At 50.4% G+C, this 141,660-nt stretch overlaps 2 protein-coding genes and 1 pseudogene across 11 annotated transcripts; 2 read left to right on the top strand and 1 right to left on the bottom strand.

Annotated features, from left to right (window-relative positions):
* Positions 1 to 5,390: 5,390 nt before the first annotated feature.
* PITRM1 (pitrilysin metallopeptidase 1) lies at positions 5,391 to 49,265 on the top strand. 4 transcript variants are annotated; one of them, XM_028114678.1, is made up of 27 exons: positions 5,391 to 5,471; positions 7,770 to 7,869; positions 9,752 to 9,858; positions 10,167 to 10,318; positions 10,887 to 11,001; positions 11,076 to 11,172; positions 12,332 to 12,492; positions 21,678 to 21,804; positions 22,200 to 22,288; positions 23,090 to 23,218; positions 23,824 to 23,937; positions 24,631 to 24,727; positions 25,338 to 25,472; positions 34,872 to 35,010; positions 39,719 to 39,835; positions 40,908 to 41,040; positions 42,272 to 42,392; positions 42,495 to 42,571; positions 42,807 to 42,972; positions 43,218 to 43,318; positions 44,698 to 44,818; positions 45,528 to 45,599; positions 46,134 to 46,246; positions 47,388 to 47,513; positions 48,271 to 48,416; positions 48,759 to 48,861; positions 48,959 to 49,265. In XM_028114678.1, exons 1-27 carry the CDS (start codon positions 5,419 to 5,421, stop codon positions 49,050 to 49,052), a joined length of 3,105 nt encoding a protein of 1,034 aa, XP_027970479.1. In that variant the 5' UTR covers positions 5,391 to 5,418; the 3' UTR covers positions 49,053 to 49,265. The 4 variants fall into 4 exon arrangements, with proteins under 4 accessions (XP_027970479.1, XP_087881951.1, XP_087881953.1 ...); XM_088025825.1 differs by having other exon boundaries at positions 23,147 to 23,218; XM_088025827.1 differs by lacking the exon at positions 5,391 to 5,471 and adding an exon at positions 5,582 to 5,667.
* On the top strand, positions 36,936 to 37,074 carry LOC148163675 (U2 spliceosomal RNA; annotated as a pseudogene).
* A 916-nt stretch (positions 49,266 to 50,181) lies between the features above and the next one.
* Positions 50,182 to 99,047, bottom strand: PFKP (phosphofructokinase, platelet). 7 transcript variants are annotated; one of them, XM_028114679.2, is made up of 24 exons: positions 98,861 to 99,044; positions 87,365 to 87,438; positions 77,609 to 77,686; positions 74,965 to 75,154; positions 73,643 to 73,808; positions 72,823 to 72,867; positions 72,517 to 72,625; positions 69,707 to 69,802; positions 68,381 to 68,473; positions 67,677 to 67,802; positions 66,403 to 66,467; positions 65,978 to 66,047; positions 65,695 to 65,841; positions 64,152 to 64,222; positions 63,564 to 63,651; positions 62,877 to 63,029; positions 57,070 to 57,234; positions 56,455 to 56,646; positions 56,073 to 56,153; positions 55,463 to 55,524; positions 55,019 to 55,130; positions 54,001 to 54,100; positions 50,863 to 50,965; positions 50,182 to 50,590 (listed from the first exon to the last, which is right to left on the bottom strand). In XM_028114679.2, exons 1-24 carry the CDS (start codon positions 98,970 to 98,972, stop codon positions 50,443 to 50,445), a joined length of 2,646 nt encoding a protein of 881 aa, XP_027970480.1. In that variant the 5' UTR covers positions 98,973 to 99,044; the 3' UTR covers positions 50,182 to 50,442. The 7 variants fall into 7 exon arrangements, with proteins under 7 accessions (XP_027970480.1, XP_027970481.1, XP_087881955.1 ...); XM_028114680.2 differs by lacking the exon at positions 56,073 to 56,153; XM_088025829.1 differs by lacking the exons at positions 56,073 to 56,153; positions 56,455 to 56,646 and adding an exon at positions 58,660 to 58,812.
* Positions 99,048 to 141,660: the final 42,613 nt, after the last annotated feature.

Here is a 141,660-nt window from a genome sequence, read left to right on the forward strand (position 1 = left end):
TACAAACATGTCACATTGTTTATTAATTCTGCGTTTGGGGAAAGTCCGATGTGTCCCCTTCTCCAGTAAGGCTTCTCTGAGCCATCATTAGCCGGTAAAATCTTTGCCTGTGCCTTCCCAGAGGGCACTGCTTGCAACAACACGGTTATTTCCTACTTATTTTTCTGCAACCTATGCTAGACCAAAAGTTCCATGGAAGTGGGGACTATGTCTTTAATCTCGGCCTGAAAAGCTAGTTTCTAAACTTTTACCCAAATTTTGGCCACAGCTAAGTAGCTTATCCTAAGAGTCCAATAAATATTTATTCAACCAGAGTGATTATGGACCCCCTTGTACTTCTACCTGGAAACCAGTTACAAACGTATTATAAAGTGTTTTCAGTTTTATAACGTAACCCATGACCACAGAGCAGATAAAGGGTCACACAGAGCCTGGACCTGAATATTGTAACCAGCCAACTGAGCTGCGGGTGAGTTACACCAGGAACCAAGTCATTCACAAGGAAACAGTAGCATTTGGGTTGCAGATGAAACATCGGAAACAGACAAAACAATTAGAATGGGAGCAATGGCTAGCCTTGGAGAAGAAACATTTGAAGAAAATGAACTTTGGCTTTGGAAGTCCCCAGAGTTTTGTTTTCCCTCTTCATTTTATCCTTCCCACCTGGTGATGACACCCTGTCCTCATAGCCTTCCACGCACTACTCAATAAAGGTCATTCCGTCTCTGTGTGAATTTAGGTGAATGAGTATTTGCATTTTAAGCATTTTGCTCAATTTGGAACACAAGTCTGTCTCCTGCTAAAGTATTTCAGGCAGCAGTAATAGGTGCTAAGGACAAGATGCAGGTGGAGTCCTTTCTTGGCCTGGACTCCCAACTCTAAATTTGCACCTGGAGGGGGGTCCAGTCTAACGGTTTTCTCTGCTGTCATTTTAATCTTGAGGATTTCTCTGCTACAGGAAGCAGACACAAAATTCAAATCATGTGTATTAAAAGCAGAAGTGAGAAAGCCCTTTGAAGAAATATAATATCACTGTGGCCTTGGGGTAGGTGCAGACTGATTTGAGCCAGCAATTCAATTTTTCCCATATAAATTACAAGATTCATTGAGTCTGTTCTCCAGACCTACTTCTAGGTGCTTATTCCTGGCTTTCTTTATATTCCTTTAGACTCTTTGACTCTCTCAGTGCTAATATTAACACACTGTCTTATTTCTTATAGCTTTTTATAGACTTATAAAAGTCCTTAATAATAGGACTTGTCTTAATATCTGCTAAAATAAGTTTCCCACATTGTCCTTCTTCAAAATTTCTTTGCCTGTTCTTGAATCTTTTATCCTTCATCTGTATTTTAAGATCATTTTGTGCTCCTAATCTGTTGGGATTATTATTGGAATTGCATTGCATTTTTTTTTTTGCAAAGAAATGACATCTTCATCATACTGTTTCCCATCTATGAATATAGACTGTCTTGCCATCTATTTGGACTTCATAAATTCCTTTCATTAAAATGTTATGTTAGGTCCATAATTAAAATCTCCTTTTGACTTGTTCCACTCAAATGGGAGTATATTTTTCCCACTCAATTAGAGTTTCAGCCCACATCTAGCTTTTTTCTTCTCACTGATTTGTGCTATATATGTATGAAAAATAATGCATACCACTATTTTTACTATCTGTGTAGTATTTAGTTATATGAATGTGTTATATTTTATTTAATAAAACTCTTCTTGGTAGACTTTAATGTTTTTCAATATTTGCTATAGTCAAAAATGCTGCAAAGAACATTGTTACTTATACATCATTGTGCCCTGTGAGAATAGAGCTGTAGGGTAATTCTCACAAAGTGAAATTTCTGCTAAAGAGTACACTCACTTAAAATTTGTATAAATAGTGCCAAAGTGCTTTCCAAAAGGTAAATATAGAGAGTAGCTCATAGTCCTCAGAGCATAAAAGTACCTGATCTCCGTAACTTCACTGGCCTCACTGGTCTTAGATTTTATCAAACCATTATATCTGATAGATAATGTAATATCCCATTGTTATTTTAATGTATTTTTTCTTCAGTTATGGTTAATGCTGGATTTTTTTCACATATGTATATACAAATTTGTAAGGTCTTTAAAAATTATTATTATCAGTATTATTAAAGGCTCATTAACAAGAGGAATCTCAACATCTTACATTTTCCGAAACAACTGTTCAAAACATCTGAAGTCAAAGTACATTCAAGTGAAGAGCTTCTCTCCATCAAAGGTGGATATCAGACAACATACCTAGAAGCAGAAATGAAACCAAAATCTGTCAAATTAATGTGAATTTTTTAATGGGTCATTTTAGGCAGACAGATAAAAGAAAGCTGAAGGCTGGAGTTGATGCTGTACCAATGTCACAATTAAGACCCGAGATAACACAACTACAGAATCTTAGGGTTGAGGGGCGCCTGGGTGGCTCAGTTGGTTAAGCGACTGCCTTCGGCTCAGGTCATGATCATGGAGTCCCGGGATCGAGTCCCACATCGGGCTCCCTGCTCGGCAGCGAGTCTGCTTCTCCCTCTGACCCTCTTCCCTCTCATGCTCTCTATCTCTCATTCTCTCTCTCTCAAATAAATAAAATCTTTAAAAAAAAAAAAAAAGAATCTTAGGGTTGAAAGACGACTTGCAGAAAATCACGGGCCTGTTTTTCTGAGTTCAACAGAAGATGAAAGGCTCTTATTCAAACTCCAAGTGGCAGAGTTCAGGTTGGCACGTAGGTGACCCACAATATATTTTTGTTGAATGAAAAGCAATGAAGGAGCACTAGCACTAGAGTCTAGGCTTTAGGATGGGGATTTCTCTTTATTCCATGTTATTAGCAGTGTTTGTTGATCTTTTATACATTTCTATAATTTTATAACTTCAACTTTGGAGGCACTGAGCTAATCCCTCACCTTGCATTTCCAACAGTCATCACTTGTGGTTTATGATAGACTCGGGAATAAAGGATTTCCAAAAAGTATGCGTCATGTCAATGACGTGCAATCCTGGGAAACAACGCACTTTGTATTTTTCTTTGAGAGGTAAAAGAACCTTGACTTTTCTGTATTCATTGTCTGGGTGGCCATCAAGAAGTACCACAACAGAATCTGTGGGGAATTTGTGGTTTAGAACAACAGAAATTCATTGTCTCATAGTTCTGGAAGCCAGAAGTCCAAGATCGAGGTGTGGGCAGATGGTTCGTTCTGAGGCTGTGACAGGGAATCTGCTCCATGCTTCTGGTGTACCAGCGATCCTCAGTGCTCTTTGATGTATAGAAGTATCACCCTGATCTTTGCCCTCATCGTCACATGGCCTCCTGTATGTGCCAGAGGGCCCAAATATCCCCTTTCGATAAGGACACTGCTCATATCCTAATGACTTCATTCTAATTTCATTTCCTTTATAAAGACCCTACTTTCAAATGAGGTCACAACATATCTTTCTGGGGAGATGTAATCCAATCCGTAACCCTCAAATATTCAGTCGGTTGCTTTTCTACATCCCAGACAGCACCTATTCTGATCGATGCTCATCTTACTAAAACAGTGTTTCCATTATGACATTGGATGTGTTTTTGAAACTTGGGATATTTCATAGACAATTTTTAATTTTTAACTTCTACATTGCAATGATTTTTTAATATACTTTGAGATTACATACAAGTGTTAAATTTATATTGGGTGCTGTTCAAAATAGTTATTTATAAATTTTTAGTGTGTGTGTTTGTGTTTGTGTGTGTGTGTAGGTAGCCATCAGTGAGGTTGTATGCTGTGGGAACATATGAGTAAGTGACAATTACTGGATTTATATAGCATCTATCCTTTATAGAGATCAAAATACTCTAACTTCCGGTGCTCGTTTCCCTAAATACTCTCAGTAGGGTTAATAATACCCAACTGTCTCTTCACGATCACAGAGATGCTGTGGTGACTCAGTAGCATTTATCACAGATTCCCCAAGGAAGAAAGGTTTATGCAGGGAGCGTGTTTGTATTAGTGGCTTCTTATCATCACCTCTGTCCTGGTTCAGCTGGTTTCTCCTCTGGATAAAGAGGTACTCGATTACCTGCAGAATCTATGGCACCGTGGAGAGTTTTTTGGAGACTTTTCAATGTAATATTACCTTCTCCATCGCTGCCACAGCATTTATATTTTCAGACAGATGGCACCCGTCTACTTAGAAGCCTTTCTTAGAGTCCAGAAGCAGGGGCAGGGAGATTTGAGTCCATCTGCACAAGAGTTCCAGGGGGAAGGAATGACGGAGAAAAAGAGAGGAGGCCATGGCTCTGAGGATCTGCAGACAGACATAGGGCCGGACTTCCCGCCCCACCCCCACCGCTGCAGTGCCCAGGTGTGGTTAATCCCAGATGCCCTTCCACCCCACAGGCGCAGTGCGACCCACCCGCATGATTTGCCCTCCTGGAGCCTCTCTGTGCGTTTCAAGAAGGGCACGTGGGTACTTTGGACAACTTAGAAGTGCGGAGTCTTCCCAGACATGAGATGCAGGTAGGGAAAGCGGTGAGTCAAAACACCCTTGCAGGTGCTTTGAGCTGTCCTGAGGTTCCCTGGGGACATTCTGAGCGGGACTATTCATAAGGAGGGTGACATCATGGCATCCTGACCCTGGAAACCATCTGGTGCAGTCCTCGGACCATTTCCCAAAGCCCCGTAGCCAGGGGCTGAGGCACCTAGCGGGCCCCCGGCTGGACGTCCCTTACTCTCGCTTAACTACCGGAGATCTGCAGACAGAGCTGTGAGCACGCACAGGTACAGGCTCACGGCCTCCTTCAGGAGACCAATGACCCCACAAAGCCCTGAGAAGAAACAGATAGGTCACCTGGCCAGCCTGAGTCCGCCCCACACCTGTGCAACCCACCTCACCTGCACAGGCCCGCCCCTTGTCTTCATAGTCCCGCCCTCCCCTCGCAGTCCCCGCCCCTCGCCTGCGCAGGGCCGCCCCTCGCTCCAACAGTCCCCGCCCCTTGCCTTCACAGTCTCGGTCTCTCGCCTTCACAGTCCCCGCCCCCCCCTTGCGCAGGCCCCGCCCCTATCGCTCACGCCCCTCCCCATGCACGCCCCGGACTCGGCCCTCCCCGGCGCCCCCGCCGGGCTCCGCCCCTCTCCGTTCCTGCCTGGGGCTCCGCACGCAAGCCCCGCCCCCGCCATGCTCCTAGGCTCCGAGGCCCGCGACACCCCTCGGCCTATCGCCCCGCCCACCCCGCGCCCCGCGGCCTTCGAGTCCCGCCCCGCCGCCTCAGGAGCCCACCCTTTTCCTCGCCAGCCTATTGGAGAGAGCGTCACCGTGCACTCTGACCAATGAGAGTCGCGGCCGGTGCGTCACGCCCCCGCGCCGTGCGTCTGGGCAAGTAAAGCTGCGACAGGGGCCCGGTGCGGGTCCCTGGCCATGTGGCGCTGCGGCGGAAGGGTACCTCGCTTCCTGAGGCGGCTGAGCGGCGGGTGAGACGCGGGCAGGAGCCAGAGGAGGCGGAGAGGAAGGAGGCGAGAGCGAAAGGCGGCGGGGGCGGTCCCGGCGTGGGGGAGAGCCCGGGGGGCCCCAGGGTCTTGTCCCGGCCCGGCGGCGCCGCACCACGGCTCCCTGCTCTGGGGTCCCGGACCCCGACGCCCCTCGCCCGGGGAGCCTTGCAGAGCCTGGGTGAGCGCCGGTGCGGTGGGGCCCCGCGCATCGCCAGAGGAGAGGCGGTCCGGGCCGGTTGTCAGGGTTGCGAGCCGCGCCGGGAAAGCCTGCGGGTAAAGCGGGTCGAGGCCCGAGGAGCCCCCGCGGCCCTGGGGCCTCGCGCCGTCCCGGAGTGGGTGGCCTTGTGTGCGGATCGTCGGGGCTCCTGAAGTGAAAACGGTCACTGGTGTGGATTTTAATCCGCGTGGTTAAGCTAGTCGCCAGCTTGCGGTTCTCGTTGACGTGATTGCTCCCGTGCCTTCTCCTTGTGAGCAGGGAGCCCTCAAGACACCTGAGGCTTCCCCTCGAAGTGCTTTTAAACTGCGGTGTTCTTAATGAAATTGGAGCTTCAGGAAATGGAAGTGTTCTTAAATGACTGGATCTATGGAAAAAAGATGCAGTCGCGCCTTGAATGATCGCGCTCTCTGAGTTGGTAGATAAGTCTCGGGTCATGCTAATCCTCGGAACCGGGTTTCGTTTCTGGGGCAGTGTAGCTGTTCGCCCCCGTGAAGAAGCCCGGGTGTTCGTTTTTGGGTTCCCTGGTGGGGTGTCTGGATTCGGCAGCAGGGGCATTATTCGTGTGTGCGGTTGGCTACCGGGAAGTGTACGGGGGAAAGCCCATGTCGCCTCAGACTTTTTCTGCATTTTCAGCGTGAGCGTTTGTTTTGGGGGATTGTGCTCTAGACGGTAAAAAAACATCTTAAAATCCTCTATTCCATAATTATAGAAGTAGCAAAGTCAGTAAGGAAAGTGTTGGCTGATGGCACATCATCATGTTGTTACCCGAGAACGACTGAATCAGTGTTTTCTGTATCTTCAAAAGAAATATTTTTTCTGAGATATAATAATGTAGAAAATTCTTTAAAGCATATAATACAGTCGAGAGGGAAAATATTTAAAAATAGTGTCACCGTTACCCAGATTAAGGTTACCCCTAGATGCCCGACCCTCCCTCCCTCTTAGATGTGATCTCTCTCCTGGTTTATTTCCTTGCTTTGTAGATCTCTGTACATATGTGAGAGTAAGCTCCAGAGATAACAGCAGCCGCAGGAGTCAGTGGATCAGGTCTCTTTCCCCCCATCTTCCCACCCACCTCCTCTCTGGTAACATCAGTTTGCTCTCCCTAGCTAAGAGACTGTTTCTTGATTCGCCTCTCTTTTTTTCCCCTTTGCTCGTTTGTTTCTTATTTACACATATGAGTGACATCATATGGTCTTTTTCTTTTCTGACTCATTTCACTTAGCGTAATACTGTCTAGCTCCATCCGTATTGCTGGGTTTCCTTTATATTTTTACCATCTATATGTATTCCTACAACACAGTAGGATGATACTGTGTCTTGCCTTTGTTGTTTGTTTGTTTTTTTGGTTTAGCATTATGTGACCCACATTTTTGTTAGTGTGGTTGTAGTCCATCCATATTCATGGCTAAGCTTATTTCGTGTATGGAAATAGTCCCCAATGTATCCATTCTGATGATGGATGTCCTGGTTGGTAGAGTTTGGAACTCTTAGGAATGGTGCCAACATAAAGGGTGTGTGCCGGTACATGATGAGTACATGTTCTCCAGGACACACAGATGAATAGTTGCTAATTTAAATGATGCGGAATGTTTTTCGAGAATTGTTACTATTTGCACACCTAGTTGCAGTTTAGGCAGTCCTGACAATGATAGATTTCTTACTTTTTACCAGTTTGGTAGATGCGTAATGGGAGTTATTGCCATACTGTGTACTGAGATGGAAAAAGTCACTTTAACATGAGAGTTGTTGTTTATACGGGTAAGGAAAATTGGTTACGTAATTATAGTTATTCATGAGCATTTACATATAAAAGGCTTGGAACATGTAATTATTAGTTGATATGAAGCTTTAGCCAAGTAGAGATAAAGCTAATAAAATTGAAAGAACTAAAGATTCCAGAAATCAATTTTCCGGAATCTGTTTGTAAGATGTAAGGTTTAATTTTTATTTGAAATGTCTTGATGACGAGAAAATGTTTTCGTGATGTTGCTGAATTACGGTAGCCGCACAGTTGTCCTGCAGGAGCAGCTAACCTTGGTTCCTTTCCTCCCGTGGATCAGTGGCGGCCCCCGAGCATGGAGGAGGACGGGCACCAGCGCTTGTGAGAGAGCTCGGCAGCACGAGGTGGGAGAGCGGATCCACGGGTTCACCGTAAGCCAGGTGTGCATGGCCCAGCTTGTTGCACAGCCCAGACCCCAGGGGAGCTGGCGTCTCTGTCCCTGCCCCTGGTTCGTCCGTGTTTCACAGTGGGCTCTACTGAGCGGAGTTTGCAGGTGAAAGGATTTCCTGATTCTTAAATAAGGGATCCCCAGTCCCTTTCCTGAACCCAGCCCCTTGAAGCCTAATGTCTCTAGATTTTAAGTCACACACACACTGGTGTTTGTGCATCCACACACGCGACTGTTCGCTTTGCTCAGACTGCCCCACGTCTGTGCGGGTCACATTTTCCTAGCACGTGAGTTTGCTCCACACACAAAATGGTTTTTGAGCCATCTGAGTAAAGAGATTGTGGGCCTGTACATTCAGTGTTTTTTTCTTTTAATGCAGTAACTGAAAAATACACATTTCACATCACTGACTGGCTGCTGGCTTCATGCTGTGGGTAACACTTGTTCCAGACTCAAAAGGCAGGCAGCTCACAGTCCAGAAGGATACAAGTGTGGCTGCAGTATGAGGGGGAACGTGATGAGACCAAGAGGAAGACGGGAGGCGAGGGTGCTCTGCTGGGGGGGGGCATGGGGACAGCTTCACGGAGAACGGGGGGGAATATAAGTGGAAGACGGAGGGCTGGATGTGCCCGTGGTGGTAGTTCCAGGCAGGGCTCCAGGGGGCCGGTTAGCTTGAGGGAGGGGCTCATGGCACTGGGTGAGAGCATGTGTGAGGTCCCTAAAGGCCATGCAGAGGAGCTTGGATGTAGAATAGTGACTGTTAAGGAGGACCTCAGAGTTTTGTCTCTGTATTTTTTAAGTGTTACAGAAACTTCTGATAAAACATGATCCTTGTTTGAGGAGTATTTCCCGTGAAAGAGGTTCGGAGGCAGACAGTTCACTGTTTGAACTGATTTTAAATACGTTGATCATCTCTTACAAAGTAAATTTTTAGATATAGATAATTTAATACTTGTAAACTAAGCTGGCATCACAGCCCTCTTTAAGTAATGTCGTTTGCGTGGAAGGCCCCCACAGCACATTCAGGGCACCTGAGTTCTAATCTCTGCCCTGCTGGTAGCTTGCTGTGTAAGCACAGACAGTTTCCCTTCACAGCCTCTGAAAAGTGGGGGTGATAAATGGTGTGGCTGTCATAGTGATGTGCTATTGTGATTGAAGTGGAGAGGCCCCTGGCATGGTTGGACAATATAGCACTTTTTAAGGTGCCAACAACTTTTGGGAGGCTTACATGGCTAGGAGACTACTGTCCTCGGGGTCAGGATGTGTTTGTTTTTATCAGAGGTGATCTGGACCCTCCCACTAGGAGCGGGTAACTGGTAGATACCCCAGCGCACCCCTGGGAATTCCTCAGAACCGCATAAACCAGATGAGGCACGGTTTAGTCCCAGGCTATGGCCCATTCCAGCATTTACCTCCCAGCGGGGCCATTCTGAGCCTTCCTGCCATGATGTGTATAAAAAGAAGCCAGCTGCAGGCATCGCAGGCGAGAGCAGGACTCCTTCAGTGTAGCCTGGTGTGAGAGATGGGGTCTGCGTCCCTGTCTGACCATTCCTCTGAGCCTCAGCGTTTTCCATCCGCAGGTGGGGGTGAGGATCCCTTCCTCACAGGGCTCCCTGGGAACTATTCAGAAAAGTCTAGCAGATGGTAAGCATGCAAAAAGAAAAGGCACCTAGGATGGTCAAGTACATAGGTCTTACTTGGCTCGTTTGTGAGATTCAGTGTTTGAACAAGGTGGTTTCTGATGAGCCTCCAGTCCCAACGTGCCCGCTTCCAACTGTTGCCCAATGACACAGGCCAGGTCTGCGGTGTAACCATACCTGTGCCGAACGCCTTCCCATCTGAGTTTACCTGTTCAATATTTCTTGTTCATTCAGGTAACAGCCATCCCTGAACTGTCCCTGACCGCAGTGAAGCTCAGCCATGATGGCACAGGAGCACAATACTTGCACTTGGCCAGAGAAGACACCAACAACTTGTTCAGGTGCGTGGGGGCATACTGAGAGCACGTTCCACCGAGAACGTCTGCCATACGTTACATAGTTTAAAATCCTCGTTCACTCATGTTTTATTTTTATTGACCGTGTCCTGAAAACCGAAGGAGAAGGTGAAATGAGTTTATGTCGTCAGCTGCCTAGAGTAAAAGCTTAGAGTCTGAATTAGTGATTTTCTAGGTTGTTGTTGGAGACGGTGTTGGCGCGCAGTTGGGTGGTCGTGTGGTCGTATGTGCGGTCATGGCCGTAGCCGCGCCCTCTGCCTGAGCCTTGGGCTTGCTTCTCTTGTCTTGCGCAGCGTGCAGTTCCGCACCACGCCCATGGACAGCACCGGTGTCCCGCACGTGCTGGAGCACACCGTCCTGTGCGGCTCTCACAAATACCCATGCAGAGATCCCTTCTTCAAGATGCTCAACCGCTCGCTGTCCACGTTCATGAACGCTTTCACAGGTGAGCAGGTGTCCACAGCAGAACCGTGCGGGGTCCCCTCCTTGGGGCGGGGCGGGGGAGGCTGGCAGCCTGTAGACAAGAGCACACACACCGTCCTCTGGTCTGCTGCAAAGCTGCTGGAAGCGAAATCCTTTAGGAAAGCCACATTGTGGTCGCATTATAAAAACTGTAGTTTTAGGGAAAAGGCATATCTGACATTTTTCTGGAAAAGGTCAAAATACTATTCTTTTGGAGATGTTGCTATAAAATTTGAGCTCGGTGGCATATGTGAATATGGCAGTGGTGGTGTTTGAGCTGATTTCTAGGAACTCAAGCAGCACGTGGGCTTCTGCTGGGCGCAGAGAAGTGCCCAGGCCTTGAGGTAACGGGTGCGCTGTGTCCTCATCCTGCGGGTCAGGCCTCTGTGCAGCCGTGTGAGGTCATGGCTGGCTGTGCCCCTTCTGCCCGCCCCCAGCCAGGCCTGCCTGGGACAGTAAGGGCTCAGTGTAGGGGGCTGGAGGTGGGGCTGGAAGTGGCTCATTCCTGTGGGAATTTGTTGAATTTTTAAAATCTTTTCATTTATACCTAGCTAGCGACTATACTCTGTACCCATTTTCCACACAAAATCCCAAGGACTTCCAGAATCTCCTATCTGTGTATTTGGATGCCGCCTTTTTCCCATGCTTGCGGGAACTAGATTTCTGGTACGTAATGATTAATTGATTTAGACTTTAGTATTAGAGTCATTATCATTGTGTAATTACTTACCGTTATTTAGGCAGGAAGGATGGCGACTAGAACATGAGAATCCAAAGGACCCCCAGACACCCTTGACCTTTAAAGGAGTCGTCTTTAATGAAATGAAGGGAGTATTTGTGAGTTTTTATTTTTCCTTTTTAAAACTTTTCCAGTGATCTTTCTGTGTAAAATATCAGGATGTAAATGGGTCTGGAGGACCGTGGACATTCTCTTATATCATTTGATGCACTTCTCATGTGGGACTTGTTGAACTAGCCGGGGGACAGTGCAGGGAGCCCCAGCCGTAGGACAGTAGAGGGCCACGCTCCCGATTTTCTAGGGCCCTTGGGGCAGCAAGCAGCTCTCGAGCTGTGGGGTGGGGCCCCTGGTTTGTGGTCTGCAGGAGGTCTGTCATGAAAACTGCATGACAGTGTTAAGAACTTGTCTTTTTTTCTCATTCTGGAGTTTCCCCAAGCCTGCATTACATGTTTTGTAATAGTTTATAGGATACAGAAGCAGATAGGAGAGTCTAGATGTCTCTCATTAAGCCAGACATTAAGGACATTTGCAAAATGTGCAAAACAGTGCTATTCTTCTCAGTAATATTTGTTTTCTGACAAAGTTTCCAAAAAAATATTTGATAACATGTACTGATGGGTTAAGATAATGAGTGAATAAATAACCTTTTAAAATGTCTCAGCTTTAATTTCTAACACAGAAAAATTATGTGTACACATACACTCTTGTGTAATCAAGAAACCCACATCATCAAAAGGTCTTTGGGGGCCTCATTGATTCTTAGGAGTATGAAGGATCTTGAGACTGGGCAGTTTGAGAACCTCTCCGCTGGGCCCATCCTCCCAGCCCCTCTGACATTGGAGTCCTGCTCTGACAAATGGGGCTACTCGATTCGGGCCTCGTTTCTTTCCAGTACCTTCTGGAAATTCAAGTCACAGCTCTTCAGAAGCCAATGGGACCCCTTCCTGCAGCTCATGGGCAGGGACCCTTGTGCATCTTTCCTTGGTTCGCATGTCCCTCCCTTGGCCCTCAGCTGTGCCTTTGCTGGTGGCCCATGCACACTGCAAAGTGTTTTTCCTTTTCTTGCAAGACCCCTGATCTTTGGGTCCTGTGTGGAGATTGTGAATGAGTTGCTTGCTTTGTTAGGATCTGCCTGGACCTCCTTGTTTACCACTGCGACAGTTTGAATTGCTCCCAGAATGTGATTAATTTGCTGCATTATAACATAACACTGGGTGTTTTTTTTCACACACATATATATACTTTTTAAATTTGAAGACAGACAATGAGAGGATATTCTCGCAGCACCTTCAGAACCGACTCCTGCCTGACCACACGTACTCAGTGATCTCCGGGGGCCATCCGTTGTGCATCCCAGACCTCACGTGGGAGCAGCTGAAACAGTTCCATGCTACTCATTACCACCCCAGTAATGCTAGGTAATTTCATTTTTATAGTTTAATTAATGGTGGGTTGATTAAGAGTGGACTCATTTACATACACTAAATGACATGGCTTCTCTCACATTTGGCAAAGAATTGTTTGCGAAGAACTGTATAAATTTAGAGGATTCTTTGCTTAATGGGTTGCCTCTCTCTTATGTGGATGCTCATTCTGAACGTCTACAGCAAGAATTTACATGCCCGGCATGATGGTGACAGCACCTCATGAAGGAGGAGCCGTATGCTTTCACTCTCCCTCCGTGCGCCTCAGCTTTCTGATGTTTAACACGGGAGTGCGGGCTACTGTCCCCTCCTGAGGCTGACCCAGGACCCAGAGAGCTTGCAGCCCCTGCCAGGAAAGTGCTCCCAGAATGGTGGTTGCCCTTCACTAAACCTGGGATACTTGCTTTGTGACCAATTGCTTGTTTCAGATGCTAATAGTAACAAAACACCAGTATGTGTATTTATAAATCAAACACTGATGGAAAATCAAATTTTCAAGATTACTTTAAATGTAAAAGAATTTAAATTTTGGTTATGAAAACTTTCAAGCATACAGAAAAATATAGAGCCGAGAATAATGAACTTTATACACATACTACATAATATTCTTTGTCAACATATTTTAAAGGAGATTACAGTCATCATGATGGTTTACCTCTAATATTTAAATTTATGACCCTGAAACATAAAGATATTTTGGGACATAATACTATGTTCACATTTAACAAACACTTGCGTGAAAGCACCTACTACTTATTCCAAATCCAGATTTTCCACTGGTACCCAAAATATATTTTTGAGCCAAATGAGGCCCATATAGTCTGTAAAGCTCTGTTTTTCTCCCTGTAGACACAGGCCATCTGCTGGGTTGGTTTGCTAGCAACTTGATTTATTTACTTATTTTTTTATGCTCAAATTGTTTCAGCGGTATCCCAAGGGAATTCCTTTAAGCTCCTCTTATGTCTTCTTCGTTTTCAGTAACTAGTTTCTGTGCCCCCCAAATCCAGGCTCCTCCTCCAGATCTGTAGCTACTTCTTTCTCCAAGGAGTCCTCCAACCAAGTGGAAACAGGCATTTAGAGATCAGTTTCTCCCTGGACACTAGGGATGCTACTTGTTATTGGAGTGCCACTCTCTAAACCATTGAGCGGACATGTTTAAAGGATCTTTAAGATATTAGCTCCCAAAATCAGATGTGTTTATTTTATTGGGATATAATTGACATATAGCATCGTATTAGCCTTAGGTGTACAACAAAATGATTTGGGTCATGTGTATACCATGAAGTGATCACCACAATAAATCCAGGTAACTATCACTGCACATAGTTACAAATGGTTTTTTCTTATGAGAACTGTTAAGATCGGTTCCCTTCGCAACTTTTAAATATAAGATACACTGTTGTTAACTACAGTCAGCATGCTGTACGTTATGTCCCCATGACTTATTCCTCTTATAACTGGAAGCTTGGACCCTTTCTACACATTTCGTCCACCCCCTGCCTTGGCAACCACCAATCTGTTTTCTGTATCTGTGAGTCTTAGCTCAGACAACAGCGTATTAAAAGAAAAAAAAAATCAGCTGTATCATTGTACCCTTTTTCCCCTGGATGAATAAATGTGTTGTCTTAAAAACATGTAATCTGAAATTTGTAGCCTAAGATTGAATTTTGTGAAGTTCTTTAGTTTGTCAGTGCTAGATGGATTACTATCTTCCTGTAGCTAAGACCATCAAATATTTTAACATACCAGTTACTTCGTTTTTGAAACACCTTTATAGTACATTTAAAATGAAGAGCAACTTTTGGCAGATTTACATTTAATCACTTTTGCATAATTTGTTTTTTATAAAAAAGATCAAAGCCTCTATTTGGTCTTTGTAGTCAAAGTAAGTGAACAGAAGGACACCTGGGTGGCTCAGTCAGTTAAGTGTCTGCCTCTGACTCAGGTCCTGGTCCCAAGGTCCTGGCATCAAGCCCCACGTTGGGCTCCGTGCTCAGCGAGGAATCTCCTTGAGGATTCCTTCTCCCTCTGCCCACTCCCCCCCCGGGAGTGTACTCTCACTCTCAAATCTTAAAGGGAACAGAATGTATTTCTATACAAACTTCATTTCAATATGGGAATTTTATTATTAGGTGCTATATATGTGTACCTTCTATTTTTTTTTTTTTTCAAGATTTTATTCACTTATTAGAGAACACTGGCAGGGTGGGGAAGGGCAGAGCAAGAAGCAGACTCCCCGCTGAGCAGGGTGCCTGACGTGGGGCTTGATCCCAGGACCTCAAGATGATGACCTGAGCCAAAGTCAAATGCTTAACCAACTGAGCCACCTAGGTGCCCCAACATACCTTCCATTTTTAAGTTTTATTGTAATTCTACTGGAGTTAACATAGCAGTGTTGTATTAGTTTCAGGTGTAAAATATCTTGATTCAGTACTTCCATATATTATTCAGGGCTCATCAAGATTCCCCATCACCTATTTGCCCTGTTGTCCCCACCACCTTCCCTCTGGTAACCATCAGTTAACTCTATCTCTAGAGTTAAGATTGTTTTTTTCAGCTTGTCTCTTTTTTTTTTTTCCCTTTGTTCATTTGTTTTCCTAAATTCCACATGAGTGAAATCATATGGTATTTGTCTTTCTCTGACTGACTTATTTCCCTTAGCATTATACTCTTTAGCTTCAGCCATGTCAGAGCAAATGGCAAGATTTCATTCTTTTTTATGGCTAATACTCCATTGTACATATGTACCACCTCTTCTTTATCGAATCATCTATAGACGGACACTCGGGCTGCTTCCATATCTCAGCTATTGTAGATAATGCTGCAGTAAACACCGGGGTGTGTACACACATGTGTACCTGTGTCACCCCTATCTGTACACGGCTGTGTACACAGTGGCTGCACCAGCGTGCATTCCCACCGACGGTGTAAGAAGGTTCCCCTTTCTCCAGATCCTCGCCAACATCTCTTATTTCTTGTGTTGTTGATTTTAGCCTTTCTGACAGTATGAAGTGGTATCTCATTGTGGTTTTGATTTGCATTTCCCTGATGCTCAGTGATGTTGAGCATCTTTTCATGTGCCTGTTTTGCCATCTGCATGTCTTCTTTGGAGATCTGTCTGTTCATGTCTTCTGCCCGTTTTTTAATTGGATTACTTGGGGTCCTTTGGTGTTGAGTTGTAGAAATTCTTTATGTATTTTGGATATTAACCCTTTATCAGAGATGTCATTTACAAATATCTTCTCCCATTCTTTTTCCCCATTGAGTATGATGTTAGCTCCGGGTTTTTCATATATGGCTTTTATTAGGTTGAGGTGTCTTAGTTTTTGTTTTTTGTTTTTTGTTTTTAATTTTTTTTCGATTTTATTTATTTGAGAGAGAGAGACAGAGATAGAGAGAGAGCACAAGCAGGGAGGAGAGGGAGAAGCAGGCTCCCCACAGAGCAGGGAGCCCGATGCAGGACTCGATCCCAGGACCCTGGGATCATGACCTGAGCCGCCCAGGCGCCCGAGGTGTCTTAGTTTTGTTGACTGTTTTACTTTACTGTGCAGAAGTTTTTTATTTTGGTGTAGTCCCAGGAGTTTAATTTTCCTTTTATTTCTGTTGCCTCAGGTGACCTACCTAGAAAGAAGTTGTTACAGCCAATGTCAGATGGATTTCTGCCTGTGCTCTCTTCTAGGATTTTTATATTTCAGGCCTGACATTTCAATCCTAAGTCCAATTTATTTTTGTGTATGGTTTTTTTTTTTAAAGATTTTATTTATTTATTTGAGAGAGAGAGAATGAGAGATAGAGAGCATGAGAGGGAAGAGGGTCAGAGGGAGAAGCAGACTCCCTGATCAGCAGGGAGCCCGATGTGGGACTCGATCCCGCGACTCCAGGATCATGACCTGAGCCGAAGACAGTGGCTTAACCAACTGAGCCACCCAGGCGCCCTGTTTTTGTGTATGGTTTAGGAAAGTGGTCCACTGTCATTCTTTTGCATGTTGCTGTTCACTTTTCCCAACACTGTTTATTGAAGATACTGTCTTTTTCCCACTGCATATTCTTTCCTGCTGTGTTGAAGATTAATTGACCATATGATCATGGGTTCATTTCTGGGTTTTCTATTTTGTTCCATTGATTTATGTGTCTTTTTGTACCAGTTCCATACTATTTTGATTACGAAAGCTTTGTAGTATATCTTGAGATAGTAGTTTTAACAATGTTGGTTCTTCCAACCTATGAGCATAGAATATCTTTCCATTTGTGCCATCTTCGATTTCTTTCATCAGTGTTTTATAGTTTTCAGAGTGCAGGTCTTTCATCTCTTTGGTTAAGTATATTCCAAGGTATTTTTTTTTTTTATTTTTGGTGCATTTGTGAATGGGATTGTTTTCTTAATTTCTCTTTCAGCTACTTCATTATTAGTGTATAGAAATGCAACGGATTTCTGTATGTTTATTTGCATCCTGCAATCTTAACTGAATTAATTCAGTTCTAGTACTTTTTTGGTGGAGTCTTTAGGGTTTTCTATTATATAATGTCATCTACAGATAGTGAAAGCTTTAGTTCTTCCTTACCAACTTGGATGCCCTTTATTCCTTTTTCTTGTCTGAGTGCTGTGGCCAGGACTTCCAGTACTGTGTTGAATAAAAGTGGTGAGAGTGGACATTCCTGTTGTGTTCCTGACCAATGGGAAAAGCTCTCAGTTTTTCCCCATTGAGTATGATGTTAGCTGTGGGTTTTTCATATATGGCTTTTATTATGTTGAGGTGTTTCCTTTAAACCTACTTTGTTGAGGGTTTTTATCATGAATGGATGTTACACTTTGTGAAATGCTTTTCATGCATCTTCTGAAATGATCATAAGGTTTTTATCCTTTCTCTTATTGATGCAGTGTAGCATGTTGATTCACTTGTGCATATTGAACCATCTTTGCATCCTGGGAATAAATCCCACTTGATGGCGGTGAATGATTTTTTAAGTATATTGTTAGATTCAGATTGTTAATATTTTGTTGAGGATTTTTGTATCTATGTTCATCAGAGATGATGGCTGTAGTTCTCTTTGTGTGTGAGGGGGATCTTTATCTGGCTTTGGTATCAGGGTAATGCTGGCCTCATAGAATGAATTTGGAAGTTTCCCTTCCTCTTCTATTTTTTGGAAAAGTTTGAGAAGAATAGGTATTAACTCTGCTTTAAATGTTTCATAGAATTCACCTGGGAGGCCGATTGGACTTTTGTTTATTGGGAGTTTTTTGATTACTGATTGAATTTTGTTCCTGCTTATGGGTCTATTCAAGTGTTCTTTCTTCCTGATTCAGTTTTGGTGGTTTATATGATTCTAGGAATGTATCCATTTCTTCTAGGTTGTCCAGTTTGTTGGCATATAGTTTTTCATGATATCCTTTTATAAATGTTTGTATTTCTGTGGTGTTGGTGGTTATTTCTCCTCTTTCATTAGTGTTTTTGTTTATTTGGGTCCTCTCCCCCCCCCCCTTTTTTCCCGATGAGGCTAGAGGTTTATCAATTTTGTTGATCTTTTCAAAGAACCAGCTCCTGGTTTCATCTGTTCTATTTTTTTTTTTTATTTGTATATCACTTGTGCTCTCATCTTAATTATTTCCTTCCTTCTGCGGGTTTGGGGTTTTCCTTACTATTTTTCTAGCTTCTTTTAGGTGTAAGGTTAGGTTGCTTGAGGTTTATCTTCTTGAGGTAGGCCTGTATTGCCAAGTAAACTTCCCTCAAAAACATTTGCTGAATCCCAAAGATACTGGACTGTTGTGTTTTTATTTTCATTTGTTTCCATGTATTTTTTAATTTCCTCTTTGATTTCTTGGTTGACCCATTCATTGTGTAGTAGCGTGTTATTTGATCTCCAGGTATTTGTGGTCTTTACAGATTTTTTCTTATAATTGATTTCTAGTTTCCTAGGGTTGTGGTCAGAAAAGATGCATGGTATGACTTTGATCTCTTTGTATTTGTGGAGACTTGTTTTGTGGCCTAACATGTAATCTATTCTGGAGAATGTTCTACATGCACTTGAAAAGAATGTGTATTCTGTTTTAGGGTGGAATGTTCTGAATGTATCTGTTAAGTCCATCTGGTCCATGTGTCATTCAAAGCCATTGTTTCTTTGTTGATTTCCTGTTTAGATGATCTGTCCAATGATGTAAATGGGGTGTTAAAATCCCCTATTATTATTGTATTATTGATTAGTTCCTTTATATTTGTTATTAACTGTTTTATATATTTGGGTGCTTCTATGTTGAGTTCATAAGTATTTGTAATTGTTGTATCTTCCTGTTGGATTGTTCCCTTTATGATTATATAGTGCCCTTTGTCTCTTGTTGCAGTCTTTGTTTTAAAGTTTATTTCATCCAATGTAAATATTGCTAAGCCAGCTTTCTTTTCACTTCTGTTTGCATGAGAAATGTTTTCCATCCCTTCCTTTTCAATCTGCAGGTGTCTTTAGGTCTGAGGCGAGTCTCTTGTAGGCAGCGTATGGATAGGTTTTGTGTTTTGTTTGTTTTTTTTTATCAGTCACCCTGTGTGTTTTGATTGGAGTCCATTTACATTCAAAGTAGTTATTGATACGTATGTACTTACTGCCATTTTGTTATTTGTTTTAGGGTTATTTTTCTGGTTTTTCTCTCTTCCTTGCTCTCTTCTTTTGCCATATATTTTTTTAGTGCCATACTTAAATTCTTTTCTCTGTTTTGTTTTTTTTTTTTCTTCATATCTGTTACTGGGTTTTGATACGTGGTTACCATTAGGTCTTCTGCACATAGCGGTCTCTATTTAGTCGATCGTTGCTTAAATTTGACCCCATTCTTTACTCCCTCCTGCGCATGTTTTAGGTTATAGTGTCGTACTTTACATCCTTTTATGTTGGGAGACCCTTGATTGATTTTTACAGCTACACTTATTTTTATTGCTTTTGTGTGTCCTCCTTTTTTTACTCTTACTATTGGTCTCCCCTTTCCACTTAGAGTCCCCATTAACATTTCTTGTAGGGCTTTTTTACTGGTCATGAACTTCTTTAACTTTTGTTTGTCTGAGACGCTCTTCATCTCGCCTTCTCTTCTGAATGACAGCCTTCTGGATACAGTGTTCTTGGCTGCAGATGTTTCCCATTCAGTACTTTGATCGGTCATGCCACACCTTCAGGCCTGCAGTGTTTCTGTTAAAAAACCCACTAATAGCCTCCTTGGGTTTCCCTTTTACATAACTTTCTTCTTTTTCTGCTTTTATAATTCTCTTTATCACTGCTTTTTGCCATTTTAATTACTATGTGTCTTGACGTAGACCTCACTGGGCTGATTTTTTTGTGGGGCATTGGACTCTCTTTGCCTCCTGAATCTGGATGTCTGTTAAGTTGCCCGGATTAGGGAAGTTTTCAGCTGTTATTTCTTCACATAAATTTTCTACCATCTTTTCTCTGGAATCCATAGAATGCTAATGTTATTATGCAAGTCTTGTTATTTTGCATAATTTTTTTTCTGTCACCTGCTCAGCTTGATTAATTTCCATTGTTCTGTCGTCCAGGTCGCTGATTCATTCTGCTTCCTGCAGTCTGCAATTTGTTCTGTCTGGTGTATCTTTAATTTCAGTTTCTGTGTTCTTCATCTCTCATTGGTTCTGTTTTATCTCTTTATGGGTCCTCTGCTCTTTTCTCGAGTCCAGTGAGTATCTTTATGACCATCACTTTAAATTCTCTATCAGTCGTAGGACTCATCTCTGTTGTGCTTAGGTCTCTTGCTGTGGTTTTGTCCTGTTTCCATTCGGACCTTATTCCCTGTCCCCTCATTCGTCTGGCTCCCAGCATCTCTTTCTGTGCGTCAGGAGTCAGCCATTTCCCCTGCTCTCGAGCGTAGTGGGCAGTGTGCAGTTTTTACAGGGTGGCGCTGGTCCTCTGCCAGAGGAGAAACACTGCCACTGGGGAGACTGGAGTCCGGTGGGCGATGGGCAAAGTGCTTGTGCTCATGGCATGCCGTTTTAACAAGAGGTGTGTGTGTGTGTGTCCGTGTCCTCAGCTGGAGGTGACCGGCTGCCCCCACTGTGTGTGTGTGTGTGTGTGTGTGTGTGTGTGTGTGTGTGTGTGTGTGTGTCCGTGTCCGTGTCCTCAGCTGGAGGTGACCGGCTGCCCCCACCACCGGGACCAAGGCCCTGCAGAATGTGTGTTTTGGGAGAGACACGGTTTTGGCCAGGGGTGCGCTGGTCCTCTGTGGGAGGGGACCCGCAGCCCTGGGACTGAGGCAGGCCTGGCTGCAGTGGGGAGGCACGGAAGCAGGTGAGGTCGTGAATGCTGGTTGGTTCCCGCGGGGGGCTGCCTTTCTGCTGAGGGGCAGGGCTGGGAAGTGGTGCCTGCCAGCTCCTCTGTTCCTGGAGGAGTCTCCCATGACTTTGTCCCTCTGGGACACACTCTGAGATAGTAAACCACTCTCCTTCCTTTATGCCCCTGCCTTTTTCACACTGCTGCTTCTGTGGTGTATCTCCACTGGCTGTTCGCTGTGCTCTTTCAGGGCAGGGGCTCAGTTTCTCATCACCCTCCAGGTTCTCCAAGAACGGAGTCTGCTGAATTTTTTTTTTTTAAGATTTTATTTATTTATTCATGAGAGACAGAGGGAGTCCAAGGCAGAGGGAGAAGCAGGCTCCCCACAGAGCAGGGAGCCCGATGTGGGGCTCGATCCCAGGGATCATGACCTGAGCCGAAGGCAGTCTCTTAACCAACTGAGCCACCCAGGTGCCTGAGCCTGCTAATTTTTAAAGTTGCAGGTTTAAATCCCACTGGTTGTAAGAACTCAAGAAATTCAGCCCCTCTGGTCTTCAAAGCCAAATGTTAAGGGGATTCATGTTCCTGTGTGGGCTCCCGGTGTGACCCTCTGCTTCCCGCCCACGGGTCCCTTCCTCCAGCGGACAGTCCCATGGTCTGTTTAGCCCCTTCAGCAACTCTGCCCTTCCCGCCCTCTCCAGTGTGGTCTCTTCTCTACATTTAGTTGTGGAGTTTGTTCTGCTGGTGTTTGGGTTGTTTTCCGGATTATTTACCCTGATGGAACTTTTACCTAGTTGTATCTGTGGGACGAGGTAAGTTTAGTTTCCTACTCTGTGTACCTTCCATTTTCTACAAAAAGCCATCTCTGTTGATTTCTCATCTTTTAAACTAAGATGGACTAATATATTCTCTGAACGTTTCAGGTTCTTCACTTATGGCAATTTTCCATTAGAACAGCATCTGAAACAAATTCACGAAGAAGCCCTGAGTAAATTTGAGAAAATTGAGCCAAACACTGCAGTGCCACCTCAGAAGCCTTGGGATAAGCCAGTAAGTGCCCCATCCGGAGAGTAGGCAGTGTTTTTACCTACTAAATACACTGACGTGAAGAGTGTAAGATAAGAGTGTAAAATAAAATTTTTGAATGTTGTGGCCCCTGACTTGAATGTAAGAGATTCTTTTCTTTTTTTTTAATTTTATTTATTTATTTATTTGAGAGAGCGAGAATGAGAGAGAGAGCACATGAGAGGGGGAGGGTCAGAGGGAAAAGCAGACTCCCCGCTGAGCAGGGAGCTTCTTAACCCTAAGGCATGGTTACTTGTTTGAAAAGAAAATTTAGTGAAGAGCATCTCTTGGACCCTTTTGTACCTATATGGGTAACTTACTCTATTTAAACCCAGTCGTTCGTACTCTGCACCTACTTAAAGCATCACATCGTTTTACAGAGAGAATTCCATATAACGTGTGGCCCAGACTCACTGGCTGCAGGTTCCTCTAAACAAACAACCGTCGGGGTCAGCTTCCTCTTACCAGAGTAAGTGTCCATTGTGAAGTGGGACAAGCGCAGCTTAGCCAGGTGGAGGCGAACTCTCCACATTTAATTGTTCGATGGTGAGGATTTAGGAGTTGAGCAGCTGTTGGATGGCAGGGAAGGTGCTAACAACATCTGGGGTGGTTTGGGGGTAATTGCCTTTAGTAGCTACCCAGAAAAAAAAGTAACTTCTTACCTCATTTTAAAGCTTATTTCTGGGGAGAAAACAGGCTCGGACATCAGTTATTAACATTTCTGGGGGTGGGATGCCATTGAGCGTGAGGAGAGCACAGTGAACACTGGCTTCAAAACAATGTACGACCCATGGAGCTCTGTCATAGTAGAGATGTGGTCGGCTGCGGGCACATGGGCGGGCAGGTGTCCTCAGCTGTGCGGCGGCAGGCTTGGCTGCCCTTGGTGGCCGTGCTGCTCGACCAACTGCCCCATCTCCTCACTGCTCTTGTCTGTGTGTGGACATGCACTTGGAATTGAGATGACACAGGTCAGAGTCCTTGGTGCGCTGTGATGGGATGACATTTGATATGCAGCCAAGTCAACTTGATGGTTCGGGACTCCAAAATGGTCTAGTTTATGAGAGCTTTACAAACTAAAAAAACAGTTCACTCTCTTTTTTCCATATAACTTAAAAGTTAAAATGCAAGCATTTGTAGAACATCTGCTTCTTTGGAAATAAAAGTGTTGATTTAGTAGTGATTTTAATGATTTTGAAAACATTTACGGGGGCCAACGGTTTCCCTTTTTCTCTCCCCCTCTACCCCCCACCCTCCCCGTTTTTAAATGAAGCATCACTGATACGTTTGAAGCATTCACGTTAAACCTTCTGTCTTCACTCTTGATCAGTGGACCCAACTCCCCTTTCTACAAAGCATTAATTGAATCTGGACTTGGCACAGACTTCTCTCCTGATGTTGGGTAAGTTTCATTATCTGAGCAGATCAGTGGTGTTTGCATTTGGGGGCCAGTTTTGACATTTGACAGTATCTGGACACATTTTTGGTGCTCACAACCCTGGGGGGGTGGGGGAGGTTATTGGTATCTGCTGGGAGGAGCGAGGGATGGAGAATGTTGATATCCCACCGTCATAGGATGGTTCCGCTGCTGCCCCAGCACAGAACTGTGCATGAGAACACTAGTCCAGTACAGCTGTTTTCTATGCCCTGGAGGGCACATTTGGGAAGAGAAAAAAGAAAGATAGCTTGAGCAAGATCTCAGAATGGTGTCTGCTGCCCGCTTTCAATGCCAGGTTGAAATATTTTTTCAAATCTTAAGATTTTATAAAGCTCAGCCGTTTCACTTCTAGATTTCATTTTGCCGTAACTCTAAAGTTTAATTGCATTGATTTTTAGAAATGTGAAAAGGGCATGAATATAATTGTGACCGGTTCTGTCTGAGGACTGCTTCAGTGGGCTTATTCTTGGAAGACTTGGGAGGTTGGAGGGTCCGCAGTTCTGTTCTCCAGAGTATTGGATCTCTTACGTTGTCGGAATTCTGCCATGTGACCCACTTGTGTATTGTAGATACAGCGGCTGCACGCGGGAGGCCTACTTCAGCGTGGGCCTGCAGGGCATCGCCGAGCAGGACACCCACGCCGTTCGGGACATAATTGACAGGACAATCGAGGAAGTCATCGAGTGCGTGTGGCTTGCACTCTGCAGTCCCGACACCGTCCTCACACCGTCCTCACAGTGTCTTTCCACCGTCCTCACACTCTCCTCACTGTCCTGTGTCCACACACCATCCTCACAGTGTCCTCACACCATCTACACACTCCTCACACTCTCCTCACAGTGTCCTCACACCGTCCTCACACCATCTTCACACCTTCCTCATATCTTCCTCACACCGTCCTCACACCGTTCTCACACCTTCCTCACACCTTCCTCATACCTTTCTCACACCATCCTCAGTGTCCTCACACCGTCCTCACACTCTCCTCACTGTCCTGTGTCCACACACCATCCTCACAGTGTCCTCACACCATCTACACACTCCTCACACTCTCCTCACAGTGTCCTCACACCGTCCTCACACCATCTTCACACCTTCCTCATATCTTCCTCACACCGTCCACACACCATCCTCACACCGTCCTCACACTGTCTTCACACTCCTCACACTTCTCAGAGTGTCCTCACACCATCCTCACACCATCCTCACACTCTTCTCACACTGTCCAGTGAGGGAGCCTGCCTCCCCCTGTGTTTGGCTTTTCTTTACCTCATAAAATACACATTGGTTCACTTAGAATAGTTTAAAGACTCTCTGCTGCCTTGTTGCACGGGTATTGATTGTCTTTTTAACATCTCTCTTCTGTATTTCTTTAGAAAAGGATTTGAAGAGGACCGAATTGAGGCTCTCCTTCATAAAATTGAAATACAAATGAAGCATCAGTCTGTCAGCTTTGGACTCACCCTGACGTCTGTATGTAATTTCTCCTCTACCTTCTTCTGTTTGTACTTTGTTTTTACTGTTGTGATCAGTGGGTACTTGACAGCGCTGGGAACAGGTGAATATTCATTGCACCGTTCTTTTGAACCGTGAAAGTTGTGCTGTTTTGGATATGATACAAATTTAATTTAGTTTTATAATACACTATGTCTTTTTACAAGCATAATTGACTTTCTGATATCTTTTTTTTTTTTTAGTCATTTGTTTTAGAGAGCGAGAAAGAGCATACGTGGGAAGGATGGACAGTTAGAGGGAGAGAGAGAATTCTAAGCAGGCTCCACACCCAGTGCAGAATGTGATGTAGGGCTCGATCTCACGACCCTGAGATCATGACCTGAGTCAAAACCGAGAGTCGGATGCTCAACTGACTGAGCCACCTAGGCGCCCCTCCTGAAAATTTTAGAACTTGTCCTTCACTTTATTAGAGAAAAAACAGATTTAAAATTTTCCTAACCAAAAAATGACTTAATTTTTCTTACAATCATTGTGGTATTTTTAAATACAGAACCTGAGATCTTAATAAAATGTTTAATGTAGCATTTGTAGTGTAATGTGCATCTGGATATTACGTTCTTGATTGTAGTACATTGCCTCCTGCTGGAATCATGACGGGGACCCTGTGGAGCTCCTGAAGCTGGGGAGTCAGGTGGCTCGATTCAGACAGTGCCTCAAGGAAAATCCACAGTTTTTGCAAGAAAAAGTAAAACAGTATTTTAAAGTAAGGAAATTGGAGAATTTATGTTATGAATAAGTAACAATTTCTTAATTATTAATTAGTGCTCATATTAAGAAATTTAGTCCATTCTGAGGCGATTTGGCTTTTTATATGAATACGTGAGTTTGTCTTTCATATATGAGGATATTATGCACGTGTATTAATTAACAAAAACATCTGTAGGCATTTTTGTTCTGTTTTGTTGAAAGATTATACTATCCACTCCTTAATTTTTTGGAAGGTTTTGATAAGAATTGTTCACTTGTAATTAAAAGATTAGTGGAAGAATACATTCCTGGGATTTCTTCATTGGGAGTGTTTTGCTTTTTTTTTTTCTCTTTTTGTCTTAATTACTGATTCAGTGTGTTCATGAGTTCCTGATCTCTTCAGAGTTTTCTGTTTCTTCACCCTTCAGTCTTGGAAGGTGCTGTGGTTTGAGGAGTTTGTTCATTTAGGTTGTGCAGGTTGCCGGATGGTTCTTCTGAATATTCCTTTGTGCTGATTTCTGTACTGTCCGTGCTATTGTGCCTTTTTCCACGTCTGAGTTTAGTCGAGTCTCCCTGTTTTCTTAGTGTATCTGAAGGTTTGGCGCTTTTGTTGATCTGTTTGAGAAAGTCTGATCTGTGATCTAATTTTTATGGTTTTCTTTGTTCTGCTAGCTTTGGCTTGATCTCACTTTTCTCTTTAGTGAGGGTGTGAAGATAGGTTACTCCTGGGTCTTTGTTTTTAATGTCTGAAACTGTACGTGTCACTCTTCACGCTGGTTTTGTGGGGTCCTGCAGTTTTCAGTGTGTTCCGTTTATAGCTTCATTGGTCTCATGGTATTTTCTAAGATCCCCTATTACTTACTCTTTAACCTACTGGTTTTTTAAGAATGTGTTGTGTCACTTGCATGTATTTGTTGGTTTTCCAGCTTTCCTTCTAAGGGCATTCCTTGGAGACAGCACATGTGTGGTTCCTGAGCACGGCCATAAAGCGAATATTGCAATAAAGCGAGTCAAATGAATGTTTTGGTTTCCCTTTGTAGAGGAAAGTTGTGTTTACACTACATTGTAGTCTGTTAATTGTGCAATAGCATTATGTCTAAAAAAAGTAACATATACATCTTAGTTAAAAAATACTGCTAAAAAATGCTAATCATCTGAGCTTTCAGTGAGTCATAATCTTTGCTGGTGGGGGGTCTTGCCTTAATGTTGATGGCTGCTGACTGATGAGGGTGGTGGCTGCTGAAGCTGGGGGTGGCTGTGGCAATTCCATAAAATAAAACACCGATGAAGTTTGCCCCAGGGACTGACTCTTCCTTTCATGAACAATTTCTCTAGCAGGCGGTGCTGTTTGATAGCATTTTACCCACAGTAGAGCTTCTTTCAAAATTTGAGTCAGTCCTCTCAAACCCTGCCACTGCTTTATCAGCTGAGTTCATGTAATATTTTAAAGAATTTTTATTTATTCTAGAGAGAGCAGGAGGGAGAGGCAGGAGGAGAGTGAGAGAGAATCCCAAGCAGACTCACTGCTGAGCATGGAGCCCAATGTGGGGTTCGATCCCACAACCCTGAGACCACAGCCCAATTACTGGATCGTAAATAAGGTTGTTCCATTTTTTTTTTTTAAAGATTTTATTTAATAGAGCACAAGCAGGGGGAAGGGCAGGAGAGGGAGAAGCAGACTCCCCGCTGAGTGGGAGCCCGATATGGGGCTTGATATCCCAGGACCCCGAGATCATGACCTGAGTTCAGGGCAGACGCTTCACTGACAGAGCCACCCAGGCACCCCTATTTTAATTTTTGAGGAACCTCCATACTGTTTTCCAGAGTGGCTGCACCAGTTTGCATTCCCACCAACAGTGTATGACAGTTTCCCTTTCTCCACATCCTTGCCAACACTTGTTACTTATGTTGTAAATTTTAGCCATTCTGACAGGTGTGAGGTGGTATCTCTTGGTTTTGATTTGTTTTTCCCTGATGATGGGTGATGTTGAGCATCTTTTCATGTGTCTGTTGGCCAGGTGTATGTCTTTGGAGAAATGTCTGTTCATGGTTATTATGCCAGTACCATACTGTTTTAATTATTACACCTTTGTAATATAGCTTGAAGTCTGGAGTTGTGATGCCTCCTGTTTTGTTTTTCAAGATTGCTTTGGCTACTCAGAGTCTTTTCTGGCTCCATACAAATTTTTGTATTGTTCGTTCTACTTCTCTGAAAAATGCTTTTGGTATTTTGACAGGGATTGTATTAAATAAACAGATTACTTTCGTTAGTATTGACATTTTAACAATATTAATTCTTCCAATCCATGACCATGGAATGTCTTTCCATTTCTTGCATCATCTTGAATTTTTTTTTTTTATCCATGTTTATAGTTTTCAGACTATAGGTCTTTCACCTCTTAAGTTTATTTCTGGATATTTTACTGTTTTGGGTGCATTTGTAGGGGGGACAGTTTTCTTAATTTCTGTTTCTGTGGCTTCATTATAAGTGTAAAGGAATGCAGTAGATTTCTGTACATTGATTTTGTATCCTGCAACTTTGCTGAATTCATTTATCAGTTCTAGGGTTTTTTTGGGTAGTCTTTAGGCTTCTCTGTACATGGTATCATGTTATCTGCAAATAGAATTTCACTTCCTCCTTACCAATTTGGATACCTTTTATTTCTTTTTGTTGTCTAATTGCCATGGCTAGGAGTTCCAGTACTATGTTGAATAAAAGTAGTGAGAGCAGACCCTTTGACCTTAGGGGAAAAGCTCTCAATTTTTGACCATTGAGTATGATGTTGGCTGTAGGTTTTTCATATAAAGCCTTTATTATGTTGAGATATGTTCCTTCCAAGTCTGCTTTGCAGAGGGTTTTATCATGAATGGATGTTGTGCTTTGTCAAGCGCTTTTTTTTTTTTTTTACATCTACTGAAATGATCGTGAGGTTTTTATCTTTTTTTTTTTTTTTTTTTTTTTTACTGATGTGACATATCATGTTGATAGTTTTGCAAATGTTGAACCACCCTTGCATCTCGGGAATAAATTCCACTTGCTTGTGTTGTATGATGTTTTTAATGTGTTGTTGGACTTGGTTTGCTAATAATTTGTTGAGAATTTGTGCATCTAAATTCATCAGATACTGGCCTGTAGTTCTCTTTTGATGTGGTGTCTTTATAAGGTTTTGGTATCAGGGTGATACTGGCTTTCTGAAATGAATTTGGAAGTTTTCATTCCTCATCTATTTGTTGAAATAGTTTGAGAAGAACAGGTACTTACTGTTCCTTAAATGTTTGGTAGAATTGGCCTGTGAAGCCATCTGGTCCTGGACTTTTGCTTGTTGGGAGATTGTTGATTACTGATTCCATTTCATTGCTAGTAATTGGTCTGTTAAAATTTTCTAATTCTTTCTGCTTTAATTTTTGGGAGGTTATATGCTTCTAGGAATGCATCCATTTCTTCTCAGTTGTTGAATTTGTTGGCATGTAGGTATTCCTAATATTCTGTGACAATTGTATTTCTGTGGTGGTGGTGTTATTTCTCATCTCTCATTAGTGATTTTGTTTATTTGGGTCCTCTTTCTCTTTTTTGATGAGCCTGGCAAGAGGTTTACCAATTTTGCTGATCTTTTCAAAGAACTAGCTCCTGGTTTCATTGATCTTTTTAAGTTTCTGTATCATTTATTTCTGGTCTAATCTTCATTATTTCCTTCCATCTGCTGAATTTGGGTTTTGTTCTTTTTCTGGCTCCTTGAGGTTTAAGGTTGGGTTGTTTATTTGAGAATTTTCTTACTTGAGATAGGCCTGTATTGTTAGAAACTTCCCTCTTAGGATTGCTTTTGCTGCCTCCCAGTGATTTTGAACTATTGTGTTTTCATTTTCATTTGTTTCCATGCATTTTTTTATTCCTTTATTTCCTGGTTGACCTATTTATTGTGGAGTTGCATGTTACCTAACCTCCATGTGTTTGTGCTCTTTCCGGATTTTTTTCTTGTGATTGAGTTCTAGTGTCAGTATTATGATCAGAAAAGATTCACATCAGATGCTTTTTCTGCATCCCTTGAATTGATCATATAATTTTTATCCTTTGTTGATGTGATGTATCATGTTGATTGCTTTGCAAATACTGAGCCACCCTTGCATTCCTGGAGTAAATCTCACTTGATTGTGGTGTATGATTTTTTTTTTTTTTTTTTTTTTTTAGCTTGTTGATACTTGTTTTATGCCCTAATATGTGATCTGTTCTGGAGAATGTTCCTTGTGCACTTGAAAAGAATGTGTGTGCTGCTGTTTGAGGATGGAGTGTCCGAATGTGTTAAATCGTCTGGTCCAGTGAGTCATTCAGAACCACTATTTCCTTGCTGATTCCCTGTTTTGATGATCTGTTCATGGACGTTGTGGGATGTTAACATCCCCTGCTATTATTGTGTTACTATCAGTTCTTTTATATTATTTTTTTAAATTTATTTATTTGTCAGATTGAGAAAGAGAGAGAGAGCACAAGCAGGGGGAGCAGCAGAGGCAGAGGGAGAAGCAGGCTCCCCACTGAGGAGGGAGCCCGATGTGGGTCTAGATCCCAGGTCCCTGGGATCATGACCTGAGCCAGAGGCAGACGTTTAACCAACTGAACTACCCAGGCGCCCCTTTTCCTTTATATTATTAACTGTATTATGTATGGATTTGGGTGCTCCCATGTTGGGTGCATAAATATTTACAATGTTATAACTTCTTGTTGGATTGTACCCTTTATTATGATATAGTGCCCTTCTTTGCTTCTTGTTACAGTCTTTGTTTTAAAATATGTTTTATATAATGTAAGTATTGCTTACCCTGGCTTTATTTTCACTCCATTTACATGGTAAATGTTTTTCTATCCCTTCACTTTGAATTTGCAGGTGTCTTTAAGTCTGAAATGGGTCTCTTGTAGGTAGCATATAGGTGAGTCTTGTTTCTTTATCCATTCCATCACCCCATGTCTTTTGATTGGAGCGTTTAGTCCATTTATATTCAAAGTAATTATTGATAGGTATGTACTTACTGCCATTTTGTTTCTTGTTTCGTGGTTGTTTAGATTTTCTCTGATCCTTTCTTCTTGCTCTCATACTTTGTTGGCTTTCTTTAGTGATGTACTTGAATTCCTTTCTCTTTATTTTTTGCATATCTGTTCCTGGTTTTTGATTTGTGGTTACCCTTAGGTTTGTATATAACATCTGCATATAGCAGTCTATATTAAGTTGCTGGCCACTTAAATTTGAACACATTCTTTACCTCTCTCTCCCTCACTAAGTATGTGGTGTCATATTTTACATCCTTTTATTTTATGAATCCCTTGACTGATTTTTGCAGAAATACTTATTTTTATTGCATTTGTGTTTTTTACTTTTCATAATCTCACTTATGGTCTTTCCTTTCCACTCAGGATCCTTTTTAATATTTCTTGTAGGGCTAGTTTAATGGTCATGAACTCTTACAGTTTTTGTTTCAGAAACTCTTTAAGTCTCCTATTCTGAATGATAGCTTTGCTGGATAGTGTATGCTTGGCTGCACGTTTTTCCCTTTCAGCACTTTGAATATGTCCTACCACTTCCTTTGGGCCTGTTCCTGCTAAAATATTCACTCATAGCCTTAAGGGGTTCCCTTGTATGTAATGTCTTCTTTTCTCTTGCTGCTTTTGAGATTTTTTTCTTTATCAGTACTGCCATTTTAATTACTGTTTGTCTTGGTGTGGACCTCCTCGGGTTGAACTTTTGGGGTGATCTCTGTGCCTCCTGGATCTGTCATCTGTTTTTTCCACCCCCCACCAGATTAGGAAAGTTTTTAGCTATTAGTTCTTCAAATAAATATTCTATCCCCTTTTCTGTCTCTCCTTTTAGGATCCCTGTAATGCGAATGTTATTCTGCTTGATGAGAATCACTGAGTTCGCTAAGACTTTTCTCAATTTGCATAATTTTTTCCCTCTCATACGTTCAGCTTGGTTACTTTCCATTTCTCTGTCTTCCAGGTCACTAATTCGTTCCTCTGCTTCATCTAGCCTATTTATTCCATCAGTTGTATTTTTTATTTTATTTATTGTGTTCTTCATTTCTGATTGGTTCTTTTTTATCTCTCTGTTAAGGGTCTCACTGAGGTCCTCCACTCTTTTCTCTAGTCCAGTGAGTATTTTTATGATCATTACTTTAAATTCTCAGTCTGGCATATTACTTAAATCTTTTCACTTTAGGTCTCTTGGTGTGGTTTGGTCCTTTCATTTGGGACATAATCCTCCATCTCCTCATTTTGTCAACTCTCTGTGTGTTTCTTTGTGTTAAGAAAGCTATTTCTCTTGCTCTTAACCGTAGTGGCCTTATGAAGAAGAGGTCCTGGTGTGCCCTGCAGTGCAGTGTCCCCTGGGTTCCCCAGGGCCTGGAGCTTCAGGGAATGTCCTATGTGTGTTGCATGTGCCTTGCTGTTGAGTCCTGGCCTCTTTTCTTCCTTGAGTCCATTTCTCTCTCGAGGCTCTCTTTGCCTGTTGTGGGCAGTGTTTGTTTCCCAGCAGGGGTGCGGTGCGTTTTAACTAGGTGTCCAGTGGTTTGCTTGTGAAGTGAGCCCTGCCCCCCACTGCCACTACAACTGAGTTCCCTCAAAACATGTGCATCAGAGATGTGGTGTTGGCAGGGTTTGTGCCAGGCTTCTGGGGGAGGGAGCCCGCAGTGCCAGGACTGAGATGAGTGCTACTGGGAGGGACAGATCCACCGAAGCATGGTGGAGGTGAGGCTTGGTGCCAGTTAAGGAAGGAGTGTCAGTGTGGTCCTGGTTCCCACAGATGGCCATTGTTTATGTGGGGGACGGGAGAGGAAAGTGGTGCCGACCAGCTCCCTTGTTCCTGCAGGGAACTCTCCTTGATCTCTGTCTCTCTGGGCCACGCTCTGAGATGAGCACAGCACTGTCCCTCCGGTCTGCCCCTGGCGGTTCTCGTACTGCTGGTTCCATGCTAGATCTGCACAGCTGTTTGAAGTGCTGTCTCTTTAAGGGCGGGATTCCGCTTCCTAACACCCTCTGATGCTAATGTTTTAGATTCCAGACTCTGTGTCGCACTGGGTGTAAGAACTCAATGTTGAGCGCCTCTCGTTTTTACAGGCAGATGTTATGGGGATTCATTTTCCCCATTGGTGGGCTCCCCAGTGTGAAAGTCTGTGTTTCCCCCTTCTCTGCATCACCTGCTCCCTCTCTGCCGTGGACGGCCATGGTTTGTTTCTCCCCTAAACTGCGTCTTTGCCCTTCTTACCTTCTCTGCTGTGACCTCTTCTCTGTTTAGAGAGGAGTTTGTTCTGCCAGTCTTCAGGTTCTTCTCTGGGTTATTTCCGTTGATGGGAGTGTTTCTAGTTGTATCTGTGGGATGCGGTGAGCTGAGGGTCCCTCCACCGCCGTCTTTCCAGCCGACCTAAGTGTTTTTGTGTCAGTACCATACTGTTCTGATGACTACGACTTTGTAGTACCGTTCGAGATCTGGGATTATGATACGTCCAGCTTTGTCCTTCCTTTTCAAGATTGCTTTGGGCATTCTAGTTGTTTTATGATTCCTTATAAATGTTGGGATGATTTGTTTCTGTTCTGAGAAAAATGCTGTTGGTATTTTGATAGGGATTGCATTGAATCTGTGGATTGCTTTGTAGTATAGGCTTTTAACAGTATGAATTCTTCCAGTCCATGAACGTGGTAGATCCTTCCATTTATGTCGTCTTCAATTTCCTTCATCAGTGTTCCATAGTTTTCAGAGCACAGGTCTTTTGCCTTCTTGGTTAAGTTTATTCCTGGGTATTTTATTCTTTCTGGTGCAGTTGTATATGAAACTGTTTTCTTAATTTTTCTTTCTGCTACTTTTTTATTGGTGTATAGAAACACAGCCAATTTCTGTGTATTAATTTTACTGAATTCATTTATTCTAGTAGTTGTTTTGGTGGAGCCTAGGGTTTTGTATGTTTAGTATCATGTCATCTACAAATAGTGAAGTTTTACTTCTTCCTTACCAAGTTAGATGCCTTTTTATTTCTTGTCTGGTGGCTGCAGCAAGGACTTCCAGTACTGTGTTGAATAAAAGTGGTGAGATCGGACATCCCTGTCTCGTTCTTGATCTTAGAGCAAAAGCTCTCAGGTTTTCACCGTTGAATATGCTGTCAACTATTGGTTTGCCCTATGTGGCCTTTGTATGTTCAGATATGTTCCCTCTAATCCCACTTTGTTGACAGTTTTTATCATGAACAGATGTTGAATTTTGTCAAATGCTTTTTCTGCATCTATTGGGAAATGATCGTGTTAATGTTTTGCTGAATGTGGTTTGCTGATGATAATTTGTTGAAGATTTTTATCAGGGATATAGGCCTTTCGTTTTTTTTTGTAGTGTCTTCAGTTTTGGTATCAGGGTAATGCTGACCTCATAGAATGTATTTGGAAGCTTTCCTTACTTTCTGGGTTTTTTTTTATTTTTTGTTTTTTGTTTGGAGTAGTTTGAGGAACTTTGGTGTTAACTCTTTAAATGTTTGGTAGAATTCACCTGAGAAGCCATCTGGTACCTTGACTTTTGTTTCTTGAGAATATAAGAACAATCACCTGAGTGTGTGGGATATTTTGGTTATTTTTATGATGGATTCTTTTGATGTTTGCTCATTTGTTTACATTTGCTTTAGGGCATTTGTACTTGGTGTATATGCCCTGGTAGACTTACAAGGCTTTACCACAGGGGCTGGACTGTAGTGTCTATGAAGAGCAGCTCTGTTGTGCTGTATGCCATTATGGACATGGGGCATAGGTTTGGCACTTGACCTGCCGTCTCTGTTACTCCAAGGTACTTAGTATAAAGTTTGTACTGTAGTCTGGTTCTCTTTCCTCCCTGTAGTATTACAAATAGATGAGCAGAGCGTGTGTGTGTGCACACATGCTCGTACACATGTTGAAATGAATGAGAGAAGCACATTAAATCTAACATTTTTACATTAGGTGGACATTTAATTCGTCCTCATAATTTACAAAATGCTGAATGAAGAATTTAGTTCTAATCTTTGAGAAGTTAATACTCTAAAGACAATTAGATAAAGATTACTTTATTTTATTCTGTTATTTTTGACTTAGACTAAAGTCAAAGATTTATAATGTAAAACATGTACAAGTAAGGTATAAAGAAAATGTGGAATGTTGATACATTTCGGGTTTAGGCATAGTACCCGTAACAGTAAGCATCCTAATAGTGAGAACCCCAGCATGTGTGCATGACAGTTACTTTGTGGTGGCCGGGGTGTCCCGTGCCTCACGGGCTTTTCTTTGAGGGATGCTCTGTTACCGCTATTCAAAACGTGTGGGCCCTTCCTGCCCCAGAGTGTGGTACTGGAGGCTGGTCAGCGTGCTGGGCTCCAGTGAGATCTTGCTTCAGCTTGTCCTTTGTTGCTGTACCTGTTGCAGAATAATCCACACAAGCTGACTTTGTCAATGACACCCGATGACAAGTATCCCGAGAAGCAAGCACGGATGGAGACAGAAAAACTAAAGCAAAAGGTCGACTGTCTTTCCCCAAAAGACAAGCAGCAGATCTATGAAAAAGGTCAGATGTTTCATTTTGTCCTATGTCCCTAGCCTTCACCCGAACCCAGTGAACTTTGTAAAATGAGTGGATAGTTGGAGGCAAGTATCATTTCAACTAACAAATATTTATTGGGCACAACGAAGGTCAACATTGGATGTGATGGCTTTATTCCCAGTAGGATTGCCCTTATTCTAAGGAGATCGATCCTGTAGTTCAGCAGGAAAGGCAAGAATCGTAGGAAAGAGGCACACTAGTTCCCCCCCCGCCCCGATCCGCACCTTCTCGGTCCCCAGTTTCAGTTACCTGTGGTCACCCGCGGTCTGCAAGTAGATGGCACTCCTGATCTGTCATCAGAAGGTCAGTCGTATCTCCTGTTGTGCCGCAGTGCCTGCGTCCCCACCTCACTGCACCTCCCCACGGAGGCATTATGTCACCTCTGTTCGTCACAACAAGAGACTTTTTGAAAGATTCTATTTATCAGAGAGAGAAAGAAAGAGAGCGCGCACGAGCTGGGGGAGGGACAGAGGGAGAAGCAGACTCCCCGCCGAGCAGGGAGCCTGATGCGGGACTCGATCCCAGGACCCCGAGATCATGACCTGAGCCGAAGGCAGACGCTCACCCGACTGAGCTACCTAGGCGCTCCACAACAAGAGATGTTGAGAGCGAGACAGAGACCATGTTCATGTAACTTTATGACAATTTATTGTTGTCAGTGTTCTGTGTTATCATTAGTTGTTACTCTTGCTGTGCCAAATTTTTAAGTTGAACTCGATTATAGGTAAGTATGTGTAGGGTTTGGTACTATCCATGTGGTTTCAGGCATTCACTGGGGTGTTGGGAACATGCTCCCCACAGATAAGGGGGGGATTACTATAGCTGCATAAAGTTTATCCAATTACAAATTTTATAAGTACTTGCTATTTACCAGGGGCTCTAGTATGCCACTAAAATATATGTTATGTTGTGATCCATAGTTAATTGCCAAGTGAGCACTGCATACAGTATGATTCTGAGTTCAGAAGAGGCAGGTCTCAGTGAAGGACAAAGGCCTTGTGCTGGTTATGAGGCCCTGCTCAGGTCCGGGTGGTGCAGGCATGGGTGAAAACCAAGTCAGTTACATAATTCCTTATTGTCTAAACACACGGACTGTTAGGCCCAGTGGTCTGCTCCAGAGTATTTGCCCAAGAGAAATGAAAGTGTATGTCCGCACAAACTTGAAAGAACCCACATTTCCATCAACATGGTATATCCATACTGTGAAATACTACTCAGCCACAAAGAGGGGCAAAATACTGATAACACTCAAGATTGATGAATCTCAAAAGCATTGTGCTAAGTGAAATTAGCAGGCACAAAAAATACCTACTCGGTGAGTCCATTTATATGAAACTGTAGAAATGGTAAAACTCTACTAAGAGAAGGCAAGTGAGCGCAGAGGATCGCCTGCAGGGAGCCAGGAAGGAACTTTCTAGGGGATGGAAATGTTCTATATCATGATGTGATGATTACATTACTTTTTGTGTTTGTCAGAACTCATTGAATTATATCTTTAGAACTGTGGATTTTGTCATATATAAATTACATATTAACAAAATCTACCAAAATAGGTATACAGGACACACACACACCACCTACCCCACCAAAGTGGTAGTTGGCTGGGATATTACGTGAGGGATTTACCAGGTTTGTCAGGCGGTAGAGTTGGCTTTAGATAGGAAGTAAGTAATGCTAAGTTTCAGATGATTTAATCTCTTCAAGGCAGAGTTAATTTCAACATGTAACCTCTTACTCTCTATCTCAGAGTTCCTGTTTTGCATACAGCTATTCTAAGCTCTTCATACATTTAATAGCTAATCATGAGTAACATAATTGCATAATAATCACTTCTGTTGCGGGAGTGCCAGTGGACAAGTCCCATCTTCCTTTTTTAAATTGAGATATTGATTGCTTCTTGGTATTTTGGCCAAGATCAACTGTAGTGTCTGTTCTGATACGTTTACCATCTGATGTGTGCTCTGTTGGACACAGTCTACCAAGTGGATTTAAGTAAATAAGCAAGTAGAGGTATCAGTGGTACCTTACATGAGGTTCAGGTGTGTAGTGCCATGAGTGGACATCTGTGCAGAGTGCAGTGGTCACAACGCACCTTGTTGACATCTGTCACCAGTCACTATTTTTCTTGTGCTGGGAACTCATGCGATCTACTCTCTTAGCAACTTTCAAATATGCAACAGGGCACTATTACCCAGAGTCACCAATGCTGTGCGTTGCAACCCATGACTTGCGTAAGTTTGTACCTTTTGACCCCCTTCACCCATTCCTCCCACCCCAACCACCAGCCTCTGGCACCCACCAATCTGTTGTCCATGTCTGTGAGCTTGGTGTTTGGTTTTTCGGGTACCACATATGAGTGAGATCATACAGTATTTGTCTTTCTCCGTCTGACTCATTTCTCTTAGCATAATGCCCTCTATGTTGCCATAAATGGCAAGATTTCATTCCTTTTTTATGGCTGAATAATAATCCATTGTATATATACACCTTTATCCATCGGTGGACACTTAGGTTGTTCCCACAGTGAGCAACACTGTAATGAACATGGAGGTACAGATACCTTTTCAAGTTAGAGTTTTTGTTTTCTTTGGATAAACGCACAGAGGCAGAATTGCTAGATCATGTAGTAGTTCTTTGTTTGATTTTTTTTTGCGGGGGGGATCCTCCATACTGTTCTCCAGAGTGGCTACACCAGTTGGAATTCCCACCAGAATGCAAGAGGGTTCCCCTTTCTCCACATCCTCACCAACACTTATTTCTTATCTTTTTGACTTAAGCCGTTCTGAGGGGTGGGAGGTGATAGCTCATCGTGGTTTTGATTTGCATTTCCCTATGGATGAGAGATTCCAAGTACTTTTTCATATTTTTCTTGTCCATCTGTATGTCTTTAGGAAAATGAGTTATTCAAGTCCTCTGCCCATTTTTAATCGGAGTATTTGGGCTTTTTTTTTTGGTGTTGAATTGTATAAGTCCTTTTATATCTTTGGATATTAGCCCCTTATCAGATACGGCCTGCTGGTATTTTCTCCCATTCTGTAGATTGACTTTCATTTTGTTGATGGTTCCCTTTGCTGTGCAGAAGCTTTTAGTTTGATGTAGTCCCACCCATTTTCTGTTTTTGATTAAAGCCCTTTATAGCACGGAACATAATTCCAGGCCTAAGCAACAGACCGTACATTCCCTGAGTTGTCAGATTCTTGGCCTGGCCATGGAGGTGGGCTTGGTTCTAAGAAAGCCCATGTACTCTGGTCCACACCCACGTGTGAGTGGATGGAGGCCTGTGTTACAAAAACGTGTTTTTATTTTACAGACCACCACAGAGTTCCATTAGGTAGACCCTGCTAGTGCATTTAAGGGGTATTTCAGGGCAGTAAGTCTCAGTCATGGACTTCCCGTGTGAGCAATCTGCAATCAAAGTTTAATCTGTAGCTAACCACCAGTGAAAACAGTGGGAATGGGAAATTAATTTATGAAGACCTTGAAACGATCCTCCAGTTTGGGGTATGTCTGTGTAAGCGGTCATGCGCTGTCGTGAAGGGCTGTAGCGCCTGCCATGGGGAGCTTGTTGCCTGGCCGAGGAGAAGCTGCTAGGGATGGCTGTGCCAACCTGGGGCTCTGGAGAGGAGCTGTTGGGGGGCAGGGTGCTGCTCAGGATGACGGGTGGGCCTGGGGCCAGTCTCGGATCGGGATGCGGGGGCAGCAGGAGGCAGGCTCCTGCGCACAGACCCCGGAGGTGTCGAGGGGCAGGGGTCCACCAGTAGTTGATGGAGGAAACACCCAGGTGATGGAGAGCCTGGGAAGTCTGCAGTAACTCACGGAGCCCGCTCCTTAGTGCCTCCCGGCGGGGCCCCCCAAGGGGCTGGAGGGAGGGCGGCTGAGCCCTTTGAGGCAGCAGTCCCTGTTCCTGTGCAGGGCTGCCCTGCAGGTCCCCTGAGGGGACAGGTGCTTGGGCACCTCAAGGAGGCAGACTTGGAGGCCAACTCAGCCTAGCTCCTCAGATTGCCGTGGGAAATGAAGCTCCCGTCTGTTTGTTTGACAGAGCTCTGTAAACTGGGGGGTCTTCACTCGCGTACCTTCGCTGCTGTCACCGGGCGCATGTGCCAAGCCTTTGGGGTTCCCTCCCTGATGGGCTGAATGGTTCTGTGACTCCAGGAAGGAGGGTTCTCTCCCCTCTTACCAGATTGGTGAGGGCTCAGGCCCAGAAAAGCTGTGCTTGAGCGTTTCTAGAATTTGTGAAATTTATGTGATGACACAAGCATGGTGCTGAGATTAGTGCAGATGAAATCGGAATAGAGAAGTATAAAAGTTACTAAATTTCAGTCCAGCAGGAAATGGGTTGAAAACCCTGGAAACAGTGGGTTGAACGTTCAACGATTCAGTGTAAAATGTGGGGGTGGAGGGGAAACTGCTCGAGCAAAGCCCCACTCCCCCAGCAAAGTAGTTCTGCGTCCAGGGAGGACGGGAGAAGAGTTCAGGAAAGCACAGTCTCCGCGGCAGGTTCCCACTTTTGGGAAGGGGTTTGCCGGGCGCCAGCAGTGGGAGCTGAAAGCACGCTGCTGGCTGCTCGGGCCGGCTGGTTGTCCATGGGAGCCGCTGCGAGCAGATACGGACGCACGCAGCAGCGGACCTTCCCAGACCTTTCCGTGCGCTCTTCCCCCCCGCTTGTCTCTAGGCTTAGAGTTACAGACTCAGCAGAGCCGACCTCAGGACGCCTCCTGTCTGCCGGCCCTGAAGGTGTCAGACATCGAGCCCAGCATGCCACTCACGGAGTTGGAGGTGGCCCTGGCAGGTCGGTCCACAGGAGAAGGCGCCACAGGGGGACGTGTTCCATGAGGCAGCTCTTCGCGCTCCTTATAGGCTTGCTCTTCACGGGGTGTGTGGGTGGGTTTTCCCATGCGGTGCCCACAGACTTCATGCGCTGGGACCTCTGTGCTTCCCTGGCGGGGGCGCTGCTTCCTCAACCACAGGGGGATCTGGCTCAGGTGGGGGTTGCACGGGGACGGGTTCCTTCCGGCCCGGCCTGCTTCGCGGCTCTGGGGGTGGGGGGGCGGGTGCATGTGACACGCTGGGGAGCAGCATCAGCCCGTCAGGGCCGGTGTCCATCCTGGGAAAGCTTCGCCCGGGGCAGGGGGCGGGGGGGGTGTCTAGACCGCCCGCCGCACTCCTCCGGGGCGTCTCGCTCCCGCTTTCCCACGGCTCCTCTATTCACCATGGCTGGCGCGTGGGGGTGCCCGTGCAGATGACATCTCTGTTTCTGGACCAGGCCTGGGAGGGTGGGGGTAGCATCCCACTTGTGTTCTAGTCTCCTCCAGCTTTGGTTTATCAGTGAAGCAATGAAGAGAGCGAGTGAGGGTGAGTGACAGGTTGTGAGTCAGTGCCCCACCCCCTCTGCTGGTTTGCGGCGCCATGCTGGTGCTGGAAGGACGAGCACGCAGCACGTGCCCCTGAGGGAGTCGGGACCCTGGAGGCCATGGGGTGCCAGGTGCCCAGCGGATCATCAGACCTGGGTGGGGGGCAGCATTTGAGATGGGTGAGAGAGTGGGTTCAGGTGTTGCAGGCGGGAGCTCTCAGTCCCGTGTGAGCGTGGAGGGCTGCACAAAGTGGGTGTGGAGGTGGGGCGAGGCGGGCCTGGGCCAGCTCAAGCGCCAGGGCAGCCTCAGAGCCCAAAGAACGCTGCTCCTGTTCCAGCCCTTCCAAAGGCGTGCGTTACTTTAGTGTTGAAGACTGTCTCAGTGTTTACCGTGAACGGGTTGTAGTCTTTGCTGATAGAAAGTTTAAACACTCTTGAAAGGCACCAGCAGTTTAAAAATACTAAACAGTGATTTCATGATTCAAAAGTTAGCTGCCTTTTGCTTCTTCAGCTGGCAAGACCCCCGTGCAGTACTGTGCTCAGCCCACCAACGGCGTAGTGTACTTCAGAGCGTTCGCCAGCCTCCACGCCCTCCCCGAGGAGCTCAGGCCCTATGTCCCGCTCTTCTGCAGCGTCCTCACCAAGTAAGACACACACATTATGGAATCAGGGCATCTTGGCATATTTTGTCCTTGGATTTTTCTGTATATGCAGTTATTTTGTTTTAGTGCATCAGCAATCACTTTTCAGCATACGGTTTTAATTTAAAAAACCTACAGTATTATTAAACTGTGTAAGTAAAATGTTTAATATATTTGTTGAGAATTTTTCTACAAAAGCCATATTTTCATTTTAAAATGTAGAACTTTAAACCATTTATAAACCTAGAGTATAAGGTAATACAGTTACATCTATCTCAGCAACTTAGTTCCTTTTAAAATTGAGAATGATTGTTTTTTAATCAGAAAATTAAGTAATTAAATCTGACGTGTAGGCACGTGGTAACCTTGAGAGGCTGGGTCGTGTGCTCTCCTCCACCAAGCTAACTGTAATCGCTACTGCTCTTGTAAAGCTGGCGTCTGGGTCAATGTGAGAACATGGGCAAGTACACGCGACTGCACCTCGCTGTTCTGCTGCGTCCCGAGTGCCGGGCTGAGGGGCAGGCAGTCAGAGCCCGGACAGCGAGGGGGATGGCAAGGGGCAGGAGACTCAGTAGTGGGTAGGCCGGCCGCCCCTCATACCACAGGCACAGCCTCCACAGGGTGGGAGCCAGAGGGTGTGGGTCCTGTGCACCCTGGCAGGTGTCCGGGGAAGACCCCTCAATGGGACCTTCCCCATGTTCTCTGCCCTCCAGGGCTCCCCCTGCTGGTCCTTCTGTGGCACAGCCGTTTCAGGGGGACCTCATGAGTGTCGCTGTGGCCTGAGTTACTTATGTTGGGCACAGGATTTTTCTTGGAAAAGCATCACCCACCTGAGACAACTTCTCTTTTTCCTAAAAGCTCAAAAAGATCTCCTTTGTGAGCATGAACATTTGGGCAGATGCCGTCCGTGCCAGGCTGTTTTAGAGGCGAGGAGAGTATAGGGAGCATTAGGGAGCATTAGGAAGCCCGGCAAGCTCAGCCTTGCCAGAGCAGAGCATAGAAAATAGTGTTCTGTTAGCTCTGGGCAGCGGCTGCCCCTGCGCACACAGCCTGGAAGCCGCCCGGTGACCTCCCCGAATGCGTCGGCGTCTGCGGGGAGCAGCGCACGGCTGCCCTCCGTAGTGCGGGGTGTGGAGGCTGCGGCCCTGGCCGTAACTAGCAGTGGCAGCTCGGGCTGCCGGGGGTGCGGCCAAGACCACACTGCCAGCCGGGGACCCTCCGTTGCTGTTGACAGGCTGGGCTGTGGCCTTCTGGACTACAGGAGGCAGGCGCAGCAGATAGAGCTGAAGACAGGGGGGATGGCCGCCTCGCCCCATGTGCTGCCCGATGACGCGCATCTGGACACCTACGAGCAGGTAGCATTGTGCTTCTGTGTCCCAGCGCGCTCCAGAGCGCGTCTCCAGCATCCCTTTTTTGCCTCTTAAATAATTTCTTCTTTTCTTTCTTTCATGATTCAGGGTGTGCTTTTTTCATCTTTCTGCCTCGATAGGAACCTACCAGACATGATGCATCTGTGGAGTGAAATATTCAACAGGTAACTACTTATAAAGACCTAATCCTGGGGCTAGATCAGAGGACTGAGTCTGAAGTGTTGTAAAAGTAGGAGTTTTTACTCATTTCTTGGTTGTTTGGTTTCTGAGCTTGATTCTAGTTGTAACTCCTGTGGGTATTTACGTCATCTGAAAACTTACGTGTAATTAATTTTCCATGATATAGAAAGGGATATGGGTGGGTCTCCAGGAACTTAATACATTTTTCTTTTTACAAAGCCCGTGCTTTGAAGAGGAAGAACACTTCAGAGTGTTGGTTAAGATGTCCGCACAAGAGCTGTCCAATGGGATCCCAGACTCCGGGCATCTGTACGCATCCGTCAGGGCGAGCAGGACCCTGACGCCCATGGGAGATCTGCAGGAGACCTTCAGTGGGATGGATCAGGTGATGAGCCCTGTCTTCTAGAGTTGGTGACAAACTGTTTATATCCCAGAAAAAGCTAACTCTGACCAAATTTCATAGGGAAGGATTCTCTTAATTCACCCTCTCCTCGTCCCACCCCTCCCCATCCACCTGACCCCCAGCCGGACCCCCGAGTCGAGGCTGTGTGGTTTCCAGACCGGGCGGGGGTGTCTGAGGTCGCCCCCTGCCTGGGGGCCTGTCTGCAGTTGCGGGTTTCTCTGGCTCAGGTGAGGCTGATGAAGAGGATTGCAGACGCGACAGACATGAGACCGGTGCTGAGAAAGCTCCCGCGCATCCAGAAACACGTACTGCACTGTGACAGCATGAGGTAGCGCCCTCCCCCGCCCTGGGCTCCTTCTGCACAGACATCTTCTCATTCTTCCCGTTTCCCTGAGTGTAGTTTTCAGATTCTTCTCACTTAAAGCTGTGGTTACATACACTTTAGTTCAGAGAGAGCATTTGGGGTAGGTCATGGGATTCATTCTAGACCTCAGATGCTCTCATCATCAAGAAATAATTTTTTATGAGAAAAAATATTTTAAGTTTAGTTAATGTTGTGGAAGGTGGGAAGGAAAGCAAGCTAATTTAATGCTAGAACTGGAAAGTAGATTTCTTGCAAATGTTCAGTTATGTTAGTTCCAGAAGTTAATTGCAAGACAGGAAAGGTGAGCTTTCTTAAAAGCAGAGTAAAAATGCCGAGTTTCTCATGAGAACAGTTCCCTGATGGTAAGAAAACATCTGACATCGGTCACACACAGTCAGCCTTAAGCCCTCAGGGCTGTGAGTTCGAATGAAATGTTCAGGTGATGGACGGTGTATTTTCAGCATCTCACTAGCAAGGACACAAGTTTAGATTAGCTTGTAGTACCTTGTCAAGATCCCCAGTATCTTCCCGGGTCAGTTCTCAGGAATCCACGACCATCCGGGACGGCAGCACTGGCGTGTCCACTGCCTGGGGCACTGCCCACCCTGCACCCATGGTGTCCTGAGCAGCGTAACCCCTCGGACCCTCTGCTTCCTTCTCCATATAACACTACTGTGTAGACTTATGCAAGGAATAAACGAGTTTCCAAAGCAGTTGGTGTAGTGCCTGGAATGTAGTTAGCATTAATATGGTGGTACCTGCTATTAATTAAAGTAAATTCAGGAGTGAGGGCCAAAAAGGAAAAGAGAGACACTGTCCGTAGTCTGTATCTAACTTGCACGTGACAGCAGGATTTGTGATTCTGTGGGATTTAGAAGAATTACATATGTTTTTGAGAGCACAGGAATTTTTTGGCAACTTAAACTTTTCCACTTTAATGACCAGTTCACATGTTCAAATTGCTGATTCCTCTTTTAGACAGTCATGTAGGGTTTCTGCCTTCCGATAATGTAAGTCCGAAGGCATGGTAGGCAGATCTGTGTTCTGTGTTCTTCACGGGGCCGGACGTCAGAAGTGTGCTCTTGGCGTCCCCGACGGCCCTGCCCCGGCTCTGGCCCGGACCTGATGGCAAAGCCTTTTTGGTAACTTGAAAGCGCAGTGGAGACGGTTGTATTACTTCTGTATTGGGCTCCTGTTTCTTCTTAGTACTTTTGGAACATGATTTGATACCAGATGGATGTAGTGGTCCCTTTTTTGTGTTATTCGTGGAGAATGCCTAATGAGTAAAACAGTGTTTTATTTTTATAATGATGGTTTCTTAGATATTTGTAATTTTTGAATAGGTGCTCCATGAATGCTACACCTCAGCAGATGTCTCTGGCAGAAAAAGCGGTAGAAAAGTTTGTTAGAAACGTTGGTTGGAGTAAAACAGAACGGAAGCCGGTGCGCCTGTACGTGGTTGAGGTGAGCCTGTGCTCATGGGGTGGCGGCCGCGGTGCTCAGTCCCAGGGTCTCTGGCGGCCCCTTTCATTCCCGCTACTGTCCCGTGCGTGGGTGCGATGCCCCTGATGCCCTCGTGGCACTGAGGAACCAGAGTACGGCAGGGGGGGCTTGCCCAGTGTTAGCTAACCCAGGTGAGAGGTGAATTCACAGCCTTTGGTCCCGTGTTCCCTTGTCACTGGAGCCTTGCAGTGAACACTCTCCTGCTGGGGAAGAGTGGTGGGTTTGAGATCCGTGACGCTCGCGTGAGAATGGCCCGAAACTGACCCAAGAAGGCCAGGACCGGGACGCCCAGCGTGTGGGCTCGTTCTCCAGGCCCGTGACCACACAGAGCGGCTCTCGTGTAGATCACCAGGACAGTCCAGAAACCTTCTCCCCGGGAGGGCGCACAGTCCATAGACTGTGAGAGGGACTGTTCCCGCTCTCTCCTCCTGCTCTTCGTGCGCCCACGACCTGTCGGGCAGCCCAGGCCTGTCTTCCAGGGGGCAGAGCCCCTGAGAAGGTGGCCCGCTCATGCTTCTCCCTGACCGTCTGGAAATCCGCGCAGGAATCCCCTTTGTTTCAGATAGTGTTACTGAAAACACGTAAGCATGTGTGTCCCGACGCTTGTTACTAGCCGTGTAAGGTGAGTTTGGGATTTTTCTCATTTCTCTTGGAAACATTTTATTTTCAGAAACCTGTACCCAGTGGATCCAATGGAAGCACCCTTGTTAGCTGCCCCCAAGTCATAAGGAAGCTGATCGTAGTAAGTAAGCATAGTCCCTGTCCCCTTGGAAGGAGCGGTTTCCCATCTTATCTGTGCCCTGTCACGTGTGGGGTGGCCAGTGCCTCAACCATGGGGGCCTCTGTCCTGCAGGCAGGGGTGCAGGCCCCGGGCCTGTCCGGGGCCCTTGTGCTCCCCATGCCTTCACCCTGCACGGCGGACTGCTGAGTCGGGGGTGTCACCATCAGCTAGGCACCATGTGCCCTTCTCCCTGCTCTGCTTTGGTGGTGATGGCTCTTGGTTTGGTTCATCAGAGGATGGCGATTTAACATATCTCGGGGGGAAAATGCAAAGATGAGGTCACACCGTCACTTATGGATGGAAACCATGTAGGAAGAAAGGTTTCTAATTGAGGAACTATATTTTGAAGTATTCCATCGTTAAGTGAGCACTTGTGTGGAACGACAGGATCGCCAGTGCTTTGCCCTTAGCCAGGAGCACCTGATGACAGTGGGGGCGAGGGGGGGGGTGGGCAGCCCGTGGGAGGAGCCAATACAGCCGGCCTGTCCTCCTCAGGACCCCACCTTCAAGCCGTGCCAGATGAAGACGCACTTCCTGCTTCCGTTCCCAGTGAACTACGTGGGCGAATGCATCAGGACTGCCCCCTATGCAGACCCGGACCACGCCAGGTACGGGGCCAGGGGCGGGCAGGGGCTTCCCAGGAAGGGGACGGAGGGCAGGGATGGCCGGTGGGTACACAGGGCCCAGACACGCAAGGCTGCTGCTGGGTTCAAGGGAAAGGATGTTTCCATGAGGGAAATAGACTCACAGGATGGTGTTCAGCAGTGTGGCCAGTTTGTGACCATGTTCCTGGGAAACGAACATGGGTTCTGTTATGCGGAGCCCTGCAGACTACGGATATGTATTCCATTAAACAGATTTAAAGCATGGAGAGGTTATAAGAAGGACCCTGGGTAGTAAGAGTATTGATTTTTTTTTTCCCCCTTTCTTTGTATTTTATAATTTTCCAGAAGTGACCTTATGTTCCTTATGTAATTCAGAATGTTCAGAAGTATGTGGCAGGTAAGCCCCTCAGTCCCTGTTTGGGAGTGGGGCGCCGGTCTGCACGGGTCCGGCACCGCAAACCCACAATATGAGCAGCTCCCCCACCACCGTCTTCCGGGGACACCTGTGTGCGCCTCCAGTTAGTGTCTGGACTTAGACCAGTCAGTGGAGAGCGAGCAGGGCCCCACTCTCTGTCCTGTGAAGGTACTTGCTAGAATATTCCGTTTCTCTTCCAGGGCAACCGCCATAACTGCACTTCCATCGTGAGTGTAGGACTCAGAAGGTCATTCTGTTGGAGTGTGTTTTCTTAGGGCGGATACCTACAGAAATCTGGTTAAGAGCTCTCCGTGTTTCGATAGAGACACCCGTGCGCACACCAGTGGGGGGATTTAGAGAAGGGATGGTTTGTACGTTTGCCTTGAGCGATAAAATTTAGTAATGTGTTCCTTGATCAGGTTGTCAGTAGTGTCCCTGTGTGCTGTAGACAGGAAGGGCCTAAACGTGTCTGAGGGACCTTCGTGTCCCTCACCACCTTTCTCCACAACCCTCGTTTGAAAATTCATCTTACGTTTTTTTTCTCATGTTTGTTCTCGTTCATTAGGAAAGGGAAAACCAGAGTGTATCTTACTGTATTTTTGTTTTCACCTAATGTAAGACAGCAAATTTTCACCTAAGAAAGACAGCAAGTACGTGATTATGTTACATCCGATACTTCCCTGCCAGGCCTGTGGTTTTTAACTTGTGTTTTTTCATCATTCATTTCAGTCTTAAGATCCTTGCACGCTTGATGACTGCCAAATTCTTGCATACAGAAATTCGAGAAAAGGGTGGTGCTTATGGTGGGGGCGCCAGACTCAGCCGTGACGGGGTGTTTACACTTTACTCATACCGGTGAGTCTGAGCGCCGCATGTCCCCGGCTCCGCTAAGCATCCTCGGGTCACTGTCTTACATGTTGGGACCAGCCTTTGAAGAAGTGTTTCCCCTTGTTTCTCGTTTCCTCAGCGCGTCACCACACCCAGCAGCATCCTCTCGGTTGTCCGTGTCTAGGAGCAGTAATACATAATGAGAGACTTTGGCTTAAATACGCCCTCTACCAAACACCCAGATTCAGTTACAGAGGAGACAGGCCGAGAGCTTTCTGGGCTCATGTCCAGCACAGGGGCGCAGTGTGGGAGACGCGTGCTTCGTGGTCACGGCCCTGACGCTTCTCGCCCCTTTTCTTTAGAAGGTTTCCGAGGACATAGACTATTTAGGATACTCTGCGGGCAGGATGAGTTTGCTGCCCCTCTGATGCAGTCTCTCCCTGCTCCCGCCTCACCACGTCCCTGGGCGCTGGGAGGACGTGCGTGTGCTCGTAGAGAAGGACGGGGGCGCAGCTGTGACCCCGCCCTCGGTGTCCGCTGCGGGGCGCGTGCTGCTAGGCACAGAGCAGGAACCGAGGGCGTCGAGCTCTCCGGACCCTTTATGGGGGGTTATTCGTCTAGTCCGGGTGTGTCTTAAGGACGTGAGGGGTTTTACTCAGCCATTCTTAGCGTCTCTCCATGAGTCATCTTCCCTGTCCACCTGATCTCTCTTCGCAAAATCAGAGAGGTGTATTTAATAATCTGGTGGTGAAGTAGGTCAGCATGGGTCTCTTTGGTCTCCTAGGGATCCACGTTCCACAGAGACGCTGCAGTCTTTCTCGAAGGCTGTGGACTGGGCTAAGGCTGGGAGGTTCACACAGCAGGACATTGACGAAGCAAAGCTTTCCGTTTTCTCCGTCGTGGACGCCCCCGTGGCTCCTTCCGACAGAGGTATTTGGAGTGAACAACACAGTGCACCTGATAACCTGGTGTTGCCACGGTACCCCTCTTCCATCCTCCTTTATGATGCACAGATGTCCCCCTTGAGCCAGAGCTTCTCGGTGTTGGCCACTCGCAGAGGGCGGCATTCTGTCCTCAGACTCTTGAGTGATCTGAGGCCCGAGCCTGGGGGAGGGAGCCACTCTGACTTGGCCTCCACCCCTGAGGGGAGCGGCTTGGTGGGCATGTGAAGGTCAACAGTGTGACCTCTGGTGGAAGTGTGTCCCTCGGGTGCCCTTAGAACAGGATTCGTCGCCCTGGTCAGCTGGCCTGAGTTAGCGTGTTCATGGTCAGGGCTGGACCACTTCCTGTGTGGCCTCTCGGATGAGATGAAGCAGGTGCACCGGGAGCAGCTATTCGCCGTCAGCCACAAGGATCTCATCGACGTGAGCAACAAGTACGTACCCCGTGGCCTAGTGTTCAGAGCCCTCCCGTGGCTGCCCCAGTCTCCTAATGTGGGAAGCAGTCCTGATGTCTCCCTGCCTGCTTTCCAGGTACCTTGGCATTGGCAAGAGCACACACGGGTTGGCTCTGCTTGGACCAGAGAATGCAAAAATCGCTAAGGACCCATCGTGGATAATAAAATAGCGAGTAATTCTGACGCGCTCAGGAGTTCAACCGAACCTACAGGCATGTGGGGCTCCTCAACATGAAGCCTGAGCTAATTTACTTTGAAAGGAAAGAAAAGTTACTGTTTCCCCCCACATTTTGCTCATACCTCATTCTTGTGTGACCTCATTCTTGGTCAGACCAAGCTCTTCTGTCTTAGAAGAAATTGAAATAATCATGCGTTAAATGCTAGAGTTGCAGATTATAATTTTAAAATATTGATGATATAAACGCTTATTCTACCTTACTAATTCTGGAGCATTTATTTTAAAAACTTAAAAATAAAAACCGCTCTGCCCTGACCTACCTGTGCTTTAGTCATTTTAAGTGACATTTTGCTAGAGTAATTCTTGGGGCCTTTATTAAAAAATAAGTGAACAAAGGTATCTGAGGTGCCTTGATTTATAAAACCAGTGCACTCACACCACGGACGTGTGGAACAGTCTGGAACAGATGGGCAGCCTGACGGATTATAAGTGCATTATGCTTCTGCCATGGTTTCTATGGGAGGGAGCTTCTGTGACCTTACGGATCTCCCACAGAAAGCACCGTCTGCACTGGTTCTTCCTTGACCGTGCCATTCTCGGTTTCTGAACAGACCTTGGCTGTGACCCTCCAGCTCTCTGTACGTCTCAGACGACAGAAGAGGCAGAAATGCTGTTCACTTAGCACCGATGTAGGTCAGCTAGCTCCCTTTCCTCAGTGAAGCAGGGCTCTGCGGGCCCCACCAGACACAGGCACGTGCTTCCTCGGTAGGAGGGTCTGGGGCTCAGCGGGCGTGAGGCGCAAAATCCTGCGTGTACGCTGACCTTGTTCTTAATACACATGTTGCTGGTTTCTGTTTTTAACTCCACACCTGGCATCACTTTAGAAGGAGTTGGGTCACCTCACCTGGTGTCCTCGGGTCCCGATCTAGGGCCGACTCTGTACACTCGACAAGTCCCACCTTTACTGTGTGGCAGAGCGGAGCCTTTGTCCTTGCATAGGGCCTAGTTCACTGCTGCCAGTACATCGTGTCGATCCCTGCCCACAAAACTGCTGGAAAAACCTTTACAGTTGCCCAGATCCTGAGGATTTAAACTCCTACATAAAAAAGCAGAGAACCACATTTGGAGTTTGAGCTAAATGTTTAATTCTACTGGCTACGCACAGTTTAAAGCAGGACACAGTAGGAGACACAGCCGACAGCTCGTGCTGGAGTCTTAGGGTCCCCTGGGGATGAAGGACACTGGACGGGGTCTCTGTGACTAGGCATTAACATCAACAGTACTCACATCAAAGTGCCGATAAATAACTTAAGTGTTACAAAAATGGGTGGTAAACGGAAGTCTGGAGCGGCGCTGGCCGGGCGGGGCGGGTCCAGCAGCGTCTAGATGGCGGCAGGCTCCTCGTGGCCTCGGTGGTGCATGGGCTCCAGCTGGTCGGAGTCGGAGACCTCATAGCTGACCTTGTACTTGGCCAGGATCTTCATGAGCGGCCGCAGCTTCAGCCACCACTGCTCTTTGGGGATCCTGTGCCTGTGGGTCAGGAGGAAGCAGCAGTCAGGACGGCCTCGTCCCAGAGGACGGGCTTCGTGGAGTCGGGGGCTGATGGAGGATCAAGCAGTTTCCTAAGTTACTGGAAACCATTCTGTGTGTTTCTAGAAATCCTCCCATTTCTCAAAGGCTTGTGTTTTCTAGGTTGTGAGAGTGGGTTTGTGCCTGTACCTCCCGCAGCGGCGGCCTTCTGCCCTGTCCCGCACTCCTGCCCCGGCACTGAGGTGTAGACCGGCAAGGGCTTATTTACTTACTCAAAGTCTGTCTCCTGCCTCAGCTGGGCCACAGGTTGGAAAAGAAGGTTTCTCTTGCTTATTCCCAGCACGCAGATGGAATCATCGCTCATAAATCTTTTTCCTGTAAGAGAAAGAGTGATGTCAGAACAAATCATTGGTCACGTTGAGGACAGGCGGAGAGGTGTGGGGAGAAAAGGAGGTTTGCCGACAGCATGGAGCAGAATCCTGGGGGGCAGAGAAGAGCTCGGATGGCCTGGGCAGGAGGCAAGGCCCCTGCGCGCTCCAGGCCTGCAGACGGGGTGGGCAACGAGCCCAGGGGACCGGCGCACGACTGTGCTTCCTCGGGGGCTGTTGGCTCTGGTACCGCTGAGCCCCCACAGGGCTAGAGCGGGGGAGGGCAGGGACGAGGGGGCGCCTGGGTCCTGGCGCGGCCCCTCGCCCTGCACACTACCCCCCAGGAGGGGCGGGTTTACCTGCGCTTAGCAGTTCGCCCCCAGAGCTAAGGAAGGAAGGTGCGTGCTTCTCGGTGGTGGGTAGACAGGGTGTCACTGGCTGCCCTCACAGAGCCGGCTCCGGTGAGACGGCACCGGAAGCCGAGGCTCGTGCATGCACAGACGGGGCGGCCGCGAGGTAAGATGAGCATCCTCAGGTGAAGGGGAAAATCCCGAAAGTAGAAACAATCAAAGCCAGAGTCCGCTCTCTGAAGACTAAAATGAGGTTGGATCTATTGGCCTTGCTGTTTTTAAGTCAAAGGTTGGAAATGAAACGGACACAGGTCTGGTCAGACTGGTCAGGAAAACGGGGGTGAGGTCAGGTGTCCGCAGTAAAGGGGGTTAAAGTGCCACGGGCACCAGAAGATTTCCTAGAAAACAGAACTCACAAAACTGCTCTTTCTGTAAACTTCAGGAAACTCCACAGCCCACTCCCCCCACAAAGGAAGCAGGAGGTGTCCTGGTCCCTGAGGGGAATTCCCCTCCCCAACACCTGGACTTCATACAAAGCCAGAGCAAGCTCGCACCCTGCACCTGACAGGGATAGGACACGTGGGGAAGCCGCCGCAGCAAGAGGCCATCACAAGAAATTGTCCAGGAGCCCGCGCACGGAAGCAGGCTTGGGCTTGACAGCCGCTAATCAGCTATGGCAAATGCGCATGCCCACCTAGGTCTGCAAAGGTGTATACAGGTACCCCCATGCTTTTTCGAAAGACCTGCACTGGGACCTCTTTTAGCTACAGAGAAACCCAAAGAGGATTTTGGGCCTTTACAAAAAAAGGCTAAAAGCGCAAAGAACGTTCAGCTGGGTTTTGCAGTGAGGTCGCAGTGGGGGGGGGCATTGAGTGGTGCCACCCAGTGCCTTCCCCCGGGAGCTGCACGCAGCCTCTGCGCCTGGGTGGCTCAGTCGTTAAGTGTCTGCCTTCGGCTCAGGTCATGAGCCCAGGGTCCTGGGACTGAGCCCCGCATCGGGCTCCCTGCTCAGCGGGAGGCCTGCTTCTCCCTCTCCCTCTGCCCCTGCCCCTGCTTGTGTTCCCTCTCTTGCTGTGTCTGTCAAATAAATAAAACCTTTAAAAAAAAACAAAAAACTTGTATTTCTGTATGCCAGCAGTAAGTAAAAAATATATATATACTTACAATAACATTTTTTTAAATATTGAGTCAGGAATAAACTTAGCGAAAGATATTGCAAGATCTTTATGCTTTCATAAGAGATAAGGAAAGGCTTAAATATATGGAGATACAGTGTTCATGAATTAGAAAATATTTTTAAAAATCAGTTCCTCCCCCAAATGATTTGATTAAATGTAATTCCCTCAAAACATCCAACAGTTTTTGGTGGACTGTGACAGTCTGATTCTATTTCTGTGACAGCACAAAGACCAAGAATAGCAGAAACCAAAAGAAGTCCAGGGTAGAGGGGCCTCACCTTTCCAGCTATCAGAAATCATCTGTAAAGCTGGAATACTGGTGAGGATCATTAACTGAATGGCCCGCCAACTTCAGATACCTGGTCTGTGACAGAGATTAGAGACTTCTCAAATAATGGCACCCAAGTGATTATCCACAAGAAATCAGACCTCAGACTTCAAGTGGATCAAAGAAGTAAATGTAAAAATGTTTTAGCAAAAGAGCTCAAACCATGAAGGAGAAGGTAAACGGTCTACCTAAAGATTAAGGAGAGGTGCCTTGCACAAAATGACAAGCCCCACAAGAGCCCTGCCTGCAACATGGGATGGGCAGAATATGAAATAGAAGAATTTCCTAGAATATAAAGTAAAACAAGTTTCTGTAAAGTCATCAAAACATTGTATGTCAATAAGGTAAGTGTTACCAAGCAACAGAAAAGCCGGCAAAACACTGGAAGACCTCAGAGAAACGGTGGGACCCTGAAGGAAGCACGAGGGAAGCTGGCCTCCCCTCCTCGCTTTGGAAGGTGCGCCTCAAAGCCACAGTGGAACTGCCCCCATCACAGCGACAGCCCCACAGGGACAGGCCACATGTCACCCAGGCAGGACCAAGGAGACTGCATGCCCCGCGGGTGAGCCTGTGGTTGGGGACGCCGGAATGCGGGCCAGGGGTCAGGAACACCAGCCAGGTAAACACCAACACCCCAGCAAAGGGAAGTGCACACTGCTGGCTTCCATTCACGTAAACCACAGGGGCCTGTGAAGGTGGCCCCGAGGTGGCAGGACTAGGGGAAAGCAGAGTGATTGTGCAATTCCGAGGCCACCTCTGGTGGGGAGGGAGGGAAATGTGCGGAAAGAAAGGCTAGGTTTGGAAGGAGCAAACCGCCGCCAGTTCCGGTTTTCTCTGAAAAGAAAGGTCATGAAGAATCCGTAAGTCCTAGGTGTCCTAAGTCAAGGCCAGTTCAGAGTGTGCAAAAGACAAGGGAAGGTCACATCTAGGGTCCTGCTGGAGGAGCCTGGTATATGGGCAGGATGCTCAATTCAAGGAGGACGCACTGGACTACAGAGCGCCTCCCGCCACCGACAAGCAGGAGCAAAGCAGTGCCTTTTAGGATCATTCCGAATGACAGCCTTGAAAGCCATATAGCAACTGCGGCATGGGGCCAAAGGGCGTGGCGCGGGCAGCTCAAGGCTGAGTGCGCCCGCTTCCCCCCGCCCCCCCCCCCGCCGAGCGCCGTCCCCGCCCAGCTCCCTACCTTTGCCCAGAGCCTCCTTCAGTTTCGTGCTGATCCATTGCATGGCCCTGGCAGAGATTTTGGTTCCGAAGTTTCTATCAAAGGGTGAAGGCGCTCCACCCTGTGGGCGGGCAGAGTTACAGGAGAGATTACTGACATAGCTTGTCAGAATTCCCTGAAAGGTACGAGTCCTTCACAAAATGCACATCATACTTTTAAGAGATTCAGGATCTGTAAATAAGGGTTTGGGGGGTTTTGTGTTTTTGTTCTTGCGTGTTTTTACCTGTTTGTACGTAGTTGGGACCTGCGGCCAGAGGGCAGTCTGTGAGGCCATCTTCCCAGTGCTCACCCCCACCCTGCGTGGAACCGCACAACTTGCAGCTTCGTTATTTTCAAATCTCCTGTCGGATGTCTTAGTCTGACTTTGGGGTGGGGCAGGTCACAGTTTCCATTAAGAATCTGACCAACCCTGTGGGCTAGCTCCCACAAAAATACACAGATGCGCACGGGCCCTTTGGAATGGAGGAGTAGACCCTAAGTTAAAGACCCTAAGACAGCGGGCGGGGGGGGGAGAGGAGGTCGTGTTGGGACCAGGACAGGTATGCCTTCCCGTGCTGCGGCCCTGATCCACACCGGTCTCCGGCTTTGTCATGTGGGACGTGCTTGCAAACCAAAGCACACCCCAAGATTCCTTCCAGACCATTCCGATTTTGTGCGAACCTCAAGTATCATTTGATGTGTAGATAGTTACTAAGGCGCAATGCTGAATGAAGTACTTCATTTGATTAGGTTTCTCCAGTCAGCGTTTCCAACACTGAACACTGATTGTCTTCCATCTACCCCAACGCAATTTCTAAAGCTGGCGGTATCTGGTATGACTCTAACATGGAACTATAACATAGGGAAGGAAATGCCAAAATGTTCAAAAACATCTCATGAGCACACATTTTTTTCCCCATTATGACTAAAATAAGGCATCCATCTACATAGAGCCTCCTGGACGGCGCCTGCCGAGTGCCGTGCGGGCCCCAGGCCCCACCTGCTGCATGTGTCCCAGCACATTCTTCCTGCAGTCGAACACGCCCTTGCCCTCCTCAGAGTACAGCTGGTAGATGAAGTCCGTGGTGTAGTTCTCATTGCAGCTCTCGTTCCTGCAGCAAGGGGAGACGCGGGGTGAGGGCGCCGGCAGGATGCGCAGCCAGCCCGTGCCTGCCGGGACTACACGTGTTCTTTAGAAATGCCAGTGGCTTAAAGAAATGACTTGGTGATATCTTTAAAAAACAAAACAAAACAAAAAACTACAAAAGTGAATTTTTCCAAAATACCCTTGAGTTATGTAAACGTATGCTGTTTTTGACGCAGCACGCAACGGCCCCTCCTTCATTTCTTCAGTGGTGAGTGATGACCGCCCCTGAGTGTTTCGACCCTGTGGCCGGGTCGTCTGGGAAGCTCGGGCTCAGTGAGCGAGGACGAGTGTCCGTACCTGAGCACGAGTCCCCTCTGAATGGTGGTCTTCATTTTCTCCGTCAGGTGCTCCACGTTGGACTAGGGAAGAGCGTTGTTAGTCCGTCAGACGGTAGACTTGGACCCGGTGCCCGCCGCTGAGACACCCTAGTGCCGCACGCACGCAGCACGGAGCGCGTCAGGGCTCCCACTATGGCACAGAGGACAGCGCCCAGCGAGCGCAGACCGGGGGTGCACACGGACCAGAACAGACCAGCACACAGGGTCAGGCAGCGTGCTCGGCCTGGGAGGGCTGCCGCTCAACTGGGCACAGGGACAGCGTCCAGGGACCCAGCTTCCCTGCAGCACGCTTTCCACAATGAATAGCTTTCCCTCTGAAATCACGAATTCACATAATCTGTGCCCTGAACCTGTGTGTACCTGGTGTCTGTCGCTCCTCATTTGCCCGAGAGAGGAAAAACTGGTGTACCTGACGTCGTACATCATCTCCTAACTGCCTAAGAAGGATTTGGGGGCCAGGAGAAGCTGTTACAGACTTGAATTCATGTACAGAGTTTATAAGGAAAGGAATCCTGTATCTTGAGCACAGAAACTGGGCAAGGAACAGAGGTGTTTGCGTGTAAGCAAACCTCAGTCGTCATCACAGTGGTTCGGGTCCATGTGCCGGAGCGGAGATATGCGCTGGCTGAGCACGGTCTTGAGGTGGCTTTCTGAAGTACAAATATTTAATTCCACACTGTGAAGAAATCCACATCAAGCAGGTCTCTACTTGATTTATGTGGTCCAGAAACATAAAAAGACCTTAAAGTTTCTGTGCGCACGTCAGCAGCACAAAGTTAGTTTTATTTGTATTTTTGTGGGTTTGAGTTGTGTCTTGTCTTACTAAGGCTTGTCCTCGTCCAGTGCCCCCCTGGAGCCTTCCCACCAGCTCCCCTCTCTCCCCACGAGGGCTGCGTAGCCCGACTCCCCTGCATTGGCCACCCGCCCCCCGTAAAGCTGGGCCCAAGAAACCTTTGCCGATTTGGAAAAAGCGCGTGTCAGCCTTAGGATCCCAAAGGGAACACTGATGTCGGCTGTGGCCCCAGGTGCTGAGGATGCATCAGCGTGGGGTGGGGGGCATCTGTTCTGACAACGGTCCCACCCTGGTGGGGTGTTGCTGGGTGTGGGCCAGGTGTGCAGGGGAACTCTGTCCTCACCCTGAAACTGCTCTAAAAAATACATTCTGTTAATTTAAAAACAAAATCTTTAAAGGAAGCATGCAACCAGAAAGAACAGGCGTTCAGTTTGATTCTGTTTTCTTAGTGCCTTAAGCCCGTCCCACGGTGACCTCACAGGTCCCGCCACCCCGGCGGGCACCGTGCACTGCCCCGTGCGCTCCCCCAGCCTTTCCAGCAGGCGGGCCTCGGGGCTCCGGGTAGGATGTGCTCCGGCCACCCTCCCACACGGACACGACGACACTAGGCTGACCCGCGGGTGGAGGTCTAATGGGAAGTTGGTGCATCAGCTCATGCCCCACTATTCGGTGAGGGGCTTACTGACAGCGTCCTGTCAACCCCATCGCCCTCCCCTCGGAGCCAACCACCCTGACACAACCGTGTCACCCAGGGCCCCGTGGCATCGACGTACCTGCAGGTCTCGGATGTCAAACGGCTCCTCAAAAATGTAGGCAGCGTCGGCTCCAGCGGCGAGCCCCCCCATGTTGGCCAGGTAGCCGCAGTAGCCCCCCATGGTCTCGATGATGAACACGCGGCGCTTGGTCCCACTGGCTGACTGTTTGATGCGGTCACACGTCTGGCCACAGAGAAGGACACGGGTCATTCTGGCATGGGGGTGTCCAGGCTGGGACGCACACAGACTGAGGCTGCAGACCGCGGCGGCCCCCCTTGCCCCTGGTTGGTGTGCTCCCCGTCCCCATGTCCTGACACTGCCCACTGCGGGGGGACTGGGACCAGCTCGCTGCAGCTGCCCGCGTGCCCTCGCGGGACGTGGGCACCATGAGGTTTTATGGGCTCAGTGCAATGTCTGTTAGGTTGGCCTCTTCTGAAAAGCTGCCTGTGACATTTGGGTTTTGGTCACCCTCAGTCTATCCCCAAACACTGCATCCCCTGAGGGCAGCTCTCTTCGGAGCTGGACGGTGGCTCCTCGACAAAGGCCCTCCGCAGTCTTCCAGACGCTCAGACAGCGGGTCTCCTAAGAAAACGTCTGCCGTGGGCCATGCTCGGGACACAGGCTCAGGGGTGCAACAGCAGACCCCTCGGCCGCCGCCTTGCACTGCCTCGCTGGCGCAGACCACGTGCATGCTCCCGGGACCACAGTGCCCTCACCTGGCTCCGTCCCGCACAACCACTCCGGTCCAGTGCTTGCTGGCTTGGCCCGGAAATAACATCTGCAAGTACACGCCAAGCCTCTCCGTGGCGGAAGCGCCACGATCCTCCCAGCACGGCCTCTGCGCGTGGCCCCACTGGACTCACAACTTGGGAGTTAGGGTTCCAACACTGCTAACGTTTTGTCACACGTTTTAAAAAACTCAATCATGTGAAAAGATAAGGTGGAGCTCAGAACAGAGCGAAGACAGGAAAGAGCCCGTGGACTGGGACGGGGATGTGCCTGAGAATCAGGCGTCTGCTGAACAGGTGTCTCTGGAGCCCAGGCGACGTGAATGTCAAGAACACGGCCCACCCCTGGCCACTTCCCTCCTCCTGTTGGGGGAGGACCGCGCCCCATAGCAGCCCGCCGCTGCGCTGCCAGGAGTCCTCGGCTCCAACACAGGCGCCGCAGACCAGACGGTGCCCAGTGCCCAGAGGATGGGGGGCCCTCCCCGGGAGCCGAGCCTCCCCCGGCACAACCAAGGGCGTGTCCAAGCCGCGGACGTGCCCGCTGTCCCCCGGGAGCTTTCACACTCACAGGCCCCAAATCCCTGCATGCACACCACGTCCGGGCTGGCCGTCCCCCCGAGCACAAGCGCAAGCCTACTGGACACAGCCCACGAGAGACCAGGGCCTCTTGTTTTGGGGTGCACAAGAACACACATCACCCGGAGCACTGGAGGACTGTCCTCGTTCCCGCAGACAGTGGGCGGTAGGCTCTCCCTACGCTATGAGCTCCCACTAATGGACCACGAAAGGAATCCTAACCGTGGCTCATTCCTCTGCAGCATCAGGTGGGGAAGAGAAGGACCCCCGCATCCGGCCTGATGGAACCACGGGGCCCTCTTACCTCCACCACGGCATTGAGGCCAGTGTCAGAGCCCATGCTCAGGTCGGTGCCCGGGACATTGTTGCTAATGGTGGCCGGCAGGACGCAAATGGGAACGCAAAACTCCTGGTGGTGGTTGCGCGCGTCAGCGAACAGAATGGCACTCTCGAAAGCCTGAAGCAGCGGTGCGGGCGGTCAGCGGGGCATCCCCAGCACCCCCCTGTGAGCTGCGTCCATGGGGCCAGGGACGTGGGAGCTCTCAGGCTGCAGCGAGGGGCACTGCAGGAGCAGGGACACTGCCACGGGGCGCGGGCCTCCAGGAGGAGGGGACGCAAGCAGGCGGGCAGCAAAGCAGGAGCCAGGGGAGGGGCCATGTTAGTGGTGGACGAACAGCGGACCTTTCTTGGCAGCTCGGAAGCCACGAGGGAGGCCAATTGGGTGGGAACATAATCGGGGCGAGGCCAGCCTAACAACTTCGTGTGGTCCACAAGGGTGCAGGGCCCTGCCGGCTCGGCCTCAGCAGGGACGCCGGCACCGGCGTGAGAGGCAGCCCGCAGGGCGACAAGCAGTCATTGGGCTGGAGAGCCCAGCAGGGTGCACCCCTGCTCTTCCCCAAGCCCTTCCCAGCCTGACACAACAGCGTGGAGTGGCCTGAGCCCCAGCACCGCTCAGGGACCCCAAGGTGAATGTGTTTGCCTCCGAGGTCAAAGAACGGGGCTGTTCGCAAGCATGCAGGCAGAGGTTTGCGGTCCCTGCCTCAGTGTTAGTCCAAGTGTTCGTTAGTGGACACAGGCCCACCATCCACCGTCCCCGAACCCACCAGGCTCACTGTACGGCTGGGCGGTTTGAGACCACCTGCAGGTGCACGGACCCCTGTAGGGCTGTACTTACCCCTGCATGACCACCGAGTGCTGTGACAGGAGTGCACACGGATGAAGGGGGATGGCCCAGGCCTCCTGCAGAGACCGATGCTCTCCATGGCCCCATGTTTCCCCAAAATACATCGGGTCCTAGGAGCCTGCGGCCCGAGGACGTGTAGATGGCGGGCCTGCGGTGAGTTAGTCCAGGGAGTGGCCAGGAGGCAGGTGGGGTCACTCCCCTGCCTCGCAGCCCTCTGCCTTCACCCTCCTCCACCTCAGCCTGCACCCCTGTCCCCGCATGGACCCTGCCTTTCAGCCCCAGGTCCAGCTCGGGGCCCTGCACGGAGTGCCAGCACGGGCAGGTGTGTAGCCAGCTGTCCCTGGGAGTCACAGGGCAGGCTCTGAGGCCAGGAGGGCAGTCAGCATCTCTAAATCCGGCATCCCGTAACCTCAAGAACTTTCCCTCAATCTCCAGGAAAACTCTTGGGACCCTCCAGCGGGGATGGGGGCAGCCCTGCCAGGAGAGGGAGGGGGGCTGGAGGGGACATTGGGCCCAAGGTCCGGGGAGCGATACGGACCTCCGCTTCGGGCTCCGAGCTCAGAGTTTACAACACAACACCCGTGCACGAACACCGAGAAAAGACAAGACACCTTGGGGGGAGATAAACCTGGCTCCCACCTCCTTGAGCTCCTAACGGGGCAGCCACCCTCCCAGCCCTCACGGCACCACGGGGCTCAGCTCAGACCGGGACGGCTCGTGCGCCAGTTCCGGGGACGCCAACGCAGCCCCCTTGCAGGCTGTGCAGCCGTGGCGGGACGGCTTTCTGAACCCCTGCTCAGAGGTGCCCGGAGTCACTGCAGCCTCCAGGATGCACAAGATGCACAGAGACCTGTTCTGAGTGACGCACGGGTAAGCCGAGCGTACGCGCAGAAATGGAGGACGTCATCCCTGAGGACAGTGATGGAAACGCCCAAGAACGCGACACGTCAGCGGGGGCCACGCTGAGGTCGTGGGGGTCAGCAGCAGCCGGGCCTCTACCCATCACATGCCAGTGGCGCCCCCATAGCCCGTATGGCAGACCGAAACCATCCTCGGCATTGCCGACGTGCCCCGGGGGTAGAATCCCAGCACTCTGGGTGCTCCGGGTGGCCAGCCATGTGGCCAGGAGGCCACGGGCCCACAGCTGGCCCAGCTGTGAAGGAGCTCCTGGGGGAGGCGCACGAACCCCCACTGAACTCACAGGTGCTCAGTCCCTCCGGACCAGATCAGGAGGGACGCAGAGCACCCTGTGCCCTGTCACCTCAGCCCCCAATGGCACGTTTCCAGCCTGCCGCTCTCCTCTATGCGGCCAGCCCCGCCAGGTTGCAACCCAGATCCAAACCTAAACAACACACAACCTCATTCTGGCTTGCACAAACACAAGCCTGCAAGAAACCCGGCGTCCCTACCAAGACACACTCAGGCCCAGGCATGGGCGTCGAAGCTGTTACCCAGGTCACCCTGAGCACCCGACTCACCACGGGTCATAAGTCGCCCGTGGGCTCGAGGCCTCGGCACACCTGCACACCTGCTCACCTAGTGAGGGTGGGTCTGGCACCGGCACGGACACCAAGCTGCTGACCTTGTAACTGGGCAGCTGGCTTGGAGAGACTCAAACAGATGAGAAACCAGATTTAAAAGATCATGTAACAAATGTCCAAATCCCTCCAAGGGGAACAAAGTGGATCATTTAGAGTTTCGTATATTTTTTGTATCTAATCTTTATAACCTGGAAACCTCATTTCATAGCAGAGGAACCTGCAACTCTAAAGTGGGAGGCTCCCGGTTTCGTGTCACAGGGAGGTGAACACCAACCAGGGCCAGGCCCTGCCGAGGACAAGTCCCGAGTCCCCATCCACCCCCACCCCCAGGAGGGTTCCGAGCAGGTAACAATTAGGAAACGTGAACTTGCAGTTGCTTCCACTGAGCGTAAGCAGATGCAAACTCCAGCCAAGGGCAGAGAAAAGAGCAGGAAAGCCTGGACGACAGTCACGCACAGGGAGGGACAGGGACCCTTCCACGGAAGGTTGGAGCCCGATCGGGAGCGGAACTGCTTCACACCAGCCAAAGCGGGAGCAACGATCACCAGGACGGTGGGCGCAACAGCCCGGCCACAGGTTAGTGGTACAAACAGGGACGCTCCAGCGTGGACACACAGGAGACATGGGGCAGGGCTTTTTAGTAAAGAAACCACAGAAAGTTGAAGAAGCTCAGAGAAACAAAACAAAACACAACACAAAAAAGCAAGTGCTAAGCATTACTTACCATTTGAATTTTATTTAAAAAGCATTTCTTTTATTTACCAGCACTAGAGACAAATTTGATTCCATGGGGTTAAGGGAAAAAAAATCCTAGAAAAACATTCATGGGATCTGTGTCCCACAAGGAAAATAAAGACTGGAGAATTTCCTGGAAAATTTTAGATGCCAGATTAAAAAGGAGGAGGAATATATCCCGTTGGTTACTGTGCTTTGAGCTCCCATGCCATTTCCCCAGTGTGACTCACAAATACGGTTAACACAGGTGCATTTCTGTTGTGTTACTGCCTTTTGGCCAAAACAACTAACAGGGCGTCAGGGATCTTTCAGATGTGAGTTAACATCCCCAAGTTACAACGGGGAGAACGGAGCTCGCGGCTGGGGCCACAGGCAGGCTGGAGGCCACTGGTGGGTTCAGGTCGGTGAACAAAATTACAGAATCCTCAGCTCAAGTTCTAGCCTCAAACACCCATGCAGGGGCCATCAGACCCGGGATCTGTCGTAATAAATTACGTTATGGGCTGGGGCGCCTGGCTGGCTCAGTCGGTTGGCTGTCTGCCTTCGGCTCAGGTCATGATCCCGGGGTCCTGGGATCGAGCCCCACGTCGGGCTCCCTGCTCTGCGGGGAGTCAACTCCCCCCCCGCCACCTGCCGCTCCCCCAGCTTCTGCTCTCTCTCGCTGTCTCTGCCGCTCTCAAATAAATAAAATCTTTAAAAAATTAATAAATAATGTTATGGGAGTGAAGTCAGTTTGGCCCAGCCAAAAGAAACCTAACTTTAATGATTATCCGAATCACAAAACCCTAGCCCACAACGAGCTGGGCTGCAGATGCTCCATGTCGCTCGACGGGCCTCGGCAGGGATGCATCATCCTGGCCGCGGCGCAGGAAAAGAGGTGGTGACAAAACAACTCTGGGCATTGGATTAGAGACAGTCAGGCTTTAAAAAAAAAAAAGAAAAAAGATTTTTCTGGAAACAAGCCCAGGTCTCGCAGTCTCTAGTGCACAGCAGATAAAAGCGGGCCAGGCGCCCTCCGGGTTAGCGTCTGCAGCACCTGCTTTGCGGACCGCACAGACTTACGTCAGTGATGGTGTTCAGAGCGGTATCTGCGCCGATGCTGAAGTCGGAGCCCGGCACATTGTTGGAGACCGTGGCGGGGACCATAACCATAGGGACACAGAGCTCCTCGTACTTGTCCCGGGCAGCTGACAGCTCGAGCAGTCCCAGGTAAGCCTGTCAGCGGTGTGCAGGTGTTGGGGGGAGGGGGTGGGGGGAGGGGAGCGGAGGGGCCGTTAAAACCGCGGGGAAGGCGTTAGGGTCACCAGACCGCATCACACAGAGGCGACACCACGTCTCCTGTGGGCAAGGGTCTTATTATTTGAGGTCCTCATGTTTTTTTTAAAGCAAGTGGAAAGGTTATTAGGGGACCAATCTTGGGTGAATAAAAAAAAATAAGGTCTGCGGTCCAACATGCAATCGGAAGCGATAGGGCCACGTAACTGCCCTGCTCTCTGATGGCCATCGGGCCTCGAATTCGAGAGAGATGATCATTTCTGCAGACTTGAAACGGATGAGAACTCAGTGGACAGACGCATCCCAGGTGGGGAGTCCCACGCTTGCTCCCCAACTCGGCTCCTGCAGTGGCCCCCAGGCCCAGGGGCTACCGCCCCCCCACCCACCGCACTGTGCTTGCTGGAAGTCTGCCCACGCTAACACCCCAAACCTACGGCACGGACGAGCCAGCAGGTGCCCAGAGACAGGGCGTACCTCAAATCCACCGACGATCAACAGCGCGTTGATGCTGTGCTTTCGCATCTGTGCGGCAATGTCCTCCAAAGACTTCCCAGGCAGCGTGCTAGGAACAGTTCAGTGGGGACGTGAGGCCGGACCAACCCCGCACAGTGGGTGACAGCCCCGCCAGCCCCCGGTGTGCCTCCCCAACCCCACTCCCCCAGCCCCCAGCCCCCAGCCCCGGGCCGAGCCCTGCAGCCCCCACAAGCGGCACCCGGGCCGGATAGCAGAGCTGGGGAAGCAAGTCTGCAGAGAGTCTGTTTAAAACAAAACAAGACAAAAACAAAAACAAAGAACACAAACGGGAACAAACGTTCAGCTGTGCAGTTGCTGGACCTCAAAAGAATCCTAATGCCTCATCAGAAAAAAAAAATGCACTATAAAAGCTTGTGAATATCTGTAAGCCATGTGCCTCCTCTCTGTTCCAGGGCACGACCCGGGCTGCTCACGGGGGCGGGGGGCTGGCAGGTGAGCCAGCCGCACTTTCTGCACCAGCTACTCCTCTAGGATGGGGGGGTCCTTCTCCTTCCTAAGGGCGGGTCAGAATCGAGACGGGGGAATTACCGTTTGGTCCCGAGAATGGAGCCTCCTTGGCCAGTCCAACCTCCGACGTCCCCCCAGCCGATTTCCTTGATCTGGGGAGCGACAAACGGGGGGGGTCAGCTGTGCAGACGGTTCCCGGGTCTGCACCCTCGGCAGGGGCGCCGCCCCAGGGGCCTGCGAGGCACTCAGGAGCACCCCCCGTCCTGACACTGAGCGGGTCAGAACCCAGGACGCCCGGGCCCGGCCCTCCCGCCACATAACCCCCGCCACGCAGATCAGATCCTGACCTCGGCTGGCCAAGCCCTTCCCGTGGGAATGCAAGAAAAACAGACACTGTTTTTCTTAATTGACGTAAAAGGAAACTTCTTTAAATATTGGAAGAAATCTAAAGAGGACAGCTGAGGCCAGCTAGGCGTGCACACACGCAGTCTCCTGCGCCGGCCCCCCTCCCCACTCCTAGGAGCAAGGGTCGCATCCGCCAACACGGGCGCCACCTGGGGGTCCCCTCTGTGCACCAATTCCTCCCAAACTCGGGTCTTTTGCCTACACTTCTTAAAGACCCCAAGCCCAGCCCTGCCTGCTCCCCGGACGCCTCCCCCTGGGCATCCAGTGCCCCCACCACAGGTCCCGTCCTGCTCAAAACCCTCCTGTCTTCTCCAAGCAAGAGCCAAACTCCTTCCAATCACCTACAAGCTGCCTGGCCCCACCCCGGCCACTCCCCCGCTCTGCGGCTACAGCAGCCACGTGAGCCTGAGTGAGCCGGCCGGCCCGAACCCGTCGGTGCTGTCCTGGCCCGGCCTGCACATCCTCATGGACACGGCTCAGCACCTCCGTCTGCAGTCTGAGACTCCCTTCCCAGGGACGTGTGTCTGTAGGGTCCCAGGGCACACCCCTCCTCTGGGCGTCTATGCGGTGGGGTCCCTGCCCGCGGTGCCAGGCCGTGCTCCCCCTGCTCGCTCACCATCCTCTCCCTCCCCAAGCTACAACCCAGCAGAGGGGGGCTTTGCTTTCTGCACCAGCTGGCTTCCCCGGGATAAGAACTCAGGGCATTGCTGGGTGATCGGGTGAGTAAATACTGTCCCGCAGGAGACACCTGCAGCCTCAACCACACTAAGCTCCTGCAGCATGTGACCTCGGTCAAGCTAATTAGTGTCTCTGTGCCTCAGTTTCTGTGTCAGGAAAACGGGGCTAATATCTCAGGTTTGCAGATCTCGTAGGAGCACTGAGTGTACACAGTAAGCACGCAAGAAGTGAGTGCTCACTCTTTCCACCAAAGCTTTCATCTGAGTGCCCCCTGGCCGCACCCCCTCCAATGGCACAACAGCCTCTGTTGGCCCCTTCCCCCCACGGCCCCCACGGCCCCACTGCCTGCGGCCCCTGGACAAAACCAGGTGGTGCGTTCCACACAGCATCCCTGCAGGGCCCAGAGTGCGAACCCCAGGATGGATCCAGAGCAGAAGACGTCCCAAAGAGCAGCATTCGTGTCCACCACTTGATGGAGACCTAGGTTTGCGGCCGAGGAAGGGCGGTCCTCCGTTCCCCACAGCGTCCCCCAAGGACTCACCTGGCCTTTGGCAAAGCCCTCAAAGCCGTCGTAGATGGCGAGCATCTTGTGCCCATCCGCGATGCCCACGCGCACGGCCGAGCGCACAGCAGCATTCATCCCGGCAGCGGGCGCCCCCACGTTGATGATGGCCACGTTACAGTTGCTCTGCGAGATGGGAGGGCAGGCTGTGTCCGCGCCACACAAGCCGCGAGCACATGGTGGGTGCGCAGCCCGGGAGCCCGGAGGCGTGGGCCCGCAGGAAACATGGGGGTGACTCTCGGGGCAGCGCAGCGTCACCTACCTTCACGATCTGATCATCCGGCAACTTGATGGCGAGCCTCTTGTAGGTGTTCAGATTGCTCTCGAAGCTCCTGGAAGGAAAAGGCGCCATTGGGCCCAAGGTTACAGGGTGGGCAGAGCGTGAGGGGCTCCCCTGGGAGAGCAGCCTGTGCCGGACGCACACAGTTGGCATGCACCTGCTCGGGGCTCTCGGGGCAAGCAGGCAGCGGGGTGCCACCCCGTGTCCCCAGGGCCCCGGGTATTTCCAGTTACAACGGTGCGTGCTGTGCGTGCAGCTGAGAGACCTGGTCTTCCGTGCACTCCAGCGTCTTTCTCAAAATGCCAGCCACGAGCCCCTTTCTATCTGCACCTCGCTAAGCTCTCAACAGCCCCACCGGCCAGAAAGCAGACCAGCTACCCATCAGGGCCCTCGGGCTGCATAGTCACCTCCCGCGGAGCCGCACAGCATCCTTAAACCTCCTCTCGTCCATGGCCCTCTGCACGTCCTGGGTCTTCAAACAAGAGAGAACGTGTCAAGACTCCCACGTCTGTGGATGAGGAGCGCTGCCGCGCCCTGCAGCTCCTGCCTGCCTGCCCCCTTCGCGCCGACCTTCCAGCCTGGCAGCCCAGGCCCAGCGAGTCACGGCCAGTGCCGGCTGCGAGGGACATGCCCAGGCCTGCGCGGCTCAGGCAGCTTGGAAACAGGATGGGGGGTGCACAGCCAGCAGCACCGGGGAAGGAGATCCTGAAATCCCCGAGAGCAAAGCCAGAGCGAAACCAGGCTCTCAGACAAGCAGCCTTCTGAGCAACTCCTCACTGGATTCTGGCGAGGAAGAAGCACGACAGAACCGGCCTCTCGGGGGGGCGGGGGGGGAGGCCACTGCGGGGAGGATGGCGGTGCGGGGGCCCGGCGGCCCTGGGGAAGCGCTCACACCCGCCTCCGCCCCGTCGATGTGAGGATCTTGGGCAAGTTGTTCCCCTCTGAATGTCAGCTCCCTCATCGGTGCACTAAGAGAAATACCCCAACCCCCTGTCGTCGCTGGGGAGAGGAACGTGCCAGGCCCTCGACAGGTGGCAGATGCGCACACACACACATTTATTCACCCCCATAGGCTTCTGGAAAGCGTTTTTCTATGGCTACTTTCAACAAGTCCCCGGACGTGATTATGTAATCACTCCTCTGTCTCGGTTACACAGTACGTTCACTCAGAGCTGCCGGAAAGGCCAAGAAAAGGGCGGTCATGGACAGGCTTTGGAGAATACAGACAGGGACGGCATCTAATGCGGCTCGCTGCCACTTCCTCAGGTGGCCAGTGACCTGGAAAACCACAGCCCGTTTCCCTACGTCCAGGGGCACCCACTCCCGGGCCTGAAGGAAGCTGGGGCACGTCCGGATGTCACCCGCAGTAGCCGCCCTACGGCCACATCTCTGGTCGGAAGGTCCTCAGAGACAGGAGGGCAGGAGCGGCTGAAATCGCAGAGCTTCAGCCCCGTCCACCTGGCCCCCGGGACGCCCCCCCCGAGAGTCCCCACAGCCCCGTGTTCCTCCACGTCTTCTTCGATGCACACGCTCCCTGCCGACAGACTGACCTCACCTTAGCGGGGGTTAGTCCACGTGCCCCAGACCCACGACCTCAGCCCGCGGGCAGCACCTGTGCGCTGGGGAAGCTCAGTGAAGCCACATTGGACTCCCAGTGAGCACAGGGATGCCCAGAACTCACCATCTGCACGCACTCCACCAGTGGCAGGCGCACGGCCTGGTTCCCGCTCAGCGACACCACGCAGGCTGGGGTCTCCGGGGTGGCCTGGAGAAGGGCGACCACGGCCTCCACCCCCATGCGACTGGCCTGGAAAGGACAATCACGAAGGTCAAAGACAAGGCCAAAGGCCAAGGCAGCATGCCCTCCCGCCGCCGGCTCCACAGAGGCACGACCTTGGTGCCCCCAGCAGACGCATCCATGAGCAGAGCCTGTCCCACGGTGTTCAGAGGGATGCAACCTGCCTCCCATCCTACTGGACTGCATCCCGAAGAGCTACTGACAGTCCACCTGCTTACTTCTAACCCGCCTCCAACAAGGGCATTTTGGCCCCAGTAGGAAGTGGCCAGCACGGGGGAGTGAAGGGGAAGGTCAGAGGCACAGAGGGCACCCAAGACCAACACCGTTGAAACCGGACCGGGCCCCTGCTGACCCGGGGCCCGGGTCTAGACACCACGCAGGCTGTGTTCTCTGGAGTCCCTGTCACCCTCACCCCCCAGGTTTGGGGGTCTCCCAGCATCTGTGTGACTGGGGGCCGAGCACAGTTATCGTGTCCAGGACGGGCCACCTACACTGCAGGCAGAGACACTGAGCCGGACGGTCTTTTCGGCAAACGGTTCCTCCTCGCTCCCAGGGGAAGGCACCTGACCGTTTCCATCCTCACTCACCAAAATCCTGTCAAAGGCCGAAGGAGTCCCACCTCTCTGCACGTGTCCAAGGATGGTCACCCGCGTGTCGTATCCCAGCTGCTTGACCACGAGCTGCAAGAAACACAGCACGTAACACAGGGGGTCACCTCGTGCAGGGTGCTGGCGCCCCAGAGGTCCCTCTGCTCTCACTTCACACCGACGTGGGAAAAAATTCTAGTTTCTAAATTTCACTTCCTAAAAGGATGTTCAGTTTAATGGTGAGCTGAAGTTTGTTTTTCTTAAAAAGAATGCTTTTATTATCAAATAAAATCTTTGTCTCTCCTACCTTGCAAATGAACATAAGTAACATGATGTCCTTAAAAAAAGGACACGGCATCAGTGATATTTTACAGAAATGCAGACATTTCCCTGCAGCCCCTTAAGCTTGTACAGCTGAATCTGAAAAGCAAGCTGTGGTCAACCACGGCGCCCCCTCGGGCTGGGCCCCACGAGAGCTGGGCCGGGCCCTGTCTTCTCCCCGGACCTCACCTCCTCCTCTATAAAAACAGTGGGCTGGGGGTTCCGTGAAGCCTGTGGCCCCCCGAGTCCAGGATTCATGCTCAGCTTTGCTGGAGTGGGAAAGGAAACCTTGGCCCTTACTGCTTCTTTTGGTACTGGCCGAGCGCCTTCACACACAGCTCCCCACGGTTTGGGGCTCAGGCGCTCAGCTGGTCAGGGAAGGGAGAGAAACCACTTTGCAAAGCCAAGCGGATAACGTCCTTTGCTGTGATGGACGGCTTCAACCAGAGCCTGCCTGCCCGTCTGGCGGTCTGTCTCCCTAGCGTCCCATCTGGAACGTGCGCAGCCACCTGCCTGACTGGAGAGCCTGGCCCATCCCACCCACCCCAGGGCTGGTGCAACAAGCCAGCACCTTCGAGCGAGCCGCGCAGCAACAGGACCTCCTGGGTGGCCCCTCCACGGGGCCGGGTGCGGCATGGGCGCAAACCTAACGGGCGCTCTCGTCTGCAAGAGCACGGAGGCTGCACCCCCCTCCCCAGCGCCTGACCCTCGTCCCTGGCTGGGGCAGCTGCGCTGGAACCCCCTGCCTCCCATCCCGCTGCATCTCCCCGACTGACAGGGCGGCTCCAGGGCCTCGGGGAATATTCCCAACAATAAGGCAGGAGCTGCAGGAGACCCATGCTGTTAAAGTCATGAGTCATTACGAAAACATCTTTAAACATCAGGAAGAACAAAAAGTGTTTTCATAATAATACAACGTTCCAAACTGGAACCCTGCCAGCCGCGTTACCCTCTCCCATTTCCAGGCTGGCGTCCGAGGACAATTGCAAAATCGGACACACTCACCTCCTTGATTTGCTCAGAGGTAATAGGTTTATTTTGGGTATCTATGGCTCCTTCAGCCACAATGATGATATTCAGTCTTTTTTTCCGGGCACGGTTCTAGAGGAAACAGAAAAAGAACACCCTCAAACACCATTTTAAAAATAAACAAATCCAGGACCCCTTGCCCCAGGTGAACTGGCCACTTGCCAGGTAGAAAACGTCACCTAACTTCGCAAGCAGGGTTTCCGACCATCAGGGCAGGTCAAGGCGCTGTGGGCATGAAGCTGGAGGTGGCAGGGGCGGGAGGGGCCCGTGAGATCGCCCCAGACGCAGGCCAGCAGCCAGGCAGCCCCGGGCTGGGGGCCATGCTCCTTTGCCATTTGGCCCCAGAAGCCAGTGAGCTCAGCCATGGGCCCTGCGGCGCATCTATACTGCAAACCAGGCTTCCAACCTCCTCGGGAGCCAGAGCTTCCCGCCACCCCACCGTGAGCCCGTCCACGAAGGACAGCCACTGCCATCAGAGCACGGAGCCCCAGGCCTGCACCGGGGGCAGGAGAGGTGCAGAGGAGAGTGCAGAGGTGGAGGCGCACCTGCACGGGCCCGGCCGGACCAGCACGGCACCCACACCTGCCGTCCCCACAGGCTCACGGTGGCCATAATCCCGCGATGCCCGGAAATCACTCCCAGCCAAGTCTGTTCTCCATCCCGTCCCAAGACCCTCCTCCTGTGGGGGCTGTGAGCCCCAGCGCGGGCAGTGCCTGAGGCCGCCACGCCCGTGCCGCCCAGCGGGCTGGTTCTGGCCAGGCTCGCCCGGTCCCCACGAGGTGCCTCAAGCACATCTGGTGTGTGGTGCTGGTTTTACATTGTTGTAAATGTGCTCCACTTCGAAGAGCTTACTAGTCAGAAATATTTCCTAAGAGGTGTAAAGATGCGGCTACAAGAGTGAGTGTGACGTCTCCATGAATATGGGACTGGCTGCGGAGCCACACGTCATCCGTAAAACGTAGTATTCCAGAGGGTTACAGAGCAAGAGTTGTCTACACATGCCCGTGGGAAGATAAGCCGCCGTGCCTGGACAGGTGTGTGGACGCCTCCCACGTCCACACCTGCACGCATTCCCTCCCTGAGTCCTCACGACAGCACCAGGGGCCTGAGGAACTCGGGACCTGGGAATGTGGGGTCATCTGCCCACGGTCACCCTGTGGGTGGCAGAGCTGAGGCCCAACCCTAGGACCTGTGATGCCTCAAGAGAGGCCTTTCCTGTTTTAGACGGAGATGCCTGGGATTTGGGGCATGCTCTTGAGGCTTGCTTCCTAGGCCAACTTACCTGACAAGATATTTGGAAAAATTCTTACAGCGCTACATCTACAACCAATAAAAATTAATTACAGATATGATGAGATCAAAGTGTTTCTGCACAAGGGAGTCCAAGCCATCCGCCGGCACTTAATGCAGGGACCCCAACTCTTTCTGTTCTTGTCCTAGCTGATGGTTCATGAAGTCTGAAACCCAAGGAGGTTTGCAGACGAGACCACACAGGTATGGAAATAATGGCCAAATCCAAAACTCAGCACCTAAAAACCAAATAGGGCCTCAGCCCTACCACCTTACCCTGACCTTGCGACCACTGTGCGTGGCCTCGGATCGAGGGTGTGTTTCCCCGTCCCCAAGGGCTGCCGCCAGAACTTGGCCTGTGACCGCATTGCCCTGGACCAGGCCTGGCGCTGTCAGTGGGGAGGAAGGATGGCCGGCGGGGCAGGCACGGCCCCCGCAGGATTGGTGATTAAATGCATGTTCTCAGAGCCACACACGTCCAGTCTAAGACCAGTGCCACCCCTAATGTCACGCAGCCAGCCACGAATCACCCCACACCAGCTGGCCCACCTCCCCAGGCCGGAACCAAGAAACAATGAGTGGATTTATTACGTCCACGGTTAATACTGGGACTTGGGGCATTCCTGCATTCACCGGTCTCCCGCAGCTGAGCCCCACCTTCCCATGGGCACGATTCCTCCCAGCAAAGCTATGGCATTCATCAGCAGTTCCTTACATCGTGTTTGGGTCAGCAAAGCTTGTTGGGTATGTTGCTCAAGTTCCTTTCTTGGAACCTGTCACCTGAAGGTGGTGGCAATGCACACGTGACCTGGCTACATGCAGAGTGTACGTGCTTGCTGAATACAGCCATAACTAGCCTGTGCCATATGCTTACATTATGCACCTGCAGGACGGTGCTGACGTGGCTGGGAAATGCACCCCATGCTGGGATTTCTGTCCTGGGAGCTAAGCTCGTATGCCCTTCTCAGAAGCCTTCCCAGAGGGCAACGCACCCTCCACTAATAACGCTGAGTGGGGGCCACAGGCAGCCCCAGACTACAAACAGAAGGAAAAGCCTGGTCCAGAGTACCCCTCCACCATCACACCTGACGCAAGCCCAGCGAGGCAGGGACGGCTCAGCCCAGGAGGGGCTTGCGGTCAAAACACAGGTCTGCTCACACTGGCGAGTGGAGACGGAATGGGAGGCAGATTTCCTCCCTGACTCCGGTTTCTCTTAACAGCCATCATCTCTACTTAAGACTACTTCAACCTTCAGCTGCTGCTTTGCATGAAATACAAAGCTTTTGGGGTTTCTCTACGGCACCGCTTTGGGAAACTGGGGGCAGCCGGACACATGAAGAGCCAATGAATGCAGACCCTATGTGACAAGCCTGGACTCACTTGAGAACCACAGAGTTTCCACCTGCTTGTAACTCCGTCCAGACTGGGACCCCCACAGGCTGCCGCACACGGCGGTCAGAGGTGCTGGCGGTCTAGGGACACAGAATGCACATTACCTCGGACAGCTTGATGCACATATTCTCCTGCCAGCCTTCTTCTGGTGGGGATTCCGGAAGGAACACCCAGTCTGCTCCACAGGCCAGGGCGCTCACCAGGGCGAGGTACCTATTCGGAAACGGCACCGATTTTGGAAGGCTGCTGCCGGGCAGCCACAGCTCGGAGACGGCCCTGGGCAGTCGGGACGCGAGCGAGCATTGGCAACAGCGGGCTCCACCTGGGGGCGTCTATCCCATGGGCGCAGGGCTCTCGAGGGGGCCAAGCTGAGGGTGCTCACCATCCAAATCGCGTCTACACATACGTACCCGCAGTGTCTCCCCATAACCTCGAGAACAAAGGTCCTCTGGTGGCTGGAAAAGAGACCAAGGAAACATCCACTTACCACCACTGGGAACCGCATGAAAAGCAAACAGGGAAGTCCTGTGACCGACAGGTGGGGTGGAAAGCCTGCTTCATGGTGATGGCTGGCACCTAAGCTTCCAAAAAGGGCCCATTTTCTACAACAGTAGATGCCACTGTGCTAGCATTTCGAGCTCTTGCGCGCAAAGGGGCTTTGGGGCTACACACTTTACAGCGAGCGCTCGCTCTCCCGCACACACGCACACTCCTGGGACACCTCTAGGCTCCTCCCGAGGAGCAGGACCAGCCCCGTCACTCAGCACACACGCCTACGCCCTTGCAGGGCGGGGAGCACTCCAGGCGAGAGGAACAACCGCTGGGCTCCCCCAACGCCCCTGGGGTCCTCGGGCGCCTACTGAGCCAGAGGACAAGGGGCCCCATCCAGTCCGGCCACTCGCAGGAGACCTTGCATGGGATTTCCCGCTAGGATTATTTTGTCTTCCCTCCAGCAAACACTTATTTCTTCTAAAATCAGGGATAGGAGTAACCTTTTACAGTTGAAAATAAAAAGTCCATGGGAAGCCATTTTCTTGCTCTGGTTTCTAACATTCAGTAACAAGACTGTATCAAAACGCCGGTCTGGGGAGCCGCCCAGGGCCGGCACGGACGTCTACACCGCAGCACAGAACACGCATCTGGGGAGCCGTCCAGGGCCGGCACGGACGTCTACACCGCAGCACATCTAACTTCCGATGGCCCCTGCCTGGGCCCCCACGCGTCTGTTACCTCTGGGCGGTGGTCATGATGGCGTCGACAACCTCGATTATCCTGTGCAAGGCAGAGTCGGTGCCGATAGTCATGTCCGTCCCACAGAAGTCATTGTCGATGGAACCCACCATGCCCACGACGTTGAGGTACGAGTGCTTCTGCACCTGCTCCTTGTCGATCTCACCTGCATGGAAAACAAGCACCGGCCGTGACCGGGAGCTGCGCCGACGCCACGGGTGTCAGGCTGCTGAGAAACAGGGTGTCCCGGGTTGAGAAAGCCGGGGTTCTACACTGGCTTCCTGCGTGCGGTTTTGGCTTTTGAACCACCTCATTCTGCACATGTAGGGTATGACAGCCAGACGGGGGAGGGGCAGTGAGGGGCAGACGGGCGCGTGGGGTCTGTGCCCGGCGTCCGGCGGGTCGAACCTCACTTCTCTCCGGCCATGGCCTCAGGCACACATGCCTCCAAGTGAGGACACAGCCCCGTCACAGCATTCGGTACTTAGGGATGCTGGTTTCTCACACGTGTGGGGCTGGCTGTCGGCAGGGATCTACCTCCCGGCTCTCAGCAAACACTGTGCAGTCGGCAGATGTGCTCATCAGCGGGGCACAGGCTGGGACCTAGTGGCGACCCCTCTGGGCCACTGCGGAGCCTGCGGCAGGCCCGCATACAGCAGATGACCTTTGACTCGTGCCACGGGTGGCCGACGGCCCATCTCCAGTCCCTGAACGGACCTCAGAGGCTTGGGGCAACGGCTTCTGGCCAGCTCACCCCCTTCACGAAGGTGCCGTTCCTTCAGGCAGTTTGCTCCCACTGTCATGTTTTATGCTGAACCGGAATTATGGATCACCACCCTTCCAAGACAGAGGTCACAGAACATGGGGGGTTCTCGAGAATCCTGCCCCCGCAGCCTGAGAAGGGATGTGACCAAATCAGCCAGCAGCTACATCTCAGCTCAAGTTGTGCAACAAGTGGACATTCAGGAGCCCCCCGTGGAGCGGGGAGGGGCGGTGAAGGGCGGCCCGGCGCACCCTCTCCTCCGCCCCCCCGGGTCTCCTCTGCTGAGTGGGGACACACAGGAGACCTACTAGCTCAGATGGCCATCAGGAGCGCTCCCCGAACCTGTGCCGGGGGTGGGCAGTGCCTGGCATGGGGCAGGACCAGGAACATAGAACTCATCATTCTCAGAGGCACAAGGTCAAGTTCAGGTGGTAGAGCGGGAGGCCTGCACCGCCACCCCTCATGCCTCTCCACAGTCAGATGGGTGGACGTGTGAGGTCAGAGCTCTCTGAAGGGAACAGAAAACCCACGAGAACAGCACACAGAGGCAGGGATGTACCATTTTGGGCTAGCTCTTCCAACAGCCCGCTCCACTCTTTCCGGAAGATATTGGCCCCTGTGAGACTTCCGTCCCCGCCGATCACACACAGGTTAGTGATGCCCCGCTGAACCAAGTTATGAGCAGCTCTCAGGCGACCTTCCCGAGTGCGGAAGGCTTTGCAACGAGCACTGCCGATAATGGTCCCTCCCTGGAAAACAAACAAAACCACACGTACTTATTTTCTTCCCGCAGGAGAGGAAGTGGCGGGGCTCGGCGCATGTCAATAACCCTGTATACATGCAGGACTGGCAGAATCTAGGTTCCCCTCATTTAAGTCGCTCAAGTGTGGGTACAATGGACAAAGACACAGGCATCATGCCCAGGGGGAGCCGGGGGGGAGCCGGGGGGGGGTGGTCAGGAGACCGGCACAGCCATCAGGTAAACACGCAGAGCAGGGCAGTCTGCAGGAGGCCTGTGCTATGGTGGTACAGCGTGGGGCGGCCAACCCCACCCCCCCGAACCTCAGCTGGATGCAGCACTGGCCAGAGAAGCGGCCCTGGTACCATCAGAGCTCACCGTATGCACAGGCAAGGCAGAGACCCGGTGAGCCAAAGGGGTTTTTTTGCTTTTTTGCACATCTCCCTGCCGCACCCTTTTTGAAAGCTAAATCTTAAGAAAACTCAAGTTGGATCATCCAAACTTCTGGGAGTGAGAAGTCGTGATTTTTCACATTTGGTTTTTCAAAAACGAACGATTCCTAGTTGCATTTGGAAAAAACCAGGGTTCCTTCACATACACCATGGATGCGCTTATCAAGCCTGCATTTGTGGGCCGTCCTTCAGGTACACGCTCACTTTGTAAGGCGAGGCGCTCCCCCCTTAAAGGGAGCCTGTGCTGATGACAGTGAGTGTGGTGGAGTCGGCATTGTGGGTGCAGCAGAGGGGGGCCGGGGCCAAAGGTGCAGGGCACACAGCGAAGATAAGCTGGCTCTCTGGACTTGGCTTCGACCGAGAGCCATCGGAGGGTCATGTGATTTCTAACAACTGGGAGCTGCATCAGCAGCCCATCCACACTGAGGGGATCACATGCTTGGGGCCCCAGGAGCGAAGCTACAGCTGAGGAATGCAAAGGAGGCGCCCCTCCCTGCCCCCACACACTCAGGGGCACCTGCACGTCCTGTCTCCCTGGGCAATCACATGTACACCCACTACCATCTCCCCACCGGGATGACGGACCGAGCACGTCACGTGAGCGTGAGTGCGCGAGGCGCTGATGTGATCACCGCAAGGACGCTCGTGGATCTACTTATCAGTTCACATCATTAGCTTTTTTTGTCGTAAGAACTTTCCAGGTCTACTATTTAAGCAACTCTCAAAAATTGTAATTATTATGCAGCACTGGTATGAAACATAGGATTTATGTGAAATGACCACTGTACTCAAGTTCACTAACTCGTCTACCACCTCAGTTACCGGCACGTGTGTATATGTGTGTTGAGAACTAAGACTTATTCTCTTAACAACTTTCAAAGGTACAATACAGTGTTATTAACCACAGTCGCCACGCTTGTAGGTTCGATCTAGAACTCACTGGTCTTCAGCCTGGAAGTTTGTGCCTTGTGACTGGCACGGCCCCGTTTCCCCTCCCCCAGCCCCTGGCAACCACTGTTTTGCTGTTTCCAGGAGTTCAGCTTTTTTAGGTCCCACACGTGAGATCACAAGGTATTTGTCTCTCTGTGTCTGACTTATTTCACTCAGCATAATGCCCTGGAGGTCCGCCCACGCCGTCCCAGCCTGCAGGATTTCCTTCCTTTCTTCAGGCTGCATATATATTCCATTCATATCTGTACGCCACGTTTATTCGATTCATTCTTCCATCACACTAACACCTTCGGTGGGAGAGCACCAGTTTGGTTTCTATTTAAAAAATACTCAACACAAGTTACACATTAATACATGTGTTTCAACAGGTCAAACCACGAGTGAAGAGCTTTTTGTCAAGTCCATTCTTTCCACGTTATCCGCCTCTCCGAGGATTTGGAGGCTTCCCTTGGCTACCGTGTTTGGGGAATTTATAGGCATGAAACAATCAGGCAGGTTTCTTTTAAATTCAAAGTAAGCAATTGTTTTGCCTGAAGCCATACCCGCCTCATTCCTGTGCACACCAGAGCAATGAGCCCTGACTGGTTCAGGCCAGAACCGGGAGGCTGGGTTCCCACTAAATCCTGCTGCCCTGGGAGGGACCGTTCCCAGGCTTTGTTACACTGACACCAAGTGACTCTCAAAAATCCAACAGGCGGGGCTGTTTGCCGTGAACATAGCACCAACAAACCGAGGCGGCCTCAATATTAATCTGGTCTTAAAAAAAAAACAAAAACAAACCTGAAATCCACTACAAGGACCACAGGGAACACTAGAGGTCACACATAACTTTTTACTGCAAGAATAATCCTGTTTCCACGATGTAAAAGCTTTTTAAAAATGTTAATGAAATGACAAATTAAGGTGGTTTTTTTGGTTTTTTACCATGTAAGTAGGTGAGAACAATGCCAGGCAGCACATTAATCCGTGTTAAGTATCACTGGAGTCTACGCATAAAAGGTTTCCAACTTTTTAAAAGCGGGACTTACTTCAGAGAAACAGTATTAGAAGTCAGCACGTACCACTTGGAGAATGCTCGAGACGCTCTCCCAACTGGCTTCAACAATGTTTCTGTCGCCATCGACCATGCCTTGGTAACCCTGGGGGAAGAGAACGGAAACCCTTGTAAAACGGGGTTGAACCCTAGTGAGACATTAGATATTGGATGGATCTGTGAATTCTGTAAAATGCAAAGGATGAGGACCCTGAGCCCCAAAGAGCCCGGTGGTTAGGAGCAGTGCGAGACGAGTGCTCGTTCTAAGCCTTCAGTGTGCAGAAAAGCCCCCCAATGGAATCTCCAATGAACGGGAACTTCTTGCCAGACCCATCCGCAGTACAATGGGGAGTAAGCTAGTTTATCCCCTAACAGCGCCTGAGAGCCTGAAAGGGGAGAAACTTACCCCAAAATGGTTTGTAATCTACCAAACTCGCATGCAAACCGTGGTGTCAATCACACGGCATTCCTGTCGAGGCCTCAGTTGGCCCGGGAGATCCATGTTACTCTGGATAGACACACCGGATTTCGGAAAAGCACCACAGCCACCAGTGGGCCCTACCTTCCAGTTAGTGGCAGCTGACTACCCCGAGGGCCGGTGAGTGTGGGATGTGAGCACGCACTTTCGCCCGGAGGCCCAAGGACCACGACCTTCGGACTCCAGGTGCATCTTGCTTCCCCCCGCAGACTACACAAGACCAAGGAATCCAGAAACACCCATGTGCGTGACTCTCTCCAGGACATTTAACCTTACAAAGGGAATAGGCACTAACCATTTAGAAAGTTTATCCTAACAGATCGTTACAGGGGATTCAGAGCTCCTCATCTAGTAAAGGTCAAGAGGAAAGGAAAAATAAGGATCGTTCAAAATGAAATGGCCCACGGAGTAGAGACCCATGTGTGGAAGTTAATCAACAGCACAGGTGCCTTTACGGCCATCAACGCACCTGTGCTTACAAGTGTGCACTTCCCGCCAAAAGTGTGCTACTATGTTACGTGACTCACTAGGTCAATACATTACATCTTAGTAATATGTAACACATATTACCCTATTTTATACAATACATATAACGCATTATTGAAACACGGTATTATAGAATTGTTTCTATATTATGTAGAGAGAATACATCTACACATACTTTTATAAATTACACACAGTGAAGCTGCTCTCAACTTCTCCTTGTTCTTTCATTCCATGCCACCCTCCGCTTTCCTATTTGTCACACACATACCTGGCTACCAACACACACCTGTGCACACCTGTGTGTACATTTGTACATGTTTCTTATATCGTTACACATTGCATATGACATGTAATATATTATATTACATGTAATATATAATCATGTTTGTATTTCTAACATATTCATATAATTACTATTACAGATACAACAAATATGTATTTCATATATTATACAGAGTATACATTGTATATAACACCTAATACGGTACAGTCACGTAATATTTTCTACTACATAGTGTACATATACATAAATACACATAAACCTGTGTGTGTCACAGTCACACAGGTGTTAACGTGTGACAACCAGCAAAGGGACCGGTGGCCTGGAACAAAGCAGAGAAGCTGAGAGCAGGTACATGTTGGAGCTGGCTGGCCTCCCTGCACCCCCTGCACGGAGGACGTGACTCTGGGGCTCTGGCACCCCACAGCCCCCAGCACAGGCCCACTGTCTTCACGGGGCAGTGACGCACACCTTCTAAATGCAACTCCGTGAACCTTACAGGGTGTGCATTGTGCATTTTTAGCCCACTCCATATAAAGTACTGAGCTGCTGTGCTTGTCACTGTGGAGGGTGAGGGTGATAAGCTGGAGTGTGATTTGATCCAGGCCCTGTCCCTGGAAAGGGAGCTCTTAAGAGAGGCGGTATCTACATGGGGCACCGTGTGTGAGCTCTCCAAGCACAGAGGCTGCAAAAGCAAGCCCTCCCTGCTTCTAAGGGAGTCCCAGGGATCTTCAGCAGAATATTAAAAACAGGTAGAGAGCCAGGTGATAGCTAGAAGGTAGACAGACAGAGAGAGGACAGAGGGAGGATCCAGTTCACCGACTGCTGCAAACTCCCAGGCTCCTGTAAAGAACAGCCCGCGTCACTCTGCCTGCATGCCACAGCACGGCCTGCTTCAGATACAGCACTCAACAAGTCTGCATCTGCGGCGGTGCAGACTTTGAGCTCACTTCCAAGAGGCCTGGTGGGGGCGGGGGAACACCACCCGGGAGCGGGCCTGCGGGCTGGCTCCAGCTTCCAGAGCCTCGGGCACCTCGCGGACACGGCCATGGCCCCTCTGCGGAGGCATGAGGTCTTACCTCCCAAGCCCGTGCACACGCGGCTGAGGACGATAGAAACCATTACTCCTGAGGCCCGGAGGACAGGTGTACGCGAGGCTGTCCCAGGCGGGGCAGGGTGGAGAAGTGCACTATCCACGGGCTTTGGCAAAAACAGGACATGAACACCCTCTCAACAACCACAGCCGTGGGAGTGATTTCTGCACACTCCCCCTTGGGGACCCAGGGGTTGGGGCTGCCCCGACCCTGCAGGGCTGATGAGGACACAGAGGCTGGGGGAGCGTCCTCAGCTTGTCGGGGGTGTCTCCGCTGCAGGTGGCTGTCAGCCCCAGCCCGTGGAGGATTCCTGCAGCTCGTGCCCCCCGGACAAGCGCTGTGCCCAGCTTCTGCTGCTCCACAGGGGCCATGCTGGGAACACAAAAACCCTCTTCACCTTCAGGATTCTTGCTCAGCATCTAAATAGTGACTTAATAAAAACATGGATAAACTGCTGGAGCAGGAACGTGGAAAATTGTTCTGTAATTCCTAACACGTATTTTGAAACGTAGAATGTTCTCCAAAGATACTACTGTATGTCATGCGGCATAGAGACCCTGGGACTGCAAGCGATAAAGGGATTTTTGTGATTAGTGCATCCACAGTGCGCTCCTGACCGCACGCCTGGGCGCGGCAGGAAGTGACTCACCCTCCATCTGCAGACTCATGGAGCTCGTGCAACCCTCGAAAAGATCTCCCAACTGCAATTTTCAGCAGTCTTTCACTTACAAGGAAGTGGTTACTAAATTAAGAAGACTGATTTTACACAAATGTACTGTAATTTATAAATTCGGATGCGCTGTTTTCTGTGGAAGTCTCTTTGGAGCCTTGAGTACTTTATCCCAATACAGCCAGAGCCCAAAATATTTTCCGAACTTCTCCTTGGGGAATTTGCCTTCAGAGCCAGTTCGATGACTCGCACGGGAATAAAATCCACAGAAAACCCTTCAAAGCCACACTTAGTTTTTAACCCCGAGTAACGCTGCCCGCCTTGTTGATCCTCATTCCCATGATGAGCCCAGGAGACCGTCAAGTGCACCATCCGTTCAGTGACATCTGGGAACGTGCCACAGACTCTGAAATCAGCTTGACTTCTTGTTTGAAACGGTTCTGAGCAACGGGCAAAGTCAGCATAGTCCCCAGTTTGTTCCTCTAGAGACAGTGCTGCATCCAGAGGTCATTGTGACCTGCGTTTTGGGGCACCTGTTAAATCCGTTCCGAGGAGAGTCAGAGCTAGTCCACTGCGGTGGCTTTCTCTTATAATAGATCTCATACTACATATGGTTTTTAAATTAAAGACCCAGAGGGAAATCCCAGTCCCACGCTATATGGCCAAGTGGGCTTTTCCCCTTGAACATGTATGTTTGATGAGTGCACCTGTCTTCTCAACTTGATAATGGTTTTTCCTGCATCTGATTTCCTGAATTACTGGGTCAACAACTCACTGTTTGAGAGGCAAACACTCCAACTACCAGCGGAAACAGTCTACCAAAGATAGCATCCTTCAAAAGTATTTTCTAGATATCATGGTGACCAACACCACAGACTTCTACTCATGCTTTGCTGCCTTGAGTAAATACATATTTTTGTCTTCCTGGCTTATTTCTTAGTAAGTTAAAGCATTTCGCTTACAGACCTTGAGGGCAAGCACATAGACAGGTCAGCTCTGAACTGCTCAAGCGTTGGAGTTGGTAAATGCCATCGTGCAAGACTAGGTGGGCATGAGAGAGGTGGGCAGAGGTCCTCTGGGTGGGCAGCGGTTTTCAAAGTTCAGGAATCATGACTCTATTCTGCTACAGGACGTTCACTGCAGTCCTTCCCGCCCCCGCTCGGCCCCCACCAGGACCCTTTGGGGCACAGATGCCCTGGCCTGAAGGGCCTGACAGCCACCCCAGCTCAAGGAGCCCATGACTTCGGGGACGATGCCTGCAAATCACCTTTGCCTGTGTCTCTGGCGAGAGGTGGTCAAACTCTGACCTTCTAAAATAGGTCAGAACGTGCAAGGTCAAGCACTTCATGCTTATGGAAACCTGGCAACAGAGACCAGTGGATTGATTTATTAGCCATCCAGCATTATCAGATTTCTTGACGCCAAAGCTGCTAATCCCCAGTTCTGGGTAAGTTATAAAACCCAAAGCAGGACGCAGCAGGTGTGCCTCCTCCAGGTCAGAGAGCCTGCTAGCTACCTCTCAGACAGCCCCTCACCCAGCCACACAGTGATAACACACAGGAGGGGCGCAGGCGGTGAAGGAGACCATCCTTTTGTGATTAAAACGCTGAAACAGTAACTAGCACGAGCCTGTGAAAAGCCCAGGGCACCATGGGGACGGCAGGAGGACCGGTCACAGAGCAGGTGCTCAGGGCGAGCATGGCTGGGGTCCACGCACCAGCCACGGGTCCGCTCGTGTGCTGCACGCTGGCCAAAGGGCAGACCTGCTCCAGCTTGGCAGTCTACCCCTCCCGGTCACCTGCGGACTGGTACACTTCACTGCACGTGCGGGCATCCTAGTACTATTTTCAGACAGACGTTTTGTGGTGAAGCAGCTCTGACTTTAAGGAAGTGAAGGTGCAGGAAGAGTTGTGTGTAAAACCTCCTCACCCTGCCCAGCCTTCCTGGCACTTGGGGGCAGGGGGAGGCAGAGACGGCATGGGTCAGGGCAGGGATCACAAACCAGACACGCCCCGCAGAGGCCACCCCGGCACCCAGGCCCACTCTCCTGCCGTTGGGTGGCATCCAGCTGCTCAGGCAGCGTCCGCCTCACACGACACGCGGGGAAGCCCAGAGCCCGGCCCCGACGGGAGGTCAGGCCAAGGCGGGGAACCACCACGTCTGGAAAGGCCTGCCCGGCCTCCGTTGGGAAATGTGAGGTTTGGGTTGTCTGTGTTTCTGCCACAAGCATGCCATTTCTGACTTTCCCAAAACTGCGAAAGCAGGCAGCTCATCAGATCCGAGAAGTCATGTGCCCTGTGGCAAACAGGGTTTATGTTTGGAAGGGGAAAATGATATTAATCTATTAGCAGACACATTATTAAAGCTTGTTTATCCGAGGATTAAGTCAGCCCTGATGCCCAGGGCCCCAGCCCGCTGAGCTCTGTGGGAGGCCGGGGTCCAGAGAGAAAGCCTCCCTGGGCCTCTGGGGCAAGGCCAGACCCTGCACCTGCAGCCGGAAGCTGGTGAGGCTAGAACAGTGCTCTGAGCTGCTCTGAGGCCCCCTCAGTAGGAAGTCCTGACCAGCACGCGCAGAGATACTTGTTTTTAACCCGATCGGCTGCTGAATGTGATGGGCACCACTCCAGCCTTTCTTCGAGCCTCAGAAAGCAGGGAGATGGGCCCTGTGGAGATTTACATGTCGGCATGAGCATGCCCAATGGGGAAGTGTTATTATAGAGAGGAAACACTTTTTAAGTGAGTCCTATTTAAAGAGCTGTAATTTTTGTCAATCTGCAGGAAAACCTTCAGCTCATAGGATTTTGAGCCCACAGATTGCATGAAATAGGACTAGCCTGTCTCTGCGACCAAGACCACAGGAACAGAGAACATATCTCCTCCCCCTGGTCCACCTGAAGCCAGGGTGGTCTACTGAGCATGGTCTTGAAAAACCATGTGATGTCCTTGCCATCACCATCCCCAAGCTGCTAAAGACATTTGTAGGTGTCTAAGGAAAAACCCTAGCCTAGAAAGAGAAAAAAAAAAAACAGCTGGCTCCATAGGTGGAAAGAATGGGTTAATCCACCACCCGCCCCAACCTCCCCAGATGGCGCCCTTGGGCTCGTCATGCACCACACGTAGACCTGGCCCAGATTTATAGCCCCCCCCCAGCTGCCAGCCAGACAGCACGAAGCCGGTGCCAGGCCCTCGGCAGAAATGTCAGTGTTCTCCAATCAATCCGCTTCCCACAAACTTTCTGCTAAGGAAAAAACCCAAAACCCTTTGTTTACATGACACTAACCTGTTTAACTGTTTAGGTGTGCTGGCAACCTTGAAAGCTCTAGGCAAGCTCAGAAACTGGACCACAAACGAACACACATGTGGGACAGGTTGCTGAACGAGGTTTTAAAAAACAAAACCAAACATCTTCTCAATTTGAGTCCAAACAGGTCTCGGATGGGCATCCCCGACAGGGGTGAGTTTGCCCCCCCAGAGGACAAGTGCCCACATCTGGAGACAAACCCGGCACGACTGTGGGGCACGGGGTGGTCCTGGCCGGTGCCCCCTGGCCCCGTCTTAGAGGCAGTCACACTAGGAGGGCACAGATGAGTCAAGAAAAACTGGCAGATTTTAGAGAGGCTTGGATTTCAGAGACAGGGTTGTCGACATCTGTCCCGAAGAGCTGATGTTACCCCCAAACTGGTGCACTCCACACTGTCTCCCAGGGCAAAGCCCGAGGGTCTGAGGTTGGCCGAGGGCTTGGTCTCCAGTAAGCCCAAGACCACCCCCCATTCAGCTGTAAAGAACAGCCCTGGTTCCCTACAATTTCTCTTTTCTGGGGGGGAGGGGTGTCGCGAGAAGCAGGGTCCACTCTCCAGACCGATGACTTCAGTTCATGTGAGTCCAGCTCCAGGCTACTCCTGTCTGCTTCCCGTCTCCAGGACTCACGGGCGGACTGTTCCTGGTTCCTGGAGCCTCTGCTCTTCTCCCCACGCACCCTTTATCCTCCACCCAAGACCCAATTACCAGTAAACCAGTTATTACGAAAACACAGTCGTCCTGACACTCACTACCCTAAGCCCGGATTCTCTCTGGCTCTTCCTGATGGAGAAAGTGCACAAATCCCCTGCATTTCCCTGAAAGACATGGGACCCATTCAGAGTCAGGACTCCTCGCTGCCCACCTGTGGGCGGGAAGGGGCAGGATGCCAAGCCCACCCCACCTTTCAGAGAGGGCGTGAAGAACATGGCTCCTCAAGTGGGCAGGAGGGGGGCGCCTGGGTGGCTCAGTCGGTTAAGCGTCTGCCCTCAGCTCGGGTCATGGTCCCAGGGTCCTGGGATCAAGCCCCACATCGGGCTCCCTGCTCAGCGGGGAGCCTGCTTCTCCCTCTCCCATTGCCGCTCCCCCTGCTTGTACGCTCACACTGGCAAATAAATAAAATCTTTAAAAAAAAAAAAAAAGTGGCCAGGCGGAAAGCAGGCCACGGAGAGCAGGCCACCTCTCCCACCGGACAATGGGATGGAGGCATCTGGTTTCCTAGGTCAGGATTCCTCCGAAGAAAATCCAAGATGCTCTTCTCCTAAGGAAGCCCCAACGTCCTTAGGTGTGGGCATAGCTGCTGTGTTCCTGGTCAGTTCCTTAACTGGAAATGTGTGCAATCTGGCAACAGAGGTCCCACTAAATATCCTATCTAAAACTCCCAGAATACAGAGCCAATAAAACCAACAGGAACATAAGTCTTAAATCTGAAGGATTAACGTCGACAGTTCCTATGTCAGTTTCCACACCCAAAGATTCCGCATGCGCACAGGCCCACCCTGCTGTCCACGACACTCACGCCAAGGACACGTCCAGCCCTTGGTTCAATGCGGGGCTTCCAGACCTTGGCACTGTGGGCACTGTGGGCCAGATCACGGATTCTTTGTCTGAGCCGTTCTGGGCATCAGGCTGCTGAGCAGCATCCCTGCTCCCCATGCGTGAGAGGCCGGGAGCACCACTCCCACCCCTGATAATGGGACAGTCAAAAAATGCCTCCAGACATCCACGCCCCTGGGGGGTAGATCCCAGCCCTGTTACTGGTTTGATGGGGCATAGGAGCTTTCTCCCCAGCCCTGCCGGTGACAAAAGACATGGAAAAAGCAAGCTTTCTCCCCAGCCCTGCCGGTGACAAAAGACATGGAAAAAGCAAACTTTCTTTTTCTAAAGAAACACGGGTCAGTTTCTTTCACTATGAAATACCGGATATGACTTCCTTCCCTTCCCTCCCACAACCGCTGTGACCTCAAAGAGCCAGGGGGGGCTGGCGACAGAAGCTCAGCCCGTACACCACTGCAGCGCCCCCGACCAGGGTGACACCCGCTGCAGGGCATGCTGTAAGCCAGGGGGTCCAGGCAGATCCGTCTTCGGCAGATCTGAAAACACACTGTTAATTACAACAGAAGATTGTAATCTTCTGATCTGAGGGTGCCCCAACCCCTAGAAGATTTTTAAAACCAGGTTCACAGAGGACCTGTGGTCAGGCCAGGGGGTGGTGGTCTCTCTCAGCCCTCAGGCAGAAGGCAACCCCTCCCCAAAATGGAATAAGATAAGATAAAAAGGCAGGGAGGTCCGTGTGCGTGCAGTCTCCAGAAGTAGCAGGAACGCACACACGAATGGACACCTGTAGGACACTGGACGTCGAATGGAGGGGATGGGCAGGGAGCCTGGGGAGCCTGGCACTCTGTCCGTGCTGGTGAGGGGCGGCTGGTGGCCAGCGCCTCAGCCCAGGGCCGACACTCAAGGGCACAACGTGACCCCAAAGAGCTGCAAACAGAACAAGACCAAACAATAGTCTGGGAGAGCTTTGGTTGGGCCCATCGTGTTAATATCACCCAAACCAGATAAATGCAAACCCCAAACTCACAGAACCACAGCTCGGAAAAGCACACCAAAGCCCGGGGCAAAAAAAAAAACCCTCTTTCCAGCAAACAATACACAAACCATTATGTGGCCCAGGGAGCACAGGCTTATGAACAGCCACTTCCCAGAAGGAGAAAAGGACCTGAACAGTAACAGTCAGCTCCCGGAGGGCAGGCGGGAGTGGGGGTTTGGGTCGGTGCTGCACACAGGCGCCCAGGAAGAATCAGAATACAAAATACCAACGGTGGTTTTGCAGGAATCAAGCCATTTAAAAAACATATGCTCTTCTTTCTGTGTTTTCAGCTTTATGAGATTTCATAAATTTAAAAAGTAAATATAAATATTTTTTCCTGATAGTTTTTGAAATAACTAGCACGGTCCAAACTACACTGGCACCTTCCCTCCGAACCTGGCTTACTTCTCCGTGGTCAGGACCCCAGGAGCTAATGGGCCAGGGCTGTCGTCTTGTTTCAGGCGCTTGGTTTCGAAGTTAACACATAAACAGTGGTTAGGGAGGCGGTCTGGGTTCTACGGTAATGAGGAAAAGCTTAAAGTGGCTGTTTTCTCCCACTTACCTCAACACTTATTCAAATTCACCCCCATATTAAATGAATATATCTCCTCTTTAGGGAAGAAGGGCCACACATAAATACATTAATCCCATGAGACCATTTTGCGCCCCGTGGGCTCTCCCCTCCCCGAGCCCTCCCTGCCACAGATCTCACAGACCTGTACCTAGACCAGGGAGCGCCACCCCTGTCCCGCATCCCTGCGGGACCCCCTGGCCCCCGGGGCCCTGGCCTGGCCTGAGCATGCACATCAGGATCAGCAGCGCCTGAGGAAGGCACGAGGCACAGGTCCCTGAGTCAGAGAAAGCGCGAGGGAGACGCAACACTGACCTCATAGATAAAGTACACCTTGGCCCCCACGTATATTCCCATGCGCACCACGGCACGGACAGCGGCGTTCATACCTGCGGAAGGAACAGGGACAGGAATCAGTGACCAGGCTGGGGCGATTCTGGCGCTAACACTGGACCTGCTGGGCCCAGGGGTGAACCGCGGGCCGGCATAGAAAGGCTCCAGAAGGCTCCTCGCGTGGAGGACGGGCCTGGCGCATCCCTCCGGGGTCACTGTCAGCCTGCTGCATGTCATCGTGAGAGAGCCCCGGGTACCTTAGAGTCGGGGGGGGGGGCTGTAGGCAACACGGCCCGCTCACTAGACACCAAAGGGGAGGGGTGTTCATGTGCAGTTAGCCTAACTCAAATTTATATGGAAAAGGACCATTTCAGTGATTTGAGGAGGAGATGAAAGAAAAATACATGATTTCATTAGCAGCTACTGGGGAAAACAATTTTTTAGTCAATGGCCTTACATTCAAAATCAGTCATGCTGTTTTAGTAAAAGAAAAATTAAACCAATATACTATAAATAATACCTACTCAAGATAAATCTAGGACATTTTCCACACTTTCCCAGGGGCTGTTACTTAAAGGGGATTAAAAGTGGCATTTTTTTTTAAAGATTTATTTATTTGAGAGAGAGTGAGCAAGAAAGAGCATGAGTGGGGGGGAAGGGCAGAGGGAGAAGCAGGCTCCCCACTGAGCAGGGAGCCCGAGGCGGGGCTTGATCCCAGGACCCTGAGATCCTGACCTGAGCCCAAGGCAGACGCTTAACCAACTGAGCCACCCGGGCGCCCCTTAAAGCAGCTTCGTGCAACATGGTCTCGTGTGTCTGCCACACTCCCATGTGCTCTCCCCAGGAGCTGCACTTCTGAGCAGCACATCTGGGCCATGTAACCACTGTGGAGACCTAAGTGAACAGGTCTGGACTGCGCCCCTGCAGAATCCTGTGTCATCACCGCGGCTAAGAGTTAGGCCCATGAGGACAGGGGCCGGGCCAGGGACTGGGCAAGGACACAGTCCCCAGCCTCCAGTGCACAGCCCCCGGGGCTCCCAGCCAAACTCCCTGAGCACACCCAACCGACAGCTCCAGTCTGCCTTCTCCACAAGTTTACATTTCAGAAACCAACGTCGGGATTGATGCTGAGAACACCGGCCATGAAGTAAAGGCCACTCCTGGTAACGGCACATGGAAGGCGCCGTGGCTCCCAGGGGCGTTAACAGACACAGAGACTCAATTCGTGTGTACAGGAATGGTAAACCTGCTCAGAAGGTGGGTAGAAACGTTCATGTCACACTGACCCTCCTCTGAGATGCGAGAATAAGGCCGTTGGCTCTCGAAGGTGCCGAGTGTGAAGGGCTGCCATAGGCCCATAGCTGGACAAGCTGTGGACCTTAGAAGTCAGTCCACAGCTCACACATGGATAAAATCTACATGGACGTGGACATGTGTGTATCTGGAGTCTCACTACTTCATGTTCAAACCTCGCTTATGTCATGAAGAATTTGAACGACCTACTGATTAACAGGTGTTTGTCCCTCCAGACCCCACAAACTCCATATATCAAGACGTGATGGGGGCGCCTGGGTGGGTCATGATCCCAGGGTCCTGGGATCGAGCTCCATGTCGAGCTCTTTGCTTAGCGGGAAGCCTGCTTCTCCCTCTGCCCCTCCCCCTGCTTGTGTTCCCTCTCTCGCTGTATCTCCCTCTGTCAAATAAATAAATAAAATCTTACAAAAAAAAAAAAAGACGAGATGGACTCCTGTTCCCCCCTCACGCCCCCACCTTCTGCCCATGTTTGGACATACCTTGCTGCAGGTATGGCTCGCTGTGACTCACGCCCAGTACACATGCCCTCCCCAGCCCCTGCCTGTAAAACTGATGTTTCTCCTGACCTTTGCCCCGAATCCTGCCATGTCCCTCTAATGTTATCCACACCATGGCCAGAAGGACTTGAAGCGGCTTTTTCTCTTTGGTTAGCAATTACACAAGTAATTTATAATTACATTCTTCTTGTTAAAAAAGAAAAAGATTTTAGAAAAGGCACAACTATGGAGACAGAAAAAAGATCAGGGTTACCAGGGGCTTGGGGCGACCGGAAAGGTAGTGATGCTATTCTCTCTGATGCTCCATGGGTGGATGCGGTCATTCCACATCTGTCCAAACCCAGAGGACACATACCACCAGCAGGGACTCTGGTGGAAACCACGGGCTTTCCATCCCCACAGGATGGGGAGTCAGTGCAGGTTCCTTGTCTGTAACCCACGTGCCACAAGGCGGGGACGTGGGGAGAGCTGTGCACCTGTGTGGCAGGGAGATACGGGCACTCTTTGCACCTTCCACTCAATTTTGCTATGAAACAAAACTGCTCCAAAAAATGAAGTCCTTAAAAAAAAAATCAGGGGGTCCTGGCTGGCTCACCCCGAGCAGCATGTGACTCCAGGTCTCCGGGTTGTGAGTTCAAGCCTCACCTTGGGTGCAGAGATTACTTAGAAATAAAATCTTTTTTTTTTTAAGATTTTATTTATTTTAGACAAAGAGAGTGATCCAGAGGAGGGGCAGAGGGACAGAGAAAATCCCAAGCCGACTTCGTGCTGCGCATAGAGCCCTACCCAGGGCTGAGATCCTGACCTGCTCCAAAACCAAGAGTCGGACTCTTAACTGACTGAGCCACCCTGGTGCCCCAGAAATAACATCTTAAAAAGTAAAAGCTGCCCTGCGTCCTTTCCCCTTGCCTGCCCGCTGGAGCCAGCCACGGGACCCCCGTAGAAACGTGGTCCCACGCGGCTGCCCTGTCCCGGCACTAGCCGGAGGTCGACCGTATCAGCCTCCGAAAGCACGAATTCGCCCACGTTCCTGCTCTGGGTCCTACGGGACCTGCAGGCCAATCTGCAGGGAGAGATTTTCCACCTGGGAACGCCTACCTGCTTGGCCCCGCCCCCAGGATGCTCATCCTTGAACCTCAGGGCCCGCTACACAGCACAACCCACAGCTCCCCCAGGACTGCTGGATGCGACCTCGAGACGGGGCTCCTAACCTCCAGAAAGCCCACCCACTCCCCTTCTCGCTGGGAGAGCGCCCCACGCCCGCGCGCGCTATGGGACAAGGGCACACGTGTGGGGCGTTAGCGCCTGTGCGCGCAGAGGTGCGCGCGTCTCCGCGGCCGGTCCGCAGCGCACGTAGCGGGAGGGAGAGGCCCAGCTGCTCGCGGGCCCTTCGGCCAGACCCCAGGATTCTAGGACTCGCTCGGCGGCCACTGTCCCGGGGAAATTAACCCCAAACGCTTCAACCACACCAGCACGATCACTGGGGACCGGCATGATTAATACCCGACGTCAGGCCTTCGCCCTCCTGAGCACCCCTTCTTTATGAGGACACAGCTCCAGGGGGTCGCTCCTAAAGGCACGATAAATGGGGGGGGGGTGGTTTCTAGCCAACGTAAGCAATGACAGGAGGAAACTGTTGACAAGTACACGTGATCCAGACGGGACGCCCAGGAGACCTGTCATGGGTGGCCCGCACACCTTCACACCAGCCTCAGCGCCTGACTCGCACCCCGGCCTCTTGGGGTGAACCTGTGCTCACCTGAGAAGGAGCCGGTCACCTGCAGCACTGGGTGTCCCCTCGGCACTGCCAGAGCCCCCTGGGGAGGAGAGGACCTTCTGGAAGGCAGGGATGGAGGAGCTGGATGCGGCATCTTCCACAAGTTACCCGGGAGGGCGAGCTGTAGCCAGTGCATCCTAAGAACCACCTCCCAGCCTCCCTGGGCTTTTACTGAAAGTGAGTGCAGTTGAGTTAAACCTGCTGGCCTCTTCCCACAGCTGGAGCCAGCCCCGGGCGGGCGTGGGGCGTGGGGTAGGGCTGTGGCTCCAGCTCAGGGCGGATGGATGCTCACAGCAAGCCTGTGGGGTCCGGAGTCCCCCCCGGGGGATGAGGAAGTCAGGCTCTGAGCAGACAAACAGAAAGCCAAGGGAACAGAATTGACAAAGGGCACACCTGGAGTATAAACCTTAGTCTCCGTTATATTTTAACTTAAAAGACGAGAGAATTCCCTCTGGTACAATGGCTGTGCATTAGAATCTCCTAAGGGAACCCTGAGGAATTAAAAAGGGCTGCTGGTCCCCAGTTCTGGGTTTCACTGTTTGGGGCAGGGCCTGCTGGGTCTGCCAGGGCTCCCTGCCAGTGGAGTGTAGGGCTGGGCCCTACAGGTGGACACCTTCCAAGGAGGGGCCCCTGGAGGACAAAAACCAAGCACAGCAGAGAACACCCCCGTGTCCTCCCGTGGCCTCTGTCACACAGTTTGTACGATGGGCTTCGTTCCTCGTGCTTTTGCTCTTGTGTTGGTAGCCGGATCCGGGAATTCAAACAACTCTCCTCATTACTACCATGGGAAAATGTAATCCTGCTACCAGGTCAGAATCGTAATATTTGGAAAGTAACCTCCTTGTCATTTGTAAAAATTTAGACCCTGGCCCGCAGGGAATGGAGAGGTTGGTTATGGAAACCAAAAATGAAATAAACAGACCTTGAAAAAATTAGGAGCAGCTGAGTGGGAACTGTGTGATCAGTACTTGAGATGAGACAGACAAAACAGGCCGTTAAACCGCTGTCTTGATTCTACATATCCGCTGCTTCTTACTAAAATATCCTGCAGGGAAGCGGGGCCATTAAGATCATTCCTTCCTGAATTAAAATAAAAACTTCAAAAAAAAAAAAAAAAGAATTGTTCAATCAGTCACTATATGGTATATCTGATGCTAATATGACACTGCATGTTAACTATACCGGAATGAAAACAAAAACTTCAAACATTATAATAAAAAAATTAATAATTTAAATTAAGAAAAAGAAAGATCATTCCTTCCTTGAGGTCATGGAGTGCGGCGGACCTGTTTCCAAATGCCTCCAGAGATCTACTCTGATAACATTTAAACTTGGGATATCTGCAAGAAGCAAAGGGTATGTTGATTCTAATAAAATAATGGGGGTTCATTCTTGTTGTTTCCCAGGTGATCTGAAGAGTACAATCAGGTCCTTACTTAACCCTTTAGACCAGACTGTCTGGAGCCATTTCCCCCGGCTCATCACCGTCCACTCACGATCGCCACCCCGGGTGCTGGAGCCCCACTGTCCCTGGGATGGCCGAGTCAGAGCGGCCTGCATGGCTCAGCATGGAAAAAAAAAGAATGTGGGATATCTTATTGATGATCTTTATACTGATGAGGGATTGACTACTAGGTCACATTTACAATTAATTGTTTTCGTGTGGTGACGGGGTAAAGTCACATACGTAATGGGCTTTGCGTGGGAGCCTGTTTCTCCCGCACAGCATGGGATCTAGTTCTGAATCTACTCTGTAGCAGTAGCGTGTTTATCTTACTGCGGGAATCAGTGCAAAGCTCTTTGCAGAAGGGGATGAATATTCCCTTCCAGGTACCTAAAGTGGCTAAGCTCCTGCTGATGGGTTTCCGCGGGTCTTCCCACTGCTCACCAGTGTAAGCACCGCTGTAAAGAACATTCTCTCACCAGCCTACCTGCTGCCACCTCTGCTCCCGGCCTCGGCCTTTCCTCCTGCTATACAGATGAGCCCCTATCTGAGGCCAAACCCTCCACTTACAGAATCCACCCCACACCCCTGAGTCCTCGCCATAGGGGCACCCTGCGGCAGGCGGGCCCAGCTCCACCCCTGCAGCCCTCCAGCCATGGCCCAATCCGCTCCCCATAAGACCCTAAACTTGGGCTCCCCACCCCACCCCTCCTGGCCGCCCCACAAAACGACCCTTATCAGAAGCAGCCAGGGCCTGCAGGGGTTTTCTTGCTCCCACAAGGTAAATGCAAAGTCCTCACTGCTGGCCCTCCGGGGAACCTCACCCATCCCCTCCTCCCAGCCCCTACACACACTTCCCGCCTCGGCAGAGCTGCTTTGCCCCAGCTCATGCCTCAGCCCCTGTGGGTTGGGGGTCGGGTGCAGGGTCCCTGACCACAGGTGCCTGGGGCCTTACAGAAACAGGGGCTCTTTCCTAGGTCTGGCTTGCTTCCAGCACTCAGTGCCAGCCCGCTGAGAGACGGGGGTCCACTGTCGGCCTGAGGCATGGCCTCACACCTCCGTGGTCATCATTCATTGGTGGGATGAGGCCATGAAAAGGGGAACTAGACCGTAGGAATGTTAACCCAGAGCTGAACCAGTCACCCTACACCACTCATCCAACCATTTTCTGGCCAAAAGAAACGTCCAGCCACGTCACTTATTTACACCTTTTTATACAAGGGGTCCTAGGGTAATTAACCTTCCCAGTCAAGGTCCTCATCAAGGTCAGAAAGCCCTCCTACGAAACTGCCCCATGCACCCAGGACGCAAGCGTGGGGGACCAGGTGTGATTCTCAGGCCCCCGCTAGACCCAGACCCACAAAATCAGAAGGGCTGTGCAACCAGGAGGGGGGAGGCTCGCGAGCCCCCAGGAGCAGGAGGGCTGGTGGGTTCCTGAGCGGTGTGCTGCCCTTTCCCTCCTGCGCCTCCCCCTGTGCTCCTCCTTCCCCTGAAGGGAGGAGGGGAGAGGACAGCGGGTCAGTGACTCTGTGTCCTTCATTTTGCAAACGAAAAATGGAGGCCCTGCCCTCCGCTAGCAGAGCGCAGAACCAGGAACCAGGACCTATTAATCAGTCTCTTGACCCTCGAGGCTCTGCTCCGCCACACGCTTTGCTGCTTCTTGTCCTGACAAGCACAATTACTGTAATTCCCAGCATGCTAAGTATACAGTGGCGAGGACGCAGGGGACGAAGGGGCGGTGGGAGGACACGGGGGCTTCCTTGCAGGGGCGCTGCAGCAAATAAAAAGGGAGCACCGTGCCAAGCTTGCTTTTTCTCAACATAAGACTGCCTGTTCTTTATCCCAATACACCTTGCCAACCTAGTTACAACCGCACTAGGCCTACAGTTTGGTGTCCCATCGTCTGCCTTTACCACGTTGCTGGCCCATCTCCAGGCTTCTAACGGTGATTGCTTCTGACGGTCCATCAGGTTGGTGGAGCGTGTCCCACGGGTCCCAGTTCTCCCTGATGAAAGGTTTCAGTTCTGAACCAAAGCTGTTTGTTCCCCCCAAGGCAGGATTGAGTTTTTCTGAAAGATGACAAAGCGTCTGGCTTCTAAGAGTCGCCTGGGGTGCCACGCAGAGTGTGTGCATTACAGAAGAGGGTGCAATGGCTGACTGCCCACGGCACTCACGGGGGTGAGCGCCGTAGTTTTAACACGCGCCTCCAAGACGCAACTGTGCTTGCTAAATTAATTATTAAATTTTACATGGAAAAGAATCCCCCCACTCTAGAACGTATGTGTACAGAGTTCCAGCCCCTGTTTCCCTCTGCACCGACCTGGGCTCTGCAGCCAGCACAGCTCCGGATGAGCACAGAAGGAACCCGCACAAGCAGGGCCCCAGTGCCGTGTTCAAGCAGTACGTGATCAATGGCCGAACCGCCCCACGCTGGGCTCCAGTCACTACTGCCCCACATTTCTGCCGACTGCTATAAAGTTCCAAGCTTTGAGGCATTAGCCATTCCCAGATCCTGCTCTGCAGATAGAAGAGTGCTTCTGATTAGTGAAGGTTCAAGTCACTGAAATGACTCAGTGAGAGAAGGAAGGAGCCAGAACTGCAGTCACCCGGCACTTAAGAAAGGAAGTGGCCCACAGGGCCATACAGGAATTCAGGGGGAGCCATCCAGCAAACATCCGAGAGCCTGCCTCGTACCGCGTCCTGGGCTGGACCACCTCTCATGCTCTCTGCAGCCACAGGGCCCGGCCCCGTCTACCACTTAGAACTCAAGGAAGCCTGTTCCTCACGAAGCTCACTCGCTCCCGCGTGAACCAAGAACAAGTTAGCGCACACGAGCGTAGCGCCCGCCACCAGCAAACATTAGTGACTTGCTGTTCTTTTAAAGACTGACACAGACTCAATTTATGTGAATTCTCTGGATACTGTATTCGTGTTTGCTTCGCCTGAGGCAGAAAGAGGACTTTACGGCCACGCTGCCCACAGGGGGCACTCAATTTCTCCACCTTCTCATCTGCACTGGGCTGATCCCACAGACTGTGTCTATGCCCATGAATCATTTTTGGTGGATGACACAATCTTGCTCGAGGGTGGCTACTTAGTCATGGAAAGGCTGTCTGTCCAGCAAGGTGGAAAATCAGTTTTAACTTGCAGACATTCCTTGTGACAGCAGAAGGAACCCAAAGAATGAGAAAAATAAGTAGCCCTAGAAATAGCCTTCCGTAGTGGGCAGGGCTGGGGCAGTAGAAACAGGATTTTCTTTTGCTTTTTAATAATTACTACATTTGAGTGGAAAACAAAGTGTTTCATCACTCTGGCTTTGGCTGACCTAGTGCTATCCCTGTAAAAAGGTGCTTTCTGCTCCACTACCAAAGGTGTTTAAAAATCATCTGGATGTACCTGAGTGGCTCAGTGGGTTAAGCATCCAACTCTTGATATTGGCTCAGGTCATGATCTCAGGGTCGTGAGATCGAGCCACGAGCCAGACTCCGCCCTCAGCAGGGAGTCTGCTTGGGATTCTCTCCCCCTCCCCCCTCCCCACTGTCTCTCTCTCTCTCTAATAAGTAAGTACATGCACACATAAATAAAATCTTTAAAACTTGGACTTTCACTTTACAAGGCCCCTGAAGAGCATGGCCTCCTGGGAAGTCCCTGGGACTGAAATCTGACAGAAGTTGGTTTAAATCCTGCCAGATGCCACATACGAGCTGTGTAACCCCAACCAGGTCACTTACGTCTCCGTAGGTCTTCCTCCCACCTCCAAAACGAAGACAAACATACCTGGGAGCAACGTGATCAGGCCTGGAGATAACCGTAAAGCTCCAGGGACACAAAACGTGCCCAATAAATAGCAGCTATGCTCCCCCCACCCCCCGGTTGGAATTTGACCAAAATTTCACATCTGATTGGAAAACCTGACATTAAGACTTGCATATGCTCCCCTGGATCTTTAGCAAGGAGCAAAAATCTCCCTATCGCCGGGAAAATCAAGTACTGACAGAATTTGGAGTCAGGATAAAATGGCAAAAGAACCGAGCGTCTTAGACAGTATCTCTAGGAATGACCTTGTCTAAGGGTCTGTAAACGTGTTGCTGCTGAGACCAGCCCCTCTGCGCATATGTCCAGATGAGCTTTCTCAGAAGGAAATGCATCCAGATGCTCCATCAGGTCAGAGCAGCATAAAAGCAGGAGACCGTGCTTTGCATGAAGTCCAAGGAAACCTCCCCTCTGCCTGGGGTGAAATGCGGGGAGCACAGACTCTCTCCCTGGGCCAGCCCAGAGGTGTCAGCTGAGAGCATCGTGCATTTCCCGAGACCCTGACACCAACCAAGCAGGCTTCTCATGTAATCTGGGTTCTCAGAGTACCCTGTTCCACTGAGCAGAAGACACGTGGACTTCCTGGCCCCTATTGGAACTACTCACAAGTGGCTGAGCCGGGCTAGGTTCTGTGTATTGCACCGCGGTCCCCAGTGCCTGCAGGTCATCTACCAGGTAGCTGAGCAAACTCTTGGACAGGGATTCCAAAGAGTGGACCCATAAATGCTTTTTTTTTTTCAACAGACACAGCACCTTAATTGTCAAATAACCTTGAAACTCTGGCCTTGAAGCCTGGTGGTTTTAGAGACTAGTTCCTCTGCCTGTGCCAACGTTGTATTCCTTTGCAGGGCCCCGATTATGCTTCCTAATTCGTGCTAGGGCAGGTCTCCAGACCCACGTGCTCTTTATGCCATGTGGTAGGAAGCCACTCTTAGCCCCACCGCGACCCCACCAGGGCTCCACGTGGCAAACCTCTGGGTGTTCATTTACGTCACGCAGGCGATATCCTCTGTGTCACACTGCATTTCCCCAATCCGGGCCTTGGCTCTATCACCTTTTCCTTCTCCGGAATGTTTACATCGGGGCTCACTTTACTAGAATACCAGATCAGACAGAACAGCCCGGCTTCCCTCGTGGACGCAAGGGAGGCCCGTGCAGTGGGGGCGGTGACTGGCCCCGCGGTCCCCGCCCACAACAGGACGAGGCGGGTCTCGCCGGGGACTCACGCTCCCGGGACGCTGCCCGCGCGGGAGCGCCATCCCCTCACCTACTGCGCGCCGCGCGCCGGCTGCCGGTGCCTGATGCCTAGGGTCAAGGGCACAGGGCGCACGGGCGGCGACTGGCCGGGCATCACGTAGACGCGCGGCGGGCGGGGCTGCGGCCACAGCGCCCCAACCTGCCGCCCCCGCGCCAGCCCCGCCCGGCTCAAGGGCGAAGGCAAGGTCAGGAGCACGGCAGGCGGTGGGCAGCAGGCGAGGGCGCCCGGCGCAGCACCTGAGCATCCCTCCACCTGGTGTGTCCTGGAAATCTGGGAAAGTCAGGCACCAGGGGTAGGAGAAAGAGGAAGAAAGAAAAACCAAACCCAGCTTGGGGAGGCGTCTCCAGCCTGGGCGGTCTTAGGCTCCAGGGACGCAACCGCCCGCAAAGCGGCGATCCACTTTCTAGCGGGCGGCTCGCCCCATCCAGGGATTTACCTGCATCAGGAAACCCCACCGTCTGGAAATCCCTGTGGCCCCACGTGCACCCAGCGCCAGGGGCCCGGGCGTGGCCATGTCACCCCCTCCTTTAAATTTAAATACTCTTTAGGTATCCGCGGGCCCTGGGCTTGGGTCCCCTTCTCCCCCCAAATCTGCCTCCACATGGTGGGGGCAGGAGGGCTGGAGTGCGCGCCCCGGGTGCTGGTGACGTCCCGGAGTCCCGGCTTCCTGGTCCTTCCCAGCCAGAGGAGGCTGGCGGGGCGGGCCTTGTGACCCATTTCAATTTTCGGTTTTGTCAGGAGAGCGGTGGAAAGCCTCCAGCGGAAACTGGGCCGTGGGCATCCCGGGCGGGGTCCCCTCGCGCCCCCCGCCGCGCCCCACCGGGCAACAGCCGGGACCCCGCCCGCGCCGCGCGGGGGACGCGAATCCGCAGGACGCGCGGCGGGGATCCGTTGTTTCCACCCGGTGGGGGCGGGGGGCGGGGGGGGTAGGGGCCGCGGCATCCAGGTGGCCGCGCGACTCCTAAGCTTCCCAGGGGTGTCGGCCCCACCCTACGACTCGGACGAGAAATGACCTCCGAGGGCCGTCCAGGAGACCCCACCGCCAGTCTCAATTTAAAAACTAAACGTGGAGGGGGAAAATTAATTGATCTTCCCGATAAAGGATCCTAAGGCCATATTCTTCCCTCCTCCGGCCCCCAGCCCCGCAGCGACTCCTTCTGAGGCTGCACCGCCCACTCCCGCCCCGGAAGGTACCCCTGCGGTTCCCGGGCGCCGGAGTTTCTCCCCCACCCTTCTCTGATCCGCAGGACCCCCTCCTCCTCGCTTCCTCCTGGGGCTCCCATCGCTTGTCCCCGCTTGCCCCGCGTACCCCATCCCCTCTTCCCGGTCCCTCCTCCCATCACTTATCCCCCGGCCCGGTCAGGCGGTCGCGCACCTTGGGCATCCCCGCCGCTGGTCAGCACTCCGATGGCCTTGCCGGCCCCGGAGAGGTGCTCCAGGCACTTTCGGAAGGAGACCTTGCGGTTGGCGACATCTTCGTCGTCCATGGCGAGCAGGCCGAGACTGTGCTGGGGCGGGTGCTCAGCAGGCAGTGCCCCCTCCCGCGCCACTGCGACTCAGAACCGTCCGCCCCGCCCGCTCGGCGCGCGCCAATGAGCGGCCAAGGGCGGGCTCCTGGGCGCCGGGGGCGGGCCGGCGGGACCCGCGGGGCGGGGGCGCGCTTCAGGCCAGTCGCGGAGCTCGGCGGGTGGTGGTGCATTCAGGGTGGGGGAGCGCCGCAGGTTGGGGGGAGGTACGAGGGGAGCGGGCCGCCCCAGCGCCGAACGTGGGCGGGAGTAACGCAGAGGGGGAGCGCCACAGGTGGGGGCGGGGGCAGCGGATGGTCTCAGACGGGCCGGGCGGCAGGTGGAGGGTGCGTCGCCGGTGGGAGAAGGATCAAGGTCCGCTGGGGAGCACCCCTGGGGGAAAGAAAAGCATGGCAGGCGGGCGGAGCATCTTAGATGGGCGGGATCACAGCAATTGTGGGAGCATTGCGAGGGCCGGGCAGCATCGCAGGTGGCGGCTGTATCCCGGTGGGAGGAGCCTCGCAGAGGGCAAAGGTCCTGGGCGCTGGGTAGAAAAAGCACCACAGGTGGGTGAGAGCTTTGCAGGTAGGAGAGAGCACTAGGGGTAGGGGCGCGGGGGGTGGAGAGAGCGCAGCAGGTGGCGGGATCGCAGCGTGGGAGCGAGCGCCGCCGGTGGGGGCGCGGGGCCGGCGGCTACTAGGGAAGCAGACCCCAACCGAGGCGCCCCCCACGGGATTCCTCCCCGCGCGGCTCCCCGAGCCGAAGGCGCCCCAGCTTTTTCTACGGCTCCCCCAGGTTTCACCTGCGGCCTGGGGCTGGGGGGCGTGCAGCGGATCCTCAAGCTGGTGGCAAGAGTGGGCGTCGCTGGCTGGCGATGACCAAGCCCTGGGCCTGCCCCCCGGCTAGAGGAGGAGCAGGAAGTGAGCGCGGAGATGGCCCTAGCGACACCCTCCAGCCAGCCAGCAGGACGTGGATGCAGAGAAGACAGTGGGGCGGTGGAGGGCGCAGGAAAGACTTGACCGCGGAGATTAGACCGAAACTCTTACCTAAGGACACTGACTTGTACGTGTGCTGTCAGCTAGAAACTCCCACAGCTCTGCTGGGAATCTCCAAACCTAAAACATTCGTATCCAGTATCCTCGGATGAAGGATGAACGACCCGCCGACTTTTCACAGAGCTCAGCTCAATGCCAGTTACCTGCTCCGGATTCAGGGGCCTGCACTGTGCTTGGAGTGCAGATTACCCCAAGAAAAGAGTTTCAGAAATGCCCCATCGACGGTTCACGGTTGCATGGCACCAGGCCTCAGCCTACAGAGAGAGGCCAATAAATGTTTATCCAGTGGATACAAGAGGGGAAAAAAGCTCAAGGAGAGACTTGAGTTAACCCAGAGAAGTGTGTAATAGCAACACAAACAAGCTATCTACATAGGACCACCCCTGCCAAAAGATGGCCATATCCACATTTAGGTGCTTACCTCCTGCCAGCTACACCTGATCCTCTAGCTCATCTCTCTGAGCATCAAAAATTTGTAAATTATTGTAAAAGAAAGAAATACCTGCCTTAGAGCTGGAGGTCTGACTTCTCCTGGTCAGTATTATTGGTGAATCCCTCAACCCCAGGGTCATCAGAATCGCCCTGGCCTGGTTTTTCCCAGCCCCACCAGAATCACTGACGCCAGGGAATGTGTATTTTTAACAAGCTCCCTGTGTGTTCTGATTATTGCAAAGCTTGAGAATGACTGCTCAAATGGATTAAGCCCGAGCAGCTTAGGGTCTGCTGGAAAGGGACACTGGGCCTTTTGGGAGTCCGGGGTGGGTGCCCTTCACTCTCCCAGGGCAGGGGAACGGAGCCAGGCTGCACCCAGAGGTCCCGCACCCCCAGCCTAGGATTTGTGCTCTAGAATCACCCACTCCTTCTTAGGGCATCCTACACTTTAAAATGTTGGGGCACCCTGAATTCTATCTTAGCTGAAAGCCCTTTAACTTGTATACAATTGGTATTTTTGTAATGTAAAGTTAGAGATTGGCCTTTCGTCACTGAATTGTCTGTAATATAGAAAACAATGGATATAGGGGCGCCTGGGTGGCTCAGTTGTTAAGTGTCTGCCTTCGGCTCAGGTCATGATCCCAGGGTCCTGGGATCAAGCCCCACATAGAGCTCCACATCGAGCCCCCCACTGAGCCCCACATCGGGCTCTCTGCTCTGCTGGAGGCCTGCCTGTCCCCCTCCCACTCCCCCTGCTTGTGTTCCCTCTCTCGCTGTGTCTCTCTGTCAATAAATAAATAAAATCTTAAAAAAAAGAAAAAGAAAACAATGGATATAAATGGAGTCCAAACATGACAATAGGTTAAGTAAATTATGGTAAAAATATATACTGGAATAGTTTTCAATTGTTGTTACTAGTATGAGCATAAACATTTATTGACATGGAAATATGTCTGGGTTGTATCTGTAAGAGGCAAATACCGTGAGCCCCGGCATGTGCGTGTACCATGGCCCCGGCATGTGCGTGTATATGTATAACAAACAGATCTAGATATCTCTATTCTGTCTCTTTTGCTTATTCTGTGTATTCTCTTATCCTGCAATGAACAAGTATTGTTTTGGAATAAATATGTGATAGTTAATTAAAAACAGTAAGGTTAATTGTCTTCAGACGCCCAAGGTTCTGTCTGTTTTGCAAAAGCTAAGGTCTATGTACGCAGAGTTGTGGCTCAGGGGAGTCACCCGTCGCTCTCCCCCAGCTGCCGCCTGGAACTCTGACCCGTTGTTCCGAGTATCAGAGTACCATGTACAGAGACCGCCAGCTAATATGGAGAGACGGCGCCCTCTCCTTTCTTACTCTCTTGCAATACGTATATTTTAATAGTTCTTCAAACCCTTCAACTGGATGGTTTTTGTGGGGTGTTTGTTTGTTTGTTTAACTTTGGCCTTGGAAGAGAAACTGATACCAAAGCGGACAACTGCATGCCCTCCTGACTGCATCGCTTACCTCTGGCAGGATAGGACATGTGCGCTAGTTCTCTGTTGCTGCCTAAAAATTACCCCAAACTTCTGTGGCTCATGGCAGCACACACTTACATCCCAGGAAGTATTGTCCCGTGGTCAGGAATTCAGGCGGGCTTCCCTGGCCCCTGCCCATAGCCTGCCCAGGCTGCAGCCAGGTGTGGGCCAGGGTCTGAAGGCTCATCTGAAGGCTCCCCTCTGCACACACTCCCAGGTTGCTGGCAGGATTTGTTTTCTTCAGGGCTGCTGGAGGAACGGTCCTGGTCCTTCCGGCCTGCAGGCTATAACTCTGCCCCTCCTCTTGGCAATTTCCTTCCCTTCCAGCTGTCCAGCTAGCTCCGAGCTAATCTGCAACCACACCACATGGCCTTGCCTTTTCTGCATGCCCCATGTTCCTCTCCTCCTTCCTAGAATTTGGAAAGTCCACGCATCAACGCTCAATCATCTCCTAACCTAGGGAATGCGGCCACCGCCCCTGCTTCCTGGGGCCCGTTGTCTTTCAGTGTCCTTGTGCAAATTTAAAAATAATTCTGCTCTGCATCTAACAGCTAAACTTTAAATTATATATAGAACAGTTGGAGGCTTTCCAAAACCTTGATGCAGAATCACGTCGGTGGAGCCAATGAGAATATCTAGAAACTGGGGGGAAGATGGAGGGGAAGGCAGTCTCACTATTTCCGCCAAGTCTGTGGCTGTTCAGAGTTTTGACCCTCTGGGCATCTCCATTAGTAACGTGGAGCCTCTCACTGAATAACTTTATTTCCTTCATGGAACACTGGTGCAGGTTGGCCAATGGAGACTTCCCCATACTTGCAGCGCAGTTAGGGTAACAGGAAGCCCCAGTCATGCGTGCAGCGTCCGTGGTGAGTAGGTGGAGGGGTTGGTCTGTTTCCCAGGAACATTAGCTGGGCCTTTCCAGGCCTGCTGGTGCTTCTTTCCTCAGAAAGCAGAGGGAAAGAGAGATGGCCGTCTTGAAGAATACGTTATAGAGGGATCTCCCCGTTAGAAAAGGAAATTATGATTCTAGTCACATGACAGAGTGATGAATAACTTCATAAGATAAGCCAGAGATTTGGTTAAACATTACTCTGGGTGTGTCTGTGGATAAGGTTAGCATTTGAATCCAGCGACTCAGAGCAACAGATTTCCCTCCCCGATGTCAGGGGGCTCAGTCAGCCCACTGAGCGCATGAAGAAACTAAAAAGGCAGAGGGAAGGAGAATTTGCTCTCTCTGCTTGAGCTGGGACACTCCTGGGCGTTGGCCTTTGGGTTTGGTCGAGAATCACACTAGCCACTTTTCTGGATCTCCAGCCTGCACGTGGGTCATCATGGGACATCTCAGCCTCGAAAGCTGCCTGAGCCAATTCCGTATGAGAAACCGCCTCATGTGTGTATAAGTATATCCCACTGGTTCTGTTTCTCCGGAGAACCTTGCCTCGGACATACAGCCAGGTTAAAGACTTGTCCCATTTAGCTGTGAAATGCTCACTCTGGATGCTGATTTGTATATTGCCTCCACAGACCTGTGCCCTCCGTTGGCATTCGAAAGCTTGGATTTGTAATGCCTGGTCCATATGGCTCCTTACATCCCCGTCAGAATTGAAATGATTCGGGCTGAGGCATTGAAGGGCAAACAGCCCGAAATACTGGAAAGCCAAGCTAATAACAATAACCCGTTTTCAGTTTGCAAACGGGCACGTGGGCCATGTGTGTATTAGAGGTACATGCCAGCGGGAGTTATTAGCACTTCGGGGTGAACTTTCTGAGACTCTGATGTAAGCCACAGACCTCTGCCTCTGCCCCAAAGCACATATATGCTGCACACAGCTGAGGCAACTCGCGGGCCGGTGAGTGGCCAGGGCTGGCCCAGGGCTGATGGCTGGAGGGCAGAGCTGGGCTCGCAGGCCCAAGGGCCGGATGCCTCTGACTTCTGCTCCGTCTCTGTTTGGCTGCCCACCTGCAACCCCTCTTATCTTAGGAGGGCAAGGCCGGCGGGTGGTGTTTGAGCCCAGACCAAATGGGGACTCGGGGTCCTGCTCCCTGGGGAGGGAGCTGGGGGAGTTGGACCGAGTCTGTTGCCAGGTCGGCCATTTGTGCTCTGTCCCCCCTCCCATCCCCTGCAGAGCTCCGTGTTTCTCCCGTGGAGCGGAGAGGGGGCATGGGGACGCTCCTGGGGCATGCTGTCCCCTTATGAACCCTCTGTAGCCCGACCGGCATTCACTTAGGCCTTTCTTCCTCTCTTCCGAGGCACTCTACAGTGAAACACGCTGACCATCTCCGCACGGGGGCGCCCTCGGGCCACTTCCTGCTCGCCCCCTCAAGTGGGGTCCCTCCTCACGTGGGTCCGACAGGCGGGGCGCACAGGGGCCCCGCTCCCGTTTCCCCGGCACGGCACCCACAGGTCACATAGGGGTTCCACTGCCGTGGGCCCAACCCGCCAGGCTCCGCGCCCCTGGCCTCTGCTGGCCCCAGTGAAGGGCCATTTCTGGAGCCATTCGCTCATCATGTGGGGAGTCAGCTTGCTTAGCCTAGGAGACTGGAGGGCTGCAGACAGAGAGAGGCAGAGACAGGGAGATGCACGCAGACGGGCAGGGAGGAAGCAGAAGCTCACCCTGACTCAGAAGCTCACTCCCTGTGGCCCACCTTCTCGACCTCCACTGTCTGGGAACATCTCCCTGACCCTGACCGTCCCAGGTCTGCCTAAACCATCAACAAACAAGAAAGCTTCTGAAAGCCATTACTCCACTTGTTCTTGTTTGTCAGTTGTAAAGGATGTGGTGCTATTTCCTAAATCCTCCCTGAGCCCACAAACCTCTCTGGTGGGGTTGGTTGCAGTCAGTTGCCTTCTGCATCAATTCACTTGAAGACAGAACACACTTACCGTCTCCTGGGATTAGCAAGCTTGGGGTCCCCTTCCCTCCCAGCTTCAGGGAGAAGCCTATACTTCAGCTCTCAGTTGGTGGCACATAAAATGCCAAATAAACGTCATAAACGTCAAGGTTTCTCCTTCCGTCCAGGTGTTGGGTCCGTGTTTTGCTTTCGTTACTCTGGCTTGGGGCTGCCTGCATCTCTGTGTCCCATAGATTTCTGGAGGAAAAAGTGTTCAGGAAGCCCCGCTTAGTCCCACGCGGTCTGTCAGGAGTCTTCCACTGGTGTCAGGAAGGTGGCATGATCCCACAGCCAGGGCCCTAAAGACTCAGCAAAGCTCATGACAGTTCCTGGAAAGGCTTTCAGAGTGCTGATACTCACCTGAGCGTCACAGCCTTTACAGGGCAGGTGCCAGGGAACAGCTTCAAGTCTGTGGAGAAGTCCGCCTTGATTCCTTCCAGCCTTGCCTGAGCCTTCTGTGTCCGTCCACCCCCCACTTTTGGTTTAGGCTTCTCTTCCCAACTCCCCACGAAGCTGCTTTTGCATGAGCCCCCAAGAAAAAAAAATGTCTTACCATTACATATAGTTGACCTACAAATCTTCCAAATTCAGAAAAAAGAAAAAGAAAAAGAAACCATTCACAAGCAAAGGAGTTTTCAGCAAGGTGAGGGCGGATCACTCAGTATCTCACAGCTTGACCCCACACTCTTCTGTCCCTGGTCCAAGCTCGTGATACCTGCCCAGGGCATCCATGAATTTCCACCCCTCCCTCAAGGCACAACCCAAAAGCAGATGCAGCTGAGGCTTCTTTGTCCATCTAGCTGGCCGTGTGACCCTTCTGGGCCAGGAGATGAAAGTGGGATTGTTGAGGAGGACTTTCAGAAAGACTGCTTAAAAAGAGTCCAACTACCAGCCTTTTCCCCTCTTCTTGCTGCTTGGAATGCAGATGCGATGGCAAGATCCAAGTCACCACAGTGGAGCATGCAGTGCTCTAGAAGATCCTCAGTAAAGACAGTAAAACAGAGGAAGCTACAGAAGAGGCTTGGCCCTTTGAAGTCTGTGGATCTGCCACTCAGCGGCGGATTGCCTGTCTTCAGATTCCTCTGATGGGAAAGGATAGACCTTCATATGTAAGCTACTCTGAGCTTGAGTTTTCTGTTCTATGAGCTGAACCTGACCCTTACTGGCATGTACCTCCTGCTTACATTTTAGGTTGATCTGTCAGGGAACTACGTCCTCCCAGAAACTCCTAGAGAGTAGAAGGGGCTTTTAGGGTCACATAACCCATCTTCCTCATTGGATAAACGAGGACATGAAGGTGGGGGTGGGTGGGTGGGGGGAGAAAATGGTTGTTTAGGCCTAGAACTGTATGGCTTCCATGGCCTCATTTCTTCCTTGCCCTCTGGAATTGCTCAGGGGAGGCCGAAGTTGAAACTGACCACTGAGCACCTGAGGGGCTCAGTCGGTTCAGCGACTGACTCTTAGTTTCAGCTCAGGTCATGATCTCAGGGTCCTGAGATCCAGCCCTGCATCGGGCTCCAAGCTCTCAGCAGGGAGTCAGCCTGAGATTCTGTCTCCCTCTCCCTCCACCTCTTCCCCCATCTCAAATAAATAAATAAATCTTAGGAAAGAAAGAAGGAAAGGAAGGAAAGGAAGGAAAGAAGGAAAGAAAGAAAGAAAGAAAAAGAAATTTACCACTGACGGTGTGAGGTGTCCTGACTGTGGCACGGAAAAGGAAGTCCGAACACACTTATGGGCAGACGCAGCTCGGTCCTCGGTCCTGGCCCCCGCGAGGCCGTTCTTCCCCGCCCAAGCCCTGTGTGGTGCTTCTGGCCAGAAGCGCTCTGCCTTCTCTGAGCCCCTCACGATTCTGGGTCTGCTGTTTGTGGTTTATCACACCCTGACTCAGAATTACTGGGTCCCGGGACCCGCAACCGCCCCGACTCGCCACGCCTGCCAAGTTCTGATCTGTTCACAACACCTGCGGGCAGTTTGGACGTGCGGCTCGAGAGGAATTTAGTAACTCAACAAACAGAACGCGAGCCTCTCCCCCCACTCCATGTCTTACGCAGGAAAGAACAATATAGAAGGCCCCCTCCCACTGCTATGATTAGGTAGAATTATTTTCTACCTAATTTCTTTTCTCAGTATTTGCCCTTAAACTGAGCTCTAGGGGCCCAGTGCCATCTGATTTTAATGCGAATAAAAGAAATTCCAGAGCCTCTTCTTTAAACAAAAGTCTAGTTTTAGTTGTTTTATTATCTGGTATTTTAATTTGTTATTTTCTTTTCTTTTCGCGTAAAGAGCCTCAGACAGAGAAGGAGACGTCCCTGCTGTAGCTACAAGGAGAGACCAGGTTCTTCCCACAGTCAAGTGCACGTGTTAAGCGGACGCCAGCCAGGAACAAGTCTGTGGCCCTTGCAGCCTGGCCTCCACGTGCAGGGCCGGAAGCAGGACTGTGACCCCCGCTCCTGGAAGGACTCAGCACTAGGGGACACCCACCCGCTTCCCTTTCCTCTGCATGCGCACCTGCTCCCGTTTATTTTTAATTTGGCAAATTATCAGAAGTAAGAAATGAAACCTGCTTTCAGTAACATCCCCCCAGAAGCTTCACTCGTGGGTCCCAGGGAAACACTGTGACTAGAATTTCTCTCCGCTCTCTCTTCTTTCTGTTGTCCCCTGATAGCTCCAAACCTCCTTGGCTCTGTGGTTGTGCTCAGCAAGGTCCTACACCTGTCTGCTCGGCTTCCTGCACCCACTCCGACGTCCGGCGTGGGAACAGCTGAGCGCAGACCCTCTGAGAAGGCCAGGAAACAGACAAGAATTGCTGTGAGCAAGGAAGACAACATTATTCTGGAGACAGATGTAATCAGTCACTGGAAACATGATGCGGATTCACCTGGCTCCCACTAGCAGGGGTGACGGGGGTTCCAGGTAAGCTGAGTGCTCAGTATGGTCCAGGATGCCGGCACTCATGGTGTCCCTGGCCCATGGGGACATGGAGGGAGGTCCGCTCTGCAGGCAGAGTCTCCGCTCTCCCAGAGGAGAATCTCGTGATTCCGGCCTCACTGCCCCGAGCCGTGGGCCTCAAACCCACTCCGAGGCCAGTCTGTGTCATTGCCTCACTCGATCTCTGCCCCTCCGGCCAGAACACAGTGCCTTCCGGGCGCGCGGGCCGGTGGAGCCGCACACAGGAACCTTTGTCCCCGCACTGGCCGCCTGGTCCTGGCTCGGGAGGCACCGCTCTGGGGCTGCCTGGCTCCTGGTCTTCCGCTTAGCTCCAACACTCCAACCTCAGGAGAGGGTTCAGAAACTTTCTTTTAAAACTTTTTCTCGGTGTTTTTTTTTTTTTTTAAAGGCAGACAACCAAAAAATAAAGTACACAACTAAAGTAAGAAGAATCAACTGCGAGTCCAAAGCGTGGGTACTGAAGTGGCATATGCATGCGCTCGAGCGGTCAGCACGGCCGTGACCGGGGTGGGGGCACTCAGATTCCGCTTCACCGTAAAGTCTTGCTTTTGGATGATGTGTTTTGCAGGGTTTTTTTCCCTTTGATGTCTAGTGATTTGGAATCACAGAAATAATACAACAGGAGTTTTTATAAACATTTGCAGGTGGGCAAAATCACTGGAAACCATGTACAAATCAGAGGGCAGTTTGGTATATGGGGATGAGTAGGAAGGATGCTGGATTATTTTGAAGGAATTTCCCACCAAAGTGTTAACTGGAGAGACAGAGAAAGACAGGCGGACAGAGAGAAGAACGGTCGCTCACTTTTGCCTAAAGATCTGGGACTGATTTTCCAGAGCCTTCCCTTGAAGCATTTTGGAGAGGGCCTGGTACAGTTCACGCCATCCTTTTTCTAGAATGTGACCGTTCTCAGGCTGCGCTGGTTCTGCTCTTTACTCTCTGCTTTAGAAATGAGGCTCTTATGTTTAGAGCTCATTTTCACATCTTGTTAGCCATGGCTTGGTGACATTCCAGAAAGGACTTCGCTTATAGGAGCAAATGGGTCCTCAGATTACCTTCTGTGAGAGGTGCTTCTGGAAATCTTCCTGGAGGTGGCTAATTCCAGATAGTGTTTATGAGCTCCTGAGATCTTCAAGTTCGCTGTCTTCCTGGACTAGTCCTGGCTCCCCAGTCGCCGTGTGCGTATGTGTGTGCGTGCGTGCACACGCGTGCAGGCTCATGTCTACAGACCCACACACGCTAGGGCAGATTTTGTACTCCTGGCTTTCACGAGGCGGAGAAGCAGGACTCAGTGTGTGTCCTGTGTCAGTGAACACCAGGCTCCCAGCCACAGAGCAGCCTGTTTTCCAGGATCAGGGACATTTTTCAAGGACTCAGGCCTTCCAGTCCCTTTCCTGGGCCCTGGCTGCCTCCATATATTCCCCTGTTCTGTCTCGTACTGACCGTGCCCTGGCTGCAGCCTGGCCAGCATGGGGTCTGCCCCTCCCTGCGCTCAGGGGGGTGGCCGGGACCTGTGGCGGGATGTCTGAGGGCCAGACCTGGGCCCAGGGGCTTCGCTGGCTTCCAGAAAGGGCCATGTGACCTGTGACTGGAAGGACAGATGAGGGTGGGGAATGACGGGGCAGAAGGGTGTGTGCAAGGAGGAGTGGGCTGTGTGGGCACCTGTGCAGCTGGGAGTCAGCAGTTGTCTGCAGGCGGGAGGGGAGGCTGTAGCCAAGTGGAGAAAGAACGCAGGGAGAGAGGGAAGAGCAGGCAGAGCAGGGGGAGAGCAGGGAGGGAGCAGGGGGAGAACGGGGTGGGGGGGAGAGCAGGGAGAGTAGGAAGAGAGCTGGGGATGTGTAGGGAGGTCAGGGGGAGAGCAAGGAGAGCAGACAGAGCAGGGGGAGAGCAGGGAGAGCAGTGACAGGGTGGAGGGGAGAAGGGAGCGCAGGGTTAGGGCAGGGGGCAGTTTGGGCAGAGCAGGGGGAGCAGATGGCGCCCTGGCTGACCATGCAGGGTGGGGGCGAGGCAGGCCCTCAGTGTTCCCAGGCTACAAGGGCACTGAGTTCCCCAGGAGGGGGACCCGTGAGTCAGAGGTGAAGACCTTCGGGCTGTGCTCTGTGCGCCTGGAGTCAGGGCCCCCCCCTGGGAGGCGGGAGCTACCCCCTTGCCCTGTTTGGTGCCTGGGGGGGCACATGGGCTGGAGCTCTCAGGCCCAGGGCTGGGCACGGATGACCTCCCCCTCCCGACCCTCAGCCCGCTCCACTCTTCCAAGGAAAGGAGGTGGTCACTAGGTGGGGACCTGGCTTTCCACCAAGGACAAGTCAAAGGAAACGTGTGTGTCCACCAGGCCAGCCCTCCCTCCCCTGGGCCCGGGATGAAGTCATCCTGGGCAGGGACTTCCTTGTGAGGCCAGTGGGGCAGCAGGGGCGGGCGGGCTCCCAGGGCAAGTTCCACAGACCAGGAAGGGAGGGAGCAGGCAGCAGGGAGAGCAGGGCAAGGCTGGGGCTGTTGTCCCTGGGCTCTCAAAGCGGGGGTCCCTGGGGCCCTATTTCCAGCCAGCAGGGAGGGCTGGGGTCCGTGCCAGTTGCAAGAAGCCCTGGGTCCTGCTGCCCAAACCAGCCCGGTAGGTGGAGGCCGGCAGGCTCTGTCGGATGAAAGGAGGAGAGTATGACGGAGTATGGAACACCGGCCCCCAGCTGTGTGCGGCCCGGAAACGCTCCTCTCTTGGCGGGGTTCATGGTTTTCAGGTAACAGTGTGAGTGACTTCTATTCAGTAAAGCTGTTACAAGTTCGTCTGAGAGTCCTGCACTGACCTGGGGGATGGCTCCCCGTTCCCTCTCCCTCCCTCTCTCCTTCCCCAGCCTTGCTGTGCCTTCTGGTTGGACTGGAAGGCTGGGCCCAGGCCCCACAGGGCCCACTGTGCAGACAAAGATCAGGACGGACATGGTCTCTGTTCACAGAGGAGGATGCCACCTCATCTATGAGGCAGCTCGGTGACAGGCTTTTGAGGAAGGGACCGTCCGTAGGACCCGGTGGCCCACCTGTTGGCCAACATGCAGATGCTCTCACACATGGTGACTGAGCTGTGTGTGCATTTCCCTTTTTATTACATGGGAACGAATAGGAATCCAGATACATTGTTCCTGGCTCTTTTCCCCAGCTAGCTAAAGTTGGAATTTAGAAAATACATACATATGTAAAGAGCAATTTCAAATCAATAAGCTTTATATAAGTGTTACCATGACTAGAATCTTGAGAAAGCAAAATCCTGATCAAGCAGACTTGGGAGTTCATTAATTTCTGGAGAGCTGGCAAGGTTCTGTCTGCCGGCCGGCTGGATCTGGCCAGAAACATCCAGAGTCCCTGCGCTGAGCACCATGGGATGCCCCAAGCTGGACAAAACCTATTTTTCATTGCAATCAGGAAAACGTGCAGTGTGTGTGTGTGTGAGACACAATATTACATTATTCTTCAGATTTATCTCAAGATATTAAAAACGACCCTTTGCGGGGCACCTCGATGGCTCGGTCAGTTAGGCTAGGCATCTGACTCTTGATCTCAGCTCTCAGGGTCGAGAGCTCAAGCTGCATGTTGGGCTCTGCACTGGGCGTAGAGACTACTTAAAAAAATGATGTTGGGAATGTGGTTCCATCTGTCCTCACTGCCCTCTGTCCTCTGTTACTGCAAGTGCCCTCTGGGCTCCCCAGAACCCACATCCCTCAAGAGGGATGCGGAATCCAAGGCTTCATTTCAACACGGTTCTCCAGGTGATTATATATGCATTTTAGGATCCGAGAAGCACTTCAGTCATTTTGCATTATTGACCAAGAAAGGGCCTCAGCGTGTGAAGAAGACCCTGATCTTTGATAACTTCAGCCGCTGACAGCCCCTCAGGTCTTTCCCATGCCCCCTTCTCTAGCTGCGTGTGCTCTTCCTGCTCACCCACCACACAAGGGTCCCAGACCCCTACCAGTGGAGCCCTGGACCCCGCCTCTGCAGCCTTCTGGGGTCAGGTTGCATTGGTGATTCCCAGATGGGAAAGTTAGGGCACTTGTCATCCTTGCCTGGCCAGGGTTGGCCACACGATAGGATGGGACACAGTGTTATTAGTCACAGTCACCGTGCTCAACTTCAGATCTGCAGAACTTACTCATTTTAGAGCTGAAACTTGGTGCCTTCTGACCAACCTCTCCATCAACTGCACCTCCATTAAAAAAAAAAAAAATGTGACGAGGGCACCTGGGTGGCTCAGTCGGTGAAGGGTCTGCCTTCGGCCCAGGTCACAATCTCAGGGTCCTGGGATTGAGCCCCACGGCGGGCTCCCTGCTCAGCAGGGAGTCTGCTTCTCCCTCTGCCTCTCCCCCTGCTTGTGCTTGCTCTCTCTCAAGTAAATAGATAAATAAATCTTTAAAAATAACCTGTTGACTTTCACAGTTATTTTTCATATGTACTGTAAAGTAGAGCTTAAATTTCATCTTTCTTGGTTTGTTTTTTTCATTTGCAATGAACAGGTTGTACTGCTTCACAACTATTTGTTGAAAGACTAACCTTTCTCCCCGAATCACGTCCTCACTGTTGTTGACGATTAAGGGGCTGTGTTAAGTGTGAGTGTGTGCCTCGCTTTCCACCACTGATCCACGTGCCTCTCCCCTCCCCACACCACCTGCTCCAGCTTCTCTCAGGACTTCAGAAAGCTCCAAATAAAGTCCTGTGAATCTTGCCTTGTTTTTCTTTTTAACTGGGTTGTGTTTTGAACCTTTCGTGATAAAAGTTTCCTGAGGACATTGGGCTGAAGTTTTGGTGCACTCTGCCACTCTGCTTGTTTTTCCAAATGGGCTTTGTCCATGTATGGCTTACACCAGGAAAACAACTTCATTGAATCTTGAACTCTGTCTCCTCTAAGACCCACCACTGTTTTCCGTACCAATTCAGAAAGAGAGAAAGGAGAAACCTCTGAGTGTAATATGCACCCTGAGTTGGAGACATTAGAACATTAAAAATGTGCTGTCTAGTATTAATGAGAAATGGTCAATGGTAGAAAATGATAATGAAAAGGGCCAGCTCATCATGGTGGCATCGTCCCCAGAGAGGCAGAAAATTCTCTCGATTTCATGAATGAGCAGAATCTCCTTCAGCTGAAAGGGCCTGCTTTTTCTTCTCTAGAAAACCAGAAAACACAGCTTTACATAGAGACACCCAGACACACAGATGGCGCCTGGTGCTGCCTTCCACTGTATTTTTTGGTTTCTTGTTTTGGTTCTTTGAGATGTTCAGACATTCTTCATTGGTTTACTAATTCGTTGTGTGAGACGTCTGGCACATAGGCACGTGTGTGCTCCCTGCTCATATCTTGTATCTATGTGTGTTTAACCTTGGGGTAGTCCATCGACCTTTACCATGGCCCCTTCCACATTAGTTCATCTGCTTATCACAGGACAGATCTGCCAGATTATAGTCATGGGTAATTTCCTAGGGATGTTAGGGACACGTTATTGCAACATAAATGCAGCTGAAGTTTATTGCACACATGCTGTGTGTGAAATGCGGCTCTGAACAATCCTGTGGATGATCTTATGCAGCCCTCAGACCGCCTTATGAAGCAGGACCTCCAGGACCCACATTTTATCGCGGAGGAAGCTGAGTCTCAGAGAGGTTAGAAACTTTCCGGCAGCCACACAGCAGAATGGCGGCCAAGCCTCAGAGCCAGGCTCTCGCCCCCAGGAACCTGGTCTGCCCCCGACCCAAGCCGCTTCACCTCGTGCCTGGGATACGAGGCCAGCTGGTGATTCTAGAAAAGTCGTTCCCTAGAAAGCTTTACAAATAAACCATAATTTCAGAGTTACCTATGTTTGAACAGAGACTATTTGGTTGCCATCTTTTATTCATGACCCACGTTACTGCTTTTATTTTTATAGAACAGTTATGGATAACATCATTTTTTATTCCTCAGTACTTATTTGTGGCTTTCAATGTCGTGACCTTAGTTGTGCAGAATCTTCTAGAAGAAGATTCTAGAGTCTAAACTACCCTAAACTGTCACATCATACGGATGCTTCCACTATCTTGAGTTGCCATGTTTTCTATATATATTTTCCTCCTCACATCCCTCCCTAGCTAGGGGCTGGGGTGTGTCATTTGCCTTTTGCTAAAATGCTATTTTCTCCTTTCTTGAAAACTTCCCCACCCCCGCCCAGGCTCTGCAACGTTGCAATCCTTATAGGCTTTGGTTCCTGTGCTCTTCCTTAGTTGGGTAAACGTGTGGTTTTATTCTGATGCTTTGACCTCTGTGGTCTTGCTGAGGGCCTGCCCCTCCCAAAGGAAGCCAACCCTTGAACTGGTCAAAGACTTGCCTGGGGGCTCGCCTTTCAAAAGCAAACCAAGCCCGCTCAATCCGGCACCCCCACCCTCCTTTGTTAACTATTACACTCCTGGGCTACCGTCCCCAACCCTTATCCCTGAAGAGTCAGGTATCTGATGGCTGGGGACAGCGCCTTCTCCCTGAACCCACCAAAGTTAATCAAACTAGCCATTCCTAGCCCTGTGCGTGCTGCCTCCTGGGTTCCTTCTTGCAGAAGCCCCAGTAGAGGCTCCTGCCCTCATTCCCGCTCGCCCCTGCTGCCTCCCTCGCACCCTAGTGCCTCCCCACTGGGCACAGCAAGGCAGGGCACTCCTCCCTCCAGACAAACGGGGTTTCAGCAACAGTCTTCCAGATCTGTTGATCTCACCATCCTGACTAATAATAAAACCGACATTTAAAAATACATTTCCAGGAAGTATTCCTTTCTGCACATGGGAAATATTTGCAAACTATCCTGGAACCATGTGTGCATGGTTCTGAATGAGGTGGAGAGTCAGGTGCTCTATAATCTGTTCAATCCAAATCTTCTAAACACAAATCTGTAAGGCTGAGATGACACAGCCCTGCATCTCATGCTCCGACATAGACACTTTGACAATGAAGTGGCTCATTGTTGCTTAAGTGTTTATAAAACAATATACCCCTACCAGACACTTTCCAGGGGAAAACGTATGCCATCACAAATTAATTATAATAGATGCATGGCATCAGTCACTTGTAAGTGCAGAACAACAATATTTTTCTCCAGAATCTTAGATTTGCTGGAGTCTCCCTGGTTCTGAAATGGACCGCTTCCCGGCGCACATGGTGTTTGTTCTGTGAAAAAAAGTAGTTACGTGCCATGCGTAGGTTGAGGCTCTGATGTTACGTGGAACCATTTAGTGAATGGTTCTCATTATACATCTGGCTGGCCAATATAGAAATATAATTATTGAGTCTCAGATGTTTTATGATCGTGTTTAACCCTCATGACATTGAGCTCAAAATGATCACACAGTGAGGAGAGTCTACTGTTGTCACGTAAGACAAGTCACAGCGTTATTCAAACAAAGGACTCATTTTCAATTCCTTTTCTTGGTAGGAAGTGGTTTCCTGGTAAAAATGAACCCCACACACCACCCCTGTTGCCATAATAGAAAGAAGGAAACAAATCCTCTAAGGGGAACGGAAGGAATACTCTCAGGGTAGAGATACATAATTCCTGCAAATCATGTCCGAAATCTTCTAGAACATACAGAAGAGAAGCATGGCTTGGCATAAAGCAACGGGATATACAGACTCCACTTGGACCAAATTTATAAGCAAAGACTACACTTAGGAATAAGAATCCTCAAAGGAGAAGTAGACATGTCAGTGGTACGAGGTCTGGGAAGCAGGGAGGAGCCAGAGAAAACACAATCTTGACCAGCAGGAATGTTCCTGGAGTGACGGTAGATATAGCTCATCACCGATTTTTTACTGAGAAGTGAGTGAATGGAACCAAGGTCTATTTATATATATGTGCATTGGGACACCTGGGTGGCTCAGTTGCTTAAGCGTCTGCCTTCAGCTCAGGTCATGATCCCAGGGTCCTGGGATTGAGTCCCACATCGGGCTCCTTGCTTGGCAGAGAGCCTGCTTCTCCCTCTACCTGCTCTGCCTGCCGCTCCCCCTGCTTGTGCTTTCTCTCTCTGACAAAAATAAATAAATAAATAAATATATATATATATATATATATATATATGTGCATATTCTATTGCACACTATGAGTACTTTGTGGTTTCTGTTTTCACCCAAGTTCCACTTAAATAAATTGCTTAAGATGTGTGGGGTTGACACCGCCTGACGACAGAGACTCTGGTGCCAAAGAATATAAAACATCGGGTTAAATTCCCCCCCGAAAGAATGTGGACTATAGGAAGGTGATTTCTGTCTGAGGGTGCCGTGTTATATAGGCGTTTCTACCGCATTATTTTTCAGACCATCGAGATTCTGCCCTAAGCGTTTCTCTGGACCTCATGAAGGCAATATTTGCTTTAGAGAGATAAGAATTAATTATTACTCCGAGCCCTTTGGATAAACTTTTTAAGGAGATGCTGACTCATGATGAATGTCTTTTGGAGCTGATTGTTCCCTCTGGACTTGTTCCCATGTTTATAGAAGAACTTGGCCCTTGAAATACTAAGATGGAGGGAGGGTAAAGATGCCTAAAGATTTGTTTAAAAAGAAAAAAAGACTTGATTTAAAACCACATACACACACAAAATGTGCAAAGTCTTGGGAATGATCAGCATAATGGCCTTTGGAATCCCCGGTAACTAATTCATCATGTGGATTGAGAACAATGGGCATTTTCCTGTTTATTCGTTTTAGGTTATCTTACTTTCTTAAAGGGAAGATGAGAAGGTCCACATTGCAAGGTCACCGTCTATAAAATAGTTTTGGCTATTTTGGTCACAAGGAGCAAATGGAATTCAGTGATGAGCCAAGACCAGACAGTAAAGTCTTCACTATTTCTCCTTGTCCTTGGGGTCAGGGGTCACTCTGACTCACTCCACTCCTTAAGTTTCCTCAGTGTTCTTATTAAAACAAGGCTATTTTAAAATTATGTGGTAATCAAGGGGAACTTCCTGCCCAATCTCCTAACCGCATTTTAGCTTCTACTTTGTTGAACAAGGACCCTGGTTTATTGACCTTGAGATAATTGAGATTCTTTCCCAAGTATCTGTTGTAGTTACTTGATCCTAGAAAGAATTTACATCCTTAAAGTTTCTCTTCACAATAGATCACGGGTGTGCTCAGAAATGTGGGGCTTTATTATAGGAGGGAAACACAAATCATGAGTAGATTCTCCTTTGCATCCTCTCTTTTCCTGTCAGGTCACTTATGTTAGTAAATCATATCCAACAACTACTGTGCAGATCCTAATATGATATAATTCAGAATCACCTCCGTCAGTGTGGGGATCTTACGTTAAAAAAAAAAAAAAGCTTTGCACTGACAAGTACTGGGTCTCAGAAACAGGATCTCAATTTGAGTGTGGACTTTTGCATCGACATGCATGAAATTAAATCGTTTTTCCGTGAGTGTTCTGCTATGTGTGGGACACTGTTCTAAAGCCCTATAAGCGTTTTTAACTCATACAACCACCTACTGTCCCTATGAGGGAAGTCCTGCTTGTGTTCCCAGTAACTAGACAGGGACACTGAGTGACAGACTGTTTTATCTTGCCCACAGTTAACCACCGGGAGGGCCAGGTCCAGCTGGTCCACGGCCCCAGCACTTGGCCACAACACTCTGGTGTTCTTCTAGGACTTCCTGATATGCAAGTACTTTGGGGTTTTTACATATAATAAAAAATAACTTCCGCGTCACAAGTGTGAGCTGGGGAGTGAGTCTCTGGTGTGAGTCTAGCCCAGCCACTTCCTAGCTGGGTGCCCTTCAGGAAGGGATTTAAGTGCCTCTGTCTGCATGGTCTTATCAAGGAAGTGAAGATAAGCCAACCTGAAGGGCTGTCGAGATAATTAGAGAACCCACGTTCACCCAAGGCATGACACCTGAACTTCCCTGGCACTTTGGAAGTAATTATCAATAACCATCGATTAATTATTAATAAAAAGGCAAACAGGGGTGGGAAAAGTCTGGCTAAAAACAAGGAATTTTTGAAGCCAGCTGCCCTGCCCAGAAACAGTTGAGTCAGTCTCTGGGGGTTTTTCTACCCCTACTGGCCGCAGTCAGACGGAGGCGACATCACTAGGCACCAGACACCTTCACCTGTGGGTGGAGCCAGGAGGTGGTGAGCGAGTCTGGTTTCCATTTTTACCCCAAACACTTCATTAGTGTCTTGTTGTACATTATTGAGCAGGCTCAAGATGACTTCCAAGGTATTTGTGGAATAACAGACGATTTACTGATGGCAGAAATCTTGTATTTGCACTCTTTGATAAGTTCAAAGGAAAGAACACTTAAAAAAATAAAAACGATTTGCAGTGAAAAAAACAAAGAAAGAACATTTCTTAAGTCCTATATAAGGACACTTCCTAAGTCGTCCATTTATATGAGTTTGTGTCAGTATATGCGTCTCCCTCACCCAACAGGTTTGAGGTGAACTGTCCTTTTCTTGAAGTATGTTAACGTTTGTGCAGCTTTTATGATGTCACATTGTATTATCGAATATTCACACTTTTTTTAAAGATTTTATTTGTTTATTTGTCAGAGAGAGAGAGAGCAGAAGCAGGGGGTATGGCACGCAGAGGGAGAAGCAGGCTTCCTGCTGAGCTGGGAGCCCAATGCAGGGCTCAATCCCAGGACCCTGGGATCGTGACCTGAGTCAAAGGCAGTAGCTTAACCGACTGAGCCTCCCAAGCGCCCTGAATTTGCACACTTCTTATCCAATACGAGTTTGTAAGTTTCTCCCCAAGGTTGGGGCTGCCACAAATGTGATTTTCTGTGGTCGCCTGGCACAGTGTCTTGGGTACTCATGGTATTCAGTCTGCCACTAGCTTTTAGGTGCAGACCACATTCCATTTTGATAACTGTCAGCAATGTGAATTGTCACTGTGGATTAAGCAGAACGTGTTCCTCTTTCTTCTACAGCTTCGCATTGTTGGCTGAGAACATACAGGAAGCAATCTATTACATTTTAAGCTAAAAGCACTTCTTTCATCTTTGCAAGGACTTAACACCATTATCATTGTTGTAAACAATCCCTAGGTTCTCACTTATTTAACATGCTGGTGTTCCGTAATTCTTGCAACAGAGTAAAAGCGAAGTAAACCTTACGCATCTAGTGTAGGGGGAAACGTGTGGATGGAGTTGTTCAGGACCCACCCTAACAAATTAACCATTTGTACATTTCAAATTAATCACACTGTAAATGTAAATGCAATGGCAGTCATGTAGAACCCACTCAAATCTGGCAGCAAGAACAAAATCTCTCTCTGTGTTCCTTTATTACAATTATTTTTGGTATTTTAAAAATAGTTTTAAAGGTAGATTCCGAAATAATTTAGGTTCCACAAAAAATGCAGAATAAATGAGGTATTTCTGAGAAAAGTATTTTCTAGTTGTGAAACTGTTTACTGATGCTGTTTATGAGGCAATGACGCTACTGAGCTCCGTCCCTCCCACAAAAGGCCCCCCGAGGGTCTCGGTGTGGCCAGATGGTCCCTGTGGGGCCAGGCAGAACCATCTGCCCTCCTCTGTATGAAAAGACGTTAAGGTGCAAACCTGTCACTTGCTTCATATGACTTTAAATCGGTCATTTATCATGCACAGATATTTGCGGTAGGTGTTTTTTTTGAAACTACTTTATGCTTCACACTTTAATGAGATTATGGATTGTTGAAGGACAAACAGAGTTTATTTTCTTAAATGAATTAGACAAGTCTCCACTTACCATTACTTGAATCTTCTGTGGTATGTGGTCAATCTGTTGATTTCTTGCTTTACAAGCACAAGTGATTATGTTATTCTGGGGATGGGGGTGGGGAGAAAGCACAAATATGGTTGCATATTTCAAATGGTTACATATTTCAAATCCAAGATTAAAACTGCTTAGTTTTCATGGATAACAATTCAATGATTTGTGGCATTCTGTTCACATTTGTAAAAAAATAGCTTTAAGTATTTGATAGGAGATTGCTAAATGTAGTTTTTAAAAATTATTCTTATTTCACATGGACTTTTGGATATCATATTCCTAACAGACACTGATGAAAGTATTTGTATGAATATGTTTTAAAGGTGCATAAATATTTAGTTCAATTGGGTCAATACCAATTTGTTTGGTTTAAAACTTTTCTGATAATGCTTTATTTATATTAAAAACAATATCATTCTTAGGAAGCCATATTTAAAGAGGAAAATGAACTAGCAACAGACTATGAGCTGGTGTTCAGTTGAGCACGGTCATACAAAGTTTTGAAGACATAACTCAAATGCTGGCAATCCCACTGTGTATACCATTTAAATTAATAAATTATAACAGTAACTGGGATGAAGGCTCTGTAACAAGAGGGACACACACACAGATATGAAGAGATGGCACGTATCAGAACTTGTGTTTTTTTCAAAAGATCGCCCCTCAAATACTTAACACACAGCTCATATTTGCTCTGGGGGAGGCTGTAGGCCTACTGAGCTGGAATAAGATCACACAGGGCTCACCTTCTGAGGAGGACAGGAAATGCCATGTAGAAAGCCCCTCATTACCTTAAACAGAGGGGGTCGTGGGTAGTGACTGACTGGTGTAGACCGTGTTGGTTCCCTCAGGGAGGGGTAGACCATGTTGGTTTCCTCAGGAAGGTGTAGACTGTTGGTTCCCTCAGGGAGGGGTAGACTGTGTTGGTTCCCTCAGGGAGGTATAGACCATGTTGGTTCCCTCAGGGAGGTGTAGACCTTTGGTTCCCTCAGGGAGGGGTAGACCATGTTCGTTCTCTCAGGGAGGTGTAGACCTTTGGTTCCCTCAGGGAGGGGTAGACCGTGTTGGTTCCCTCAGGGAGGGGTAGACTGTGTTTGTTCTCTCAGGGAGGTGTAGACCTTTGGTTCCCTCAGGGAGGGGTAGACCGTGTTGGTTCCCTCAGGGAGGGGTAGACTGTGTTGGTTCCCTCAGGGAGGTGTAGACCTTTGGTTCCCTCAGGGAGGGGTAGACCGTGTTGGTTCCCTCAGGGAGGGGTAGACTGTGTTGGTTCCCTCAGGGAGGTGTAGACTGTTGGTTCCCTCAGGGAGGTGTAGACTGTTGGTTCCCTCAGGGAGGTGTAGACTGTTGGTTTCCTCAGGGAGGGGTAGACTGTATTGGTTCCCTCAGGGAGGTGTAGACTGTTGGTTCCCTCAGGGAGGTATAGACCATGTTGGTTCTCTCAGGGAGGTGTAGACCTTCGGTTCTCTCAGGGAGGTGTAGACTGTTGGTTCCCTCAGGGAGGTGTAGACTGTTGGTTCCCTCAGGGAGGCCAGTCAGTTTACTTGCATGTGCTCCGAGGGCTGAGTTTCATTTTACTTCGAGCTGTCCTGAGATGCGCTTGCAGGGACCTTTGTATCCTATCTAATTTCCCGTCTGTTGTCCAGTTTTGAGTAAACCTGCACTTTGCGTGCATCCTAACTTTTATGAGCCTGCTCCCGGAGCATTATCGGGAGGCTCTCTGGCTCCTTTGTGGAGTGCTCCCACGGCGGTCCTTCCCTGGAGGTCTTCCGGTAGCTCTCACCGCCACCTGACACAGTCTGTCTCTGTTGCTTTGCTCCGTCCACCTGCTCTCCCGGTCCGCGCCGAATCATCCCGAAGCACTGGGGTATTTGATCTGTTTTGTTTTTACCACAGGTATTTTGGAGATTCTCTCTCCCCCTCTGCCCCTCTCCCCACCTCTCTAAAATAAAAAAAAAAATAAGTAAATCTTTAAAAAAAAAAAAAACACTTTATTGAGGTGTGACTGACATGTAAAAGGTTGTACGTATTTAACGTGCACAAGGTGATGTGTTTGGAGAAAAATGTATAGTCCTTTCTGCCGCGTTTCGGTGCACACCTGAACAGCACCAGGAAGGAGACTGAGGGAAAACTAACATGTAGAGCAGGGTCCGAATGTTCACTCCTGCCACTGACCTTCCAGAAGAGTGCGTCGGGTGACTTTTGAAGCCCAACCACCAGTAAGATTTTCAAAATGTCCAGGGATGACAGAGGTCGATAACTTTTCATTTGGTTCAAGGATATTCAAGCAAACAAAACAGTCTATCATCTTACGTTACTATGATTTCATAAAAAGATTTTAGAATCGGTGCCAGGTTGCGATCACATTCCTGGAACCGGGTGAGATGGGGGGTGGTGGTGCAGCGTATCTGCTGAAGCAGAAGTATGGCCTTACTTTCGAATACTATTTGATATTCTCTGAAACTGGCTCTTGTATTCCTCATCTCTCAACAAGCATATTTCATCATATTTCGCTGCCGACTGCTGTGTTCTAGGAACTGCACTGGCCGTGTAAATGCAAAGGGGACCGCTCGTCTCTTGCTCTCACAGAGCTCGCCCCGTGGCTGGAGGCAGGTGCCCGCGAGCATCAGGGTGGAATGGGTGTGTTCAGAGAGAGGAAGGGTCCGGGGCGCATGGGTGCTGGGTGCTGCCCTCGGTGAGGTCAGGGAGGGAAGCGGTTCAGAAGGACAGCATGCTCGAGCGGCATCTCACACTGGGGCTGACGGTGGGTCAGGGGCAGGGGGGGAGCGGGGGGTGCGAGGCCGGTGGGAGGCAGGAAGGAGCTGCCTGGAGGGTCTATTCTGTGTGTGCTTCACACTGCACGTCCCCGGACGGTGTCCAAGCAGGGGGCAGGCCAGGGGAGCCCTTGGACGGACATCAGCACTTTCCCACCCCGCAAGCACCCCACTCGGGCCGGGGCACCCGTTCATCTTTGCACACGCGCTGTCTCACCTGGTCTCTCCCCCCATCTGTGTGCTCCATACCCGTTTATTGAATGCCTGCTGTGTGCAGCCGTGCCCAGATCGACCACACGCACTACGGCCTGGGCACCTAGTCTTCCTTTTATTCAGGGAGGATTTCCCGTGTTGGAAATTATCCCCTTAGGTGAGTTATCTATTCAGGTAAGATCCGTGATTTACCTTCGCCTCACAGAGCCAGGACCAGGATAAACAGGTCTTTAATAGAGTCTTTTATACTTTATGATAATTAATCATTCGAATTATCAGCTTATACCATCTGACTTGGTCATTTGGGGGCGTTAGGATGGGGTCAGATAGGACTATGCTGAGCATAGCTGACCCCTGGCTTTTCTGGCTAGGATTTAATTATTTGCTTTACGTCTTTTACACCAATGTGTACATCATGTGTCTTTGTCTAATGAGATAAGGAGAGGATATAACTTTCTAGTTGTCACAGTTAAGGCCTATGTTATTAAGATAACTTGTAAACCCAAAGAGGCTTTTTTTTTTTAAATTTATTTATTTAAGTAATTTCCACACCCAACGTGGGGCTCGCACTCACAGACCAAGATCAAGAGTCGCACGCTTTTCCAACTGAGCCAGCCAGGCGCCCCAGAAAAGCTTCTATCTAAAAACATTTTAGACAAGATTTCATATAAAAATGGAAGAGTTTGATCATCAGTACAGCAGGAAACACGTCAAGGACTCTAATGCAAATGGAAGAATTATAATATCAAAAGAAAAGGTCACCAAATATTAAGAGTCTTCAAGTATTTAAAGCCAAGTGAAGGAAATATTTAAAATTGTGAGACCCTTTCTTTCTGACTGTGGGTGAGCAAAGGGACCCCCCTCTGGACAGTGGACACATTCTCTGACCACCGTTTCCCTCTGCCAGGACCAGGACCGGCATGGAAACCCTCCCGCTCCCCTTCCTGCTTTCTCCCGTCCTGGGATACCGGGGCATTTCTGCTGATGGAATGTGAACCTTCTTCCTCTGTATCGGTACCCCCACTCCCAGGACGTGGGACGTGGAGACATGTAGGTGACGACAGGCTTCTTTGTGAGAACGTGTACCTTCACCCAAGTGGAGACATTCCAAATATGTTATCCTAGAAATTGTGCTACTGATCAGAAACGAAACCAAATTATTGGGGTATGATCACAAGGAAGTGTGCACTTTGGTTTTGAAAACGGTAAAATTGTCTATTTATTTTATAAACTTTCATAGCAGATCCTAGGTCAGCAAAGCACTGTATTTCCTTGACATATTTATAACTCTCATGACACCAGGAATTGTAAGAGCTAACTCCCGTTGGGGTCCTCGATATGCAGGTACTGCCCGAGGAGCTTCCCAGAAGTTGATGTCCATGACAACCTGATATAGAAGGTCGTATTATTCTCCTCATTGTGCAGAGGAAGAAATATGGCACCGAGAGGGTGGGTCACAAGCCCCGGGGCCACACAGCGAGTAAGAGGTGCGTCTGGAACTCATTTCTGAGTTGGTGATGTCAACCACGGTACTGCTCAGGTAGGAATGAACCTCCCCAAGGTATGTAAGCTACACAGAATTATCACAGATATTACAGGTACCGCAGTACCCCAGCATGTGAAGCTGAGCCCACCTATACTCCACTCACATCAGATAATTGCTTCCATAGCATCCTTTGTTGGCGTTTCCACCAGGCTCACTGAAAGGGGACTCCTTCTTCTGGTCTAAGTTGTGACCAGGTGACTGTGGGGAGCTGTTTAACCCCTGTTGGCCTCAGGCTGCTGAGACAAATGATCACAAATGTGGTGGCTCGAAACAGCACAAATTTAAATCACCTTATTATCCATCAAAGCAACTTGTTATATCCAGTACTATTAATGGCTTTAAAAGGTATAAAAATCAGTTCTTATCCTACATATCAGCAATAAACAGTAAAAACAGAAAATATTCTATTTCTCAAAGCAACCAAATACCAACAAAATTAAGTAAACAGAAATACATCTAGCAAGAAACGTATAAAGCTTTTATTAAGAAAATAATACGGAGTTCAAGGGAAGCCTGGGTGGCTCTGTCAGTTAGGTGTCCAACTCTTGATCTCAGCTCAGGTCGTGAGTTGCGGCTCTGCTCTGGGCTCCGCACTTGGTGCGGAGTCTGCTTAAAAAAAGAGGGGTGCCTAGGTGGCTCAGTGGGTTAAGCGACCGACTCCTGGTTTTGGCTCAGGTCATGATCTCAGGGTCATGAGATTGAGCCTCATGTCAGGTGCCATGCTCAGTGCAGAGTCTGCTTGAGATTTTCTTTCTCCCTTTCCCTCGGCCCCTCCCCCCACTTGCATGCTCTCTCTCTCATTAATAAATAAGTGAATAAATAAATATTAAAAAAAAGAAAAGAAAAGAATATGGAGTTCTATTTCTGGCAAAATGGTAAACCAAGCCACTAGAAACCCCTTCTGCTACAAACATTTGGAAATGCTGGATTCAGAACGGAAATGTAAATTCATAGCTAAGTTCCCAAGAAAGAAAGGAAACTCCCCAGAGGCAGATGAGACAAAGGAGTGAAAGTCAGCGTGGTAAGTGGATGAGCAGATGCTTTTGTGGTGAGTGAATGAATTTGGGGTTGCGGCCACCATACGCCTTGGCGTTTAACCACCTGCAGCCTCAGGCAGGGAGGTGCACAGGGTGAGAATCCTGCAGGAAGCCCGGAGCCCTCGAGGGTCTGTCCCTCGGTGCACGAGGTGGAGCGCAAGCAGCCTAGCGGAAGAGCGAGGCGGTTGGGGGACAAGGATCGCGGGCTCTGATGGAGTCCTTCCCGCGGAGTAACATCTCCCCTGAGAAATGTGATATTAATTTGCTGCTTGTGCGGACTTGCATCTGACATGTACACTACCCGTAACCAGGACGCTCAGAACTATCTCTGTGATGCCCGCCAGCAGTAAGCACAAAACCGCCCTGGAGAAAACATTCCTGCTCCCCAGGCTGCATGGTCTTACCACCAAAGCCACCGAAGATGAGCTCACAATTCCAAATACATGCACACTCACATACAAACACACAGCAAAAAGCCCAGAAACTTCATATCTTGTAGCCCCGGGGGGTCAGAAGTTCACAGTGGGTTTCCCTGGGGTCAGAGGCAGGTGCTGGCCGGCTGGAACCTTCCTTCGGCTCTAGGGGGGAATCTGTTTCCTTCTCTCCTCTGGCTTCTAGAAGCCACCTGCTTTCCACATCTTCAAAGCTGGAAATGTGGCTTCTCTCATCCCTGACTTCTCTCCTCTAAGGATCCGTGGGATCACACTGAACCCATCCTGATAATCTGGAATAACCTGATCATCGCAAAATACCTAATACAATCACATCTATACAGCCCTTTCTGCCATCAGGTAATGTAGGCATAGGTTCCAGTGATTTGGACATGGGCATCTTCGTGGCGGGCAGGGGTGTCTTATTCTACTCACCATGAAGTCTGTCGATGGTTGGGGTCTACGAAATCAACAAGTCTGTAGAAGGTTGGTTGGAACAAAATTTTGTTCATTTTCCTCTCCTTTTACAGCAGCTGAATGGAGAAGGAAAAGAAATGACTTACTTGGTGAAAAAAAATATTCGAGTGAGATCTGAAAGCTGTTTGTCCATCTGTGTGTCTGAGTGCAGAAGAGGAATGCACGAGCTGATTTCATGCCCCCACGGTGCAGCCTGGCCACCATCTCCACTCTGTCAGGGGGCTGAAAACTATTTTCTCCCACTGCCAAATGTTATAAAAGGCAAAGTCTGGGTTTGCTTTGTGCATTTCCCCAGGGCCCCTGTATGCTTAACGGTGTGGAGCACCCTTCCCTCTGCTTTCATAAGACATGTCTAAGATTTTTTTTTAAGATTTTATTTATTCACTTGTCAGAGAGAGAGAGAGAGAGAGAGCAAGTGAGAGAGCATAAGCAGGGGGAATGTCAGGCAGAGGCAGAGGGAGAAGCAGGCTCCTCTACATGGGAGTGTAGTCCCCTACGTGTGGGACTAGATCCCAGGACCCTGGGATCATAAGCTGAGCCAAAGGCAGATGCTTAACCGACTGAACCATCCAGGCATTCCTAAGATTTTTCTCGAGGGTTTTTTTAAAAATAAAAATCTTTCATGAAGGGTGCTTGGGTGTGTTCAGTTGGTTAAGTGTCTGACTCTTGGTTCCAGCTCAGGTCACGATCTCGGGGTCCTGAGATTGAGCCCCATATCGGGCTCCACAATTGGCACAGAGTCTACTTGAAATTCTCTCTCTCCCTCTGCCCCTGCCCCTTTGCTCGCTCTCTTTAAAATAAATAAATAAATAAATCTTAAAAAAAATCTTTCATGAGTGGACGTTTGAAATTTTCTAGTAGGTTCTTGTTGTTAGTTAAGAAATTAACATTATTAACACAAAAAACAAACCCGAGTAAAAAACGGAGCAGGGCCTGAACAGACATTTCTCCAAAGAAGACATACAAATGGCCATAAAGCCCACGGAAAGATGCTCAGCATCACTCATCATTCGGGAAATGCAAATCAAAACCACGGTGAGCTATCACCTCACACATTAGGGTGGCTACTATAAAAGACAAAGAAACCCCCAGAATAACAAGCATTGGGGAGGATGTGGAGAAATCGGAACCCTCGTGATCTGCTGGTGGGAGTGAAAAAATTCTGCGAAAACAGAATGGCGGAATATAACCATACCATCCAGCAATTCCACTTCTGAATATGTATCCAAAACAGCCGAAAGCAGAGACTCAAACAGATATTTATCACCCATATTCAGAGCAACATGATTCACAGTCGCTTTTAAAAGCAACCCAAGTGGTTATCGATGGATAGTGTGGTGTATCCATACAACAAACATGATTCAGCCTTTAAAATGCAAAGGAAATCTGACACCTGCTACAAACAGGGATGAACCTGGAGGACATTATGCTCAGTGAAATAACCTGGTCACAGAAAGACAAATACTGTCTGATCCACTTATCAATGTCCCTAGAGGAGTCAAATAATAGAAAGTAGAACAGGGGGTGTCTGGGGCTGGGGAGGGGTGCGGAGTTAGTGTTTCCTGAGGACAGAGTTTCAGTTTGGGATGATGAGAAAGTTCTGGAGGTCGGTGGTGGTGAAGGTTGTACAAAGTGTGCTTAATGCCATTGAATTTTACACCTAAAAATGGTTAAAATGCTAAATTGTTTTGCCACAACAATAAAAAGAAATTAGCAATATTTCTTTAAATTTTAGCTTTCTTGTCCTGGTTTTAGAAGTTGTTTTTTTTTTTTTTTAGGTTATGCCAACATCATACTTTCAGTTCCCAAAAGCAAGTACCATTTCCTTATAAACTGACTACATAAGAAAATTGCTCAATTTCTTAGATAATCATCTCTGCTAATATTACAAGTGTTTATCCAGGACACTTTCCAGGAAGTCCAAAAATCCTAGATCAAAAATGGGTGTGTGGTCACTGAAAAGCAGTTGGCTTGCTTAATCAGAGTTTCAGGAAGAGGTTTAGGGTGTTAGCACTACGTGGTCTTAGGGAGTTGAACAATGAGCTTTAGGCTCTGTGTTGACCACACGTGTGCCCAGACAGCAAGATTCAGGGTCTCTCCTGGTCCTCTTGTATACCCGGTGCTCAGCCCTTGATAGAGTAAAACTCATTTTTGGTGAATGAATTACTGAATGTCCTTTCGAAGTCACTTCTGGGTGGATGACTCTTTTTTTTTTTTTTTTTCAAGCCACACATTTATTGTTATGTTAATCACCATATATTACATCATTAGTTTTTGGTGGGGTGGATGACTCTTGAAGACACATTATACTCTTTCTTTCGAAGGTTTACTGAATTCACACGAAGTTCAGTTCTGGGCTGCACGCTGGGGCCTCAGGCGACCAGAGCAAGCCTGGACTCCACGTTGGCGTGACATTTGGTGTGGAGAGGCCAGGGACTCCCTCCCAGGGAGCAGCGGTGGTGAGTCCGGACCTTGTAGGGAACAGCCTTGCTGGACCTGGAATTGACCTGTAACTGGGGCGCGTTAGTCCATGTTTTGGGGGCTGTGGGACAGAGAGCTTTGTGTTCTCTCTTTGTAATTTGGGGCTTGGGGAACAGAAGTCCTGGCTGTTGTTTTCCGTGGGAGAGGACCATTGAGAACATTATTCCCGGACAGCTGTGTGTAAGGTAACGCGCGGTAACCTGGAAGCTTCCGATTTCATCGTCTGAATTCAGAAGTAAGGATTCACTAACGTGAAATTCAAGTCACGGCTGTGTGGACAGTTGAGACACGCTTGGTTGATGCCTACTGTGGCTTCCACCGTGAGTTTGGTCCGATGTAGACGGGGGGATATTAACTCTTTTTGAACACGTACGCTGGGGCCCCTGGGGCCCCAAGAGGTCAGGGATTCCTCCGAAATTTGAACCTGCTCTGCAACACGGAGTAGCTCGCGGCTTCTTTCTGGAGCCAGAAGGATCTTCTCGCGCTGTGACCCTCAGCTAGCAGAGGAGGAAGAACAGCTTCTCTGACTGGAGGTGTATTTAGCCGAAGTAAACGGGGCCGAGGCTAGTGAGTTCCAGGAGCTCAGCTCCTGTCTCATGGAGATGACAGAACTGTCTCCTTTCTAGTCCTTTTCAACTGTTGATGATGAGACGCACCCGAACAAAGGTAATCGGTACTTCTTCTGGGTCGGGGGATCCGCACCAGTGCTGCTGGTTGCACACCCGAAAGCCACCTCTCCACAGGGCCTTTCTTCCTGTTAGGACCCTGGTTTTGCTCCGGTGTGAGGAGGGGTGACAATGTGTTTGAGGATAATGAGCCCCCTCCACCCCCGCCATCCTGGGGACTGAGCTGTGATGAGTCTAGGCTGCTCACACTCACTCTGCCTCCCTTTGTTGGGGCTTGTTTTAGGGGTGGGCAAATCACCCCCCTGTGGCCAAGGGTACCTGGGGGAAGTGTGTGGGGAACGATTTCTTCCATGGAAAAGGGGAACATTTGGCGTGAGGATGTGATGTCTGGAGCTATGTTTGCCTCTTTGTGACCACAAGCCAGAAGTCAAGAGCATCTCAGAGAAACTGATCCAGAACAGACTCTTCTGGAACAGCTCGCCTCTGAACATCTTGTTACACCAGACAGTTACATGTCCTTGTTGGTTACACCTCACTCAAGGCATTTTGTTACTTGCAACAAAACAAAAGCAAATTCACCTAACCTAGAAGTTTTTACCATTTAAGAAACGGACAAATCTTAGGTTTAATTTGACCAGAAGCCCCACCGTGTAAGTTACGAGCAGCTAGAAGCACATGCATCTGTGTGGATGTAGGACGTAGACCTGCAAGGCCGTCAGTGTGACCTTCAGAAGTGAAACATCCAATCAGTCGTTCAGGTATTTGTCCGCACGATGCAGAACAAACCTATGATCGCGTGTGATCGTCGTGATGATTCTGAGTTTCTGCTCCTACTTTCCATACCTAAAATCGGCGTCCGCCCCTCAGCTCCGCTGCTTTGAAAACCATGATCCATGCTAATGCTTATCAGCGGCAGAGTTGGTGAGGAGTATTGAGACCCGTGAATGGTGACAGAGACATTCGTGTTCTCCAGACCCAGTCTCTGCCTCAAGGAATCTAGAATGGCTGCGGAGATCAGGAAAAGACACGCGAAGATCTGGGACACATACAAGGACGGGGCTGATATCGTGAACCGCGGGACCCCAGCACCGAGGACGGGTGTCAGCTTGCCATCAGGGAAGGCCTGAGGGAGCAAGGGGGTCCGCAAGTGGGCGAGGACCTGGGAAGAGAGGCCAGGCCAGGCCGCAGGTCGGAATCTGTTTGTTCCAGGTGAGTCGGGTGAAGGGATATTGGATTATGGGAAACTAGTAACAAAATCAAGCTTGTCATAATGTATAGTAGTGGGTATGATAGTTATTAAGATGAGCTAAACTCTCAAGAGGCGTGGATACCACTGTTTAAATCTTGCTCGCAGAAGTGCACTGCTTTAGGCAAATCTTTCGCTTCTCCGTCCGCAGGTTGGATAGAGGAGGAGACCTGGCATGAGGAGGGGTCTGCTTGTATCACGCGGCTCAGGCTAAGTACGAAGCCATCTTTGCCTCAGCGTCCTGGGCTGCCCCAGCTGGGGGTGGAATAGTCTGCTCCTGTGGCGGCTCTCCGTAAAAGCCTGTGACTATGTCATTAACCCGCGGAGGGGGAGACCCCTTTTATATTAGATTGATGGTAGTGAAGGCCAGTGTTGTACCATGTTCAATGAACGACTTTATAGATGAACTGTAGATTTAAAAGAATTAATGATCAATTGGCTTTACCATTTTGCCATTGCTAAAGAGAAGGCCTGTTCATTTAAATAACCATCAGTGAAGGTTGTATCCAAATCCATAAGCTTGGTCTGTATTCTATTATCAATGACCAGGTCAGGTGATTGCAAAAAAATTGTTATTGGTGAGTTGAATTTCACACCTTCCACACAGATCTTGCTGTCACTTTGGAGAGCCCTTTTGTGCATTTTTCATCTAAAAAGGGCTGTAGATGCTCGGCCCTCCTGCAGCCCGGCCAGGGGTCTGCTAATGCCTCGGCTCCTCCTCTGTGTGAAGGGTGGCGGGCAGTGACTCTGCTGTGACTTTGGGGGTTGGGATGGTGTGACCCACCCTCCCCCGGAGCTGGGGCTCAGACAGAGAGGCTGGCCTTAGGGATGGCTATGGGGAGAGACCGGGGAGGCAGGGCTTCAGCAGAAAGGTCAGGAGTGGGAGAAAGGAGAGAGAGGGAGGGGGACAGGCTGGGAAGGGATTGCTACCCGGCACAACGAGGAGACGTGGGGAGTGCACAGCAGGACAGGCCCACACGTTCTCTGCACTCTTCCTGGGCAGGTGCACAGGGAAGCCCAGTGCATTCCTGGACCGGGCAGGGCAGGGGTGGGGGCGAAAGGAGACCTCCTGGCCTCTCCCTGTCGTCACAAGGGCTGTAGGATCACTGTAGGGGCAGAGAGAGCCCAGACTTATAATGCAGCTTCTGGGGAAGGCCTGTCATCTCTGCTCCCAGGGGACAGAGACTCCATCCCAGCCGCTGCCCTCTGCTCAGCCTCCCCTCTGCTCCTTTCTTTGCTCGGGGAGAGCAGATGATGAGGTTTTACCTTTGAACCTGTGTGTGTGTTTTTGCTTCCCAGTGTCCCTCTGCCCTTCCCTGCCCTGCCCCACAGAACGCTCCAGACCCGGAGGTGGGTGTGGCGGGGGCGCGTCCGTCCCCTGAGCACCTGCCAGCGACCAGACAAGACCAGACAAGACCAGACCCGCAGCCGCCTTGCTGCCCCACCCCCCTTCCCACGGGGTCAGCGCTGCCCCAGCTGGTGGGACGGGACAGGCTCACTGCCCCAGCACAGGGAGGCAGCAGAACAGGGACCCCAAAGGCTTGCATCACCTTGGGGGCCATCACCTCTCAGAGGGTCTGCACATGAGCCCTGGGAGGGGCAGGCTTGTCCTCTCTAGCAACGCGGGGCACTTCTGCAGGCCCAGGAGTGCAGGCAAAGTGGGGGCTCGGGGTCCTCGGGTCCATGGACCCTAGCACCCCCACTCAGGGTTCCTTCAGGGTCTTGGTTTGCAAAGGGCAGTCTTGCAGGAGCACTAAGTTCAGTGTCTCTGTTTCTCTCCCAATCAGGCCCGGGGCCTGGTTTTCAGGAAAGCCACCCCTTGGTCTGAAGGAGGCAGGTCCCTTTAGGAGCTGCAGGGAGGCCTTCCGGCATCCACACCACCCTGGCCGGAGGGCACCATTTTTCCCTTCTGCATTTGAGCATGGTGGTCTCCACTGCCGCTAGATGGTCGTCACCATGGCCCACACCCATCGAGCCCCAGAGACAAGGTGTGTGTCAGCACACCCTTCCCACCTCGACTCTCCATGGGTGGCAGGAGCGGGGCCAGGCACTGGCTGCCAGCAGGTGGGTCCCTCTTGCCACCTGCTCAGGGAGTCTCCTCGTGCAAGAGCTCAGGCCTGAAGACCTATTTTCTAGGACCACGTGTGGCCCCTGGTCTGAGCTGGGCGTCCCCTGAAAGCTGTTTGGGTTGATTCATGCACACATAGTGGGTACCCTTGGAACGCCCTAGAATAACCCCACCACGTGTTCATGCCAGATTCTGGTTTTTATTATGTTTGTTGGTGGATATGGAGGTTGCTTCCACGTCTTTATCGTTGCAAACAAAGCTTCAGCGAATACTCCCACACGTAGCTCCTTTTGAGTCCGTGCAAACGTGCTTCTAGTGTGTATACATGCTTCCATGGGCGTGTGCACATGTAATCGCCTGAGATCAGGCCGGGGTGCACCATATCCCTCCCAAACGGGGACAAACCCCGTGTTCTTGCTTCTGCCCCGTACCTGCTAGTATCAGGAGAATGTTTTGGTGGATTGCATGGCCATCGAGAAAGCGGTTCCACACAGGTCTCCGCTTCTTGATCCCCACTTAAGACTGAGTTATGATGTACGTTGGAGAATGTTTCTGTACATGCGTTTCTGTGTATGAGGCCATGAAAGGCGGTCTTCTGCCCAGAAGGGAGAAGTGATGTGGATTACAGGACAGAACTGGGCAACCATTTCTTAACTGTTATTAAAGAAAACAACATGTTCTACTTTAGGAGGCAACGTGACACCAGGAGAAAGAAAGCTTTGTGTCCTCAGAGAGCTGGGCGGATGGGGAACAGATCGCTGGGACCCCCACCTGCGGGCCCTCACCGGTCCCTGCGGGCCAGGCGCAATGCTCCCCCACACGTGCCGGGACGGCAGCGAGCCCCAGGATGCTGGCAGATTCGATTCCGCCTTATTCTAACGTGCTTTGCTGCGAGAGGTGAATGTTCTCTGCGTCAGGTCACGGCTGGCATGGCTGGAAGTCCACTCCAGCCTCTCTGTCCCTCGATTTCTGCACCTGCCACGTGGAGAAAATTGCCTCTCCTCCTGGTTGCCTTGCAGGCGAGGCTCCTCCTATTTTTCTCAGCGTGGCCAGTGGGTACTCCTGCTCCTGGAGCAGGTGGGTCTACTCTGCAGCACACGGGGACCCTAGAGGGCAGGAGTCCGACCTTCGGCCACTCGTCATTCTGGCTGGCCCGGGACTCCCATGTCACGACAGTAGCTTGTTCCCGAGAGCGTCTGGGGCTCAAGTGCTCTCGTGACCAGCTTGTCACTCTCCAGTGTTGTACTTTCTATGCGTAGCTTTCACTGGTAGGGTGTGCGATTGAATCTTCATCCTACAGTCCTCAAAACAATTTGGGACCATTTCGTTAGAAAGACCAATGTCCCTTATCTGTCTGTGTACCTCTCTGTGACCTCACGTCCTTGTGACCTGAGGCTGGGATCTGGGACGGAACCTCGTCCCTTGTGAGAGCGTGCTGGTGCATGGGGTGTCAGCTGCACACATGGGCTCCTAGAGGCACGCAACCAAGAGACAGCAACACAGCCCAAAGGTGAGGCTGGTCCTGGGGAGACTTCGGGGTAAAGAGACACAAGGAGTGACTGAGGTTGGGAACGGGGAGGCTGGCTCATCTGTTCGGTCTGGTAAACACCAAGGAAGGACATCTGCTCCTCACTGGCCCAAAGAAATCAATGTCCGGTGCTTGCCACCGCTCCTTCCCCACCATGGGAGCGTTTGACAGCATCTAGGTGAAATCGGGAAAAGACGGAGCACGGCTGTGGAGAGGGGTGTCCCACTGAAACTGTGTAGACACACATAGGTTCTGTATTTGGGGGAAAGATGTATATGTAATCAGAGAACTTTGCATAGGTTTGCAAGACCCTGCCATAGTTTCTGTAAAGCGTTTTATTGTAACAAAGAGCGTAGATATCGAAAAACACACAAAAGAAGTATGGGGACGAATGAATCACCCTTGGGCGATTCTTAGGTACAGAAGAAGAACTTGGCCGTCACGCTTGAGGAACCCTGTCCGTCTGATGTGTCCCCTTCATCTTCGGTGCAATGCCTCCGTTGCCCTTAAGGAGCCCACATCATAAGGAGACGGCTTCTCTTATCCACTATGTGGTTACCTGTGGGGTGCACCCGACGGGGCAAACGCTCGCCTCCTACGCTTGTGAGTTCTCAAGATAACGAGCTGATTCTCCGTCATCCTCCAGAGGTGAGCGGTTTTTGCTTCCTACATTGTGAACTCTTGGACTTACCCGCATCCGGTGGTCTCGAGGTTGACTTGCTTCCTGAAGCTCCCACAGCCCCATCCCTGTCCACTGGGAGCCTCTTCTTGTTGGCTCTCGAGTCATTTTGACTGGCCCTTGCCATCCTCCCTAGCCTCCACGCCACCAACCGTCGGGGCTCGTCCTGCCCTGTGCGGGCGCTGGCCCTCCCCCCAAATCCTGGGTCCTCCCTCTGGGGACCATGCCACTTTCCTGTTTTCGGTTACATCTGCACCTCGTCGCGTCCATGTGGAGAGGTGGACAGTGGAATTCAACTTTCAGGACCTACCTCATCCGGCACTGCATGCACAACCCTCCTAGAATAACACGTGAGCTTGTGTGTGCATGAGCGACCTCTTAAGGAAGGTTCTGGAAAGCTGCTCTGCTTCCACCCCACTGGCTGTACTTGGTCCCACTCTGTGCCAACCTGCAAGGGAGGCTGAGAAGGTGCTGCTCGTTCTGGATGGCCAGGCGTCCAGCTACAAGTCATGGGTCCTTTTAATAAAGAGAAACACCCACAGCCAGTAGTTAGGAACAGCTATAGGAGCCCCTGCCATGTAGCTAAAAATATGTATTGAATGAAAGTGGGAGAGTCAGCAGGGAAATAGGCTGGACGTGCCTCCAGTCAGGGGGCGCTGGAGGAGGAGGCCGGTACCTTTCTCCCCGACGTGAAGACTGCAGCCGCGAGATGGATGGAGTCTCTGAGGGAGAGAGCGGAGGACCCAGGGATAAAGGGTGCACTTAGGTAATGCTCCATTACCAGCTGAAAGGAGGTGAGGAGTGATTGATAAGGAAAGAGGAGGAGCACTTTGAGCTTCAGAGGGAACGGCTGGGCTCTGTGCCATAGGGAGGGCTCAGCCGCGGTCCCCAGGCCCCACTATTAAAGTGTCCTGGGGGACCTCTCCCCCTGTCTGGGCTCCCAGAATCCATCCTCAGCGCTGGTCGGGTCTTCCCTCCCGCCTGGGCCCTGGAGTCACTCCTGATCTGACGGTGATGAGAGGCCCCTGTTTCCTCGTGCTCTTATCTCCAAGTGGTCCTCAAGCATTCCCTGCCCCAGCATCGCCATCGTGGGCAAGCGCCCCCACCCCTAGATGCCCCCTCTCCGAGGGTCTGGGGCTGGCCCACAACTCGAGTCTCTAATTAGTTCCCTGGTCCGTGGATGCTGCTTTGAGAATCGCTGTCCTGGTGCAATGTTTTTGTTTTGCTCTCTAATTTTTAAAACATCATGACTTTGGGTACAATCCTACACTCAAATCTCGGGCCTCCAGCCAGCGTAGATGAGCCCCCAACCTGCCAGGATACTGAGGAGTGAGCACCCTTCAGATATCGTCCCCCGCTGACCTGCCGTGGGACCAGCTCCAGCAAGCGAGGGGCTCCTACCTCAGCCAGACGCACAGAAGTGAGGGGTGCAGTTGAATCAATGTGCTCTGAAGATAATCAGAGTAGATCATAGAGCTTAGCTCCCTGAATTGTGCACATGTTTCTAATTAATCAGAGTTGTAAAGCATGTTCCGTATGCATTACCTGCTGTGTTAATTCGTTCAGGCGGTCTGTAAACAATAGACACATTCTCAGCTCTGGAGGCTGGAGGTCCAGGATCCGGGCGGCGGCAGATCCCATGCCTGTGAGACAGACAGCGTCTTCTCGCTCTGTCCTCATGCGGGGGGTGGGGGTGGGTGGGGCTTCCTGGGGGCTCTGTTCTAAGGAGACTAATCCCATCACGGGCGCTCCACCCACATGACCTCAGCACCTCCCAGACACCCCATCTCCCGACACCACCACCTTGAGGGGTAGGTTTCAACCACGAATTCTGAATACCCCTTGCATATGCTTAAGTGTAAAGATGCTTTTCATCGATAAGCTTCATGCGTTCACTGTGCCTCCCATTAGATCTGATAAACTCAGATGAAGAAATCCTCCTGCATGCGTGTGGCCTCCGGCTGCGCCATCTTGCTTTCCTGTGTGTCCTTGTCATGTGGTCGGCTGGGTTGTTCAGGTGGCTGGGAGAGGGGCCCCACGGATGGCTGCCTGGGCTTGAATGCAGGCACCGCCCCCCGCCAGCCCCATGCCGCGGGCATCACCTGACCCACTGTGATTGGGAGCACCTCCCAGAGCTGTGAGCACTAGATGAAGCCATGATGTCAGGTGACGTGCGGCCACCCCAGACACAGCCGTGTGGCCTCTCCATTCCCCAGCCCCGTGCACGTGAGCACAGGGGTTCAATATGAGTGAGACCCCGGCATAGCATCGGGGCTTACGACCCACTGATGGGATCCACGTCCACTTTTTAAAGTTTTGCACGAATGCCCACACTGCGCTTTAATCCTCGATGGCAGGCAGCTTTGAGAAGGGGACAATGACTCCTCAGGTCATTTTATTTCAGGTCACTTCGGGAGCAGACGCAGTGGAGCCTAAGAAATTATGTGCTACAGTGGATTACTCCTGGTGTCAAGTGTGGTCTGATAAAAGGCAAGTCGGGTGGTTTTGCGGGCACTGTCGGTCCCTGCCTATGCCTGGATGGGCAGACCTGCATGGAGGCGAGGGGCCACCAGAGGGAGCCCTGACGCTTTGCACCTGCCGCAGAGCCGCGTCTGGTCCTCTGCCTCCTTAGCGGGACGCTGGCCCTGGCTCAGCGTGAGGAGAGAATCACAAGCAGCAAATGCAGGATGACAGAAATCCGCAGGTCCTGGAGCTGATAGCATCCCTCAGGCCGGCACTCCACGGAAGCACACCTACTGCCGGACCGACAGCAGACCCTTTTGTCTTGAGGACGCACCTTCCATCTTTCCAAGGAAGCAAACGTGATGAGCACCGGTGAGTGTGACTGGAACAGAAGGCCTGCCAGCCGATGGCCGTGGGCTTGCTGCTGCAGGGGTGCGGATGGGCCGCGGTGCAGGTGCTCTGGGGACCACACGCCGGGCTCTTCCCTGACCGGTCACCGCCATCCTCCACTGGGACCGAGGGACTGGTGGCTCAGGGCAGCTGCGACCATATGGAGGGAAAGACTCAATTTTCTTTACGCGTTTAGGGTTTTCTGTGCACCTCCACTGGAAAGGATGAGCCCTACCTGCGCTAGCACAGTGACGTCACAACTTGAACCCAGGCGCGTGGCACAGCCGAATCGGCTAAGCTTCCACTGTGTGCGTTTGCCTCTATTATAGAGCAGTGACCTCTGAGAGAAATGTTGTCGCGTCAGGGTAACTCCCGGAAAACCGACTGCTCCCAGCTGTGCAGGGGCTTGTTGTCCTGGAGCAGGATAAATCCTGCGGGGCCAGAGAGCAGACATTCAACAGAGATTGGCAGGAAGGTGGAGAAGCAGAGACGGAGAGGCTGTGTAAAGATCCGCTGAGTGAGCCCAGGAGCACCGGGGATGAGCTGGGAATTAACTTCATGGTCCTGTGCCCTGATCTCAGATGGGCAGAAGACAGCTTCCTCATCTGTGAAGGGAGGATAGAAATCGCCCCTTGCCCCAGGGGTCTGTTGCAGGATTAACTGAGTTCATGTTTGTAGAGAGCTTATCACCCTGCCTGGCAAACAGTATACACAGTAGAGAGGCTTATTCAATACAGAAAATAATAAAAATCAATGATTTATTTACAGAAAATCCTGAGGAATCCACTAAATAATTAGTAGAAGTGATAAATGAGGTGAGCAAGGTTGCAGGATGCAAGATCAATAGTTAAAAATCTATTCTATTTGTAAGCACTGGAAATGGTATTTTAAACACAATAGCACCAAAAAGAAAAAAAATATGTAGGAGTAAATTTAACAAAAGTAGTGCAAAATGTATACCGAAAACTACAAAACATTGTTGAAAGAAATTTAACAAAATAAAAATAAGTGGGAAAATCCCATGTTCATGGATTAGAAGACTTCACACTGTTAAGATGGCAAGGCTCCCCAAAATGATCTACGGATTCAACATCAATGCATTTAGAATTCTAGCTCTTGTCTGTGTAGAAATAGACAAGCTGACTCTTAAATTCATATGTAATTGCAAGGGACCCAGAATAGTCAAGACAATCCTGAAAAAGAAGAACAGAATAAGAGTATTCACATTTCCTGATTTGAAAATCTACCAAAAACCAATGGCCATCAAGACACTGCAGTATTGAGGTACCTGGGTGGCTCAGTTGGTTATGTGTCTCACTCTTGGTTTTGACTCTGGTTGTGATCTGAGAGTTGTGATACTGAGCCCCGAATTGGGCTCCACCCTGAGTGTGGAGCCTGCTTCAGATTCTCTCTCTCTGCCCCTCTCCCTCTGCCCCTCCCCCTGCACGCTCTTTCTCCCAAATAGATAAATAAATAAATAAAATCTTGGAAAAGAACAAGAAAACCCTAAAAACGTTTGTGTTTCAAAAAACACTGTCAAGAAAATGAAAAGGCAACTCTCAGACTGGGAGAAAGTATTTGCAAATCATACATCTGATAAAGAACTTGTATCTGGAATATATAAAGAACACTTACAATTCAATAATAAAAAGACAAATACCCGGGGCACCTGGGTGGCTCAGTCGTTAAGCGTCTGCCTTCGGCTCAGGTCATGATCCCAGGGTCCTGGGATCGAGCCCCGCATCGGGCTCCCTGCTCGGAGGGAAGCCTGCTTCTCCCTCTCCCACTCCCCCTGCTTGTGTTCCCTCTCTTACTGTCTCTCTCTCTGTCAAATAAATAAATAAAATCTTAAAAAAAAAAAAGACAGATACCCAACTTAAAAATGGGCAAAAGATCTGAACAGATATTTCTCCACAGAAAAGATACGAAGGGCCAATAAATACAAGAAAAGACTCTCAACATTATTAGTCATCTCAAAAATATGAATCCAAAGCTCAGTGACATACCATGTCAGACCCTCTCAAATGACTAGAATCAAAAAGTCAGGTAACACGCGTTGGGGAGCACACGGTGGAATGGGAGCCCTCGCACATTAACGGCGGGGATGTAAAATGGTGAAGCCATTTTGGAAAGCCATCTGGCAGTTTTTAAACATTTGACGTTGTTAACATATGACCCAGCAATTCTGCTCTTAGGTATCTACCCAAGAGGAATGAAAACATCTGTCCACATAGGAACTTGTACATGAATGTCCACTGGGGCATTATACATCATACCCGGAAAGTGGAAATAACCCAAATGCCCTTCATCAGACAAGTGGATGAACAAAATGTGCTAATTCCATGCAATAGAGTATTATTCTGCCATAAAAAGGCATGAAGCACAGATACATGGCACACATGGAGGGACCTTGAGAACATCATGCTTGGTGAAAGAGGTCAAGCACGGAAGGCCACACACACAAATTCCACTGATATCAAATGTCCAGAGTAGCCAAATCTGTAGGGACATCAAGTAGATTAGTGGTTGCCAGGACTTGGGAGAAGGGCAGGGGCACTGGGTAATAGATAAAGGGTATGGGATTTCTTTTGGGGGTGATTAAAATGTTCTAAAATTGCCCGTTGTACTTGTTGCACCTATCTGTGAGTATACTAAAAACCACAGAATTGTACACTTGAAATGGATGAATAGTGCAGTATTATGGGAAGGAGATACAGGGCACAGAGCAACGGTCCACCTCTACCTTGTTTGGGAAATGACTTTCCAGGCGGTAATCCCTGTCCACTCTCCCAGTGGCCTGATTTTACCGGCTCCACCTACCACACATTGATCTAACTGTAAAATTGGCCTGACTTGTTTTAAAAGCATTTTTTCACTCTCTTGTCCTCAAAAACACTGGTTTTGATGGGAAAAGTGCCAAGATTTCAGGTTTTTGTTTGTTTGTTCGTTTGTTTTTAGGGCATATGGGATGCAAGGAGATAGCACTGTTTGAATCTGGGAAGAGCTGTTACCTGGACACCCCCTGAGCCTGGGGCTCTGCTTCCGCCACGCCTCACCCCCACTGTGGGCAGCCTGACGGTGCTTCGTGCCGTCGGCCGAGCTAGTCCACCTTGGTCCTGAAAACAACCCAAGAGGTTCATCACGTATTCATCTTCGGCAATTGGTAAACTGCCGAGTCCATCAGAATGCACTCCAGAGAGCTCCCCGTGGTGGTGAGTGAACTCGGGGAGTGGAGAACCAGCATCAGGAGCTGCCTGCCCTGTGCCTCTGGAACCCCGACACCCCTCCGTGCCATGGGGAGCAGTGGAGCCCGGCTAGCCTCACCGGCACGGGAAGTCTACAGATGGCCACTTCTGTTCTCTGCAGTGCGCCTCAGCACACCTGACACGATCCTTTGTCTCCCTCAAGACCAGAGCTGTGAACCACAGGCTGCAGTGAGCACACTTTATGTGGGGACCACTGGCCCTGCCAAGCAGAGGACTGGGGGTACCAAAGAAACCTCAGTGTTTTCTTAAGTGTCATTTCCAGAACGAGGCTACTCTCCCCCCATTGCCTCTGATTTCTTCTGGGAAATCAGAGAGCCAGTGGAGGGAAGTACCTAACCGCTTTCTTCCAACCCTCGGGGAAGTGTGGGAGGGATTTTCCTCCAAACAGGGACTGGTTTCGGCTGACTTGCGTTTGGGTGAGTTGATTAAAAAACTATTGTGAGCCCACTCATTTTCATGTTTCATATTGTTGTTCGTGTACGTGTTTTCCTTGTGAGAAATGCTCATCGTAATGAAAACTATCAAAACGTATCCTCTGCTCCATCCCGTGGCTCCATCCGTGGGAAGGAGAGCGGGGTCCTGCGGAGAGGGTGGAGGGAGACCCGTGCGGTGACCGTGAGGTCGTGGGAAAGGGCGGTGTTCTGGGGGGCTCCACATTCCCCCCGAAGCTAGCCAGGTGGGGCAAACCAGTCTAAGCCTGAAGGATGAAGGCAAGCACGAGCGGTCTGGGGGTGTCACTTACTGTGTGCAAGGTTGCTCTTTATTGCAACTCAAATCCCTTTCAAAGGACCCTGGAAATACTTGAACATATTAAACCAGTTCTTTGTTGACGTTTAAAAAGTCAGTTTCATCTCAACAGGG

This window comes from Eumetopias jubatus, unplaced genomic scaffold (genome assembly GCF_037043125.1).
Source record: "Eumetopias jubatus isolate StellerSeaLion01/CBP00866 unplaced genomic scaffold, mEumJub1_p1.0 scaffold_8, whole genome shotgun sequence".
Lineage (NCBI taxonomy): Eukaryota > Metazoa > Chordata > Mammalia > Carnivora > Otariidae > Eumetopias > Eumetopias jubatus.

Coding starts and splice junctions, on each gene's coding strand:
- PFKP (XM_028114679.2), bottom strand. CDS start 98,972: ATGGACGACGAAGATGTCGCCAACCGCAAGGTCTCCTTCCGAAAGTGC. Junction 77,687..87,364: donor AGGTGTACTTTATCTATGAG/GTCAGTGTTGCG, acceptor CTCTTCCCCCAG/GGTTACCAAGGCATGGTCGA. Junction 75,155..77,608: donor TCTCGAGCATTCTCCAAGTG/GTACGTGCTGAC, acceptor TTTGTTTTCCAG/GGAGGGACCATTATCGGCAG.
- PITRM1 (XM_028114678.1), top strand. CDS start 5,419: ATGTGGCGCTGCGGCGGAAGGGTACCTCGCTTCCTGAGGCGGCTGAGC. Junction 25,473..34,871: donor AAGTAAAACAGTATTTTAAA/GTAAGGAAATTG, acceptor TACCTGTTGCAG/AATAATCCACACAAGCTGAC. Junction 44,819..45,527: donor TGCGCCTGTACGTGGTTGAG/GTGAGCCTGTGC, acceptor TTTTATTTTCAG/AAACCTGTACCCAGTGGATC.